We start from the raw sequence: 116,534 nt of genomic DNA, 5'->3' as shown, positions 1-116,534 counted from the left end.
GCTGGGAAAGCAAACTTCCTCTCCGGAGAGGAAGTAAGATGGGAGGAGTGTCCTGCTGATGCTGGCAACCTGATTCTAGTGCCAGGGAAAACATTCTGAAAGAATGCAGCAGACATTCATAAGGAGACAGAGTCCTGATGGCAAAGACTCGCCTTCTGGTTCCTGAGATCCCTTGAGCTGGTTGTTCTGCAAGCCCATATGCCACCCCAGAATCCTTCCCCCAAACCTCCAACCCCTGTTTTCTGCTTGGTTTAGTTGGAGTTTGCTTTCCGTTACTTGAAACTAAAGGGATATTAGACGATAGTAGACCTTAAGATTGTAAGCAAGAATGAGAAAGCTACGGTCTGTAGACTGGAATGACATCTGATAGGCATGTTATTACATTTATATATTATAATATATCCAATTACTTGTTTCTCAGTTGGAGTCTTTGGCTACGTCTTAACCCAATAGTCGCAAGCTGTAAACGGAAAAGCAAAATTAGGTTTATTCAATTTGTTTCAGGGTCCATTTATGCAAAATACTTGCGACTTCTTAAGTTTCTAATTAAATTTTATTGTTAAAGTGATCATTTGCCATGCATGCATTGAGCACCTACTATGTGCCAGCCCCGTTCTAGGCATGGAGGATACAACTGAGCTCAGGACCAACAAAAATCCCTGTCCTGTGCCTCTTAACATTCTAGTGTCTCTGTGTGTGGTTTTGAAGAAAAATTCTTTTTCTTTTCTTTTCTTTTTTTTTTAGAGTTATTTATTTATCAGAGAGAGCACAAGCTGGGGAGTGGCAGGCAGAGGGAGAAGCAGACTGCCCACTGAGCAAGGAGCCTGATGTGGGACTCTATCCCAGGACACCAGGATCATGACCTGAGCCGAAGGCAGAAGCTTAACCCACTGAGCCACCCAGGCATGCCAGTTTCTTTTTTTATTTTTCTATAGGCTTGTTTCTTATTTCCTATAGGTTTATTTCCAAAGAGGCAAGTTTGCCCTTTTTGAGTATTCAAGATACACAATTTGGAATGAATACTCTGATTGCTACTATATACTGTAGATCATGGGGGTTGTTAAAATGCTGTATTAAGGTTTTTTTCAGGAAACTTAATCATTATTATTATCCAAAGCTCAATGTTTCATATTGGCCTAGAGAAAATAGTTCCAGACCTAAGGAATCTCTTTATATATGTTTTATATTTATAATTAATGTACTTTTCCCAAGCAGTTGATAGGTTTGCATTTATTTGGAGGAAATACCTAGAATTTAGGTTGTTTTAGTTAAAACAATAATCTGTACCTCTGATACCATCCAGTGAAGATTTTGTTCAGTAGACTGTTGTAAAGGGTGCTGACTTCAAGAAAATTATCCTCTCTGCATCCAGAACAGTCAGTTGTCAGAGGTCTTATAAAGCCAGCAAGGGACGCCCATGATAGCATTTTACAGAGGGGAGAGACAGTAAAAGTTTGCTACGATTGAGGGAAATGAAGACGTGAGGTGCCTACAGGCCTCCTATCGGACTGTGAACATTCTGCTAGTTTCAGAGCATGAGAGAGAACAAGAAGTTTAATAAAAGAAATACTAAAGAAAGCAAAGACTCAAAAGGAAAATACAGTGAAAGAAACCGTTTCCATTCTGAGTAACAGGGAGCAGGAGAAAAGCCCCAAGTCAGCATTTGTCAAATGTTTCTTTATGGACAGAACCCCATTATTTCTAGGGAACCCCAACATGGGAACCCTGTATGTAAAACAGCTAAGAGCAACATTTTAGTAGGATGAATTTGTAAGATGACAGTTTCCACATCATTCCTTATAAAAGCAACCTACTGGGCAGTTCTGCCTCCCAAGGTAGATGGCAGAGTTTCTGTCAGAAGTCCTCATGCCGGGCCGCCTGGGTGGCTCAGTGGGTTAAAGCCTCTGCCTTCAGCTCAGGTCATGATCCCAGGGTCCTGGGGTTGAGCCCCACCTTGGGCTCTGCTCCGCAGGGAGCCTGCTTCCTCCTCTCTCTCTGCCTGCCTGTCTGCCTACTTGTGATCTCTGTCAAATAAATAAATAAAAATCTAAAAAAAAAAAAAAAAGTCCGCATGCCATTCCCTCCTGCCCACAGGCACTGGTGAAGGGAGCACCTCACCCAAGAGAGTGAGGGCTCAGGGAAACGCTGTCTGCTATGAGCTGCTGGCAAGCATTCAGTATTGCGGGGAGGCTGGGCAGGGACTCTGTTTAACGAAGGGCCCTGATGACATTTTAGACATAAGTGAAAATACTATGGCTTTGTGTCGGGAGGCAAAGACCTGAGCTGCTCTTCTTAAGAAAGGAACAAGAATTCCGAGGGTGGGGGCTGCCAAAAGAAAGGGAAGAAAGACCAGATAAGATGAGGCAGAAAGCTGGGGTCCCGAGAAGGGTAAGTGGAAGGATAGTAGACATTAAAAATTATTAGATGTTAGGAAACAGAAAGATAGCCGTAGAGAAGTACCCAGTGACAGAAATAACCAAAGGACTTTTAAGAAGATGGATACATTTTATAACATCACCATTTTACAGATGAGGAAACGGAGGCTCAGAGAGGTTAAGTGACTTGCTCCAGACCATACAGGAAGCTCTTCAGACCCCAGCTCGCTCAGCTCCAGAACCCAGACTCGCAATCTATGCTACCAGCCTCAGGATCCAAATCTTAAAATATTCTGCTTTGTATTCCTGAGTAATATTGTACCCTCTTGTCCCATATCGCGTAAAGGAATAAATAGACTGTACTTTTTTTGAAGACTGCAAAGGTACAACTTTCCTTACAATGACACAAGTTTAAATCCTGCACGTGTGCACAGGAATGAAGGAAACTTCTTTCTGAGGGTGTCCAAGCCAAGAGGGAGTTAGCAATTAATGTAAGTTAACAGTATGTTAAAATACAGCATATAGGGGCACCTGGAAGGCTCAGTCGATTGGGCGTCTGCCTTCGGTTCAGGTCATGATCTCAGGGTCCTAGGATTAAGCCCCTCATCAGTCTCTTTGCTCAGCAGGAAGCCTGCTTCTCCCTCTCATTCTGCCCCTTCCCCTCACCTCTGCTTGTGTGTGCTTTCTCTCTGTCTCTCAAAGAAATTTTTTTTAAAAGATTTTATTTATTTATTTGACACAGAGAGAGATCACGGCAGCCTGCAGAGAGAGAGAAGGAAGTAGGCTCCCCGCCAAGCAGAGAGCCCGATGCAGAGCTTGATCCCAGGACCCTGAGATCGTGACCCGAGCTGAAGGCAGAGGCCTAACCCACAGAGCCACCCAGGTGCCCCTCTCTCAAAGAAATTTTTAAAAATTATTTAAAATATGGAACGTAATACATTTGGATATATTTATCAACAAGTTGTTTTTGGTTTTTTTTTCCCCAGTGAGATTTTGAACAAGCCCTTGCCAAACCTCTGATGCCTCCAAACAGCTTGGAAATCATGTCTTAAGGGACATCCAGCCAGGTCAGCAACTGGGGGCAATTAAGCCTGCGGACCCAAGAGATAGATCCTTTATAGCTTACATTTCTGGGTGATTTTTAACACCCTTAACTTATTCTCTTGTCGTAGCTAGAAGCCATCCAGCCCTAAAAGGGTGGTTTCCCACTCTCCCCCGCAAAGCCTAGCCCTGGCTTTCTGTGTCCGAATCGCCAGCACTGCAGGAGGAAGGGTGGTTTATTTTCACCAAACTGTCTGGGGATAGGGTTTTAGGGGACAAGGTCAAGATTGTTTGACTTTCGACCCTATATTTGTCCATATTATTCGTGTTTTCCCAATGGATGTAAACTATTTTAGTCATCTAAAAAGTTAAATAAAACAACAACAACAAAAACTAAATATGGTACCAGTTTACTGTGGGAACCTCTAAGGGCGGCTCTGGGCTGTAATTAAATCCTGCTTCTTTACTTCAGTAGAAACTTCATCCTAAGAGAGAAAAAGCTTTTAGTCTCTCATAAGGTTGTTTGAAACGCTAACCTCGGGGGCACCTGGGTGGCCCAGTGGGTTAAGGCCTCTGCCTTCGGCTCGGGTCATGATGTTAGGGTCCTGGGATCGAGCCCCACATCGGGCTCTCTGCTCGGCGGCGAGCCTGCTTCCTCCTCTCTCGCTCTCTGCCTGCCTCTGCCTACTTGTGATCTCTGTCTGTCAAATAAATTAAAAAAAGAAAAACAAAACTTTAAAAAAAAAGATTAATTATACTAAAAAAAAAAAAAAAAGAAAGAAAAGCTAACCTCGCAATCAGTGCTGTCCGACTGGAATTTCAAATTCACTTACCGACGTTACATATCTGCAAGCTCTCTCCAACATAGAACCAGTAGGATTGAGAGGGGAGGACCCGGGGCGGACCCTTCTCTCTCCTCGTAATTAAGAGAGTAGCCTTGGGCAAGGGGGTCCTCCTTTCAAGGTGCACTTTCCTCCGTTATTAGATGAGGCTCCTGATTAAAGACCAGCCCTTGTTGAAATCCAACAAAGGTCACGACCATCTCTCTATCATCCTGCTGCCACTCCACCGCTCCAAAAACAGAAAAGGGAAAGGAAAAGAAAAACGATGTTAGAAAAACGTTTGTGAACTAGGCTTGTGCTAAACTTAGGAATAATAGACATTGTTGAACCCCTTCCTTTCTTTTAATAAACCTTAAACTCCTGCGACACGCAGTCGTGATTTCAGCAGCTCGCTTTACAAAAGCAAATGGTGCTGGAAATTTTTAGTAACAAGTCCACAAGACTCAGATGTACAAAGACGTTTTTTATTCCTATAAAACGGAAGTCATCTTGAGCCCTGAGCTCACATTTTCCACCAAAGGTGGGAAAACTTAAAATTCACCTCTTGAGGCAAGTTAGTTACTTCTGGTTTGAAACATGATCAACTCTAGATTAAAACCCAGTAAATCCAAGACCCCCTCCTCCTGACGCTTCCACCCCCTTCTTCGCCCAGGAGAGACCTAGACTGGGCGCAAAGGGCGCCTTACCTCTCATCTTGGCCGAGAGAAGTATTTTGGGGCCCTCTTGCTGTCCCCCCACCCTAGTGGCCTCCCTGGCCTCTAGCTGGTCCCACCTGCTCTGCCATTTTCTGCGACATCGCGGGCCCGCCACGGCCTCCAGACCCCAGGGCCAAGCGCTTGTCCTCCTAGTTGTCCTGGTTGTCCAGGCTGGCCCTTGTCCTCTTCGCTCCTCTGCAGCCTTTTCACCTGGAGGGTCAGTAATTCCAGACCACTTCTCCCCAGCCCTGCCCTGAACCCCAGCCCCTGGGAGCCCTCTAGGTCTTGGCCAGTCCGGCTCCCGGCTCCCATGCAACTTCACACCAGGAGTCCCTGCAAATTGCAGCCTCCAGGCTATATCCTGAAAACGACCTTGAGCTTTCCTCTTCTGGCCCTCGGAGTTACTTGTGTGCTGGCCAACTGGCTCTCGGGGAGCGGGCAAGGAAATCCTGATTTGTAGCTTTTGCCCCGTTGTCATATCCAGACTGTCCTCACGTTTGATTTCAAGCCGGGAGGCACACCAGTAAGCTTTTGTGAGCCGTGATACAGCAAACTCCAACTCTGTGTACCCAGGAAGCAAGGGGGTGGGCAGGGGGCTTTACGCAGCTTTCCCCACACCCCTCGAGAGATCTTCCCCTTTTGTCTCATCTCCTCGGCTAGATTGTTAGCTCTTTGGGGGCAAGATTACATCTCAAAGCCTCATCTCCCAAAGCATTTCTCCCAGGGACTTGGCAGGGGGCTCTCAGTGCTCACGTTGACTGATTACATTCTTTAACAATATTGCCACTAAAGACTCTTTAATTAAATTTTGGGGTTTTTTTACTAAAGTATAATTGACATACAGTATTACATTAGTTTCAGGTGTACATCATAGTGATTCAATAATTTTATACATTATGAAATGATCCCTGTGATGGGTTTAGTTACCATCTGCTGCTAAGGACTTAAAATCTCTTTGTTTTGCTGTTAGAGGCATGAAGGTGGCTCACTCCTTGTGATTTTTCCCTGCAGATCCGATGAAATCAATCCAGTACCCCACAGCTCCTGAGCGCACAACGGAGAGCGTGCGGGCACATTGCTAGGGACTTTTTTTTTTTTCTTTTGAGATTCTATTGTTTAAGTAATCTCTACATCCAACGTGGGGCTTAAAGTTACAAGCCTGAGATCAAAAGTCTCTCCACCTACTGAGCCAGCCAGGTGCCCCACCCAGGGAATTTTTAATACGGCGAGGTGTGCAGTTTCATGAAATGTATTTAGTGGGATGGATTTGGTAGAAATCAAATTAATTTATATCGCGATTCAAATTTCTAGGCAGGAAGGGCGCCTGGGGGGCTCAGTGGGTTAAGCCGCTGCCTTCAGCTCAGGTCATGATCTCAGGATCCTGGGATCGAGTCCCACATCGGGCTCTCTGCTCAGCGGAGAGCCTGCTTCCCTTCCTCTCTCTCTCTGCCTGCCTCTCTTGTGATTTCTCTCTGTCAGATAAATAAATAAAATCTTCAAATTTCTAGGCAGGAAGACCTGACTTAACTCACTAGCAGCCTCCAGTCAACATTATCAAATCGGTGTTAAGTCTTTGATCAACTTTTTAGCCCCAAGTGTATGAGTCATTGCAACAAAGACTGATTGAACACTTAATATTTGCAAAGAAGGTGCTTTAAGGAAATGTGGGGTGCCTGGGTGGCTCAGTGTGTTAAAGCCTCTGCCTTTGGCTCAGGTCATGATCCCAGGGTACTGGGATCAAGCCCCACATGGGGCTCTCTGCTTGGCAGGGAGCCTGCTTCCCCTCCTCCACCCTCTGCCTGCCTCTCTGCCTACTTATGATCTCTCTCTCTCTGTCAAATAAATTAAAAAAAAAAAAGAACTGAGGAAATGTGTAGGACCATGATTCTTGAAGTGGGGTCTGGGACCTTGACGGGCAGATGCAACACTGCCTCCGAGAGACTGACTGAGCTGGGAATTGCTTAGAGCCTAGCCTGGTGCCCCTCTGCAGTCAAAAGGAGAACAGATTTGGGAAGTGACTCTTCTTTTCCTCCTTCCTTACACACCTACTCTTGCTCCATAAAATCGGCGCTCCTACCGTTTATTGAGCGCTTACGGTAAACCAAGTACTTCTTCAGCCATTTAAAAGCATTTTATTTCGAACTCACAATGACCCTTCGGAGAAACCTTTTTTTTTTTTTTTTTTTTAACATGTAGATTCAACACCCAGCATGGAGCCCAATATAGGGCTCAAACTCATGACCGTGAGATCAAGACCTGAGCCGAGATCAAGATCCGTTAGCCCACTGAGCCATCCAGGTGGCCCCAGGACAAACATTTTATCCCCATATTATGAAAAAGGAAATGTGCTCAGGAAGGTTAAGTAAATCATCTAATACCATAGTCATGTTGCCTTATGGTCCCCCAAAGATATGTCCCTCCAGAGCTCGAGAATATGACTTTATTTGGCATAGAGTCTTTTTATATGTAATCAGGGTAAGGATCTTGAGATGAGAACTGTCTGCATTAGGGTGGGTCCTAAAGCCAATGCCAAGTCCTTGCAAGAGAAGGGGAAGAGGAAAGAGACACCCAGAGGAAAGGAGACCATGTGAAGACGGAGGCAGACACGGAGAGCCGCAAGCTAAGGAAGCTAAGGAAGGCCGATGGTTGCTGGCAGCTACCGGAATTAGGAAAGGGGCAGAAATGGATTGTCCCTCAGCCTCCAGAGGGAACCCACCCTAATGACCTCTTGATTTTGGACTTCCAGCCTTCAGAACTGTGAGAGAATACATTTCTGCCATTTGGGGCCACCCAGCTTGTCAAACTTGCTATGGAAGCCCCAGGAAACAGATACTAGGAGCGAAACCCGCGTTCAGCCAGGGCCTGACTTCTGAGCCCATTCCCTTTGCCACCACAGGACATGGCTTTGGTCTGGTGTAATCTGGCCTCCGTCTACTATCTCTGTGCTTACATGTCTTTACCCTCCTGTGTGCTCCAGGCACACTGAACTTGGCCTTCTCTGAATACATCGTGCTGTTGATGGCTCTGTGCCTTTATAACTCCTGCCCCCTCCCCCTAACACACTGTGATGGACTGAGTGTTTGTCCTCCCCCCTCCCCCAGAGTCCTATGCTGAAGCCCTCGTCCCCCATGTGATGGTATTGGAGGTGGGACTATTTGGAGGTCATGAGGCATGGAGCCCCCACAATGGGATTAGTGTCCTTCCAAGTAGAGGAAGAGACACCAGAGCTTCCTCTCCCCACCACATGCAGACGCACGAAGAAAGCAGCCATCTGCCAGCTGGGAGGAGCGCTCTCACCGAAGTCTGGGTCCACTGGCACCTTGATCTTGGACTTCCAGCCTCCAGAACTGTGAGAAATACATGCCTGTTGTCTAAGCCCCACTGTTCTAACAGCCTCGAAAGCACACCCTCTTTCCCTTCTCCCCTTGGTCTGGCAAACTCTTACTGTCCCCCAATATGTTGCTCATTAACTAATCAAGTCTTAGTGTAATTTTCTTGATGAAATTTGTCTCAGTGTCTTCCTGGTTTGTGGAAGTTCCTTACAAAAATGACAAGAGAGGGGGCTTTGCTGGGAATCAGGCCTGGCCTGTGAGGGATACCAGCACCAACACTGTTGATGGCCTGTCCAATCATCATTCCTCCCTTCTTCCTCACTGGCAGATTTCTTATGTTACCCAGGAACAGATCCCTCCACAGGCTGGCTCAGTGGTGACTCAGGAGCAATTGGAACTGTCCACAGTGGGACCAGCTCTAGGGCCAGTGATTGGTTTGGAAATGGGTATGTGACCCTGCCCTAGCCAAAAAGACAAAATGGGCATTTTTTTTTTAAAGGTTTTATTTATTTATTTGAGAGACAGGGAGAGCACAAGTTAGGGAAGGACAAAAGGAGAGGGAGAAGCAGACTCCCAGCTGAGCACAGTGTCTGTCCATTCCAGGACCCCGAGATCATGACTTGAGCCGAAGTCAGAGGCTTAACCAACGGAGCCACCCAGGGTCCCCCTTATGGGGAGCTTTTGGGAAGAATTTTGTACTCCTGGAAAAAGAGGCATTGGAGGAAACTGTTCCTCCTCTGTGGTACAATGTCCTATCTGCCTAGGATGCTGGATTGTGGCGCCATCTTGCAGCCATGGGAAGTGTTAATTTACGATGGTGACGCAGATACGCTAAGGGCAGCACGGTGTGCGGTGGAAAGTCACATGGACCTTAAAGACGGTATTTTACCACTGAATAACGAACCTTAGACCTGCGCTGTCCAAAGACTGGGTAGAAGTCCTATCCGAAGACGCAGCATAGAGGGAATACGTCTCTCTACCGTTTAAGACATGTTGTACTGAGTTTGGGATTATTTAAGACCGAAATCATCCCAACAACTATCGTACAACCCAACTGCCAAAAATATCTCTAAGCCCACCCTGGGACAGAAGTCTGAGAACTCCACCATTTTCAAATTATTGAAGAAAAGTTCTGCATGTCAGACAGCAAATGTACCCTGGAGAGGGATGGGTCACCGAGCTCTTCAGATTTCAGAATTATTTATTGATTCCTAAGCAGCCTTTCCCCCGTACATTTATTCTGTGTCTTTTCTATGACAGTCACTCTGCTAGACTGTGGGATGAAGATACAATGAACAGTAAGTATCAACCTATAGCTAGCATGTAAATCTTCCTTTATGTCATTCTCTAAAGTTATTTTAATGGGCTGCTGAACTTGAACGGCAGGGAGCGGTTAAGGGCACCAACCTCTGAGCATCTGAAGATCTGAGTATAACTTCTGACTCCCCCCCCAAATTAGCTACTGATAGTCTATCTTTGACCAGAAGCCTTAGTGTTAACATAAAGATTTGGTTAACACATATTTTGTGTTCATGTGCATTACTACTGTATTCTTATGAGAAAGCAAACCAGAGAAAGAACATGTCTTCAAGAAAATCATTAGGGAGCAAACATACATTTATAGTACTATACTGTATTTTTAAAAAAATCCATGTATAAGTGGACCCATGCAGTTCAAAACTGTGTTATTCAAGGGTCAACTGTAAATTTTTTTTTTAAAGATTTTTATTTATTTATTTATTTGACAGAGAGAGAGATCAGAAGTAGGCAGAGAGGCAGGCAGAGAGAGAGAGGAGGAAGCAGGCTCCCTGATGAGCAGAGAAGCCCGATGTCGGGCTCAATCCCAGGACCTGGAGATCATGACCTGAGCCGAAGGCAGAGGCTTAACCCACTGAGCCACCCAGGCGCCCCTAAATTATTTTTGTTTAAAGGCATATTTGAACTTAGACTTCATTAAAATAAAAGACAAAAAAAAAAAAAAACTAACTCCCACTTAGAGCTACATGAATACAAAATCATGAACAAGATGAAAAGTCCCTAGTTCCATCCAGGTTAGTGTGTGACTTGTGGAGTTTTTCTTAAGAGATCTCAGCTCAGGTCTTGAGCTCAGGGTCATGAGTTCAAGCCCCATGTCAGACTCCATGCTGGGTGTGCAGCCTACTTTAAAAAAAAAAAAATGGAGAAGCAAGGAAATGCAGCTCCTAAAGAGCCCCTACCCCATGAAAATGACAAACAGGGGGATGCAGGCCAAAGCTGAGCAGGCCAGGGAGACAGGAGAGGAGCTCAGCACTCTAAGATGGGAGCAAGTCCCTGACAGCGCGGGAAGGAGAGAGCAGAGGGCTGCAAGCCAGCAGAAAGACTGAGTCAATGCTGGCAGCTCCTAAAAATAGCAGAGCAGGGCTATATGCTTTCCTGTGCAAACAGATTTAAAGCTGACAGGTAGCGTGGGCTCTGTGGGGCTCCTAACAAAGGGAAGGGCTGGAGTCATCTTGACCTGAATGCCTCCCACTGGGAGTTCGGGCGGGGGGGGGGGGGGGGGGGGGGGCTCGCTTGGCTGCGAGGAAAGCTGTCGGGGTGGGTGGCACGTAAAGCCAGAGGCATCCTAGAGGGGAGGGAGGGGGAGGGACAAAACTGCAAAACCCACTCTGAACCCGTTTCACTGAGAGGAGTTTGAATCAAATGAAAAAGTTGTAAATTAAAAACACTCAATAAAAGAAAAAAAGGACTAAGCTCTTGATCTGGTTTTGAGAAAGCTCAGCACGGGGTCCACTGGCGATAACACTTTTGGAAGGTGCCTGGCCTCCCCCACATGGCACCGCAAGATTGAAAAAAGCATGACAGAGTGGGTAGCTGATTTATTTCCGCCAGCCCTTGCGTGGTAAACAGCCTCTTTTTTAAGAACTCAAGACGGAAAACAATGCCAGCATGAATTATTTAACAGCTATGAAAATTACTATCTGTAAAACACGTGAATGTGCTTACCCGAAACCCCGTGCGTCTGGGTGTAAGTCAGCGTGACAGCTCACGAGCGAGGCCTGAGCACTTTGTGGAATGAATCCTAGAGAGCATTACTTAATTTGGACCGCTATCTTCCGGTAGTTTTTCTTTTGTGCCTTCTTGCCAGTTTTCCCTTGATAGTCTCTTCCTTTTCCAAACCATCTTTCATTCCAAATCAATCCTCTGCAACAACGTAGCTGGTCAGGACCTGTGGTTTGTCCAAATGAATCCCCAGCGACTGTCAAGTGGAAGCCCTCGCTTTAGCTCGGCATTCAAGGCCTCTGGTGGTTTGGCCCCATTCTATGTCCCTTGCCTCACCACGACCTCCCTTTCCACACTCCATCTGCATTCCTCATCCCCAGGTCCTGGCTGGACTTCCCCACCAACCTGTCTCCACTCACGGAGGCTCCCTCTGGGCGGGCTGTCCTTCCCTCATTCTGGGCAAATACTCTTTCCTTTTTCCTTCCCAGATGTGCCCTACTGCACACAGCCTTTCCTGGTCGCCTTTTTTGAAGTAAACATTATGAATGCTGCTTAGTGGATTTCCACAAGAAGCCTGGCCTGGAAGAAAGACGGTAAGGTGGCAGCTGGAGGGAATGAAGGACACAGAAGGGTTGTCATTTGTTTGTGATCGATGATAGGAGCAGCCTCGTCTGTTGAGAGGGAAGTGCCAGGAGGGAAGGGGAAAAGGGGAAGGTCCAGGGTGGGGTGTAGGGGATGGTCTCCTGGGCTAGGGGAGGGGTCAGCCCTGGACGGTGGTAGGGACCTCTCTCTACAATCCCCACTGTACTTTTCGGATCATATACGCTCCGATATAATGGTGGTGGGTGTGGAGGAGGGGTGCTTGGAAGGCCACTCTGCCTGTAGATTGCCGTCTTCCTCACCTCCTTAGTGCAGTCGGAAAGGCCATCGATCCGACTTTTATTCCTTTGACCATCCACTGAAGGTGTGTGTGTGTGTGTGTAGGGATCATGGGAATGGGCTACCTCTCCCTCTTCTGCTTCTACAGAGATCCCTGGTGGGTTCTCCTGGACTCATTAACTTTCTTCCGGTGAAACGGAGAACAGGAACTGACCCCCATCTTCTTGGCCTTCTCACTCTGTTCTCGTTTGCTGGTTGGATGAGAGGTGACAGGCACTTTGTCCTCCCCCTTCTGCATCCCTGGGACAGGTTCTGTCCCTCTGGGGGGACCTTTGGCCAGCCCCCAGGCCTGGGACTGAGTAAAGGGGTTCAGGTCCAGAGCGAAGCACGACTGCAGACTGTGGCCCCAAGTCCGAGCGCCAAGCTCTGGCTCCGCCTCCATCCTTAGGGATTTGTGCGTCCCACCCATCTGCCTGCTTCCAGGCTCTGCTTCCTACAGGCGGAAGCAAGATTGATGCAGTAGCATGTAAATTGCTCCAGCTTTGGGGCGGATCACTCTCTGGGGTCTGGTCCTGAGGAGGGAGAGACAAGAAGAGAAGGTGAGAGGCCCCAGCACGGGGGTGAGGGCGGGGAGGGTGCCCTTAAAGACCAAGGGAGACAATCAACCTCAGCTCTACAGTCCTGGGTCTCACTGTGTGCTGACTTGATAAATATAATCATAAAGCTTGTACTCAGTGTTTCTTATTTTAAGATATTGAAAATGGGTCAGCGGTATGTAAATTAAGCTGACCTGAGTCCTTTCTGGGCTAGAACGCAGGCCTCCCCTCTGGTGTTGCCCTGTTGTGGGCCTGCTCTCTGGTTTTCCACCCCGCCCCCCCCCCCCCCAACCTGGGCTGCCTTCCTGCCTCCCAGGCTGGGGGGACGACTCTGAATTTGAACAGACGCACCTGAAGGCAAAGGCCCAGCCTCTCTCCTGCTTTGCTTTCCCCTGCCTGTGGTCCAGCACTAATTTGACCCCTACCCAAGCAGTGGGGGAAGATTACTGAGTCGGTCATTCCCGCAGCAATGACTGACAGGCGGGGTGGATCAAATTGCTCAGCACATAGGTGCCAGGCCCTAGGGTCAGGTACATGGGTATAAACTTGGCAGTGCCCTTTATGGGCTATGGAACCTTAGGTAAGTGCTGAACCTAGTCTCAGTCTTCTCTTCTGTAAAATGGGCAAAATAATCATTTTACATCACAGAACTGTTGTGAAGATTGCAGGAGATAAGGAGTTTGGGACCTGACCAAGGAATAATATCCTGGATGCTAAGCACTTTAGAATCAAATCTGAAAACAGTAAGAAAACCACAGACCTTTTTGAGGGAGTGCAACAATGGAAACTGGGCTTCTGGGAGACAATTCCAGCGGCAGCACGACGGGGATTTGGAGACTCTTGGAATGAATCCCATGAACCTCAGGTGTCCATTCTGCTGCTGGGATCACTTCTTGTTCCCAACCAGCCTTCCTGGAACAGCGGGTCTGTCCTGTTAACGTAGATTAGGTAACACGGAACGGAAGCCCCAGAGATCTCAGGCAGATGAGTTCCTTCTGCAGCGTGCTCTTGTATTAAAAGATTTCAAGGGCCTCTTCCCTGTCAAAAAAAAAAAAAAAAAAAAAAGCACCCTTTCACAGACTTTTAAGATGGTTTATGATCTCCAGATTTAACCTGCTAATACCACTGAGCACAGCATCAAGATTGGAAACATCCAGGGAAGTTTTGTTTAGGAGAAATGACCTCACATGGGTCCTTGCTCTAATGAGCACCACCTGGACAGCCTAGCAGGCACTTACTGGGGAAGGCAGAACAACGACCCCCTCCCCAAGCTCATTATCCTAATCTCTGGAATGTTACTTTACATGGCCAAAGGGATTTTGCAAGTATGACAAGGACCTTGAGATGGGGAGATTATCCAGGTGGGTCTAACCTCATGCCATGGGTCCCTAAAATGGGTCCCAGGCTCTGGTCAGAGGGAGATGTGGCTATGGAAAAATGGCAGAGAGATGTAATGTTGCTGGCTTTGAAGAAGGGGGCCATGAGCTAAGGAATATGGGTGGTCTCTAGAAGCCAGAAAAAGTAAGGAAAAACTGGATTTTCCTAGTCTCCAGAAAAGAATGCAGCTCTGCCAAAGGCATGACTTCTGCCCAATGAGACCCGTTTTGAACTTCTGACCTCCAGAACTGTAAAATAATAAATCTGTACTGTTTAGACCCTACATTTGTAGTAATTTGTTATGGGAGCTTCAGTAAAGGAGTACATTTACTATGGGCCGACTAGATGCTAAGCACATGAAAATCAGCAGTTGAAAAAATCAAAACAGAGGCACCTGGGTGGCTCAGTGGGTTAAGCCTCTGCCTTCAGCTCAGGTCATGATCTCAGGGTCCTGAGATCGAGCCCCACATAGGGCTCTATGCTCAGCAGGGAGCCTGCTTCCCCCTCTCTCTCTGCCTATTGTGATCTCTTTCTCTCTGTTAAATAAATAAAATCTTAAATAAAAAAAAGAACAAAACAAGGGTCACCTGGGTGGCTCAGTCAGTTAAGGGCCCAGCTCTTGATTTCCGCTTGGGTCATGATCTCAGGTCTGTGGGATGGAGCCCCATGTCCGGCTCCATGCTCAGCGGGGAGTCTGCTGGAGAGTCTCTCTCTCTCCCTTCCCCTCTGCCCCTCCCCTTGCTCACTCTCTCTCAAATAAATAAAAAAATCTTAAAAGGAAAAAAAAAAGTGAAGCAGGGCCCTTCTTCCAGCAGAACTCACATTCTGTGGGGAAGAAACAAGACCTGTGAGCAACAAATAATTATGCACTGTTGTTCCAGGCAGACTGTGCCATCAAGGAACAAGAAGCAGGATGGGAACACTTTGCCCACCTCTGAGGGCCTTGGCCAGTGGAAGACAGACAAGCAGACTGTCCTCACAGTGGTTCCCAAAGGTCTGCCCCTGCTGGAGATCCGAGAAGACCTCACGGACCAGGTGACACGGAAGGGGGTCTGTGAGGATGAGGAGTAGTGTGTCAGGTGGACAGTGGGGGAGGAGGGACCTGGGCAGAGGGAATGGCATATGCAAAGTGATGGGGGCATGAAGAGTGTGCTGGGGAGGGTGAGGAGCGCCAAGTGGCTGGGCTCAGGAGGAGTAGCGGGGCAGCCCTGGGGAATGGCATGGACCGTGGGCATCCCCAGCATTCCTGCAGGTGTAGAGAGAACAAGCCCCCATGAGAGCTGGAGGCGTGACCCACGGATAGCCCCTTGTGTCCGTTTTCTTGCAGTCCTGCACGACCAAACAGATACAAATCCATGGGTTCCACTCACTGATCAAGCCCTGAAATCAATCCTGGTTTCATGATAAAAATAGTGATTAAAATGACTTACCAGTTAAACCATTCAACTTCCTGCCAAGGGTGGGGGGGGTGGGGAACCACTTCTGGTAAAACTGAAGTCTGGGAATAACCAGGAGGCGGATCTTGCCACCCCCTGGCACATCTCCAGGTAATTGTAGAAGCTCTGGGACTGGGAAAGAGGACCCAACAGATCAATTATTTTAACTCAACAAGGCTCACTGATAACCTCGCAGGGCGGGCACTCCAGGTGTGAAGGTGAATCAAGGCCTTGAACCTGCGCTCAAAGTCCAGTGAGTGGGGTGACAGGTACAATTACACCAAATCCTAGTAAGCATTCAATAAAGTGGGATCCTGTCTTAGGTTTCTGCAGCTGTCATAACAGCCACAGCTGGGTGGTTTAAAACAACAGAATTTATTTTCTTGCCATTCCAGAGTCCAGAAGCCTGCAATCAGCATGGTCGGCAGGGCTGCGCTCCCTCTGGAGGCTCAAGGGGAGAGCGCCTTCTTGCCACTTGGCATTTTTGGTGGCTCCAGGGGCTCCCTGGCGTGCCCCCCCCCCCCAAGCTCTGCCTCCAACTTCACATGATCTGCTCCGTGCCTGTCTCTCCGAAGGGGGCTAGGCTTTGGGATTACGGCCATCCGAGCAGTCCGGGATGGTCTTCTCTCAAAATCCGTAACTCAATGACACCTTCAAAGACTCTTGTTTCAGACAAAGTCACAGTCACAGGTTCCAGGGATCTGGACCCCTTTTGGGGGTCACCATTCAACCTAAGTAAAAATATCACTGATGTTCCTTCGGTGCCACTTGGAAGGGAAGGTGATATCTGAGCACTTGAGGAGTTTCTCTCACTGAATCCCCTCGCAGGTGGGAGCTGGGCAGTCCGCCTAGCTGGGAGCAGGGACAGTTCGGACCAGGTTTTCAAAGAAGACAGCGATGAGATCAGATCTGAATTGGGAAGGATCGCCCTGGTTGCGGGGTAGAGATCTGGCTGGCAGGGTGAGAAGGGCAGGGTCAAGGGTGATTCCTGAGATGGGCGTGGCACCCATGGAGAGGGGCGGCTAGGGGGATGGGAGATTGTTCTCATCTGCTGGGAGACTCTAGACCAGCCCTCTCTTGGCCCCTCCAGCCTGACCCTGTGGCGGTCTCAGCCTTGCTCTTCTGGGTGCTGTGACTTTCCACCTGTGAGCGGGACCGTGAAGGTGGAGGCCCCAGCTCCTCCCCGCCTGGACCTTGTCTCGCCATCTCTTGTTGTTCTCAGATCTGTGTCTGCTCCCTCTTATCCCCAGCAGGCCGGGGGAGAGGCTCGTTAGCACGGATTTCTATGGTGCCTCTTCCCAGAGGGGCCCTGGCTCGAGTGCTTTTGGAAACGTGACATTTCCACAGAGGCCCCCGGATTACTCAGCACTCACACATTGTTTCACGCTCCATGGGCATGGGTCTTGCCTTCCCCAAATTTAACCTGTCTGGGCTTCGACTTCCTCATTGGGCTGGAACAGGATCATGCCTTGTGTCCCCTCTGACATCCGGGGAGCCACGATTCTACAGGCGGCCTCTGGCTGTCAACTAAACGCCAGGTCTCTGAGATCGAGTACACCCTTGGTTAAGGCAGTATCAAATGACCAGAGGAAGCTTCTTGAAGATTCCTGCTTGAGCCAGACTTCTGCGCGGCCTAGTGCACATTCGGCATCCAAGACTCTCTCTGCTGCCCCTCGCTGTGAGGTCACCATGTCCTGGGGACGTTGGTGCTTAACTCGTTAAGCTAAAGGAGAGCCACAAACCACTGGGCCCATAAGGCCCGACCCCACACAGCATGGCGGCTGCGGATACTGACCTCACCGCTGACCCCATTGGGAGGCCCAGGTCCAGCGCAGGAACACTGACGTGCGGTTAGGGTTTACTTGATGTCATTTTGGTGGCAGGTTAGAGAATAGCTGGTCTGTGTCAAATACTGGGCAGGAGGGACCAGGGGACCCGGTCCTGCTCCTGAGGGGATGCTCATACCCTGGAACGGGACAGACCCAGAAACGCACCCGGCCCCGGAAGGCTGGTGCTGTGCTCTCTCTCTCTCATCGCTTCCCCGTGCCCGTGAGAGGCTGTGGAAGTCCCCGCGGGCCGTGAGCAGGCTGTACCAGTGGGCAGCACAAGCGGGCACAGGGACCCGAAGGGGAGGCCGGAGACACACCTGCGGGACGCGTGTTCACCCTGCACACGTGCTCACTCACACGCGTGCTGACATACACATCACACACGCCCACACTCAGCACGTTTGCTCACACGGCACACACACCACACTGAGCATACGTGCTCACCCTCACACCTACTCACACACTGCTCACACATGCTCAGTCACAATGATCACACACACTGCACACCAACTGCACATGCATTCCCGTGCACACCGACCTCATTCACTCCCAACTCACACTGATCACACACACACAAAACACATACTCCTACACACAACTCTCACACACATGCACTTCGTATCATGCTCCCCTTTATCCTCACTCACACACACACAGTGGCCCAGTCAGTGGCCCAGAAGCAGAGGCACCAAGAGGCACAGAAAGGGACTCGGAGGTCAGCAAGGACATCGGCGGACAGGCCTATGCTGTCGGAGAGGAAAATGGCGGTGGAATCAGGAGAGGCTCCCAGATGCAACCAGGGAGGGCTCCCGGGAGGTGGCAGCCCAGCCCAGCATGGGTCACGCAGGGACAGATGAGGCCAGAGTGCCGTGGGGATCCCACCATGAGGTGCACCCGAGCTCCCTCAGACTGACATGTTCTGTGGAGATTTGCCACCCACTTTGGCTCACATTAAGTTCCTCCTTCCTCCCAGTGACCCCACTTGGGTGTGAGTGCTGTGTCATTGCGCCCCCAGAACCCATGTTTGGGGAGGGTGAGTAACCGAGATCCCACGGGCTCAGCTGCTTAGCCAGGGCCCAGGCTGAGTTCTTGGACTGAGGAGGGCCCGCTTCCTCCTGGACCACGTGGCGCTCTCCTCCAGTGACAGGGCCCGAACCTCCAAGCCGGCAGGAGTGGATGCAGAGTCTGGGCCCCTTCCTCTTGGCCCACCGCTCTACTCCGCCCTGCAGCAGAGGCATCTAGGCCCTCTGTGCTGTCCTGTTTCCTGCCTCGGAGCCCATCACTCGGCCCCCTACAGCTTGCACACACCTGCCAGCACTCCAGAGTGAATGTGCTACCCGACAACCTCTTCACCATGGGGTAGGAAGCAGGGCTCAATGCCCCCAACCCCAGTCCTCCAGGGCAAAGTTCTGAGGTGCCCTGTGCATGAAGGAATTGAGCCCTACCAGCCACTGCGCCCGCTGTTCACACACCCTTGTCTTTACTGGGTTTCCTATCTTCTTTCCCTGGCAATCACTTGTCTAGTCAAACCAACTGCATGTAGGCCCCGGTCTCAGGCTCTGCCTTTAGCTAAGGCCCCAAACAGGGCCCTCCTGGGGCCCAGCACCCAGGGAGCTAAAGACCTTCTCTCCTCCCCCTTCTCTTTCCCCAGGACACCAGGGCTCTGCTCTGATCTATTGTTTGCAGGGTTCAGGAGCCACCGCATCTCTCCAGGGGGCCAAACCACTCTTGTTTACGCAACAGCAATTACTGCTCCGCAATCATCTCCAGTCTCAAGCCGTACAAAAGAGAGGTGTCTTCAGCAAAGAGATATCCTGTCCCCGATCCTGAGTTAGGGTGGGGGTCAGGACGCCCACCAAGCTTCTACCCAAGCCCAAGATTCCATCTTCATTTTAGAACATGCGTCCTAGGCAAGTCACCCACACAACCATTCATAGTCCTAGGTTGCGTGGGTGCGTGCCTATGCGTGTAACGTGTGTGTTTTAAGATAGACTTACTGTATCTTTGGATTATGAAAGCAAATGCTTGCCAGTTTTCTGGATTACAGCAATAAAAAATGTATAGCTTGGGAACTGAAGGCACCTCCTATCCTATTCTTGAGTGGGGTTATTATTTTTATTTTATTTTTTTTTTTAAGATTTTTAAAATTTATTTATTTGACAGAGAGAGATCACAAGTAGGCAGAGAGGCAGGCAGAGAGAGAGGGAAGCAAGCTCCCTGCTGAGCAGAGAGCCCGATGCAGGACTCGATCCCAGGACCCGTAGATCATGACCTGAGCCAAAGGCAGAGGCTTAACCCACTGAGCCACCCAGGCGCCCCGGGGTTATTTTTAATATCCTTGGACCAGGGCATTTTCAGCATCAGTGAATGAGGTCTACTGGCTCCCTCATCAGCAGGAGGCGTTTCTTCTTAGGGAAATCATTCATTCCATGCCTGTTTGGCTCCAGGTGCTGGAGACGTTCCTAAGAGCGAGACAGACAAGGAAGGCTCTCAGGCCTGTCTGCCTGTCTCCCAATATTCTGTTTTCCCCAGTCTCTGTACACGGGACCTCGAGCAGCTTGCTTGCTCTGGAATATTCACTCAGTTGCCTCTGGCTCTTACAGAGGTCCACGGAGCTTCCCATACCCACAGGGAAGGGCTGCACCCATTACCCAGAATGCCAAGCGGGGGGTGGTGGTCTCCTACTGCTCAGTCTTTGTCAGGAGGCTCCAGGCCTCTGAGGGTTCCCCTTTCAGGACAAGTCCCAAAAGGCCCAGTGTCAGGTCACCTCTGATTGCCGCCCACCCCCAGGGTCTGTCTTGTTGGGGGATCTGGTGCTCAGAGCCAGCGGGGATCCTGAGGGCAGGGGCCAGGGGCATCTCTGGCCTTCCCTGATGCCTGGCTCAGCTGTTGAAGAGATGCCCACAGCAAAGAGAGGAAGATTAGGGAAGGTCAGGGAGTTGGAGCAGTGTAGGAGAGCAATAGGGCAGGAGTGTCAGGAGACTGGGTTTTTGGTTTTTGTTTTGTTTTATTGTTTTTTAATCAGAGATAACTGTGTGGAATCCTCTCCCTTCCCTAGGGGGGTTTGGAGCTGAGGCTGGGGCACAAGGGCAAAAACCCAGCAAGGAACACACTCGGCCCAGGAGCTGGGCATGGTCTTGCCAAGTAGGAAGGCGCACAGGAGAACTCCAAGGGTAGTCACATGTACCAGGAAGGGGGAGGGGGTGTCCTTTGTGCCAACGCAGACCCAAACAGTATTTTCTTAATTTAAATTCAATTTAGTTAACATATAGTGTATTATTAGTTTCAGGGGTAGAGTGTAATGAGTCATCAGTTTCATACAACACCCAGTGCTCAATACATCAAATGCCCTCCTTAATGCCCATTGCCCTATCGTTCCATCGCCCAATCCAGGCCCAAATGTCATCCTCTTTTATTAACACATGTCTCTCTGTTAAACATAAAAATCATGCCTCCTTTAACTGCACATAACAATTCAAAATAAAAAACGCTGGGACTCCCAACAAACGAAAACTATGGGAAAAAGTGTTTTATTCAAATTATGTTTCTCCTAAGTTTGACATGACGCCCCCCAACCTTAGTAATCAGAGCCCTGACAAGTTTGGACTGAGGTTGGCTGCATTTCAGAATTAGTGTGAGGGACGGAGAGAAACAGCTGTGATAGGATCCATTCCCTGATGAATCTATTCCTGAGGTCTGAGTTAACTGAGGCTCTGGAAAGGCATCACTCTTTCCAGGACCTGGATGGCTGAGTTTTCTCTCCTTTCTGATCCGTGTCTTCTGCTCTCCCTGATGCTGCTGGCTGTCCTCAGCAACCCACCCTTCTGCCCCGCCATGCTTTGTTCCCCTTTCCCTTAATTCTTAAAGCCTGTGGCCTGTAGCAGCGCTTGGCAAAGTTCTGGCAAAACCAAGGAAAGGAATTTTTTTCTTTTTTTTTTTAGATTTTATTTATTTATTTGACAGAGAGAGATCACAAGCAGGCAGACAGGCAAGCAGAGAGAGAGGGAAGCAGGCTCCCCGCTGAACAGAGAGCCGGATCCCAGGACCCTGAGATCATGGCCTGTGCTAAAGGCAGAGGCTTAACCCACTGAGCCCCCCAGGCGCCCCGCCAAGGAAAGGAATTTATACTAAGGTGTAAAAGACTAATAGGCTTAACTATTCACAGGAGCAGTTGAGTTTTTTTTTTTTTAAAGATTTTATTTATTTATTTGACAGAGAGAGATCACAAGCAGGCAGAGAAAGAGGAGGAAGCAGGCTCCCTGCTGAGCAGAGAGCCTGATGTGGGGCTCGATGCCAGGACCCTGAGATCATGACCTGAGCTAAAGGCAGCGGCTTAACCCACTGAACCACCCAGGCGCCCACAGTTGAGTTTTTATAGGGAGTTCGTAAATTCAAACCCACTCCAGGTGGAATGTGCACGGGAGATCTTTTTGAAGCCAGGTCTCTTGCATTCCACGTGCCAGGTGCCTAGCGGGCCACTCCTCCCCTCTTCCTTCTCGAACGGAGCTGGGCGGCGGGCCCCTCTGCGGAAGGCTGGGCTGCCAGGGTGGGCGGGGACACTTAGGCCCGACGCGCCCCGCGGGGCAGGCGTCCCCAAACCTCTGCCCCGGCCTCTCATCTCCAGGCCCAGAAGGAAACCGCGGCGAAGAAGGGGGCGGCGGGGGTGCCGCGAGCGCGCCTCACCTGCAGGAGGCGGGAGGCCACGTCCCGGGCTTCCCTCTCCAGAGACCCGGCCTGCCGCGGAGCTAGGTGTCGGGTCGCCCATCCTTCCTGCCCGCCGCCCAGCGCGGCGCCTCCACCAAGCGGCCGCCGCCAGCTCGCCGCCCCGGGTCAGAGCGCAGGGCCACCGGCCCCTCGGCCCCGCGCCCTCGCTCTCCTCCGCGCCCTTCCCCTCCTTCGCCCAGCCGGCCGCGCGGCTGGAGCGGGGCGCTCCCTCCCACCCCCCAACTCCCGGACGCGCTCGCTGAGAGGGCGGCGACTGCGGGGAGGGAGGGGCGCCGCCCGCCTCCCGGGGCCTGGAGCGCGCGTGGCCCGGGAGCCGCCGGCGCCGCGCGGGGACTCACAGTGCAGCGCGCCGCGCCCGGACTCGGCTGGCTCGGTTCCGCGCGCGGGCGGCCCGGAGGATGCTGGCGGGCTGCCCCGGCCTCGGCCCGCGCTCCCGCCCGGGAGGGCCCCGGGTGCGCCCCTAGCCGCGCCGCCGCCGCCGCCGCCAGCGCGGGGGCGAGAGGGAGGGGTCCGACCGCGCCGCGAGCCGCAGCCCCAGGGGCGGGCGCCCCCCGGTTTCCCAGCCCCCGCCGCCTCCTTCCTCCTGCCGCCCGGCGCCCGCGGATGCTGAGGGGCAGCCCCACGCCTCTCCCTGCCGGATCCCGGGCCTGACGGCGGGGGTTGGGGGGTGCTCGCTCTCCGGCCGGGGACCGGGGACCCGGGCGCTGGCGGGGCGCGGTCCCCGGGCGCGCTGAGCCCTCCTGCCCCCGCCCGCCACACGCGTGACCCAGCCCCGCAGCCCGGGCAGGGACCGGCCGGAGCACGCGGCTCCCGAGTTCCCGCACAGGTAAGCGCAGGGGGCAGGCCAGCCTTCCGGAGGGCAGGTAGTGCCCCGAGGTGAAGAGCCCGGGCCTCCAGGGGTCGGGTGGGAAAAGGAAGTAAACAGAAGGAAGATTCGGGAATCCGGAGGATGGTTCCAGCTGCTCTCGGGCACGTTTTATCTCCCGCTTCTAAGGCTTGGGCCTGGCGGCGTTTTAGGTGAGGAAGTGAGGGACTGAGGGAGCAGAGATGACCCAGAGACCGACCCGGAGTGTGAGGGGTGGAGAGGTGGCCAGGCCTTTTGGCCAGCCCGAGACAAGAAACTGTTCCACGAGGACAGGAGTGTGTGTGCGCGCGCGTGTGTGGCCGGGCGGTGGCCTGAGTGTGGGGGTGGCTGGAGAAGGCCCTGGTCCTGGAGCGTCGTGCGCAGCGATCCTCTCAGGAGGGGTAGGGTGGGTCGTGCGGAGCCACAGGCAGGAAAGCAGAGGTGTTTCTACTTAGCGATGTCCTTCTAAGTTCCAGATGACCCGCGCTGCCTGTGCCCTGGAGATCTGCGGTGCGTTGCTGCGGGAGGTGGCTGGCCCTCCGTTTTCCCCAGCTCTCCGAGATTCCTGGTAGGTGGCCCAGTCCGGAGCCCGCCCTCCGTTCCCGGTCCCTTTCTCCTGGGCCAGTAGAAGCCGCCGGCAGCCGGGATGCCGAGGAACCAGGGCTTCTCCGAGCCGGAGTACTCCGCCGAGTACTCCGCGGAGTACTCGGTCAGCCTGCCCTCTGACCCTGACCGAGGGGTGGGCCGGACCCACGAAATCTCGGTCCGGAATTCGGGATCATGCCTCTGCCTGCCTCGGTTCATGCGGCTGACCTTCGTGCCCGAGTCCTTGGAGAACTTGTATCAGACCTACTTCAAACGGCAGCGCCACGAGACCCTGCTGGTGCTGGTGGTGTTCGCGGCCCTCTTTGACTGCTACGTGGTGGTGATGTGCGCCGTGGTCTTCTCCAGCGACAAGCTGGCTCCCCTCCTCGTGGCTGCCACGGGACTGCTGTTGGACCTCCTCCTCTTTGTCCTCTGCAAAAAGGGGCTGCTCCCGGACCGGGTCACCCGGAAAGTGGTGCCCTACGTGCTGTGGCTGCTGATCACCGCCCAGATTTTCTCCTACCTGGGCCTGAACTTTGCGCGAGCCCATGCGGCCAGCGACACGGTGGGCTGGCAGGCCTTCTTCGTATTCTCCTTCTTCATCACGCTGCCGCTCAGCCTCAGCCCCATCGTCATCATCTCCGTGGTCTCCTGTGTCGTGCACACACTCGTCTTGGGAGTCACCGTGGCCCAGCAGCAGCAGGATGGGCTGAAGGGCACGCACTTGCTGAGGGAGGTGAGTCCTGCCTCGGGTCCCACCCTGGGGCTTCCCTTCCCTTCCCGCCAGCTCTCATCCAGGGTGGCCACAGTTTCCGCGGTGGGATGGCACTGTTTTCTTGGCCCTTGAGTCAACATGTATTGGGGTGGGTACGTGCTTCTGGGGGTCTCAGCTGCGTGTGCAGGAAGACCGTCTCTCCCTCAGCCCATTGGCTTGGCGCTAGAGCTTTCTGTGCTGGGCCTGAGGGAGTGGAGGATGTCCGGACATTGGGCCTCTGGGCCACTGTGTCACTGGTGTCCTACCCAAGTGGGTGGCAGGAAGCCCACGAGGCCTGGTTCTGGGGCGGCAGTTATCCCAGCCATGTCCCAGCCAGTCCCTGCCCTTGATCCCTCCAGAAAGACCTCTTGGGAAAGGAGCTCCCTTGGCTTCCGATCTCCAGCCTGTCATGGGCTAGCTTCAGCAGCTGTCTAACTCGTGCGGACGCAGTGATCCTCTGTCAAGTGGGGGCTGTCTGTCTGTCTTAGTGTCCTTACCAAGATCAGAGGGAATGTGGGCGAAGACACACTAGGAGACCTGAAGGTGGGATGGCGCTAGGTCCTGCTTGTGCCCCAGGGAGCTCAGGGTGTGTGGAGTACTTAGATGACGCGAGGTGTGGTTTGGGGACACAAACGGGGACAATCGTGCTGGCCATGGCGGCGAAAGGTCTGCTAGTTCTTTGAGGACGTGTTTTGCTGGAAGGGGTGGAATTTTGGCCTCAGCTTAATTAAGAGCCCTGTGCTCTGCCCAGGACCCAAGAGCCTTGAGGCGCTGCGGGGCTGTAGAGACTGGGAGATACGGTTCTCGGCCTCCGTGTTTATCTGGTAACCCATTGGGAGGAGTCTGGGGGGGCTTAATAAATTCCATAATCCTGCTATCTCCTTTATGCGTGAGATGGGAAGTGACCTGCCTAAGGCCCATCGGTCGGTACAGTCGTCACGTGCCTGGAGCATCCATCTCTCACTTCCAGTTTCAGTGATTTTCCTGCTTTATCGTGATGCTGGCTGCATCTCGGCCAAAGCCATCATCCTGGTCTCTTGGACTTGAGGGCAGAGTCTCCAGGGGCCCCGCGGGACCGTGGGGCGTTGATGCAAGAACCCTGTGGGGCTTGTCCCATCGCCTCCCACTCGGTTAGAGGGAAAACACAAGTTTGCAGTTTTGACTTTTTCCTGCTTCTTGGACCCAAATTCTTCCTGTTCCTCCATTCTGGCTCACGCACTCTGCGCAGTCGGGAAGCTCTGTGCTCTCGTTCTGCAGGAGCCTAGCCCTGGGCTGGGGCAGCATCGGAACCCTGTGGGTACAGCACCAGGACCTTTGTTGTTCTCCCAGCGCCCTGTTCGCATAAAGTGACGATCTGGGTCTGCCGTCGCTGTCTCTACTTCTAGGTGGGTTGACTTCAGCCTGTGCTTCTGCCAGTCAAGGGCCCTGCCGGGAGCTGTCTGGGGAAGAATGGTGGGAGCCCTTCTGCTTGGAATCAGTCGGAAGCACAGACTGGGGCAGACAGGCAGGTGGACACGGCAGCATTTGGGGGTCTGTGATCTGACTCTGAACCGTTCCTAGCTGCTGAACAGTCCCTGCTGGCATTTTCCTCTCTGCTGGAGCCCCTGAACCATGAGTCTCCCCATGTGCTTCCCTGTCTGTTAAGGAAGTGAAACAAAAATTCCATCCTTTGGAGCCTTAGATGCTAAACCCATGATTGCTGGTGTCCTTTGGGCACTATTAAGAGGAGACAAAAACCCCAAAAGATTAAGAAACAGGAAAAGAAATAAGTAAATAGAAGATAACCATGTCAGCATCCCAGGAGAGCGTGGCCTTGACGTGGAGGCAGGGCTCTCAATGTGGCTTTGGGGGATGGCGGGGAAGGAGGAGGTGGCTCTGGAGGTCCTTTTGGGAGTCTGAGATGGAATGCAGGAGGCCCCGGCTTTCAGTGGGCTGTGTTCCAGAAGTTTGAGTCACTTGTTTGGAACTACTGTGACTTTTTAAAAGGTGCCTGGGTTCCCAGGCCCACTCGCCAAAGTTTTCCTTAAGTCACAGAATCGCCGCCTTCAGTATTTCTGGATGGGGTGGAAACCACCCAGGTGTGTGTGTGTGTGTGTGTGTCGCTAGGACACTGCATCCAGCTGTCCTCCAGCTGTGGAATGAAGCGACACTCACCTGCCCGCTGGCCTTGTGGGCCCAGCTTACCTCCTGGGATGGAAGCACCGTCCGGGGTAGGATGGCCCAGGGTCTGGAGGGCAGGGATGTGAGGCTGGGGACGCCGGATGCCCAGCTAGAGTGACACCAGGCACGCACTCCAGACCCCCCCCCCCCCGCCCCTCCTTGCTTTTCTCTCTCTTGCCTGCAGCCTCCTGTCTTCTTTTTCTTTGCCCATCACCCGTTGGTTCCGGCCAGGAATTCCCTCCTGGGCCTGTGGGGCGGGGGAGTGTGAACTAAGTTTCATGGTTAGACGCAGACCCTGGATTTCAGGGCTTTGGGAATGCTTCTGTTGCTTCTGCCTTCTTTGCACCCTTCATTCTCTCAAACACATGCTCTGCTCTCATGGGGGCTGGGGACCGACAGAGGGATGGCGGTGGGTCCTCCCAGTAGCCCGACATGTCACAGACAAGCCATCCAGCCGGCCCCTGGCTCTTCTCATGGGAGGCAAGCATGTTGGGGTTCCGACAGGAAGAGCAGGAGAAATCTGGCTGTCGGGTGGGGTGTGGGACTGGGGTGTTGCTGGGACTTTATTAGTGAAGTAATATTACTGGGCAATAGGGATGGGCCTTAACCTACAGGGTCTGCGACTAACAGGAATCCGTTAATCACAGTCAGACACTGGGGTGGAGGGGAGCCTGGGCTGTGGCTGGCAGGGTTTCCCTACGTCTCTTCCCTGGCCTGGGTCCTGGCCCCACTAGGTCTCTTATGGCACAACTTGCCTTCTGCTGCCCTGCGCCACCCCACGTGATGTGTTGGAGCAGGAGGGGGGTCAAGGGCAGGACCAGGCAGCAGCCAGTGGGTGAAGATGGGGAGGGGATGGGCAGAAAATACAGCCACGGTGATGGGGGCATTCCTGAGACCTTGATGCACTCAGGACCTATTAGCATCTGATGGGAGTGTTAGAGCAAAGAGTCTGTGACAAGTTAGGGGACAAGGAACAACATTTACAAAATCACTATTGCTTTATTTCATAGCAGAAAGGCTATTTGGAAGCAAAATTTCCTCTTGGAATTAACAGCCTGTTAAGACCTTTCCTTACAAATTAGAACATGACAGAGCCGTGGAAGTGTAATTCCCGCCACCCATACTGATGACCTAGACCGTTCACTCCGTGAAGGAACATTTCGGCTCCGAGGGGCTGGAGGCAGCTACACTAGGGGTGTTGCGGGAGGGCTGATGCTTCCAGATGCCTTCATCGGCAGCCTGGAGTTTAGGGTTCTATACACATCCTCCCATTCGGTCCTGGATTGTTACCGGCTCCATTTGACTGATGAGGAAACAGAGGCCCAGGGAGGTTGAGGGTTGAGGGAGGGGCTGGGTAACTGGGGAGGGTCACTGGGGAGTGAGAAAGTGGGTGCGGGGGTGGGCAGGATGGATTCCGGGGCTTCCCTGAAGGCCTCTTTTTCTGAACGTGGCCTGAACCACCAGAGGCATCAAGGTAAGAGATGGGTGCAGGAAATGGGGGGACAGGGGGCAAGGCCAACCCCGGATCAGTGCTGCCACCATCCCAGAGCAGGACAGAAACTGTCATCCACTGCCCCCACCCCGCAGAGTGTGCAGGTGGGCAGCTTTTAGGCATCTGAATATTAAGGAAAGGCTTAGGAGGGGACGGGGAGGCATAAAATTCACCTGTGGAAGAACAGTTAACGAACATAAACACTTCTGCAGCAAGTCACCCCCTCAGTCCCATCCCGGGTTGCATTTCTCTGTGGCCTCTTCGGGTCCTTCCCTATGTGGAAACAGCTTTTCCAGTATGTCCTTGTCCTGCATGTGAGGTGGGCCCTGCCTTCCACCACATTGTCTCGTGGAACTTTGGCCGTGAGTGTCCAATCCCTCGTGTTTATTTTAAATTTGTGCTTTATCGTTAGTGGGCTTCCCTGGAGAGGAAACCAGAGCCTGGGGCTGGGCGGCTGGTGGGTAGCTGGGTAGCAGCAGGCTAGATTAGACACCAGTGTCCGTGCTGGGGTCTCCCTTTGCCCCCTGCCAGGCCCGCCTTGTGAGCGGGTACATGTTGTACGTCCGTCCATGCGTGCGTACACACGCACACGTGCACACACATCCAAGTTTGGTCTGCCTGACAGCCTGCCTGAAAGCCCCTTGAGATGGACTTGCTGGGACTCCAAGGTTATGCTCATCCTGCAGTTTCTTTGTGCAGTAAATCCCACTAGGGTGCTCCAAGCCTGAATAAATATTCGGACCTTCCCCCTCAACCTCCCTCCCCTGTCCCCTCTTGATGTGCACTCTTGGGGTAGGCGTCCGTGGGTGTCATCCGGGCCGACACTTGGATGTGTGTGCTCAGGGCTCACGCCCACGTTCAGGGCCAGGCCCATGAACGTGGACTATATACAGGTGCCCTCATTTACTGAGCTCCTGCTGGGTTTCTGTCGAGGAGCTCCCAGCAGGAGGTGGATATCATTTTCATTTTACAGATGGGGAAACTAAAATGCATGATGAGTGATGTGACTTGTCCAAGGCCATATAGCTAGCAGGTGGCGGAGCAGGATTCGAACTCAGGTCGGTGGGATTACAGCGTTCCTTGTCTTCTGCAGTCCTAAAAAACCCCTTGGATTAGCTATCCTCAGCCCTGTTCCAGTCAGGATAGGCTCCTTGATTCCTTAACTCACAATCCTTCAAAGGAGCAACGTGGAGGAGGAGGTGTTTCTGGGGGCAGGCATGGCGCCGCGGGTCAAGAGCACTGTGGTCTGTGGTCTGGGGGTCGGATAGGGGTTGCAGCCAAGAGCCTGCGCACTTCTGTGGTTGCTGGAGCCTTTGCTGTGCTCCGGGACCGTGTCTAACTGATGTGTACCAGGCTGACTCACTCATCTGGAAAACGCTGGATTACATCTTGTGTAAAACGGGGCACGGTATTGCGCTCTGAAAACATTTCTGGGTCAGAATCAGGCAAAGACTTGTTTGGATATTTTGGTTCTCTAGGAAATTCAGTGTGGGATGGCCCATTTCTCAGTGGCCTTCCCGCACATGTATATGCTCACGGACTGTGTGTTTCACTTACCCCTTGCTGTGACAATCGTGACACGAGAGCCTACGGTCTCATGATTCTCTGGGTCGGCTGTGCTCAGCAGGGCAGTTTTTCTGTTTCCAAGGCACGGCTGGGGTCACTCTCTTGACTGTGGCGTTCAGCCTTCGGTGTCCAGTGGAACACTGTGGTGGAATGCTCTAGGAAGCCTTGCATGTCCAGAGCCTCGGAGCTCCCCCAGGTGACCTCCCCATGTGATCCACTGGGGCTTCCTCACAGGTGTGGTGGTCTCTGAGAGAACATGGAAGCTACTAGAATGTTTTAGAAGCTAGACTGGTCACTGTGGTCAAAGCAGGTCACAAGGCTAAGCCGGATGCAAGATAAGGGGAAATGGATTCTACCCCTTGATGTGAGAGTGGCATGTTCATATCGGGAGGGAGGGGATGGAGGCCAGGCATCTTCTGAGGCTGCCCACAAACCAGGGGTGTGCTGGGGAGAAGGGATGAAAGAAATCCATGAGTCTGGGCAGGGTAAAAAAGATACCGTGTGACCACAGGATGCTTCCAGAGTTAGAGATGTGGTCCAGGAAGGGCATAGAGAACTTTAAGGCATTGCTTCTCTGTGAACCGATCGTTTCTAAGATTTTCAGAAAGTTCCAGAAACTGCATTGCACATAAAGAGACAGTGGCTCATAGTTCATCTGCATGGGCTATGCCTTGCCTTATGTTCTTGAGAAGACTTCGTTCTCTAGTCAAACATGCAGACCCACTCTGTCCAGGGCTCTGTGCCAGTTCCTGGGGAAGCTGTCCCTGCCTCCAGCGCTGGTCCTTTTCTCTCCACGCATCGGCTAGATTGGCAGCCTGGCTCTGATGTTTGTCTTCCTTTCCCAGAAGGTGGGAGTTTGCTCAGGTACATGCTTCAGAAACATGTCGGATTCGTCTGTCTTAGCAGGTTGTCATTTATTTCAAGGAGAGATTAAGAATGATTGAATTCCTTTTCAGCTCTTTGTGGTGCCTCGGTTGTGACTGTCACTCTGTAAATGTTGAGTACATACATTCCTGCTTTGCTTTTACCTTTGTTTCCTTCCTTATCAGCTCGTGGAGAGTTTGATAAATTTTTGGTTTGATCCAAGATGGGAATGTTCTAGTGCTAATCTAAGTGATTTGAGAATTTTTAAAAGCAAGATTTATATTACCTTTCAGGGGGTGCTGATTGATACTCCCTTGCTGCTTGTTTGAGGAGAAAAGCGGCAACAAAGGAGGGTTCTTAGGAGCCCCCAAAATGAGTCCTAGATCCTATTGGCCTAATTCTAATCTCCTCTTTGGACAAAACTGTGATTTGTATGAGATCATACAGAAGAATGGCTAAGCCGAGTTAGACCTCTTACCATCTCACCTCCTCTGCTTATTCCTGTAGCTTAAGGAGAAACTTCATTCCTCCCACCACCTCTCAAATATTTCATCAGGACTGCAGGCAGTGATCTAGTGAGAGTACACGGAGAGGAAAACTTAGCTCCTTCCCTTTAGAAACTCCTTCCCTCTAGAAGCTTCCCTCTTGGTGCAAGTCCTGTTAGTGAGGATCTACCTAGGGAAACAAGAAGGCGTCTAAGGAGCTGGCCATTGATCTGGGTTTTGAAGGATGAATAGGAGTTTGCCAGGGGGAATAATAGGAATGGGGCTTCCCAGGCAGAGTCATAGGAGTTTCGCACTTACTTGGGACTGGTGAGCAACATTATGTGACAGGAGCGTAAGTGGGCGACAGGAGCTGGAGAGACAAGGTGTAGAGAAGTCAGATTTGGGCTTTGTTCCTACAGTGGTGAGGTCCATCAAAGGAATTTAAGCAGGGGCAGATGGAGTCTGATTTACATTCTGAAGAATCATTTTGGTGGACTTGGGTGAGGCCAATATTGATTACAAGACTATTGAGGTCATACGGACATGATGCCATGGGGGCCATCCAGCAATATGGAAACAGGCTGGAGAAGATGAGTTCAGTTTGAGGTGCCCATGGGACATCCACGTAGAATTATCAGCTTATTCAGTGGGTAATTATTGAACACTAGGCCCTATATTCAAGATCTGGAGCTTAGAGACTTTTAGAGTTCCAGATTTGGGAATTATCAGCATTTAAATGGCACCCACCTCCATGGGGAAGGTGAGTTTTGCCCAAGAAAAGTGTGTAGAATGAAGAGAGAAGAGGGCTTAGGACCTAGCTCTAGGGAATAGTCAGAGGAGGAGTCCCCAGCACAGAGCATCCATGCCCCTCCCTGCTTCCTACCGAGGTCCCTGGTTATGTATTGTTTTGTGTCCTCTATAGTTTTTCTTGCTTACCAATATGGATGCCTCATTTCTTTTTCTTGTCTGATTGCTATGGCTAGGACTTCCAGTACTATGTTGATTAAAAGTGGCAAGAGTAGACATCTTTGTGGTGTTCCTGATTGTAGAAGAAAAGGTCTCAGTTTTTCACTATTGAGTAGCATGTTGGCTGTGCATTCTTCATATATGGCCTTTATTACATTGACATATGTTCCCTCTGAACCCACTTTGAGAATCTTTATCGTGAACAGTTGCTGAATTTTGTCAAATGCTTTTTCTGCATCTATTGAAATGATTGTATGATTTTTATCCTTCATTTTGTTGGTGTGGTGTATTGTGTTGATCGATTTGCAAATATTGAGCCATCCTTGGATCTCTAGAATAAATCTCATTTGATTGTGGCAGATGATCTTTTCCATGTATGGTTGAATGTGGTTTGCGCATATTTTGTTAAGGATTTTTGCATCTATGTTCATCAGGGATATTGGCCTGTAGTTCTTTCCTTGTGTCTTTGGCTGGTTTTGGCATCAGGGTAATGCTGGCCTCATAGAATAAGAATATATTTAGAAGCTTTCATTCTTTTTCTACTTTTTTGGAATAGTTTGAAGAAAGTAGGTACTTGCTGTTCTTAAAATGTTTGGTAGAATTCTCCTGTGAATCCATCTGGTCCTAGATTTTTATTTTTTGGTAGTTTTCTAATTATTGATTCAATTTTGTTACTAGCAATCTGTTCAGGTTTTCTATTTTCTCCTGATTCAGTTTTGGAAGACTGTATATTTCTAGGAATTTATCCATTTCTTCTAGGTTGGCCAATTTGTTGGCATATAATTTTCCCGGGTGTTCTCTTACAATTCTTTCTCTTTCTGTGGTATCATTTATGACTTTTGTTTCTGATTTTATTTGGGTCCTTTCTCTTTTTTCCTTGAAGAGTCTGGCTAAGGGTATATCAATTTTGTTAATCTTTTCAAAGAACCAGTTTTTTTAGTTTCATTGATTTTTGTTTTTCAGTCTCTGTCATTTATTTCTGTTCTGATCTTCATGATTTTCTTTCTTCTACTCACCTTGGGCTTTGTTCTTCTTTAGTTCCTTTACGTATAAAGTTGGACTATTTGAGCTCCCTCCTGGCCGTTTTCTGTCTGAAGCGTCTTCCTTTCTCTGTTCAGGTTTCTAGCCATTTCTTCCAGCAAAATTCCTCTTTGTGGTTGCTAAGAAATTTCCTTTGATTAATAATGAAGGCTTTTATTTTTTCCCTTTCCTCTCTTCAAGAACCCTTTCTTTATTGTAAACGAAACAGAAAATGACATGTTTAAGGAAAAACTCCCACCCCACCCTTTACCTCCATTCAAAACCCCAAAGTAAGCGACTGGGTTTGAACCTTTATAAGATTTCCATGGTTGTGGTTTCTTGTTCCCACGTCCTTTCAAGACTGGTCCCTATGCAGTGTAACTTGGGCCCAGCAGAGTGAGATCTGGCAGCATAAGGCCAGGCAGCTGCCTCTCCCAGTTCTCTGCTTGGCTCTAGATGGGCTTCTGGACTGCTTCTGGAAGGCTGTTTCCCACTCAGTGGGACTGGGCCCTGGGTAATTGATCCCCACCCACCAGATTCTGAAGAGACTGACTGATAAGCCCAAGGCTTGGTCACCAGCGTGATGATGACAGATGGACCTTGCCATCCTCCCAAGGAGTAGAATACTATGTATGTCTGTTCTTTGGTACAAATTGACTGCCAATTCCAAAGAAACCAAATCCGTAATTTCCTGAAGGGGAATCGGAGCACAGGGTATCGCGTGCTGCTGAGGGCGGGTCATTCTCTCAGGCTGGGGCTGGGAGCTGTTCCTTCTGTTCCTGCTGTCCCTACGGCCTGTTTCCCAGCGTTGGACGACTCCATCAGACACAGCTTCCCTCTGATTGCTGGGAGAGGGGCACGATGCTCTCTTCAGCTCTTTTTTCTGAACTCCTACATGTGATTGTAGTTGATCCTTCATGAGCACTCTGGAAAACACCACCCTCCCACCCCCAAAATTGGGATTGTAAATTATACTGCCCACCTCTGGGAACAAATCTGGGACCCTGCCTCTTTATTTCAGGAAGGATCCAGGGTAGCCTGGCCATTTTAGGGCGTGTTTCTTCTCCTTTCTGTAGCTTCTGGTCTCCGCCCCAGCTGACCTCTATAGTTATAAACTGGTGCAGAGCCCTTGGGAGCCTGGCCTGCCCATGAGCTTGCTGCTTCGGGAATCTGTAAAGGCAACTGGCTTCCCTCATTTGACTCTGAGTACCTCCTGGATCCCCAGCTTACCAGCTGTGAGCTCTTCGGTACATCATTTAATCTGTCTGTCCAGCATCTATCTCCGTGACCGGTGTCCATGGCCTTCCAGCACAGGGCTGGTTCACTGCCAGTGCTAGCCATGCTTGTTGCTCCGGCTGGGGCTGGCCCTGTTCCTGGCTCCGATAGAGAGGAATTTTGAACAGCTTGGGCCAGTCCCAGGGGAGAGAAGAGCAGCTCCACGTTCCAGATGTCTGGAGGGCATCTTGGTTGGTTCCTGGACACTTAACCCCCTTTCTGGGAGGGGAAGGAAGCTCGGCCATCATTTTGTTGTCATTGTTGTTGTTGGTTGCCTTATAAGTGTTAGAGGGAATGTGTTTTCAGCTGAAGTTTCCCATGAGGACGAAGAATTCTGTACTTTCGATGCGGGGGTTTTTGTTTTTGTTTTTGGATTTGCCTTACAGCTTTGGCCTTTCATTTAGTATGTTTCCCTATTTGGAGAGGACTGAATTAAGAGTAGGTCATGCGTGGGGAGACCCAGTGAAGAAAGTCTCCAGAACGGATTTGGATGGAGGCATATCAAATATATTCTCCTGGGGTCAAATCACTTGAGCCATGTGGCGCTTGGTTTCTTTATTGGGAACAAAGGGGACCCTGGGGGCTGGGGGCCATCCTGCCTGCTCCTGGGTGGCCTTGCTATGCTCCTCTCCACCAGCATCAGTGACACACACCTCCCGAGACTTCTCACTGGACTTAGGGGTGGAAAGGGTCATGGGGCTCACAGTCCAGCTCGCAGGCTCTGGATGCCCTGATCCATTCTCTAGTCTTTGCTTCCTTTCCTCTGGGGCGGGGGAGCTCCCTTTCTTTACAAACAGCCTAATGGGTCTGAAGACGCTGTTCAAACTAGTCCTAAAGGACATTTATATAGATCTTTAAAGTACTTTTTAATCTGCTGAATGTCTTTAGTCCTCATACCTACTCTGAGTTGATATTCTGGTCTCTGGAAGAGAAGAGGGAGGAGGGACATGGGGGTAGATGAGTGCCCAGAACCACGCACAGAAAATGCGTGGCTCATCTCAAGTCTTCTAGATCCAAATGTAGGGAAAGTGCTCTTGCCTGATGAAAGAGGGGCGGGTCGCTGGCCAGTGAGTGTGAAAGTTCAGGTGATAGTGGCCACACAACTGTGTGCTAAAGCACGTGGACTATACACCAAGAGAGTGAATTCCACCGTATGTGACAGGAGTAAAAGCCCAGGCTGGATGGCTGGGGGTCAGCGGTTGACCTCCATACTGTGCGGTAGGAGCTGCGTCAGCAGAACTGTCTGTGGGGCGAGGGCGCAGGCTTGGATGGGCCCTAATGGATCATTCTGGAATGAAAAGAAATGTTCCAGATCGTGATTGTGGATGGAGTCCCAGAGCTGTTTGCATTTGTCAACCCTCCTCAAAATAAACACTTGCCGATTGTAAAGAAGAATGCAATGAGGCAGAATTTTTTAAAAAGTCAGTAGAATCCAGAGATCACAAAGCAGTTGTCCATGTGCAATACATTTATACGTATTTAACATTATTTTAATTGAACACATTTAGCTGTATCATTGCTTGCTCATCTTTTGTTGAGGGGAAGATCTTTCCTTTCCGTCCAGCTGGTGTTTCTTAGAGCGAGGGTATGTCATCTGTAACTTCCAGTTTCCTTAAGAGAGAGGATTGAGGGTCAGTTGGAAATAATCCAGGTACCGAATTTTAGATTTTTTTTTTTAAGACTTTATTTGTCAGAGAGAGTGCACAAGCAGGGGGGTGTCAGGCAGAGGAAGAAGCAGGTGCCTGCGGACCCAGGACCCTGGGATCATGACCTGAGATGAAGGCGGACACTTAACCGACTGAGCCACCCAGGTGTCCCCGAGTTTTAGATTTTTAGGATCTTTTTTTGGCCAAATTTTTGCTGGTATCTTTTGCACTTCTAATTTATCAGCAGTTTCTTTTAGCTGCTCACTCAAAATTTTCCAAAATATTCACTTTACTTTCCTTAGAAACAATCGCCTTTTTTTAAAACTCAAATTTTATCTGTTTAGTTGTATTTAAATTACGTAAATACAATACCAAAAAAAAAACAGCGGACAGACCCAGGTTTGGGACTAAACACAACCGCCTCTGAGGAAACACTCCAAAAGTTGGAGCAGAAATGCAGGCGTGTTCTAGAGAGGATCCTGCCAACTACGAAAGGCCAGTAGGTTTGAGAGAGGGACGGATGGTCTTGCCTCCTCTGGCATGTTGGTTCAGAGCACTTGGGGGCTGTCCTGCACTCCTGGCCTTTCTCTCTGAGCCCCTTCCTTCCTTCTGCTGGCATCTGTTCCTGGTTGTAGTTTATACCGAGAGAGATGTGCACCTGTCTCCTGCTTCCTCTCCGGCAGCCCTTCCAGTGTTTGAATTTGGCCTTGCTCCCCTCAGTCTTCTCAGCTGAAACCACCTCACCTTTCCAACAAGTCTTCGGGTGACGTGGGTTTTAGACCTTACAGGATGCTGGGCGCTTTCTGCCTGCAAATCGAAACGCGGTGCCTGGGAGCGCCGGCTCTTGTCTGACAGACATCGTCCCCCGGCTTTGCTAAGAGGCTGCCTGGCCTGCCTTGTCGCAGGACACACGCACTAGAGGCATACATCCTTCTACAGCTCTTCTTTAAGATTTGGTGGCGAGGGTGGTCTCTGCTCTTGGACAATTAAGGGATCAAACCTTCAGGAAAGAATCATAGTCTCTGCAAATATTTACTGTAATGTAGAGAAACCGACTGCTGCTAGATGCCTGCTCGGCGGAGACTGCTGGAATGTTCCCCTGCCTGGCAGGCTGTGCTGTTTAAGGGAGTGGGGGAAGGCAGAGGAACCCTTCCAAGGGACCACGCAGCTGGGGACTGCTGCTCATGGCTGGAGGGTGTGTTAGCTAACCTGGGCTGCCCACGATCCCTGGCCAGATTCTGTAGCCTGCACGCCCCTGTGCTGTCTCCTTTCTCTGTTGCTTCTCTGATCCCGTGACCCGTCAGAACAGCCAAGATGAGTGTGACTTCTGAGTTATCCAGAGCCGGACCCATTCCCTTCTTTGCCGTCATTTCCTGCAGGGATGATGCGTGTGATATTGATCACTTGGACTGTATAATTTCATTCGTATGTCTGCTGCTGGCCATCTGTGGTCCCTTTAGCTAGTCATTCTTCTTTTTGCTCAGTCTAACACCTGTGGCTCTGGATCTATGTTTGTGCAAGGTGCTGGGGCTACAGGAATGAGTAACCTGGGGTCCTGCCTACAAGGGGCACCCAGCTTGCTTTACTTATTTAGCACCAAAAAAAAATTGTCTGAATATGGGCATGGCACAGAGTGGTGTCTTCATAAATATTTGTTGAATGTTGATGCATGAAATGATTAGGTGGAATCACCTGAAATCACCAATATCCAACCACTTTCAATCTGTAAAAAAAAAAAAAGTAATTGCATTGCTTATGGTTCAATCTAATATAAAAGTAACAAATGTGCCCATTATGGAAAGCCCGGAATATACTAAATAGTATAGAAAAATATTGCCCATGATACCCCTGAAGGATGCCTGCTGGTAACATTGGGCCCCTTTGTACGGATCAATAGGTACAAAGATTGATTTTCTTCTGTGTTGTGTGAAGTGCTTGCTGTAAGAAATGATTCGATCCAGGCAGGAGTTATAAAAAGTTAATAGTGAAAGCCCCCCCCCCCCCCACTCTACCACACATTTCCCGCCCCTGCTCCCCTTCCCATAGGCCCCCACTGCCAGGGGTTTGGTGTGTGTGTTCTTCCAGAGAGCTTCCTATGAATTTGCGTATTTATGTGAGTATATGCACATTTAGGATTGAGAGATTATTCATACGTTTATGCAAATCACTGAAACTAACTCCGAGCTAATGCCCACCCGCTCCTCTCTGTCACCCGGTTTCCCTCTCAAGGTGGGGACATATACCTGCGGTCTGCAGCAGCCAGGGGCTCCCAACCGAGGTCCACACTGTGTCTCTCCTGTGCAGCTGTGGCTGCTCCTTGAGCCGAGGAAGAGCCAGGCTGGTGTGGCGAGCTGCTCCTGCAGCCTCCACATGACACAGAAAGGGGGACTCCATGCCTGATCCCGTCCCACGGAGCAGGAAGTGCAGGCCCCGGGGGGGGGGGGGGAGGGGGGTTGCACGGGTTGGGGAGGTGGACTGCAGCACCCTGGCCGCGGGTGAGGTGCTGCCATGAGTCCCGGCACTTGCTGTGACCCTGGTCCCGAGTGGGACACTCAGAGGCACTCGCATCAGCACAAATCGACTTGCCGGGCAGAAGAGAGAGAGGGTGGCACTTTGTGCAGGTGGAGGGGAGCCGAGCTGGGAGCTGGCCGGCCACCCAGGGCACTGCTGGAGAGTCGGGACCCTGCAGTACCCACCTTTCCAGCTGGTGCTGACCTTCTTCACGCTTTGCCTGTTTCATCACTGTTTCATCAGGGAATGGGAGCGGTGTTCCCACACCGGTCTTCTGTGGGTGCCAGCGTCTGAAGCAAGCCTTTGATGTTCCAGGGGTTGGTTGGCTCCTCCCTGAGTGAGGAGGCTAGAGGGGCACATCCCTAATGAGTAAGAGCCAAATGCAAGGCCAGATGCCGGAGTTCCAGGGCTGAGTCTGCCATTCATCAGCTCTGCGGCCTCGATCAAGTTGCTCAGCCCGGGCTGTGCCGCCCATGTTAAGCCTCCGCGTGAGTGATCATAGGTAAAGCTCCCAGAGCAGCGCTGGCCTCACAGGTTTGCTGAGATGCTGGGGACCGGCCCGCTGGGTTGTGGCAAGGAGGGTAGGAGGCGATGAGTGAAAGTCCTTTGTGAACCACCAAGCCCTGCTCACATGCAAGTGTTACTTTGCGTTTATCTGTAACCACGTTAAAACCAGAAAATGTGTCCTTAGGGAGAGGTGCTAAACTGCATTTTGCTTGAGTGGAATTGACAAATTGTGCTGAGTCCAAATTTACAAATTTGCAGCTAAAAGGACTTTGTTGCTTCCGCTTTCTGTCCCCTGCTTTGCATGTTGTTTCTGCCAGGTGGGGATGGCCTTGGAGAGGTTACTGTTTCCAGAGAGAAGATGCTGAGGCCCAGAGGGGAGGTCACTTGTCTGAGATCACATGACAGATGGTGTACTGGCCCCTCTGGCTAGCGCTAGTCTCTTGGCTCCCAAGCCAGCTCTCTTCCATCCCCTCAAAGAAGGGAGCTGATGTGATGAGGCAGGGACGTGTAACATGTGTCCCTGGTATGGTAAACGGGAGGTGGAGGGTCTGTTTGGGTGTATCCTGTGTGGCTCTCCTCCAGGAACTTACGTGGAGATGGGAGAGCCTCAGAGGGCGGGGGGAGGGGCAGGTGGGCATTGGGATATGAGGTGACAAGGGTACATGAGGGGTTAGTGGGGTATTATGAAGAATTTACTCAAGTGGAATGGTGTTGAGTGTGTGGTTGTGTGAAGAAGGTGGTGGTCAAGGGAAGGCAGGAGACCTAGGGTCGGCACACTTGGAGGGAATGGTCCGGAGTTCTGTGCCTTGAAAGAGTTTCCAGTGTGAAACTGGGATGGCCGTGGTTTCAGATTTTTGCTGGGGAATTGTTCTCAGTTGCACAGTTCATATTGCTTTTGTTTTCCCAATCTTGGGAAAGGTTTGTTGCCCTGGGGCCAGGGCTCTCTCCTCTGAGATCTGGAGCCAGGAGCTGGGAGCTGTGTGGTTTCCTGGGATGGGATTGCCTGCCCCTGCTCCCCTGGCTGAATAAGAAGGAAATCAGAGGCTGGCTGGTTTTCTCCCCAACTCCTGAGAGGCTGTATTGAGAGAAACTGATCTGCCAGTAAATACCCGTAGAGGTATTTCCTCTGGCTCAGAATAATTGACTTAATCTGCAGTGTGGCTCATTTTTCCCTTTGGAAATAGGAGAGCTTCTGCCTGACTCACTCCTTCGTAAGATACTGTTGCTCACCTTCTCCCTCAGGAAAGTCTCTCATAGGCACATTTTGATATAATTGTTACTTTTACTCCCAAGACAGAGACATTTGGGTCCAGCACCTTTCCTTCTCCTGGGCATGAGAGTGGGGCTCACCCCAAACTGACTGAAAGGATGTCCTGAAGCCCTCAGAGTGCCATTGTGACACACAAGACTTGTGAGAGTACAGAGAAAACAACTTCTTTCTACCTCGAGAGGGAGAAGCCTCATGGAGGAGGCAGTGCTGGGCTGGGCCATGAAGAGCAAATTCCACTGTGAGCTCTATAGTAAGAGGGAGAGGCAACTTTTGGTGAGCAGTGGTCTAAAGGATAAATGTATATTCACAGAGATCCTTTGGAGAATTGGGTAAGATAATAAGAGAGAAAACTAGAAGGTAATTTTGGATCTGAAGTGGAAGACCTGGACAGACATTTATGATGGCCTTGACTGCAATCTGTAGTCAGTGGGGAGCAGTGCAGTCCCAGAAAGGAGGACAGAAAAAATATTTGAACTTGTGTCTGAAACGGTCAACCCATATTTTAAGAAGCACAGCATAATTCAAGTAGATACTAAAACCAAAACTAAAGAGAATCACATTGGTGCCTGGGTGGCTCAGTCGGTTGAGCAACTGCCTTTGGCTTGGGCCATGATCCCAGGGTCCTGGGATCAAGTCCCATACTGGGTTCCCTGCTAAGCAGAGAGTCTGCTACTGCCTGTCCCTGCTGCTGGTGCTCTCTTCCTCAAACAAATAAATCTTAAAAAAAAAAAAAAAATCACATCAAGGTACATCATAATCAAATTGCTTAATACTAGTAATAAGGAGAACTAATGAAAGAAAATGAAAAGACATGTTATATAGAGAGGAAAAAGAATGATAGCAGGTGTCTGATCAGAAATGATTCTAAGGCAGAAGACAACGTAACTGAAAGATAAAAATGGTCAACCTAGAATTCTATACCCAACAAAAATATTCTTCAGAAAGTGAAGGTGAAATACATTTGGTGGGGGTGTGCCTGGTGACTCAGTTGGGAAAGCATGTGACTCTTGATCTCAGGGTTGTGAGTTCAAGCCCCATAGAGGGGGTAGAGATTAATATTTTTAAAAAAAAAATACTTTTAAAAAGATTTATTTATTTTAGAGAGTGTGCACATGAGAGAGTGTGCACATGAGAGAGCATGTGTGAGTTGGGGGGAGGGGTGAAGGAGAGAGCATCTCCAAGCAGACTCCCTGCTGAGCATGGCGCCTAATATGGGGCTCGGTCTCTTGACCCATGAGATCATGACCAGAGCTGAAACCAGGCACCCCAAGAAATGCTTTCTTTTTATAGACAAACTAAAGAAAATTCATCACTAGCAGAACTGTACTACAAAAAGTATTTATGAAAGTTTTTCAGTCAAAAAAAAAATGTACTGGACAGAAATTTGGACTGTACAAGGGAATGAGGAGACACTAAATGGTAAATATGTGGGAAAATATGAAAGTTCTTTTTTCCTCATTTAATCTCTTTAGAAGACTGTTTAAAGCAAAAATATGAAGAATGCACTTGAGGAGTTTATAACACAGAGAGAAGATGTATGACAACAACAGCACAAGGGACTGGAGGGGAGACATGACCATAGACTATTGTAATTTTCTTATATTTTAGGTAAAGGAATATTTGAAGTGGACTTTATTAAGTTAGTGATGTGTATTGTAAATATCAGAACAACCATTAAAAAAGTGTAACAAATAAGTATGGCACATAAGCCAATAGTGGAGGTAAAGGAGAATGATAAAATCAAAAGATGGCAGGAAAAGAGGAGAAAAGCAACAAAACAAATGAGAGAAATAGACGATATGATAGTTTAAATTCAGCCATATCGATGAAAATATTAATATATGTAATGTAACAACTCCATTTAATAGGCAGATATTGTCAGATGGATAACAAAGCAAGAACCAACTATAAGCTATTATAAAGAAACCCATATTAAATGTAAAGACACAACTAGATGAAAAGTAAAAGGATGGAAAAAGATATCCCATTCAAATATTAATCAAATGCAAGATGGCTTGGCTGGCTCTGTTAGGCAGTACATAAAGACAGTGAGACTTTGGAATCTAGAACATTACCAGGGACAAAAAGGGACATTTCATAATGATGGAAACAATTCATCAAAAATTCATCATAATCCTAAATACATATGTACCTAATAACAAAGCTTCAAAATACATGAAGCAAACACTGACAGAATTAAAAGGAAGAATAGACAATTCCATAATATTTGAAGGTTGCATCATTCCTCTGTTACTGGTAAAACAAATAGGCAAATTAGTAAATATATAGAACATTTGAACAATCTGAACAACCAGCTAGACCAAAGCATTTTATAGAACCTTCCACCCATCTACAGAAAATGCATTATATTTTCAGGTGCACTGAAATGTTCATTAAAAAATGATTAAAAGCATACAACAAAGTATGTTCTCTGACAAAAATGATGGATTGAAGTGGAAATAACAATTGTATCTTGAAAAATCATAAAGTATTTGGAAATTAAACCAATACCTAAAGAACTCATGGGTCAAGACAGAAATCACAAGAGACATTAGAAAATGTGAGTTAAATGAAAATATACCAGAACTTGTGTGATGTAGGCAAAGTAGTACTAAGAGGGAAATAAAGAAGATCTAAAATAAATTATACTTCCACCTTAAGAAAAATCCAGAGTAAAAAGTAGGAAGTAATTTTAAAAAATAACAGAAAATGGTGGACAAATAATAAAAAACAGTGAATTCAAAGCTGGTTCTTTGAAAAACCCAAATCTCTAAAAACTCCAAAATCTCTAGCTAGATGATCAAGGAAATGAGAGCAGATACAAATTACAAATGCCAGAAATGGAAATGGGAACATGACTCTAGGTCCTACAGATATGACTCTAGGTCCTACAGACACATGAAAAATAAGATAATATTATTGTCTTTAACTACTATATACCAACAAATTTGACAACTTGGATAAATTGAACAAATTCTTGAGAGATATAAACTACCAAAGTTGAGTAGTCCTATATCCATTAAATAAATTGAACATGAACTTAAAAACCTTCTTCAAAGAGAACTCCAGTTCCATGTGACTTCAAGGCTAAATTCCACCAAACAATTAAAGTGAAATAATATCAGTTCTACACAAACTGTGCCAGAAAATAGGATGGAACATTTCCCTACTCATTTTATGAGGACAGCATTCCTGGATATCAAACCAGAAAAAGATGAGGCAGGGGGGAAGACTATAGGCAAATAGCTCTTGTTGTGTATGTAAAAATCTTCGAAAGAACATTAGCAAATGAAACCCAGTATGTAAAAAGAGTAACACGTAATGACCAGTTAGGGATTGTCAAAGGAAAATAATGTTTTGACATGTTAAAGTCAATTGATATAATTCAACATATTAGACTAAAAAGGAAAATTCATGATTATTTCAATAAATGTGGAAAAAGTACTTGACAAAATTCAACACCCATTTATGGTAAAACATGTTAGCAAACTAGGAATAGAAGAAAATTTCTTTGACCTGAAAAACGGCAGCTTTGAAAAACCTACATCCTATTTAATAGTGAAAATCTGAATTCTCTTCTCCTAAGCAGGCTTGTCTTTGTGGGCACATGACTTGTGCCATCTTGAAATTCTTGACGTTATCTCTGACCTTGTGTTTTGTCATTGAAGTCTACTGGGACAGTGGAACATGCCCAGGTACAGAGGAAATATGCACAGTATGTGTGTCTTCCATTCTTTGGTCCATCTTCTTGTAGTGTTTGCAGAGCTCCAACAGCATGAATTCTGGGGGAACTCCTAGAGTCTGGGAGTTCAGCAAGATGCAAAACAAGTACAAAATAAACTTGTTGCATCCACAACTAAGTGGAGATCCTGACAGTCCTGAGGGGCCTTGCTTTCTGTTCAAACTAGAACTTGCTTCTAATGCGGAAAGAAGTTCAGTGGCATTCTAAGAACATCTCTTTTTACCTACATTGCTTCCCTGTGTTAGCCAACCATTTAACGCAGAAATTGATGTCATGGAAGGAAAGATAGAAACCATAGTCCCTTTTCTTTTCAGGCCTTCATTAGTAAGCTGAAGGTAAGGTAGACAGTGTTAGTAGAGTGTGTGCATATCAAATGAAATAAGTTTTGTACAGTGTTTCCACTGTTTTGGTCGGAATAAAATACACATGTGAACCTCTACACGTGGAGCTACTCACTGTTTCATTTCAGTGTTCTGCATATGTGTCATGTGCTCTTGTATTTGCACTTAAAATCGGCTTTGTACAATGTAAAGATGGTGAAAATCCATGCTAATAATTTTTAAATTTAACTTAGACCAATGTTGCATAAAAAATAGAAGTCACCATGACAAATCAAAGGAAATACCACAGAGGAAAGGACAAAGCTTTGTATTTTAGTACCTTCATTGGCTCTTTTTCCTGCTTTTTGAATAAGGGAAACTTCGTTTTTCCCTTTCCAGTAGTTATGTAGCTGGCCCTGTCCGTTGGGTCAGGAACAAGAGAAGAAAGAAAATTGGTTCTTAGCACTTCTTTCATGAGGTCCTAGCCAATGCAATAAAGCAAGAAAAAACAGTCCTACAAATATGAAAGAAATGGAACTGTATATTTTCATGTGATCAGATCATCTGTGTAGAAAATCCTAAGGAATCCTCAAAAGGATCAGAAGTTACATGATTAGTGTTGAAAGATATTTTGTGGGGGTGTCTGCGTGGCTCAGTTAAACGTCCAACTGTTGATTTCAGCTCAGGTCATGATCTCAGGGTTGTGTCATCGATCCCCATGTTGGGCTCCGTGCTGGGTATGGAGGCTGCTGAAGATTTTGTCTCTCCTGTCCTGTCCCCCCACCAACCCTGCTCTCATGCATTCTCTCTCTTTAAAAAAAAAAGTCTACTTTTTGTATACTGGCAACAATTAAAAATTGGAAAAAATCCATTTAAAGTAGCATCCAAAACCAAGAACTACTTAAAGCTAAATTTAACAAGATGTGTGAAGACCTTTATAATAAAGAATAAAAATATCGGTGAAAGAAATTAAGACCTACATTAATGGAGAGATCACAGATATTAAAATGTCAATTCTTTCTGAATTGTTATAGATTCATTTCAGTGCAAATCAAAATCCTATCAGTCTTTTTTGTAGAAACTGATAAAGATTAAAAATTTATATGGATACATATCCTAGAAAAATAACGATATTTTAAAAAAGGACTTATACTACCTGCTTATAAGATATAAGGTTATAGGGGCACCTGGGTGGCTCAGTGGGTTAAAGCCTCTGCCTTCAGCTCAGGTCATGATCTCAGAGTCCTGGGATCAAGTCCTGCATCGGGCTGTCTGCTCAGTGGGGAGCCTGCTTCCCTCTCTCGCTGCCTGCCTCTCTACCTACTTGTGATCTCTGTCAAATAAATAAGTAAAATCTTAAAAAAAAAAAAAAAAAGATGTAAGGGTATAGCAATCAAGATAGTACAGTACTAGCCCAAGGTTAGAATCCAAATAAAGTCCAGAAATGAGCACATCTATGATCAGTTAATATTCAATAAAAATGCCAAGGTAATTCAATAGAAAAATGATAATCTTTCAACAGATGATATTGAATCATTGATATCCATATGGGCAAAAATCATAATCCATATCTCACCCCAAATATAAAAATTAACTTGAAATAGATCATAGTAAAACGTATAGAACACTAAGAAAAAAAAATCCTTGTGACCTTGGGTTGGGCAAAGATTTCTTGAAAGGAGATAGTATTGAAGCTGCTAACCTCATTTGCCACATGAGGACGTTGAAGAGGTGGTTTTTATGGGACCCGCGAACAGATGCTAGAATAGGAGTTGTCGGGCTCCAGAGTCACTGCCCGCCCTGCGGCGTCACACTGCCTCCTATCGTGGGGCGGGAGAAGGGCTTGCTGACGAATGACTGAGGTTCTTCGGTGTCCCTGTCGGGGAACAGCTCTGTGGGTGGGCGAGGTGCTTGGAGCAGCTGCTGGCACTGCCCTCAAGGGCTTCCCAGTCGGAGCGGGTAAAGGGACAGTGTATTCTCGGTTCTCGGTTCACAGAAAAGGGAGCCAGCTCACACTGGTGGTGACTGGTGCAGGTCCCAGCCCCCAGCGACAGGGGCAGGATTCAAACTCCGTGTCTAACTGACGTGTTAGTGGCCCCGACTGGTGCTTCATGGAGGGAAGGGAGGGTGGGGGTGTGTGTGGGGGGGCAGAAGGTCATCGGGGGCCCACAGAGGACGATGCCACGGGAGCGTGGCGTGCCGGTGGTGAGCTGGGAGAGGTGCGGCAGCCCCTGTGGGCAGAGCTGGCCATCCGACGCGCGGGGCTTGCTTCCCCTCCCCCCAGCCCGAGAGAGCCCAGGTCGGGATCCTTGTGTGTCAAAAGCCTAAGGCTGCTAAATGGGGAAATTAGGCAAAAACCAATAGAAATATGTTAAAAGCCAGGAAATTCTCGGGAAGCCGGGAGCTGGTTTTTAGAACTCTTTGGAAGCCTGGAAAATGCATGTTCCCAGGCCGGGAACATCCCCGCCGCCTCCGTGACAGCGGCCCGTCTCCCAGGGAGAGCGTGATGGTGGCTCCCGCAGGTGGAAAAGCGTTTGAGGCCACGAGGAAGGAAACTGAGTGGCTGCAGAGGAGATCAGCCCAACAAGTGAGTCCTGCGGCGTCGTTGGTGAGGTACAGCTGGGCTGATGGCGATGGCCCGACAGAGTCCCCCGGGACTGGAGGCAGAGCCACGCCCGTCAACGCACGTGGAGCCACTCAGCACTGACCGTCGTCACCTCGTCATCTGGGCTCCCCCTCGTGCCCGAGGAAAGGCTCATCTGAGTGAGACGGTGACGGGACAGTCTGAGCCGGTTCTGTATAATGTGAATGTGTCCTCGGTAAACGCTGGCACCGGACGATGAGGGACAGATGACGGGCTTGGCAGCAAGCTGCGCACCGACCTCGGGGCAGGCAGGTCCCCCTTCTCCCTTCATTGCTGGGGGCCGTGACCCTGCGGTTCCCAATTCCTGCCTTTCACAAAGCAGAGCGGGAGGCCAGAGGGCGAGGCCGTTGGACTCCGTGCCCGTGTGTCATGGGAGGACCTTTGGGAGACTTCTCTGCGCAGCTGATCCTTTGAAAGATCGGGTTGGGGGGTAAGGTGTGCGCATAGAAGCAGGTGCAGAGAGGAGCTGCTCACTGGGCTCCCCGACCAGACGCTGAGGCGCTGGGGTAGAGCCCTCGTCCACGGGGTGTTTACGGGGGGCCACTCCCAGTGTCCGTGAAGAGGAGTCTCTGTCCCAAAGCGTCCCCACGTCTGCTGGCGGTCCGGGTGTTCCACGAAGAGATTCGCGCTACAAAGATTGTAAGGCAAAAAAAGGACAACAGAAGTTGTCCCAAATGTACAGCCCCGCCCTCCCTCACCCCTGCAAGATAACCACAGCTGACATTTTGATGTTTCTCGTCCTGCCCTATCCATCTCGTTCCGTGAGATCAGAGTGTGGCTGCATATTTAACTCCCCCCCCCACCCCCAGTAATTTATCTTGCAGGTGTTTTCCCGTCAAGAAGCGTGGGGGAGACTGATTGCTCAGGCTGTCAAGGAAGGCTCTGTGGAGGAGGCAGGGCTTAGCTAGATTTATGAGGGAAGGGTGGGAGGGGTGGGGGTCACAGGGGCCATTTCAGATGGGGCGCTTCTCACATCGGGCGCTGGGGGGGTGTTTGCCTGCTGTAATTGAAGCGTCAGGGTCGTGGCTATGGAGGCAGCATTTCCCTTCCTGTCCCTCCCTTTGCCCAGCAGTCACTGAGCACCTCGTGCGTGCCCGGGGCTTGCTGAGTGCTGGGGACATGGTGGTGATCGGAACAGATCTCGTCTCTGTCCTGCTGGTGTGTATAATGTAACGGGCAGACATATCTCTTTTACTCAAATGCCAGCATTTAAAGGTAGTAATGCAAAGGGGGCTTTCATGGACTAGAATGTCAAGTCCATGTGCCCTCGCAGGGTCGGAGGAGGCTTTCCTCCCAGATGCTTTAGTGGGAAAGTTCAAGAGCTCTCAAAGTGCGGGCCATAACCAGTGCTGAAGCCAGACGTGTCTGCTGGCCACCACATCGGGGATGTCAGCCTGGCTGGAGCAGATGTGTTATGTCAGGGACATGGGGGGGGGGGGATTTAGAAAAATCGATTGGGGCCGAAGTAGGACTCTGAGTGCCAGAATGAGTGTTTTGAATTTCTACCTTTTAGACGATGGGAAGCTGGCTATGTGTTTTGAGCAGGAGATAGTGCTTGCAAAAAGACAATTTGGGAAGATTCTGTGATACCACGGTGTGGATGGACAGGACCAGAGAGGGGCCAGGGAGGGCCCCATCCCGAGGGAGAGGTGATGATGAAGGAAGACCCAGAGAGAGGAGAGGGGATGAGTGACCCATGGGAGCTGCTCAAAGGACCCTCCCCCCAACAGGGAGAATGGGCTAGTGCGGGTTCAGGCATTCAACAGAGGTTTCCTGGGGTGTACATGGTGTTGGGTGCTGGGTTCTAGTCATCTGGGGTGCACGGTCCCTGCGAACACCAGGGACCTGGACTAAAGGCAGGACCCTTGAACCGGCGTTCACGGATGGAAGACCTCTCCGTGCGCGTAGCTTCCAGTGTCAGGAAGAGATGCGGGTCGGACAGGGAAGGGCAGCGAGGAGGTCCGGTGTCTCGGGCTGAGGGGTGAACATTGGAAAGAGAGTCAGCAGACAGGAGAAAGATAGGTGACGGGCCCAGGGGGGGTGAAGGGAAGTGGCCATGTATGTTTGGAGTTTGGTTTACAGAACCAGTAAAGGGGGGGAGTCTTGGCTTTGCTTTTGTATTTATTACACCAGCTAGAACAGTGACTTGTAGAAGCGACGCTCCAGAAGTAGAGACCGTGCAGTGCGGCTTCTTGTGCTGCCGGCGGGCGGGCCCCGGGAGTCCCGTTCTTCAGCCGGTCCCCTGGGGATGCCCACGCACTTGGCTCCGAAGCCCGGAGCTGGAGAGATAGCAACCGAGGAGGAAGCCCTGGAGGGTTGAGTTGAAACCAGTGACTGTGAAAACCATCCTGGCTGTCGCTGGATGGGCCCCGAGGGGCTGCAGGGAGGAAGGACCCCTGAGGAAGGCCTAAGCAGCATGGTGGGAGAGAAGGGGATGGCGTCCCCAAGGAGGAGGAGCGGTGGCTGGTTTCTGCAGCTGGAGAACCTGCAGAAAGGGTCACTCTCAAGGTCTGAGCCACTCTGAATTGAGAGGTCGGCAGCTCTGGAGTCCTGAGAGCTTGCTCTGTTCCACGGGGCAAGGGCTCTGATGTTTCTGTGTGATCGGCCGTCTCCCTGCACATTTCCGCGTGCTTGGTTTACGTGATGGTTCTGTTTCCGGAATTCCAAAAATCTTCTGTCTGTAGATTATGTGCTCCTCCTCCTCTGGGCTGGTACATGTGTTCTCGAGTTCATTCGAAGACATTTCCAGAAATTCAGGGTCTATGCATTAAATGCTGCTGGTATTGCTCAGCGGTAACAGGACCAGAGCAGGAGGCACGGAGCTTGTTGTCATTCTGCTCACTCCTGTGAGCGTCTAATTAATTACTTTTGGCTTTTTTTTTTTTTCATTTAATATTGGTCATCAGAAGTTGGCTTAAATGTTCTTTACCATCCAGAATCCATATATTAAAACGTCTATAAAAGCTCAGTGTTGTGTGTGTGAAAGCCCGTAACCCAAGTTTGCCAGATCAAATTTTACTCCCTCGTGGGGGCCTTTGCTGACCTACCCTTTTTTTTTCCCCCCCAAAGATTTTATTTGTCAGAGAGAGAAAGCAGGGGAAGAGGCAGGCAGAGGGAGAAGCAGGCTCCTGGCTGAGCAAGGAGCCTGATGTGGGACTTGATCCCAGGATGCTGGGATCACGATCCAACCCATAGGCAGGTGATTAACCAACGGAGCCACCCAGGCCTCCCTATCCTTTTCTCCATCAGGACAGTCTGTGCTTCCTCAGCTCTCTTTCCAGTAGCTTCTCCAGATTTTTTTTTTAAAAAGGAAGCCAAACATGATTAAACGTCGTGAAATAGAGCCCTCTAAGTAAAATTGGAATTATTTGGCCTGGAGAAGAGGACCAAGGTGGCTAAGTAACGGGGTCACATCAGTAAGAGAAGAATCGGAATGCTGGGACTAGGCACCTGTCTCTGTAGTGAAGCCACTGGAGAAGGGGGAGCTTTTGCTGAGTTCTGTGGTTCTTACGTATCTGGGCTAACAGACCCTTTTGAGAATCTGGTGAGAGCAATGAACTTGCTTCCCCAGAAAAAGGTGAAACATTTGTCCCTAATTTAGGGGTTCGCTGATTCCCCCTATCCTAGTCCCCTTCAAGTGACTAATCCCTGGGTCAGTATAAAATGTTAGGTGCGGGATGTTCATTGCTGCGTCTCCTCCTACAGAGAGACAGGCAGGATGGCCTTCTCTGGTCTTCATCGCCCTGCCCCCAGGGACATGGCCGTCTTTCCATCCTGGGTGGGTTTGTCAAGATACTGTGTCCTTAGGTTCAGCGGGCATCAGGCACGATTTCCTCTTAGCCCCAAGGCCTATGACAGACATCAGCATCTGCTTGCTCGCATCTTTGTCCTCAGAGTTCATTACCGTGCAGTAAAAAAGCTTAGGAAAGTTTCATGTGAATACTTGGGCATCAGACAGGAAGAAGGTGTTTTTCTAGCCAAGGTTTCCCGACCTCGGGTCTATCGACACCGGGGGCTAGGTGAGTAATTGTTGTGGGGACTGCTGTGTGCATGGTAGGGTGTTCTGTAGCATCCCTAGCCTCCGCTCAGCAGATGCCAGGAGCCCTGTGTCTCCTTGTCACTGTGGTCAGACCTGTCCCCAGATGCACTGCTGCCCGGCCCCCGGCAGGCTGGACCGCCCACAGCTCTAGCCTTTGTCTGCCTCATTTTGGTTCTCTTACCCAGGGGAACACGTCAGTGGAGGGTGAACCCTTCTCTGGCCTGCCTTCTCTTGCCGTTCAGTGTGCTCTGTGCTGGTAACTGCTGGCCCCAGAGGCTGCCGTGGAAGCGAGAGATGCCCCCTGCCCTTGGAGACTTTGCTATGTCCCGGGCAGGGAGAAGCAGCAGAGAGTACAGTGGGGGTGTCCGGTGGAAAAGAGGCATGTGTTCTCCAGCCAGGATGCTCTTTCTTCTGCGTTTTCCCATGGTGGGGTCTTTTTTGTCATCCATATCTCAGCTTTGAGGCTCCTGCTTCAGGACCGCCAGCGCTAACGACCCGCCCAACCCCGAGTGGCTCGCAGCCCTATGTTCCTCATTCGCACGAGCACAGCATGGACAGCGCGTGGCCGATCGGGGCTGCGTTCAGCTGGGCTGGGCTCCAGGTGTAGCTTGGGTTTTGCGGGGCTCCCACGGGTCCCTCGTTCTGCTGGATGCCCGCGTGTCTCCGTGCTTATTGTTCTCCTGGCAACAGCGGAAACACGAGAGCACATGCGGTGTGTCTCAGCATTTGCTCGCGTCATCTGCGCTGACGTCCGTTTGGGCCAGAGCGGATCCCAGGGTCAGAATCCATAGGAGGGAGGAGTCTCGGTGAGGGTACGGCTGTACGGTGCTCGTCCGGGGGAGTCAAGAATGGGGCCAGCTGGCTCCCTCGCCTTCTGATCCGAAGCAGCTGCCCGTCACTTCTTCACTTCTCTTCTCCGCTGAGCTCTGACCCTCTTGTTGTTGAATTATGTTTATTTTCTATCTGCTGTCACCAGGACATCCACTCCCGATAGCTGGGACTGCCTCTGCTGTGTTCACTGAGACATGCCAAGCATCTCCCTGGCACAGGGTGGGCATTCACAAAACCTTCGAATGAGTGAATGAATGAATGACTAGTTCTGTTTGGGGAGTGGGGGTGGTGGTGTTGGAGCTGGGTCTTGGGACCGTAACAAGAACAGGTATGTGCTGGGAGTTTGAGGCGGATTACGCTGGAGGGTCGTCCCGTGTGGCCCTCCACAGGCGGAGCAGAGGCAGGATGTTCTGGTTAGAGCTGTAGAGCCCCAGCCATAGCGTATCTTATTGGAGGATTGGAGAGAGGATCAGTGTGGCCGGAGTGAGGGGTGGGCAGCAGCCAGGTAGAAGAAAAAAGTGATACTAGAACCCAGTTGTCAGGAATGCCATGTTCCACACCTGTAGAGGAGCCGTCAGGTCAGAGTCTGCAGAGTGGTGCCCCTGGGGTTGTGCGGTGCACAACCTGAGAGACTGTTCTGACAACCCAGTGGATCATGAAGGACCTCTTGTAACATGCCGGGTTGGCTGTATGCCTATTCTCGAAGTCGTTTTTATTTTGGAAGAGGGTAGACATTGAATGTTTTTTTTAGCAGAGTCATGCCCAAGCTATAAAACTAGATGGGAGCTTCTAGAGGTCCTCTTGTTTTGAGGCCCATGGTGGAAATTTGACAAATACCCAGGTTGGAAGGACAGCTCAGTGGTACCCCAAGGCCCAAACCTTGAATTGTGTGGAGTAGGGTTGTATTTACTGGAGACCGCAGGCATCTCTTGGCACAGAGTTAGCTTTAGAGTAGCATGAGAGTGGCCCCCGTTGTCTGCAGACCCCCCCCAACCTGTGTAGATGCTTCGGGTCCTTTCTGGGTTCTGTAATCCCCATGGGCCACAGGTGCCTCGGCCTCCACCCAGCCTCTGCTGAGCCTCATCACAACTCAGCTGAGTAACACAGAGCAGGTCCTGGACTCCTGCTTGGGTCCTGTGCTGGCTCGTTGGGGCGAGGCCGGTAGTGGACCTGGCCCCGGGCAGTACAGGTCCGGCCAGGCTGCCTTCTGATGTTCAGTCTCCTGGGTGGGGGGGCAGGTTTTTATTACTGTCTTGAAACTTGAACTCTGGGCTTGGAGGGGGGGACAGAAGAGGAAAGAGGTCTGGCTCTAGCGTCAGCACCGGTCAGGAGACCACAGCCTTGTTGCCTCATATGCCTCTGAATCCACGTGTCTTCCATAAAATGAGATTAGGAACTTTACTCGTTGTGACAGATGAGGATAGTGAACGTGGAGGCTCTGAGCACACTGTTACAGTATCATCAGTATCGTCACTCAGCTCCTGCTCTGTGCTCGCCCCCAGACCGGGCAGTCTTGCACATGACCTCTGTTTTGATCTTGTGGAGCAGCCTTCAGGGCCACCGGGGGGACTGAGCCACTTCTCAGTCTCAGGGAGGGGAAGGGACTTGCTCCAAGCCACACAGCCCGACCTCTCTCTGCCATGTGTTCATCCAGTGGGCACCGGCCTTCCCGTGTGCCTCTCACAGTCCCAGGGCTGGGGAATTGGCAGGGAAACAGAAACAGAGCCCTGTCCCCTGGGCGCTGGCTTTCTAGTGAAGTAAACAGAGTAAACGGACAAATAAGATCGGGGAATGGAAAGTGCAGGTACTTCTCTGCAGGGTCTAAAACAGGAAAATGTTAGAGTCGGGGGAGTTGTCAGGGTAGGTCTCTGGGAAGAGGGGACATAGCAGGGACCTGATTAATGAGGACCACCTGTGGTCTGCAGTGAGCTCCAGAGGGGGATGTCTTTCGGGCACTGTATGGGGCCACCGCAGGCTCTGGCCTGGCTTCCTTGGGTTGGGGAGCCTGGTTACCTACAGAGGGGCCTGCTCCCTTGCTCCTTCCTGCCCTATGGCTCCTTGGAGATTTTTTTTTTTCCAAAACATCGAAGTTAGTTTTAATGAACAGAGGCTCCAATGTGGTCTTCCCCCGACACAGAGCATCTCAAGGTCTCTGAGGGCAGCTGGCAAGGATGTTGACTCCCCAGAGCGGCTTTCTCTCTCTGGGTTTCTTCTCCCCAGTTCTAGAGTGTTCTGGAATCTCCAGGCTGGAATGAACCTATGGGGAAGGGCCAGCCTGGGCAAGGGAGGCACCAGCCCTCCTTGGATAGGATGACTACTTTTTTAAAGTCCTGCTTCGCCCGGCCCCGTGTCCCCGGGGACTGTTAGAAATGTGCAGGATTTTGTGATTCATCCGATTCCAAGGGGAAGGATTTTGTGAAGGAATTTTCTCACGGCTGTGTCTCGGAGCTGGGGTATTACAGACACTCCATCCGGCTGTCATGGGTTAGATGAAGCTGTCTTCTGAATGTTTGCCTACTTGGGAGATTCATTCATTCTCCCCATTGTTTTAAAAATCTCACATTAAAAAAAACAAACAGTTCTTTTGCACTGAGACTGCGGCCCAGTCTCTTTCACTGGAGAAAGGGGACCACTGGGATAAGAAGAGTGACCTTGATGGCACCCCAGAGCGGGACTTCTCAGGCTTGCTGTGCAGGGGAATCACCCCGAGTCTGAAGCCTGGTGTGGGGCATCCAGTGGAATGGGCTCACGGGGGCACCACGGCCCCCTGCCTGAACCCCATCCCCCATCCCCCCTGGAGCCAGAGGCCACGCATCAGGGTCCCATGGGCCTGCCCGGGCTGGGAACCTCTTCCCCTTCTGTTCCCAGGGTCATGTGTCCTGTGTGCGAACCCTGCCCCTGGAGCGCCCCAGGGCAGTCCGTGTTGACAGTGATGGAGAGGAGAAGCCTCCCGGCCACGCTGCCATACTCAGGGGGTCACCGAGTGCGGTGTCCGAGCCGGTCTCTGTTTCCAAGACTGGTGACTTCCTGAAGCTGTGCAACACCTCCCTGACCCAGTGTGACCCTCCCCACCTGCCTGGCCTCTGTCGGCACTCTTTGCGGGCTCAGCCTTCGCCTCTGGATATTTCCTGCAGGGAACGGTCTCCCCTGCTGTCCTGGCCTGCACAGTCCCCAGGAAAGTGACCAAGGCTTGTTCCTCTGTTCTGAGTCTGGGGTGGGGTGGGGTGGGAAAGGCGTGAGGTGCATGGAGGGGATATTGACTCGAGGGCTGACTCCTGGGGAGATCCTGAGGCTGGGAGGTCAGGTCTGTGATGGTTTCCAGTCGGCTGATGAGGCTGAAGGGGTCGGGGGGGGGGGGGGCGAGTTGTGACATGGTTGCACTACCTCTCAGGTGAGTCTGGGGAGCACAGGGGGAGGCGGGGGGGGCGCCGGGGGGGATGGGGGCTGAGCAGGGCTCTTGGGGAGAAGGAGGGGCCTGCTGGGTAGGCCAGGTGTAGCTGGGGGTGGGCGAAGGCAGCCCTGGAGGGAGAAGAGATGCGTCCTGAAAAGGAGACCCTCCCCCCTTACCCTGGCGTGGGGGGGGGGCGCCCCAGGAACTTACTGTAAGACAGCAGAGCTCAAGGCTCAGCTTGGAGATGCCCATTTGTCCCAGTCACATGAGAGACACGGTTCAGACGCTCGCTGGGGTTCACGTTTTCCTTGGGTCTGCAATTCTTAACCCGTAGTGGGAGCAGGACTCATCAGTGTGTTTTAGAGAGATGACAGCCTCCCTGCTTACCCCATCTTGTCCTCCCTGGACTGGGGCCACCTTCTGCCAGCGGCGGCCCTGGGGGCAAGGACGGTGTCTCAGTCCCTGAGGACTCCTTGATGCCTGCACTGTGCTGGGCTGAGAACGGGAGGAGATTTTCTGGCCCTGGGCACACAGCAGGCCACACAGCAGGATCACCCAGCAGCATTGGCAGACCTCTGCCCACCACGTCCAACCCCTGAGTCCCCCCCACGTCCCTGGGGTGGAGCCAGTCAGGCAGCCATTACCCAGGTGACTGTGTTGCTGTATGTTTTGCATGTTGAGAGCCTCCCCCATGAGCAGAGCGGCAACTCCTCACTCCCAAACCTTGCTCCTCCTCCTCACTCCCTGGTTTTCTGGCTGGAGGTCTCCTTGGCTTAGCAGCATCGCCCAATCCAATTTGTGGCCTGAACCTGGAGGCAGAGAGTCATCTGTAGGGCCTTGCTGCCTGGCACGGGGGTACTGCCAAGCTCCTTCCAAGCCTTGGAGCCATGGCTGCGTGGAACAGAGGGCTTGGGTTGGAACAGAGCAACAGCAACCCTAAGGACCCTTTCTGTAGTCGAGGCAAATTTAGAGAACTGAGGGAGCTCTGAGAATCCCACAGCCTGGGACTCCTGGGAGAATTCCCTAGGAAGGAATAAGCTCCCTGGGAGGCCAGGAAAGAATTCGTTGGCATGGGAGGGACCTGCAGGACCCACATGAGTCTCCAGTGTGTGACCCAGTCATGGCCATTTGCCTCCACGTCCCTGCACACGTGAGCTGAGAGTGCAAGTCAAGAAGGGGTGGGCCACTCCATCTGTGATTCGGGGTGCTCCGGGGACAAGACGTAGTAAGAACGGCCCGTCCTTGCCTTCCCTCCGGCCTTTCCGAGTGGGTCCTCTCCAGGCCTAACCTTCACCCTCCCAAGTGCAGCCTGATGAGGGCCAGATGGGGTCAGGACAGCAGAGACGTTTGAGAGGAGTTAGCCCGCCCCTCAGCTTATAGATGGCAAAGCAGGGGCTCAGAGAAGGTACCTGAACTAGCAGGTTGCCCATCCAGCGAGGGGCAGCGCCCCTGGCCAGGCCACCTTCTACACTTGTTTTTTGCACCTACAAGTGGAAGGCAGAAGGGGAGATTATTTTAAAATAGGCATGGTTTGAGGAAGGGAGTGCGGCTCCATGTAAATGCAAGTGCAAGCCGAACCTGAATCCTGTTTTGCTCCTTGGATAACCATCTTTGGTGGGGGTTGGCCTGAGGCTTTCCCATTGTAGTTGCTGACTGTCTGTAGAGTGGGTGTGGTTTTTTCAGGGGGCAGCCCGATGGGTCATGACAACAGTAATCCTGACACAGCCTCAGCACTGTATGCTTCACAGAGTCTGTTCCATCCACCATGCCATGTGGTCAGGCTGAGCCTGTTGCGGGGCAAGGAGCCCCTGAGCGTGAAGCTCTGTCCCTGGCCTGTGTGGCAGTCTAGGCTGGTTGTGGCTGGGACCCAAGATGGGCCTATGGCCCCAGGGAAGCTTGCCTTGTCTGGAGCCTCTGGTTCGGAGCCGTGGGCACTGGTAGGCATGGGGCTCAGACATGTGACCCCTGATGTGCGGCTACTCCCCTGACCTCTAGGACCCAGAGCCCCATAAGACCAGAGACCCTCGGCCTTGGTGACTGCTGTATCAGGACCCTGCGTGGGCTCTGGCAAAGTGCGACCACTCAGTGAGGATGTGTGATGTACAGCCTGACCTTGTTGACTGGCTTCCTGTACCATAAACTTGGGGCCAGGCAGATTTCCAAAGCTATACTGCCTTGGAAATACAGGTAGCCTCTGGGCTGGTAGAAGGTCCCAGACCTCAGGCCAAGACTGGCTTTCAGACTCAGCATGGTCTGTGTGATTTGCTTGGCCCCAAATTGGTAAATTTGGTGGCTCTTTGGACTCTCAGGTACTTAGTAAGTAGCCTGAGGCCATACAGATACTGAGCGCTCAGGTGGGAATGGCCTGTCATGCCCAAGCAGAAGAGCGGGAGATGTCCCATGGGACTTTGAAGTCGCCCACCCGCCACATGAATGGTGTGGGTGATCGGGGCTGCCCAGACCCAAAAACACAGTAAAATGGTAGTTGCTGGAACCAGCCACTGAAGGAGCTCGTGACATCTGTTTGATGACCAGTAGCAACACACACGTCACCTACTAACAAGTTCACTACTCAGCAGGCCTTTGCTCAGTGCCCAGGCCTGCAGGAATGTTCTGCTGGGGACTGCCCTGGTGAAACAGAAGTAGGAATGTGGCACAACCAAGAGTCCCCAGGACATTCACATCAGAGTTAACCTCTCTTATTGTCTATTAAACCATCTTGTTCAAGAATCTAAAATTGATGTTCCTGCATTTTTCGCCTATTCAGAAAATTCGGAAAACATCATACTTTGCTAGAAGAGCTTTTCTGTCTGAGGGGTCAGAAATGAAGAACCTTTGTTACCCAACCCACATCTCAGCTGCAAACTTCTGCCTGAAGAGCCACACCCTTCAGAGAAGGGGTCAGGCCTCCCCTGGCGGGAATCAGGGAGCCCAGGTGGGGAGGGTGTGAGCCGCCCTCCGGGGGGACGTGGGAGGAGCCCAACCTGGAAATGGGCCTCTTGGGAGCTGGAGAAGCGGCAGAGCGAGAACCTGGGCCAGCCCCAGATGGGACCCAGGCAGGGTCAAAGGCCGTGGCCGTTTGCACAAGCACTAGGAGATCAGATGTGGTTTGGATGTTCAGGTCCAGAGTCAAGGTTGCCTCTGGCAGGAGGCAGTCAGGTCTGCGATCCCAGTCGCTTGTGGAAGGCTGGGGACCACAGGCACCAGGGGGAGCCTGCCGGGGGCCAAGGAGGGAGGAACAGACTCTCAATGCCCCAAGGAGGCCTTTGCGTCACCATACTGAGCTGCAGAGGAGTCTGGCCTCACAGCTGCCCTTTCCCCTTCCCGTAGCTTCCTCATGGCACCGGGGTACTGGGACTGGCAGGTGGGTTGGCTGAGCGGGTGCATGTGAAGCCCAGCCCCCTCCACGCCTGCAGCCCACACGTAAGGTCACGTGATGACTGCAGGTCAGCCCGGGGCGGCTGCGTGTCCCTTGTGACCTTCCATACAACCAGCAGCTTTTAGAGTCATACGCTCCTGGCTGGTGGATCTGGGGGTTGGACCCTCTCCTGCTCTGCTAGTCAGCACAGCAGCTAAGGGCACCTACTAGGTCCTCAGCAAGTGCTGGTTGAACGAATGAGTATGTGAATGAATGAATGAATGAATGAATGAACGAACGAATGAACTGGGTAGCAGAGGGACCTCACAGGTGGACCGGATTGGCCAGTTTAGCTGTGGTGTGAAGCAGGAGGGGAGAACAGCCCCTCGACCAGCCTTCCAGGTCTGGGCCTCACCCACTGGTGGCAAGTGGGGCAGGGTCTGTTCCCGGGACCCAGATAGGCTCACTGGGGTCCCCTGTGGGCACCGCGCAGCTTGGGAGTTGATTTTTGTTACCCGCTGCGCCACCTCCCCTCCATCCCTCCTCCTGAGCTGGTGCCTTCATCATTGTCCCTTTCTCTCCCCGGGGCACAGATCCTGGCCAACGTCTTGCTCTACCTGTGTGCCATCGTCGTGGGCATCATGTCCTACTACATGGCGGACCGCAAGCACCGCAAGGCCTTCTTGGAGGCCCGCCAGTCCCTGGAGGTGAAGATGAACCTGGAGGAGCAGAGCCAGCAGCAGGCGAGTCTCCTTCGGGGTGGCCGCGGGCCAGGAGCCAGGGGTCGGGGGGGGGTGGCAGAGGACCAGGGCCGGACCCAGCAGGGGTGGGGGGGGTCAGAGTTCACTGCCAGGGCCAGGGGTTGGCTGCTTCCGGGCCTCTCGCCCCCAGAGAGCTCCTCCTGACGTCAGGGAGTTTCTGTCGCTGGACCCTCCCTCCTCTCTCCTCCTCCGTGCCTGACCTAAACCTCCCCCCGGTCAGTGTTTTCTCCCCCTGTGATTTAAAACTTCGTAAAGAACGACATTGACCCAAGCAGTCACCGGTGACTTCCTGTGTTCCTCTCTCAGGCTAAAAAGTTCTGTGTGTTTCTTTTGAATACTCCTCCCCCTGGGCCTCACCTCCTCTGCTGCCCTTTCTGGTTCTCCGGCCGACTGGCTGTGCGCACCTGCCGCGGGCTGGCCGGCGCTGGGGTCTCTGCTGCTGCCGTGGGCCCAGCCGTAGCCGGGGGCCTTGCCCGTGAGGCCCCCCCAGCCTGCTCCCCTCCCCCCAGGGCACTCGGTTTCCTTTGGGCTCGGGGAAGGTTCCTGTTTCCTTCTCCTTCTAAGTCATTGATGAAGAAGTAAAACCAGCCCAAACCCGGGGGACCCCGCTGTTTACATTTTTCCATGGAGAGAAGTGCCTGCTGTCCCCACTCTCTGTTTACTGGCTTTGCTCCAGCCTGACCCTCCCAGTTCTCATGGGATTCAGTCGTTTAAATAGTTTCTGGTCTGGATTCATCTCAAATGCCTTTCGAAGGTCTGCCGAAGTTACATCGGCCAACTTCCTGCGACCCATAGGTTTGTTTCCCCCTAACAGACTCAATAGGTTGAAACCATGGCTGGGAACCATGTCATTTGGGACTTAGGTGGTGCTCTTGGCTCTGGATTCGCTGAAATTGCTGTTTTCACAGACCCTGCCACTCAGGTGGACAGAGCCATGGTTTTGGGGGGCCACTCTGGAAGGCTTGCTGGGGAGCCCCATGGGTGGGCCTCACCCTCTCTCGATGGTGCTCTTCAAAGGCACACACTGAGTCGTTGGCTGAGTCCCGAGGATGTGTTTTGTCTGTTTACCAGGGATTGCTAGAAGCTTCTGAGCTGGGCCTAGGAGCCAGCTTCTTCAGAAGACAGGTCTTAGAAGAGAAGTCTCCCCAGCCTCCGTTTCCACAAAGGGCCAAGTTCAAGCTGAGCAGCTCACTGTGTGTGTCTCCTTCTCCCCATCCCTGTATCCCGTGGTTCCCCAGGAGCTGCTCCTGCTTGCTTGGACGTAAAGAATCCTGCTGTACCGGCTTTATGGTGTTTTTCAGTTTCTGGCTCTTATGCTGTCTTGTCTGTCTTCGCATCTCCTCTCTCCTACTGTGGAGACATCCCACTGGGTTCTTGACGTTAAAAACCGCTTGTGTCCCTGCTCAGCTAGGTCAGGAATTTTTGTCCCTAGTACTTGTGCAGTTTCCAGCATCCCTGTCCATCTTGTCTGTCTCACAGCGTGTAATTGGCATAACCCAGGACATCTTCAGTCACAGCCCACAGTGCCTGTGTGTGTGGGGCTGCTCCTGGGGTGCTGGGGAAAGTCCTTTGTCTCCCCTGGATCTGTTATCCTCTGCAGAGATAATTTAGACAAGCTGCCCACCTCTCACAGCCTCGCTTTCCTCGTCTACAAAGCGGGAGTATTGATACTTGTCCAGTGGGGTTCCCTGCAGGTAGGAACCTGGCGGGAGTGCTTCGTAGCCTGTAGAGCTTTGGACATGCTGCTGATCGGGTTGCAGTGCACGGGCCACGCAGTGCTTGGGCATTTTCTGATGTCCCCTCGAGGCAGGGTCAGAGTCAGGAGCCTGGGGACCACGTGCTCTAGGACTCCCGCACACCACATGGCAGCCAGGGGGCGCTGCAGCCTGTCCCGGCCACACTGCTGTTCCGCGTTGTTGCCTGCCCAGGGCCGCAACTGCAGAGCAGAACCTGGTTGCAAGAGTGGGAGATCCAGGGAGGCAGAAGGGTGGTGCAGGGGGAGGAGAGGCACAAACCTACATCCCCAGGCCAAGCTGGGACAACGCAGGTGCCTGTAAATGCCCATCACGTGGAATGAATTTGGCTTGCCCAGCTCTAGCCCCAGGGTGACCTTGGGACAGCATCTTCCCCTTTTTGGGCCTCAGTTTCCCTATGTGTAAAGCATACATGAGAATAAAACCTTTGGCGGAGATGGGATAACATGCGTGAATCCCTCTGGAAATCGCGTCCCCTTCAGGATGGGCAGAATTCTGCAGCCCCCCCCGCACCACCGTGCCTTGCAGTTGGCTCATGTTTCTGTTAGGACTCTCGTGACTGTGCATTAAGGAGGGCTGCTTGCTTGTTTTTGTTTTTCTTCCCATGTCCTTGGCAGGTTTGGGCATCGTGGTTGTGCTGGACTTAGGACCTAATTTGAAAAGTGTTTCCTTTTTTTAACCTGGGAGAGCTTGAAGAACATACGGGTTCTTTACAGGATTAAAAGAACTCACCAGTGAGGCCCCATGGCTCAAGAGTTTCCTTTATGAGACTCTGTTTCCTTCACAAGTACAAAGTTTTTGGTTTTTTGTGTAAGTTATAGAATGCTTTTGTTTTTTCAGGAACTCATTCATTTCATATAAATATGTCGCATTTTTGACACGTTTATTCTCTATCTCTGTGGGATTTGTAGTGATGTTCCTTTTTCATTACTGGTGTTGGTAGTTTGTACCTTCTGTTTTTTATTTGTCCTTAATCTGTCTTAGTTAAGGTTTATTAATGTTTGGGCCTTTTCGGTGAACCACCTTTTTGTTGCCTTTTTTGTACACTTCTATAAACCGTTGTTTTTGACTTTGATTTTCTTCTGCTTTCTTCAGGGTTAACATCATGTTCTTTTTTACCTTCTCGAGAAGGAATTTAGCAAATTAATTTTAGCGTTTTTATTTTCTAAGACATGCACCAGATGCTATAGATTTCCCTCATTACTTGTTTTCACTTTCTTCTACAAATTTTGATATGTCTTAATTTCCATCGAGGTATCTTTGATCCACAGGCTATTTGAGAGGACATAAATTAAGTTGCAAAGATCCAGGGAATTTTTAAGGTCATCTTTTCATTACTGATTTTTAGTTTGCTTCTGCTGCAATCAGAGAACATACTCTGTATGATTTCAGTCCTTTGGAATCTGTCAGAACTTTATTTTTGACGTTGCATTTTTTGATTGACTTTGACGCACTTAGAATGATATGTATTTTGCAAAATGCATCAAAATATCTTTCAGCGATGACATAATGTCGGTACGTGTCAATTGTGCATTTTCATCTACTCCAAACTAGTACTTCTACCTTTTTGGTCCCAGTGCAAGGACCTCACAATGCTCAATTCCCCCTCCCCCCGACTTTCTGGCAACTACTATATTTTAACTACACATATATCTGAAGCCCCGTCAGATGGTTTGATCGCATCTTCCGCAGCAAATAGTCAGTGTGCACACTTGCCCCCGTTCTGCCCTCTCGAATGCTCTCTGTTTCTTCATTTCTGTGCTTCCATCTTCTTGAAGAATTCCCTTTGGTGTCACTTTTCTTGAAGGTCTGTCGGTGGTAAGTTCTCTCCATTTCTAATTGCCTAGAAATGTGTCCATTTTGCTTTCAGTTTTGAAGTTCACTTCTCGGAGGGAGAATTCTAGGTTGATTCAGCTTTACTCTGAGCCCTTTGAAGGTGTCTTTCCGAAATCCTGTGGCTTCCACGATTTTCCTTGAAATGCCAGCTGTCAGACACACGCTGGTCCTCTTGAAGTAATGCAGTAGTTTTTCCTCTGGTTGCTTTTACAGTTTTCTTTGGTGTCCACGGTTTCCTAAGGATGAGCTTAGCACTTTTCTTTACAGTTACTCTGCCTGGTATTTGAAGAGCTCCGTGAATTGATGGCTTGAGGTTTTTCGTCAGTTTTGAAATTTTCAGCCAGTATCTTTTTGCTTCATTCTGTCCTTTCCTTCCGGGACTCTAGATGTCCTTATTAGACATTTTTACCATATTCCATGAATCTCTCTCTCTCTTTTTTTATTCCCCTGAATCATCTTCTTTTTTTTTTTTTTTTCTGGGCTCCAGACTGAATATTTTTACTGACCTAACTTCCGGGTTACTAATCCTTTTATCTGCTTTATTAAATCGATGCTTGAGCTCCTCTGTTGAATTCTTAATTTCACTATTTTTTCATTTCTAGAACTTCCACTTCATTTAAAACAAAACAGATTCCAGTTCTCCGGTAAGTTCCGTGTGCTGTCATCTATTCTTTGGAACATATGGAACGTTTTAAAGGCTCTGACAACTGTGATGTCTGACAGACCCATGGGTCTGCTTTTCCCTCTTGATTTTTGGTTTTTCCCTATTGACTTTTGCCTCTTGTGGTATTCTGGACTTAAAAAAAAAAAAAAACCGCTGGATAAAATAAATACTGAATATCGTGTATGGAGAGTAGTCGTGGCTCTGGTGAATATGTCTCTCCGGAGAGGATTTACTCATCTTGATCCAGCGTGGGGACGAGAAGATTTAGGGCTGGGTTTTTGTCTGAGAGCAGGTTTCTCTTTGTGCCTCCTCTTGGGAAAGAGTCCTTCAGGGGTTTTAAATCAAAGGCTCGTTCCACTCTTGAGGGGCCCTGAACTCCCAGCACTAAGAGACTGCCCAGACTCCTCTTTGACTTCAGCCTCTCTGCTGTCCCTTTCTGCTTGGGTTCTCGGTCTCTCTTGCCTCCTGTAGCTCGGGGGTCGGCAGATGCTTCGAGAAGGCGTATGTAGAAAAAGGGTCTCTGCTCTCCAGGACCTCGCCCCTCTGTTCTGCCGTGGAATCCTAGCTCAGCAATCCTTGTCTCTCCAGCCCCTCGAAAGCATACAGCCCTCGCTCTGTGGCCGGCCTCCAAACTCTGGCCTCAAGGGCAAAAAGGGGCAGAGTGTGTCGGCCTCACTGAAATGTGTTTCCGTGCCCTCAGAACCTTGTCCCTTCTCATCCTAGCTCCCTGTGCGGTTTCCCATGGTCTTCAGATAGCTGTCTCACCTGGCGTTTCTGGTGGGTCTTGGCTGAAGCGTTGATCTGGTGTAAGCACCTCTATGATAGCAAGAAGCAAAGGTTGGACGTCCTCTTCAGCGTCTTGAAGTCAAAGTTCAAGCGCTCACAGTGTGTGTGGGGGGTGAAGTTATGAAGGTGTGAAAAAGGTTATTCCGTGGAAAGTGAGGTTCCCCGCATGGGCACCTGCTCCACCATGCCTCAGACCGCCACCGTCACGTCTTGCGGACCCTTCCAGGATTCCAGGGACTTCCAAACCTGGGACGCAGACTTTGCACACACAGGCAAGTAGTATACCCCTCTCCTGCCCCAGGTCTTTCACCTGCTGTCTTCTAGAAGGTTCTACGGTGACACTGCATTGCTTTACCCTTGTAAACGACTGTATCGTGTTCCGTGATCAAGAAGTAACGTTTACTTCACTGGGCTTCCAAGTGTACTGTTCTCAGTGGCATTGAGTTCACGGCGTTGCGTGCGATGTTCACCGCTATTCCTTTCCAGAACTTTTTCGTCATCTCAGACCGAAACTCTGTGGCCATGAAACACTAGCTTCCCCCGCCCTTCCCCTGGCTGCCACCATCCTACTTTCTGTCTCTACGAGTTTCCCTTTCCTCGGTACCGCACATCGGTGGCATCGCGTCCGTCTGCGACCAGCTTCTCGTTCTTCGTACAGCGCCTTCAGAATTCATCTGTGGTGCCACACGTGCTGGGACGTCCTTCCTTCTCAGGGCGCAGTAGTGTTCTGTTGCCTGTTCACACCACATCTGTGTACCCACTCGTTCGCGGTTGCCCACTTGGGTTCTTTCCCCTCCCAGCTGTGGGGAATCGTGCTGCTGTGAACACGGGTGGACGCCGATCTGTTTGACTCTCTGCTCTCGATTCTTTGGGGTGTAGACCCAGAAGTAGAATTAACGGGTCATTGTGCTATGCTGGACTTTCTAGAACTATCTAGGTCGTAGTTCTCATGTTTTAGGAAACCAGGCACGTTCATGGTTAATGTTGAGAAATATTACTGAATTGTCTCATATAGAGGTTCAAAGAATTTACACTCCTCCCAGCAGTGAATGAGAATGCACGTGGGCGGTCAAATCTTCCCTGTTTATTGAGAAAATGCTGCCTCGATCCGGGGTCGCCGCAGCGCCTCCACAAATGCCTGTTTGAAAACCCCAGTGGCAGGGCGGGGGCCCCGAGGAGGTAGTGGCGTCCCGTGAGCTCTTTCCTGCTGAGGACTCATTTGGCTCAAGTCGCGGGCCAGGTAGACTGAGGCTGGGAAGAGCTTTCCTTGTCTGTATTTGTTAGCATATGTTGTAGACTATGTGGTAAATGCAGACAAGTATAAAGAAGAAAACGCTGATAGAGGATTATCCCTACCAGTCTTTGTTTCTTCCTCTGTGTTTTGAGAGTGTCCTCAGCATATTATCCTGATTATAGAAGTAACACGTTATTCTCGCGGATAGCTGGTAAGAATAGCGGCTAAGAACCAGCTGTCCAAGTGTGGACGCCTGCGTCACGTGGGCACTGTGGATGCCGAACAGAGTCTGTTTTGCACGGTGCACCTGGGCTGTCTCCTATCGGACGGTTGTTGTCGGATAAAAATCTGAAGATAGAAGCGTAGAAAAGACCACCCAAACTTCCCATCCTTTGGGTGTTTGAGAAGTATTTTAAAATAACTTTAGGCGTGGCTGGGTGGCTCAGTCTTGGACATCTGCCTTCGGCTCAGGTCACGATCCCGGGGTCCTGGGATGGAGCCCTACATCGGGCTCCCTGTCAGCGGGAAGCCTGCTTCTCCCTCTCCTGCTCCCCCTGCTTGTGTTCCCTCTCTCGCTGTCTCTCTCTCTCTGTCAAATAAATAAATAAAATCTTTAAAAAAAAAAACCTGTGAAAACTACAATGTGATAAGTTGTTCTCTGCTAGAAAAGGCCTTAGAACTTTCCAAATTTGCTTTTTTTTTCTTTTTTCCTTTTATGGAGGTGAAATTCTTATACCATCGAGTTAACCATATGAAAGGGTGCCGTCGAGTACCTCCCCAAGTCTGTGCAGGCACCATATCTCGTTCTAAAACATGTTCATCACTCTGAAAGAAAACCCCAGACCCAAACCTGATCTTCAAAACTGCACAGAAAGGCATTGCATGAGCGTCGGACCACCATAAGCAGCTGGTTGCTTTCCTTGCCCGTAAGGACCTAGGCCTGAGGTCCTCGCACACGCCCGCCGTCCTGTGTGCGCCTCTCCCTGGGACCCACCCCAGGGTCTGAAGCCTGCACCACAGGCGAGCCCTGCTGATGAACTTGGCCCTGGGATTTGGGTCCGTTACTTCCTCCAGCATTTTCTGGGGAACAGTGAGACCCAGCTTTCCCACCTCCTCGCCTTGTGATGTCGGCACTCTGCCTGTTGGGTCTTCACTTTTCTGCAAAAGTGAGATTAAAGATAATGCCATCGTCCTGGGGTTGTCTGGAAATCGCTGAAGTAAGAACACGGAGATGGGTCTAGAGACTGCAAAGCACTTTCATGCTATCAGTTGCTGTCGCGCTGGCTCCTGCTTTGGGGACATTGGCTGGGGGAGGGGCCCCACGTAGGATGGGATCCGGCTGGCTCCCTCCCTCCGTGGCAGGGCCGACCTGACATCTGGAAAGTTGTGGCTGAGTGCAGGTGAGGAGGAAAGGTCAGCAATCTCACATCGCTGTCCTCCCACAAGGACCTCTGGTGAGAATAAAAATAAGATTGTAGGGGTGCCTGGGTGGCCCAGTGGTTCAGGTCAGCTCAGGTCCTGATCCCAGGGTCCTGGGATTGAGCCCCACATCGGGCTCTCGGCTCAGCAGGGAGCCTGCTTCCCCCTCTCTCTCTGCCTGCCTCTCTGCCTATTTGTGATCCCTGTCTGTCAAATATATAAACAAAATCTTTAAAATAAAAAAGGGATCATGGATGTGAAAATGCTAGAAAGGGCTGCAGAAAGTCTGGGAAGCTGGTTTGGTTGCGGCTCCCGTGTGAGGGGCTGTCTGCGGTCTGGGCCTCTGTGGCCCCTCACAGTGGTTAGATGCCTTGATGAAAAATTCCCAGTTAAAAATATGCTCAGTAGATCCTTTGCAGAGGAGGCCTCATTTCAGAATTGAGTATATCATGGTTCGTGTCTCACTTTGGATTTTGTCAACGTGTATTTGTCTTGTTTTCTAAGCCTTGCTGGGGGGGGGGGCAGGGGAAGCGGCGTGTGCACCGATGGGGGGAGCTGCCCTGGTGGCTGGGCGGCCTCCAGCAGGACGGTAGCCTCTCTGGGCCCCTCCCCTTCCTCAGCCGGGCTGAGGGGATCCCATCCCAGCTTCTCTGATCCTGTTTTCCTTGCGCCTGTTACCTGGGAGGTTGTACTCTCCTTCACGAAGAGGCCAGCCTCCTGCTGGTAATGGCAGGCAACCCTCGACAGTGGGCCCCCTCGCCCCCACCCCCACCTCTGGAAGGTGCACAGCAGCCCCGGGCCTTGGTGTGCAGGCTTCCCCTTCCGCTTCGGCACCGAAGTGGGCATGTCTGTGTCGTGAGGAGGAGTGGGATGGGGGTGCTCAGATTCCAGTCGCCCGGTTGCAGCAGCCTCCCTGACCCCAGTCTCCTGTCTGCAGGACGGGGTCGGGGCAGGGGGGGTCGTGACTGCCGTGAAGTCATCGGGAGCTGGAGCTCTGGGAGGGCACCTCTGGCAGGCATGGGGCACTCTTTCTGCGGAGCACCTGTCCCACTGTGGAGGCAGCCCCTGGATCAGCCTGGGGCACGGGGCCATAAGATGGACTTGGGGCCCCCCCTTCTGCCTCCCCAGCTCCAGGGGCCTGTTAGGGTAGAGCAGGGAGCCCAGAGGACTGGAGGACTGGCGCTGTTTTTCTGTATTCCCGTGTGGCCATACTCCAGGATGTGCTTGGGGATCTCGAGGGTTGCTAAGTGGCCCAACCTCAGTGTGGCAACAGCAGGCCTACAGGAAACCCGCGGAGCACATACCTGTCGCCAGGTGAAAACGACAGAACTCCGAGCTTCTCTGGATCTCGCACTCAGATTTAACTTCCCAGGGAGCGGGACAAAGTTGGAGGAGGACGCCGGGGAGGATGGAGGGGTGACAAGATGTGGCAGTTTCTTTCTAAACTTTCTGAAGTTTCCTTTAGACCACGTTCTACAAGACAGGCGGGTCTGCCCTTACTCGGGGAAGAGAGGGCTGCCCCAGACCCCACCCGTCAGAAGGGAAGAGGGAGAGCCCAGGGCTGACTGTGCAGGGTTGATTCTAGGTCAGAGAAGCATCCGCTAGCCTCAGGGAGGGCCAGGGGCCAGGTCATCTTCATCTGGGGCCCTCTGGGGAGCGTGGTGCAGGTGGATGCTGGGTGGTTTCCATGTAGCCCCTGGGGGCATGTGCAAGAGAGAACAGCCCCTTCTCTCTGCTTTTCCTTCTACTTAACGCCAACACCCAGGGTCACTGTGACCAGGGGGTGGCGTTTCTTCTTCATGCTGGAGTCTTTCCTCCAGGGGGTGACCCTCTGCCTTGACGTCTCGGAAGAACCACCTGTTGACCAGGAAAGCCACAGACTTCTCTCCTGGGAGCCCCAGAGCTTGGGACTCTGGAGTGCTGTCATTTCGTAAGCTCCGCTGCTTGTCTTCTTGAATGGCCCTCCTCGCTGACCTCTGCCCACGCCTCACGAGAGGCTGGCTGGGGAGAGGGAAGTCAGGGCAGGAGAGAGACACACAGAGCAAGAAAGATACACAGAGAGAGACCAGCTACCTCTTGCCCTGGGGTTGGGTTGTCTGGTGTCCCTCCTTAACGTGCTGGCTCTTGTCCTGGCAACAGTGAGGTTGGGGCTGGGGACCTGCCTTCCGGGGAGCCACTGGGCAGGGGTGGGGGCAGGTACGGGGTGGGGGCAGGTGCGGGGTGGGAGGACCGTGGTCCCAGCAGCTGTGCCTCTAGCTCCTCGGGTGGTGGCCCGGGGCCAGGCTGCTGCGCCATCAGCCCCTGATGTGGGCGGGACAGACCCGTCAACCCTGAGAGCCACAGACGACCCTGCACCCCAACACCAGCCTCGAATATACTTGCCCCCTGAACTTCCAGTGTATCGGATATTTTTAAGTTTCATTTCAGCCACGAGCGTGTTGTGGCTTGAGAAATGCCAGAAGGCGAGTTGCCCAGGGTGTAAAGCAGGAATTCGTGCTTCTGTGGGCTCCACCTCCCACCCCTCGGATTTCACAAAACGTTCTTCATTCTAACGTTTCAGGACTTAGCAGAATAAATCCACGTTTTAAATAACGCAAGGGATGACCCCACAGAGAACAGGTTTTTCCCGAGCCGTGGGGCCTCCAGGGGGGGCGGGCAGGCTTCTGCTGGGTCGGGCAGCCCCAGGACTGAGTGTGGGCTGCTTGGCTTCTGAGCTGTGGCCCACGTGGCTTCTGAGCTGTGGCCCCGGGGGCGGGGGGCGGTGGCGGTCAGAGCTGCAGCGCCCGTCCCCTTCTCCCGCCTGCTGCGTGTGTGTCCCCGGTTTTAGCGACTACCATCCATGTCCATGACCAGTGTGGCCAGGGCTGTGCTGAGTCCCATCCTCTCTCTGGCCAGGGGCCCGACGTTTTGTTTCATCATGGGGTAGTTATCAGCAGGTTACTTTGTGTCGAGCCCTGAGCTGCATTTTTACGGGGTTACCTCCTTGAATCGTCCGGGCAAACCCAGCGGAGAGGTGACGGGGCTCCCTCCCGGCGGGGGCCTCCGTTCTGGGTACCGGCAGCTTCATGGGTGTCTTCTCTGGACCACGCCTGGCCTGTGGAGATCTGCTTCCTTTGACCTTGCCTGGAGTTTAAAACATTTGTAATACTTAAAAGTTTGGACATTCTCTTTAAAAACTTGTATACCTGACTGCCCTGGAAAATGGAAAGATACGAGAGCACAGGGCTCAGGAGTAAGACTTGCATTCACATCCTCGCCAGCCTTTTACTTGCCACATGACCTTGGGCCCATTACTTATGCCCTTGGAACCTCCTTGTGAAGTGGGAATGGAGTAAGCTTGTTAAAAAGTCTACAAGAGCATTTATTGCATGAATGTTGTGGGCCCTGTCCTCGGTGCTGGGACATGGTTTTAAGCAGAACAGATTCTAGTGGGGAGACAGATATTAAATGAGCACATGCTATTAGCAGGTAGAAAGGTGGTGGGCAAAGCAGGGGACGGAGCATAGGAGGCTTTCGGATAAAATAAGATTTGAGCAGAGACCGGAAGTCAGGGTGGGAGCTGTGCAATGTTTAGGGAGAGGAAGCAGTAAGTGCCAAGGCCCTGAGGTAGGTTCACATGACATCATGGCAGTGGCTGCAGGTGGAGTAGAAGTAAGGGGAAGAGAGGGAGGAGGTGAGGCAGGGAGCAGGTGGGGGTCAGTCCTGCAAAATCTTGTAAGGACCATGGCTTTCCCCTGAGGGAGTTGGGGGACATGGGAAGGTGGTAGGTTTGAAATGGATCCGTCTGGCTGCTGGTGAAGAGCGAGCAGTGGAAGCAGGGCGACCAATTTGAAGCGATGCGGTAATTTTGGGAGAGAGGATAGTGGCTCAGACCAGGATGGAGGGGATGAAGGGAATGATTCCGGATGTGTTTTGAGGGCAGAGCCAGCAGGATTCACTGCTGAGTGACCCAGGAGGTGGGAGGGTGGGGAGTCCGTGATGGCGGTCAGGATTTGCGCCAGGTGGCAGTTGGAGGGGGAGGACGGTGAGAGGCCCAGCTTCGGTGGGGGGTGGAGAGGCCGTCTTTCTGACATCTAGGAGGAGAATTGACAGCACCCAGCTCATCCTGTGCCCTGCCCGCATGTTTGGGAGGCTGGCTGGGCCAGGTCTGCATCTGCGTCCTCCGGAGGGGCCCTCCAGGGGTGAGGAGGGGGGGTCCTGTAAGACAGGACCTCAAGCTGGGGAGTCCAGTGAAAGTTGGCAACCAGATGGCCCGGGTCAGAAGGGCTGGGAGACGTGTGTTCAGACTTGCATTTGTAACGTGGTGGGTGTGGATTCTTGGGTGGCTTTTCAAGAAGCCAGGTGGGTGTGGGCCAGTGCACACTGGGGAGAATGGAGTCCCGATCCCCACGTGGAAGGGCAGAGGTGGGTCAGCGGGGGCTGAGTGCAGAGGTGAAGCAGGGCACGTGGCGGATGGAGTCCTCCCCAGAGCACCCATCACTCGTCACTTGCGTGGGAGAGCCTGGAGTCGGAAGCCCAGCCAGAACTGGGCTGGGGCCGAGCAGAGGCCCAGAGAGTAAAGGAAGGGGGGAGCTGTGTTTGGGAAAAGCACTGGTAAGATTTACTGCTCCACTGGGAGGAGCAAAGGGAGCAAACCCAAACCACCACGACCCTCACCGGTGGAGAGCTGGTCTGTCAAACTTGCTGGAACCTTCATGCCTGGGTGTGTTGAGCAAGGACGGAAGCCCGTGGTTGTTCTCCCACCGCAGACATGGCCAGTCTTTCCCAGTGACCACAGATGTGGCCTCGGCGTCCTCCAGATATCACGCTCGGTTACCCAGAGTTGGCCCGTCAGCCGCACTTGCTTGCTACAGTGTCTGATAGGGAAGTTACTAGTCATATGTGGCCATGTACATTTAAAGTAATTAAAATTTAAAAATTAAGCATCAGCGCGTCTGTTGTACCAGCCACGTCTCCCGTGCCCGGTGGCTACAAGTGGCTTATGGCTACCATCTTGGACAGCACAGACCACACAGCATTTGTTTGATTGCCGAAAGTTGGTGCTGTTCTCAAAGGCAATGGCTTGCCCCTTGGGCCACGGCTCCTAGTTCATAGCTCATTATCTCACCAAACCTCTAAGGACCACCTGCTCTGTGTCAACCACGCTGGGCGAGGGCTGCAGACACCACACACGTGGCCGTCTCTGGGCCCAAAGGGCGGTCTCCTGAGATGGTAGTCCCCTTGGCCCGCATGATGGCCCCCATCTCTGGAGACCGTACAGGAGTCCAGGCAAGTGTCCCCTCTCCCCTCTAGCAGGGTCAGAGTTGTGCGCTGCCCCTGGGTCCGTGTGATTTCCGCACTGTTGCTGATGACATGGCCTGGTGGTGACTTGTTGGTCTGACGCCCCCCGTTCTGAGATTAAGCATGACGCTGCTTCCTTCTCGGAGCTGACCACTTGGGAGACTCTGGGGATGCTGTTTTCACATTCGCGGGGCTTGTTTAAAGAGATGCCAGTCTTTGAGCTGCCTGTGAATGCCCACAGCCCTTGGCTGAAGACAGCAAAGCGCTCCAGCCCCGTCAGACCAGTCTCTGGGGGCGGGGCAGACCTGAGTGCCCAGGCCATCAGACCTCTCTGGAGGACTGTTTACCTTTGACCTTGCCAGCATTTAGCTTGGGGACTCGCAGAGATGAGCAGTAACTGTTCTTTGAGGGACGTGGTGACCATGTCTTTGGACGGGGCAGCCCGTGCGGGTCCCTCATCTAGATGGTGGCTGCAGGCCCCCGGCACACAGCAGCTCAGGAGTTTCCCGATTTCACGCGTCGTGGCCCTTCGCCCTCTCATCAGGGAGAGGTGAGCTGTGTGGGCTCTCGCCTCCCGGGGCCGGCCAGGCCCTCCCGCTCCTTGTTTCCTTCCTTGTGCTGCTTCCTCTGCTCAGCTGGTCAGGCCAGGACGGGCACCTGTTGTGGTCCTTGGATCTTCTTTGGCTTTCAAGTGGCCTGGAAGCCCCAAGAATCCGGAGAAATGAGGCCCAGAGCAGATGCGTTTGTGGACAGCTGTGCATGTGCTCACAGCCCGTGGTGGGTTGTAGTGAGGTGTGTGTGTGTGCACGGTACACACAGAGGACACATGTGGGCGCGCACAGGACACAGCATGCAGACGCCGTGCTTGCTCGGTGCAGACGCCGCACCCGTCTTGGTGCAGATGCCCCCAGCTACCTGGGCGCTGCTGATTCCTCTCTTCCTTTTAAGTCTCCCTCCCTCCCTCCCTCTGCCCCTTGACAAGGATGTTGTAGAAACTTAGCCGCTCCTCAGCCAAGCTCAGGTGTCCACATCCCTGCAGGCCACATGTTGTCATCCACTCCCGAGTGCGCCCCAGGGCCTCCTGCTTCTGTCTCAGTCCGCGGCTGCGCAAAGGCGAGGCCTGGCCTGAGTCACTGCTGAGGGGAAGGGGGCGCGATTGGTTCCTTCCCAGAGCCTGGTGGAGGCCATGCGGACCACCTGTCCCTGTCAGGGGCTCACGGCCCACCTGAGCAGTGCGGCAAATACCTGTTTACGGACCCCTACCCGGGCCCGGGACACACGCTGCACCCCAGCCCGTCCCCACCCCACCCCACCTCCGCACAGCGCCCAGGGCGGGCTCCGCAGCTTCTCTGTGGGATCTGGGTACCCAGAAAGTCTATTAGAAACTTTGAGGGCTTGTTTGTTCTTTTGCTTCCTTTGGTTCTTTTCCCAGAGTGGGTCAAGGCCTTGACTTGGTGCGCATTTCTGGGACAGCCCGCAAAGCACAGCAGGACTGGGCAGAGACCACGTGAGGCGGCTGCCCACCTTCCCCATCTCTCTGCGTGGACCCATGTGGCAGGGCCCCTGGCCTGACGAGTCTGGCACGTCCCTGTCCCTTGGACCATCCTGTGGTTGGCCCCCTCCGGTAGCCCCCTCTCCCGGCATCTGGGACCAGAGCTCACTAGCTCTCCGGGCAGCATATTCCTTGTTTGAACTGCTTTGACTCGTAGAACATGTTTCCTGCTCTAGAAGCGACAGTCTGTGCCCCAAAGCCTTCCCTCTCCAGCTTCCTGTCGTGGCAACCTCCAGGCAAGTGCATTCCTTCTCCACACACCCTCAGGCCTGAAGGTTGCTCCGTGTCGCCTCTGGGTGGCTTCCCAGCCCCTCAGCCCACCTCCAGTGCCTGGCTTCCAGCTCCTGCGCCGTGTGGTCCCTCCCCGATGAGGGCCCAGGTGAACAGTTTCCTTGAGGAACTCTTTTCTCGAAGGCTCTTAAAGGGGCACTTCCAAACTTTAATGTGGTCGCCAGTTACCTGAGGGCACCTGGGCCTCATGAGGAAGCGACCTCGGGTGATGCGAGGCTGCCACTCCGAGGGCCAGACGGGGCTGTGGGGCCTGAGGTCCTGAGGGGTGGGCTCGTTGGAAGCAGGGACCTCCCGGAGCCCAGACGTCCAGGGATTTGCCATAGATTTCTGCTCTTCCGGGTAGCGGTGTCAAACGATGCCACATTTCCCCCGTTAACCTTACGGGGCCCCTTGCGGGCAGTTGGGTGGCCTCATGCTGCGCATGTGTCATGGCGGAGGCCTTCTGGGGCCTCCACAGCTGGTCTCTGTCACAGCTGTAGGGTGACTCAGCATCTCTGAGCCCTCACAGTTGGCCCTGTTGGTTACATTCAGGGTCCACGGCCAGTCACCGAGACCAGGCCTCACGGCACTGGCCCCTCTCTCCTCCCCTCAGCCTGTGAGGAGGGCGTACAGAGGCTGAGGGAGGTCACTGTGGCCTGCCGGGGTCTGTCATGGAGAGCTAGGAGTCTCCTTCAGTAGCACCCGTCTCCTCTCCTCTGCTGACCCATCCGAAGGAATGCCAGCAGCTGCCACGAGCCCTGGCCTGCCCTCCCTGAGGCCCAGACGGGTCTGGTCTGCTGCCGGGCCGCCGTGCTGAGGCAGCCACAGAGGTCTCAGCTGGGTCCGCTTCTGCAAGGAAGACCCACGTCAGGAGTGGCCGGACGTCCCAGCTCAACTCCACGAGCACGGGGCAGCACAGAAAGGACATTCTGGTGGCTCACCCACGGGAGAGTCCTCATACGGCTTTCTAGAACAGCATCATCAGGTCCTTACTAGGGAAGATTTGGGTACTCCATGTTCCTTCATATTTGCAGCAAAATAGTGTCCAATTTGGATGAGAGAATTGCTGTGTCAAAGGCGCATCCTTTGGTGAAAAAGAAAAGCCCACCCGTTCTTTCGGTCCAGGAGCCCTGGGTTCTGGTTCTGGATCCGTCACTGACTCTGAGGAATCTGGGGGAAACCACTTACCCCCTCCATGGTTTGGTTTGGTCAAAATGGAAGCAGAATTACACACACAGGAAGATACAGGGGAGGGGAGGAAGTTTCAGCCAAGAAGAGGGACGGTGTTGATACTGGCTAGTAGTGTCCATCTGCCTGGGGAGTGGCGAGACTTGAGAACTAGAGACAGAAACCAGCCCGGGGGGATCGTTCTGTCACTCGTCCCCCGGAGAGGACCCCTGCCCCCTTCCTCTTGTGCTGTGGGGAGGGAGTTCCCTCCTGGCTTTGAACCTGGGCATCACTCTCCTTCCTCAGCTCACATCCAGGCGGACATGGGAGTCCGGAGCAAGCCCGGTGGACTTGCAGGCCCTTCCCTTTCTAACAAATCTGGTCATTGCAGCCAAGTGAGGTCAGGGTCACAGCTGGCGTCAACAGGAAGTTTTGTGTTTATTTCCTGTTTAAGAAGTACGTGAAAAATCAGCGGCAGCGTAACCATATAGCAGTTCTGAAAAACCTCTCCCGTTTTCTCTGGATTCCATTCGCCAGGTCGCAGTGCCCTGTTCTCTCTCGCACACGCTCTCCTGCCGTGGTTCAGGGCCACACCTGGGTCTGCTGTCCCCTCCTCAGAATACGGTGTTGGGTCTTTTCGCCTTTGGTCGTGTTCGCATCACAGCACTTGTCATTATAATGATTTCTGAGGTTCATCCCAAGGATGTGTCCCAGTTGAATGAGCCACTTCCTGGGCATTTGGGCCTTCTAGTTCTTTGCCACGAGTGTGAGTGATGGTGATGGTGAGTGATGGTGCCTTGAAGTCTTTCTGGCATGTATGTCTTTTTACTTCTCATGGATTATTTCTGTTAGAAAAATTCCCAGGAGAGCCGTTAATGGACCAGAGGCCTGGAACATTCTTATGACTCCCAGAACATATAGTAGTTGCTGTTTTAGGAAGAGTGGGCTCTGCCTCTATGCTGGGGAGACCAAGCCACATCCCTCAGCTGCTCCGGGTGGCCCTGTTCCCCTGTAGGTCTAGCTGTGTTTTCAGGGAAATTGGGACTGTGGTCCGGGGTACAGAGGCACCTCGCAGGACTGGCCTGGTTCCCAGGTTGCCCAGAGAGGCTCTTCTGGAGGGGCAGGGCTCTGAGGTGGGGTCTGAGCACGGGAGAAAGGCCTGATCCTGCAGGTGCTGGTTGCCGGGGCTGGTAGGCGGATCGGCCGGGAGTCCAGCTCAACACTGGGACTTTCCTAATCCTTGGTGTCCCGCGACCCCTCCCTGCACACACACCTGCGTGCTTCCTTCCCTGGGGTGGTGGGCCCTCCTGCATTCCCCACACGTCTACCTCTTCTTCCCCTTAGCGAGCACCTGCACACACACGTGGTGGGGTCCAGGAGGGGACAGGGGGACAGAGGGAGCGCAAGGCTGGGACATGCATGGAAGGAGGGAGCCAGCTTGTCTCCCCTTCATCATTGGGCCCGGACCAGACAGAGTTCCTAGGCCTGGCCAAGTGACCCCAAGGACTTTCTTCTCACCCTGGACACCCCACTGGGGCTCTTAAACTGTCATAAACCTGTGGGCAGCTTCAAGGCCCAAAGGATTTTAGGCCTCGTCTTTCTGAGGCACCTGCTGTCCCCACACCCTCAGGAGCGCTTCTCCTCAGGGGACATAACAGCTGCAGTGTATTGAGCGCTTGCTGTATACATGCCCTATGGTGACGAGTCACTTTTCCTCCTGCTTTGCCAATCAGGAAATCAAGACCAGGGACAGTGAGAGTCACGTGGTGTCACCCCGTGTCTCAGTGGCGGGGCCTGAGCTGGGCCATGGGGCCCAGAGCCCAAACTCTTCCCGGCCACGCGCTCCCGTGCCTGCCAGCCTGGATTCCTGCCCCAGCGCTCGCCGCCTTCACCCCTCCAGACTCCGTCAGCTCCCCCCAGGCTGCCCTGAGAGCTGGCGGGGCCCCAGGTCTCTGGCTTATCTGGAAAACTGCCCTTGTGGCCCCCGTTCTGCCCCAGCTGAGTGCTTGCTCCTGCCTGGGGTCAGTCCGGTTTCCGAAGGCCCCTTACCACGCGCGGGCAACGGGCAACGGGCACAGGGACTGGGCCCTGTGCTCCTTCCTGGGCTCGGGGGGAGCCACGGCAGGGCACACCAGGCTGATTTTGGCCCCTCATTCCTCGGCAATGGCGCCTCTCGCGGGGTGGTTAGCCGTGGGAGCCCCATGGCTGTGGAAATGCGAGAAAGGTGGTAATGGCTGTGGTGCTTCAGGCAAGAGCCGTGCCCCGCATGCTGGGCCGAGGGCCCGCCTGGTCCTTATGGTGTGATTCGCCACAAGAAGGAGGGACGGGTGAGAGGGACTTCCTGTGGCACAGGGGTGAGTGGGCCGGGGCTCTGGTCTGCAGACAGTCGTGGGAGCAGAAGGGAGGGGCTGCCCCTACCGCAGAGCCTTCTTCTCCCAGAGCAGGTGAGGCCCCAGCCCTCTGCCTCATGGGGGGCACAGGCCTGGGCTCCCGAGAGCCTCTTGGCTGCCTCACTCTGGGGAGAAGAGCAGAAGCTCCACACTGTGGTTCTCCTACCCCAGAGAAGGCGTGTTTGATACGCAGGGCTGGGGCCTCTGGCCTCGGGGTCCGCTGAACACAACCGAGAACAAGAGCCAGTGGGACCCGCACCCTCCCAGGCCCTTGTGGAAGGCGGGGTCCCCCACTCCTGTGCCCACCAGCACCCACGGCCTCTGTTTCTCTGTGGTCCTGTGACGCCTGGACTGGCCCCAGGCGCCAAGGACACGAGTGGCAGCTCTTGGTTTCCTGGCCACCCCTGCACCAGCAGCGGGCCGGCTAGACACAGTGCTCCTGGACCCCCCGCTCCTCCCGCCTTACCCCTCCCTGTCCGTCAACCTGGTCAGCACGTGGTCCAGTCCCTCAGAATCACTCCAGCAAGGGGACAGACCCAGGCATGCCTCTCCGTCCCCTCCCATTCCCGCCGTGCCCACCCCCCCCCCCCCCGCTTCTCCCAGGCTGCCCTCAGCTTTGCTGCCGCGTGGCACAGGCCTCCGGAGAGCCTCACTGGAGCTACACTTCCCGAAGCCGTTGACGCTTCTGGGCTTCCATCCCGCAAACCTCAGCTTGAGCCGCAGCCTCAGGTTTCTCCCCACCATCCTTCACTGCCTCCCCTTGGGGGTGCAGGGCCGTGCACCCTTGTTGACGCGGCGCCCGGCCTGGGCTTCCCTGTCTGGCTTCACCTCCTCCTGGGGTCCGTCTCCTGCCCCGGCTCCCAGCCCCGCAGCCGGCTCAGCCTCTGCCTGCAGTGTGTCCCCAAACCAGCCCTGTCTGTCCCCTCACGTTTCTCTGCCTCTCTGGTCCTGACTCAGACCAGCACCTTCCACCCAGAAGCCCAATCCACGGGCCTGTCCTGCCTGCTTGGTGCAAGCCATTCCCAGGCCCCCCTCTGCCTGGGTGACAGCTGACTGTCACCCTGCCCCACCCCGCTGTGTCTGCCCTGGTCGTTCTCTGCAGCTTTCCAGAAGGAGTGCCCTGTTCCTCGCCTGGCACCCGAGGCCCTTTGTGGTGCAAAATGGGGGTCGGCAGACGTTTTCTAGAAAGGGCCAGGAGAGCCCTTTCAGTTTTGCAGTCTGTATGTTCTCTGTCACAACAACTCAGTTCTACTGTTGGAGGGAGAAGACCCCCGTAGATGACACGGAAACAAGCGAGTGTGGCAGGGGGCCAGCAAGACTTTTGTGCAAACAGGCAGTGGCGGGATTCGCCCAGCAGATGGCAGTGTGCTGACTGCGTCCTACCCGCCCCCCCACACCACCCCCCTCCCCGACGCCCCCATCCAAACCTACCTCTGGAACTGCAGTTCCCTGTTTCTCCCTCCACTGAAAGACTTGCAGGTCCCTGAACCTGGGGTCCTTAGGTCTCTGTGCCGTCTTATGTGGCTCCCTCAGACAAGATGTTCTCAGCATCTTAATCTTCAAGCCTCACTTCCAGGAAGCCCTCCTGATTGCCCCTGACACCCCAGGCTGATTCTGGCGCCCTTCTTTCTTACTCCCCTGCTCTCCCTTGCTCATCTGGGCACATACCATACCGTACCGCAGTGGGCACGCTTACCTGTCCCCCATGAGACCCTTAGCCCTCTGAGAGCAGAGACTCACTCCTTTGGTAGCTTTGGTACCCAGAGGGCTACCTGGCACATGGTAGGTCCTCAGTCACCTCGAATCAGAATTCTTTTCTTTTTTTTAAAGACTTTATTTATTTATTTGACAGACAGAGATCACAAGTAGGCAGAGAGGCAGACAGAGAGAGGAGGAAGCAGGCTCCCTGCTGAGCAGAGAGCCCGATCCGGGACTCAATCCCAGGAAACTGAGATCATGACCTGAGCCAAAAGCAGAAGCTTTAACCCACTGAGCCACCCAGGCGCCGTCGAATCAGAATTCTTAAGTGATTGCTCTGTGCAAGGTGGTGTGGATGACACAGGTCCTGCCCTTGGGGGCTCCCAGCGACGTAGGCACTGTCGCCTTCCCCGTGGCCTTAAGGATGTTCTAGAGGCACAGAACCAAGCGTGGGTTTCTTCATGAGTGTCTGACTCCCGTCAGGGCCTGAAGAAGCTCAGTCACAGGACGCTGCTGCCTGGGCCTCTGGCTGCTTCCCCACGTGGAGTCTGCGCGGAAGGGCTCTGGCTGACGTCTGCCGCCGGACACGTCCGAACCCGCCTCTGGAAGGATGCCCGCCAGACCTGCCTCCCCACTAACCTTGTCCTCCTCCTCGCAGGAGAACCTTATGCTTTCCATCCTGCCCAAGCACGTGGCTGATGAGATGCTGAAGGACATGAAGAAGGACGAGAGCCAGAAGGACCAGCAGCAGTTCAACACCATGTACATGTACCGGCACGAGAACGTCAGGTGCGCCACCCCCGCGCCCGAGCCCGAACCGCAAGAACGGGACGGGGGCTGGACTTTGGGGTTCCAGAGTCCTCCCCAGGCCTAGAACCGGGCCAGCCCCGCCATGTGAGCCTCAGCCCCTGCGGGAGCCTTGGTGCTGGCTGATGCTGGGGCTGAGACATCCGGGCCGTGTGGTCCAGCCCGTCATCCTACAGACATCACCCCGGGCGGGGAGGTGACATCCGGGAGGTCATCCAGCCGTTCAGGGCCAGCACTGGAGCTCATGGCCATGCTTCTTCTAGGAGGGGTGGGCTCCCCCTGGAGCCGGGAGCGGGCAGCGTTGGGGAAGGGGGCCCTGTTGAGGGGGGCCCACAAAATAGCAGAGCCCTGAACCCATCCTGGAAGTGTAGGATCTCACTGCTTTGAGGCCTGAGCAAGGTCCCCGTCCGCCGGGATCCTGGCTGCTGGTGCTCGGTGTCTGCAGCCTCATGGCCGCGGCCCGCCCTCCCCCCGCAGCATCCTCTTTGCGGACATCGTGGGCTTCACCCAGCTGTCTTCAGCCTGCAGTGCCCAGGAGCTCGTGAAGCTGCTCAACGAGCTGTTTGCCCGCTTCGACAAGCTGGCTGCCGTGAGTACCCGGGCTCGCCTGGGTTGGGGGCCCCCTCGGGGCACGGGCCGGGCCCTCCCCGGCGCGCCCGGTTTCCTCCCGCCATGCCAAGGAGGGACTCAGAGCCACCCGCACCCCGTCCCTTCAGAAATACCACCAGCTGCGGATTAAGATCCTGGGCGACTGCTACTACTGCATCTGCGGCCTGCCCGACTACCGGGAGGACCACGCCGTCTGCTCCATCCTCATGGGGCTCGCCATGGTGGAGGCCATCTCGTGAGTGGCGGGGCCGGGGCAGGGGCTGGGGACCACGGGAGAGGCAGGCCTTCCTGGTGCGCACCCCGGGCCCCCACGTCAGGCGGGTGCCGTGTGGGTCGGCAGGCCGCTCGGTGTCCGGTTCTGGGCCGCGGGGACGTGGTTCACATTTGTCACGGCCGAGGGGCTGCAAGCCTTCCACGGCCTCCGAGGGGCCCAGCCTCCATCCGCCGCGGTTTTCTGGAGAAGTGGCAGTCATGGCGAAGTCTGTCACACCCCCTCATGTTTGCTGGGACTCTCCTCTCAGATCCCCTGTCCTTCTCTCGGTGTTTTCTCACTGTGAGCCTCCAGGCTCATCTCAGAAAGTCCTTGTGTGGCCACGTGGGACTGGAACCCTGGCTTCTGCTCTGGGCTCCCAGCCAGGGCTCCTGCCTCCGGTGCTATGAGGCATGAGGACATGTCACTTGTCCTCACACTTCCCATCGCTATCCTACTACAAGCACATTGGAGGCCCTACCAGGCAGGCCCTGGCCGGATCAGACCCCCAGAGGGAAGGGGGCTCCTTGCTGAAGCTTCTCCCCTCAACCACGGTGGGGGCCAGGAGGGGTCACCTTGCCACTAGAGGGCCGTTTGTATTGTTATCATCTTTCGGATTAGAGCTCCTTTGACATTGGCCTAGAAACAGAGGCTGTGCTGGGGGCAGCTTTCCCAGCTGCACGTGAGCCCGCCGTGGTGTCCAGCACAGGTGGCCGCGGGGAAGCAGCAGCCTTCGCTCTGTCGTCTCCCGCCCGCACCCCATCACACGAGCCTGTGATGTGGAGTCTGGGCGCAGGCCGGCGGGACCCCCAACCGCAGGTTACTCAGTTCAAGTGAGGCAGAGAGCCGTGGGGAGCCCGGGAGTCCCCTCGGCCTGGGGGGGAAGAGCCCATGCAGAACTCCTCCCACGGGCCCAGAGGGCCGGTCACCTTGCTACAGCCAAGCCTGAGCCCCCTCCTCTCCATGTGTGCCTGGCAGGTACGTGCGGGAGAAGACGAAGACGGGGGTGGACATGCGTGTGGGGGTGCACACGGGCACCGTGCTGGGGGGTGTCCTGGGCCAGAAACGCTGGCAGTACGATGTGTGGTCGACCGACGTCACTGTGGCCAACAAGATGGAGGCCGGTGGTATTCCCGGGTAAGCAAGTGTTCCTTCCCAGTGGGGAGGTGCGGGGGCTGAGGCAGGGGTTTCCTGGATGGAGCTCTTTCCTGGACTCGGTTGGTCAGGGTAGACACCCCCCGAGGGCAGTCATAATTCATCTCTCCGCGGTGACTCCCCAGAAACGGGTTCATTACCCCCGACAGCCGTGTTGTCGCTAGGAGCCCATGAAGTACACACCTCACCGCAGAGTTGAGGGCGGCCTTCCGAATTCCCTACCTCCCTCAGTGCTCCGGGCGGCCGAGGACATGTCCTCCCTGCCTCATGGGTGTAGCGCTGAGGCTCAGAGGGCTGGGTGGCCTCCCCTGGGGTCTGCCGGCCTGATGGGTCTGACAGGCCTCTCGCTGCCGTCCAGGCGCGTGCACATCTCCCAGAGCACCCTGGACTGCCTGAAGGGCGAGTTCGACGTGGAGCCAGGCGAAGGGGGCAGCCGCTGTGAGTACCTGGACGAGAAGGGCATTGAGACCTACCTCATCATCGCGTCCAAGCCGGAGGTGAAGAAGACAGCTGCCCAGCATGGCCTCGGCGGCCCGGTGAGTCCCCCACCCACCCCAGACCGGGCACGGGAAGGCGGGTTCTAGAAGCTGGGCAGGTAGAAGAGTGGGCAGGGGCGTGGTAAGGGGGGAGGGGGCGTGGTGCCCTTGTGGGGGGCGGGAGGAAGCAGGCTCTGGGGAAAGGAGTGTGCCTGGCTCCTTCAGGTTGACAGAGGGGAGGCCCCGGGAGGTGTCTCTGTGGCCCTGGGATGTCAGCTGCTGAGGACAGGTCTCCCCTACATGGGGGAAGCAGTCAGAGCCATGGGAGAGCCGTGGGTGCCTAGGGAGAGAGTTCCCAGAGCTGGCGATGATGCCAAGGAGGCCGGGGGCAGGCAGTGGGGTTGGCTTGGTCACCGAGGGGAAGAACTGAGGCCGGGAAGGTTTGCTGGGTGGGAGATGAAGAAAGAGCAGGACGGAAGCAGTGAAACCATCCTGCCTGGTCTCGTCCTGCCCTGGTCTCGTCCCTGTGCTGCTTCCCTGCGTCCCTCAGCCCCGATGCCCTCAGCAGCTGCCCCGCTTCTCCCTCCCCGTGCTGGCCTCCTGGCAGGCCGTCTGGTTAGGAGCCACCAGGGGCCACTGCAGAAATGGGCTTTCTGTCATCCTCTGCTGAACCTGGGAATTGTTTTGGTCCTTGTAACTTTGTGCTTAGGAACCCACCCGTCATGGGAATTGAACGACTAAGGAGTTTGGTGCTCTCGGGGTTGACATGTGGTCTGAAACCGTCCCAGGGCTGGGGCTTTGCATAGTAATGACAAAAGCAGAGAGTGAGCTGGCCTGGGGAGGCTTCAGGGGCTGTGGCTGAAGATGTGGTCCGTGGGGAAGCTTTAAAAGCAAACTACACACCTTCTCCCTCCCCGGAGATGACTCGTCTGTTAAGTTTAATCCCAGCCGCTGTTCCGGGAGTGCTTCTGGGCGTCCAGTAGCTCATTCTTCAAGACAGCCCTGCGAGAAGGGGGCTGTTGTCATACCCACTTTGCAGAGGAGGAAACTGAGGCCCAGAACTCCGCAGGCGAGTTGCAGATCTAGTAGGCAGCAGAGTAGGGCCCGGCCCCCGGCCTGCCGGCCACTCTGCCTCCCAGATGCGCCTGGGTCGCTCCCGTGTGCGGCTCACACAGATTCAGCACCAGGGGGACGCACGGGTGGGTGGGCCACCGCCTCACTCCGAGTAATGTAAAATCCCCCCGGCGCCCGCGGTACAGCAGAGGACAGCTCAAGACGGGTTGTGCTGCATGGAAGGTTTGAGCTACAGTGAAATGCTCCAAAGAACTCAGAAGAGTGGGAACCGGTCTTTCAGGAAATTCGGAACTACGGAGTAGAAAGGAGAGCGCATGAGAGAAGACTTGACCTTGCCCCCAAATTAACAAGTCCTTTGTATTTGTAAGAGTGCTGCGTGCAGAACTTCAACATATTCCCTAGCACAAGTTAAACGTGTGTCTTCGAGGCTGTTCTACGAGACCGTAATAGACAATACTTTAGGAAATCAGCGACTTTTTTTTGAAGTGCTTGGAAATTTATAATTTCTGGCATATAAAACTTTGTAAGTAGAGAAATGTTCTTCCTTTCAAAAATTACCCCCAAATCGGGTTTTACCAGGGACCACCATGAAGTCACAAAGCAGCAGTCAGGTCTTTGGGACACTCGTTCCCATTCGTTCTAATCTTGTGCTGATTCCAACAACCCGTGCACGGTGTGAAATTTGGGTCCGGCATTGTTCACCTGACACCCCCACTCCGAGGGTGCAGATGAGGCCACTGAGGCACAGGGAGCGCAGGCAGAGTGGGCTTTAGGAAGCTGTTGAGCTTGAGTTCTTAGTCAGCTTCCAAAGGAGAGAAGGGTTGAGCTTGTGGTGGCATCGCTTCAAACGTGATCAAACGTGATCACCGAAGCTTTGAGCGAGGAGGATGGGGCCCGCGCGGAGGCTGCGGCCCGCACGGGACGGAGCGCGGATGGCAGTGGCCGGCACACTGACCTTGCCGTCCGGGGTGCCCCGTCACACGCGTCAGTCAGCGCCACTTCTGATGGAAACATGGACAGCGTTCTCTCTTCAGCACTTCTTTCCGTGACATGTTGTGGCCATCGAGGTTTTCAGTATTTTGTAAAGTTGATTTTTAGCGATTTCTTAATGCCCCTGCCTGAAAAATTTCTTGAAGTAGGAAGGCTGGGTGAAGGGTTCTGCACGTTGGAAGTTTTATTCCTGTCCCCGCTCACTCACCTCCTGACGCCCCTGCCCCCGGGGCACCCTCCCTGCCTGGCTCTATACCCGGCTTCGGCCCCCTTCAGCTCCGTGGGGGCTCCTGGTTGACCGGAGCAGTGAACCCTCGCTCAGGCAGCGGTCATCAGGCTCTTGTCAGATGCCCAGCGCGTGTCAGCCCTGCTGAATCTCGGGGAGCTGGAATGTTTAGCTGTGGCATCTCGTCCCACCACCCCCCCCGTGTCCCCGTGTTCATGGCAGGGCAGTGCACGGGTGAACCACGCATCACGGCTGGTGTAGCTCGTGTGGCCAGCTCGGTGACTGTTCCAGAAGTCTCCACCCCAGCCGTATGTGGATAAGGCGACATCTCCCCGGGTCAGAAGCAGTAACACATGGACGATGTAGGGGGTGACACAGGTGTAGTGGGGGGGACGGTGGGGAGAAAGAAGGAAGGTGGTGCAGAGATCTCCTTGGAAAGTCACAGCAGCGAGCGCAGGTCCACTTGCAGAAATCTAGGCCCGTGGGTCAGCGCATCAGAGTGATGTATGGGGAGGAGAGAGGAGAATCCCCGCGAGCCCTTCCTGCTGTTGGAGAGCTTCCAGACCTCTCTCTGCCCTCCCTGCCCTCCCTGCCCTGTTGCCAGGCTCACCCAGTCTCCTTGTCTCAAATGCCACCTCTGACAACTCCTGGGTCTCCACCTCAGGCCCAGCGGCTTGCCCGCACTCACCCCTGTACGAGAAGGGGCAGCTCCGTCCCAGGCCCGGGGCCTGCTCATCCCTCTGTCTGCCCATCTCCTCGGCGGCCACTTTGATCTTTCAGCAGCTCAGACCAAACACCAAACACGGGCTTGAGCCCTGTCTCTACCAGCCACAAGCCAGCTCTGTCGACCCTCCTGTGAAGGAGGGCTCTAACCGCCGCCCCCCCCCCAAACCCTCACACCTGCCACCACCCCCCACCGTGAGCCAGGCAGGGCTGTGCCTGTGTGGTCAGATCGCGGGTCTCCAGCCAGTCATCCTGCTGCTGACCCGGTCCTGCCATCCCTTCTCCACAGCAGGCAGTTCTCCCGCAGAAGCGACAGGGGACATCCTATCAGTGCCTTGGTCTCTGCCTCCCTCAGAGGGAGAGCCAGGTCCCGTGGAGGCGGGGAGAGCCCGGTACAGCCCTTGCTCTCCTGTCACTCATGGCTCTGGTGGCAGCGCGGGCCTCCAGGCAGGGCGCATGCCTGCTGCAGGGCCTTTGCACCAGCTTCTCTCTCTTCTTGGGGAGGGGGAGAGGGGGTTGAGGCATCCCCCCAGGAGCTGCAGGATTCATTCCTTCAGGTCATCACTGAACTGTCTTCCTCACGGTGACACCTCCCCTGACCTCGTTACCATCTCGCTCCCCAGCGATCCCTGAGCCCCTTTCCCGCTTTACCTCTCTCCAGAGCAAGCACTTCCCCCTTCTTCCAGACTGTACTGATTTGACTGACTTGCCTTCCTGCTGCCTTTCCTCGCTAGAACGTGAGCTCACACAGTCAGGAATTCCGTGGGTATCCCCAGAAGTTTAGGGATTCGGCCAACGCTCATGAGTCGAGAGGACTGTTCTGCCGTGTTACAGGGTTTGTCTTACTGTCAAGGAAAAGGACTCGTCACTGGGGAGACGGGCTTGTGGGACCTAATCAGACTTTTGGAAGGCATTTGTCAGGTTCTACGACCGACAAGGACCTCTGTGGGCCACTGTGTCGAGCTACTGTTTTCGAAATAGGAGTTGGAACAAGAGGGTCTTTCTCTGCTTAGAAGAATTCCAATAGTAGAAACAGATACCGGCAGAGTGCGGCGTTTTAAAATTAATGTCCTAGAGGAGGAGTCAGGTAGTGACTTTTCTTAGCCTCCGGACTTCTAAACTCCCGCCGCAAGGTTCCAGACGGAGAGCGGACCGAGCGGGTCTGCCGGGGCGGGCGGGCGGGCGGGCGGCTGACTTTGCGCTTCTTCCCGCGCAGGCCCTGCTGAACGGCGCCCCGGCCTCCTCCAAGCCCGGCTCCCCCGCCCTCATTGAGACCAAGGAGCCCAACGGGAGTGTCCACGCCAGCGGCTCCACGTCGGAGGAGCCCGAGGACCAGGATGCCCAGGTGCGTGTGTGGTGAGGGCCGGGGCGTGAAGGTTGCTGGAGGAGGTGTCCTGTGCGGGACTTGGACACCTGTGGCCACCGGCCCTGGCTCTGCTCCCTTTCAGCAGTGTCCCCTTGGGTGTCACCTCCTACCCTGGGCCCACGGTCTCCTCAGTAGTTCCTGGGCTGAGGGTGGGTAGGGACAGAAGAGGCGTTCAGCTCGGAGGCCTTGTCTAGCCCTCCTGTCCCAGCATCCTGTGGCTTTGAGGTCAGTGAAGACAGCTATGGAAAATTCTGTAGGGTCTGACGAGACCGTTGCGGAAGTGAAACCTCAGAGCGGTCTCACCCGTCTGGCGAAGTCCAGACTCCACAAGTCCTGGGCACAGATGGGGCATTTCCAAAGCAGTGAACATGCTCCCCGCCGAGGGCGGGGTCCTTGCTGGGAGAGCTGCCAGGGCCTGCCCTTGCCTACGGGGCTGCCCGGCTACATTCACTGACGAGGGCAGCTGCCCTGTGACCGGAAGCCCGGCCTTGCTGAGGAGAGCTGGCCGGCAGCACCCCATCCTCACTGTCCTGGTCCCTCTAGGTCAGGCTCTGCGGACCGAGAGGGGACACAGGGCCGGGAGCTGCTGGGTTTTTCTGGATCACCATGACATTCAGCAGCTTTTCCCTAGCGTGATTTTCTTGATGCAAAGTGGAAATACAGACCCGACGTGACTCAGCAACAAGGGCGCCATGGTTTTAGCAGCCTCTGGCTTTCCTGTCCTCACGCTCAGCCACTCTCTCCCACGCAGACATCAGGGACACAGGTTCTCGGTGCTGGAGCAGATCTCCCACGTCATTTTACAGGGAAGACAGTTGGAGCTGGGGAACACGCATGACATGGGTCCTATTGTCAGCCAGTGGCACCCGAGCTTAAGGCCGGGCCATCTTGGTTCTGGCTTCCGCGTGCGCTCTGGACCGGTACACACAGCTCTGACGGGCCTAGTGTCCCTTGTTATTTGGGCCGATGATCACAGTCTGGATTCCCATCTCTGGAGCTGAAGCATATCCTTTAGGGGAATAAAAATGGTAGCAGGTTCCCCAGCCCCACCAGCCTGCTAGTGACAAGGGCGTCCCTTCCTCTCCGAGCACTTCCCCCCTCAGACCTTCCTTCCCCAGGTGAGCTTGTTGTGTGTTCCTTTAAGAGCTTCCGGAAGCCCAAGGGTTGGGGCGGGGGGGTCGTTCACCTCCCCAGGGATAACCAGGGGTGACCCCACGGCCCGGTGGCACCCCTCCTCCTAGCAGCACAGCGGTCTCACACCGCCGTCCCCCGCTCCCCGCTCCCCGACGGGCTGCTGTTAGCAGGGGGTCACTGCAGAGCCCTGGGGCCGGGAAACCAGGAAGGACTGTGGTTTTGGGTCCAGACCCAAGCGGAACACATGCGTGGGGGCACCAGGAACCCTTCCCACAAAGTGGTTCCTAGAGCGGAGGGCCTAGTCCTCCTGAGTGTGATTCCTTTTGTTCCCCTCCCCGGACCACCCGCTTCCCTCACCTGGCGCACTGGCTTGCCGCAGGCCGACAATCCCTCGTTCCCCAACCCGCGCCGGAGGCTGCGCCTTCAGGACCTGGCGGACCGAGTGGTGGACGCCTCTGAGGACGAGCACGAGCTCAACCAGCTGCTCAACGAGGCGCTGCTGGAGCGAGAGTCCGCCCAGGTGTAAGTGGTCCCCCTGCCCGCACCTCGTAGGCCCTAGCTCGGGGGTCCCGGGGGTCAGCCGTCCCGGGTGGGGACCCTTCTGGTGGGCCAAGGCAGGTGTGACATTTGTGTTTCCTGGGCCTCGTTTCCTCTGCAGAGTGAAGAAGAGAAACACCTTCCTCCTTTCCATGCGGTTCATGGACCCCGAGATGGAAACCCGCTACTCGGTGGAGAAGGAAAAGCAGAGCGGGGCCGCCTTCAGCTGCTCCTGTGTTGTCCTGCTCTGCACCGCCCTGGTCGAGATACTCATCGACCCCTGGTGAGGGGGGGCACGGCAGGAGCCGCGAGGCCGGGAGAGGGCGAGGTGGTGAGCGTCCTAGGCCAGGCGGGAGGGTGTCGGTGCCTCCGCTGGAACGTGACACTGGGCAAAAGCTCGGTCTCGTTCTCGCCTCCAGTGGAGCCGCCCAGGTGATTCAGGCCCAGGTGTGGCTAGGACCGTGCCCCGGACCCCCTTCTTCCTGTCTACCCCGGGGTTCTAGAAACCAGGTTCAAAACCAGGACTGAAAAAGCCCAGGGACAGAGAGGGGTCCAGGAGGTTGGAGATCTTGGCTGCATGGGCCTGAGTGGTGCGGGGACGAGGTGACAGAAGACGGGGACACTCCTCAAGCCCAGTCGTCAGGGCTGATCTGGCTTCCATCTCTTGCTTTGTCTTAGCAGATGGATTTCAGACTCTGGGTGTAACCAGATCCCTGGCACCCAGCAGTAGGTCGTCCGGGGCAAGGAATGTTCTAGAGTCCTCGCCCCAACTGTTGAGACCCAAGTAGAGGGCAGCTGCCCGCCCCTCCCTCCCCGTGCCCCCCCAGCAGCTCGCTCCTATGCGGGGTTCCCTGCTCCCTGTGAAGGGAGGCAGTGGAGACCTGCCCCAGCTGTAGCTGGGGGAACCCACGGGGAACTGTGAGGAGACCTGGACTTCGTCGCAGGTTCTAGACACAGCTTCCTTGCCAGTCCGTTGCACCGCTGTATCACCAAGCTTCCAGAAGCCAGACGATGGTGGTGCTGACCGCTTGAAGGTGGCACGTCTGCCACTAGCCCCTGGGCGGGCCGGGTCACATGCGTTCATTCAGCGCACAGACGGCGGCTACTCCGTGCCAGGCACCAAGGGCCCGGGATGTGCAGTGAACACGGCGCACCAGCCCCCCGGCCCTCGTGGAGCTGATGCCCTCCTAGCGGGCATCAGAACGGGTGCACAGGCAGGGGCCAGCGGGGCGGGTGAAAGTGAAGAAGGCAGCAGGGATGCGGGCGGCGAGTTTCATTTCGTCTGCGCTGCCTCTGCCTAGCGCGGGGCGGAGCGGGCTCACGCACGGGGGACAGGGCGGTTTTGCGGCAAAGACCCAGAGTCCGGGAAGAGGTGACTGAGAACCAGGCGCTGGCCTAGCAGCGGAGGTCTCTCTCGATCCAGATGGTGGGGGTCGTGCGAACGGGGAGCATTTCTCAGTCATGAAGGTGGTGTTCAACCGTGAAGCTCCAAGCGGTGGCCCGGGGGTCGCCCTGCCAGCACCGCCCCCGCCCCTGCAGCCAGGGAGCTGCCCTGTCCCATGCTGCCCCCTCACGAGCACAGTGCTCACCCTGAAGATCCCCCAGGTCTTCACTGGGCATCCGCGCCCCAGCAGCAGGGGAGGCGCACGTTCCCAGGCCCTGTGCTCGGCTGGCAGCTGCCTGACTCGGCCTCCCTCTCGCCTGTGCAGCAGGAGGCAGGAGTCGGTGGAGTCGTGGGGCCACTTGAGGTGTGGGCGCAGAGGGCCTGCTCTTCTCCCTTCTTAACTCTCTTAGCCCTCCCCCCCCAACCCCGATCTCACTGGTCCCTCTGCCCCCCTCCCTGTCGTCTCCCTGTTACAGGCTAATGACCAACTACATGACCTTTGTGGTTGGGGAGGTTCTGCTGCTGATCCTGACGGTCTGCTCGCTGGCTGCCATCTTTCCCCGGGTAAGAGCCACTTTCCTTGGGCTCAGGAGCCTTCCGGAGGCGGAAGGGGTGCGGACGGAGTTTTGCGTCCCGACTCCTTACGAGTAGACTGTCGTGTTGGGACAGCGCAGGCATGTGTCCATCCATTCATTCCATGTCACTCACTCGCATCTGCTGAGCCCAGACCAACGGGAAACTGTAGGGCAGCAGTGGAGGCCCAGCTGGAAGGGGGCTGGCCCTGATTGTGAAGGACCGGGAAAGCCGACAAAGGGACTGAGGTTTCCTCCTGTAAGAACTGGGACGCCACGCAGTTTTTGATCAGAATGACAAGAGAAAAGCAGTGTCTGAGGGGAATGGGTCCAGCATGTGGCTTGCCGGGTAACTTGGAGGATTTCGGGTGACCTGACCCAGGAAAGGCAGGGGCAGCCAGGCAAAGACGGCTGCCCCGAGCCTCCTTCCCCGCCACGGCCTCGCCGCTGCGACTTAACACGGAGCGGGCTACCGCTGGCTGGTGCTGCCCACAGTCTCCTGGGCTGGTCACTGTGACTGCTCCAGATAGGGCTCCTGTGTCTGGGGGCCCTGCTGTGTCACAAACACCTCCAGAGGGACTGACAGCACCATGATCCTGCGCTACCTTCTCAGCTCTGCCAGTTTTCGGTTGACTCACAGGCAAAGGTCTACATTGTAGGTTCCTGGGAGGTAGGGGAGCAACCAGAGTCAGTAGTCACATTTATGGGAGAAAAGACCATCAAAAGTTCATGGCCCCTGAAATTCCATTCCTTCTAGGCCTTTCCTAAGAAGCTCGTTGCCTTCTCAACCTGGATCGACCGGACCCGCTGGGCCAGGAACACTTGGGCCATGTTAGCCATCTTCATTCTGGTCATGGCAAACGTCGTGGACATGGTGAGCTCCTGCGGTGCCTGGTGAAGGGACCGCCCCCACGCCCCCGCCCAGTGGAGAAAGGCTTCTGTATTGGCCAGTATGAGCAGGTGGTCAACCAGTCCTCCCCCACTAGACACAGGTTTAGAGTGGGACTTAGTTCCCTAAACAGATCACCTTGGCCAAGTGGAGGGCATCTTCTACCCTAGAAACCTGAGACCGACCTGTTTCCCCCAGCTCTTAGCTCTCCCAGAGTCCAAGGACCCAACCCCAGGCCCCGTGGCGGACGTTGACTCATTGAATCTTTCTAACATTCCCAAGACACTGGTATCATTATCTACAGCTGCAGAGCTCAGGTTAATTCACTTAAGGTCACAGTCAGTAAGTGACAGAATCAAGGATCAAGCAGTTCTAGATCCCAGTCCTGTGAGGAAACGCTGTCTCACTGCTCAGGGGGCACAATGTTCGCGAGCATTCTGCATTCTTATGGATTCCCCACGGCGAGGCTAGTGTCAGGCATCCAGCAGCACCGGGGTTCTGGAAGAGCACGAGCAATGCTGTTTAGCACTCCGCTAAAGGGGACCCCCTCTCGGGCCTCCATCTACTTGAACGTTGCCGTACCTTCCCGGAGCCCCAGTGGCTAGGGGCAGACAGAACATCTCTGCTCTCGATTCATGGAGAAGCTGCAGGTCTCAAGGGGGCAGCCAGATGCTTTCTTGGGGCTGGGGGACGGCCGCTGGCAGCCCGGCGCTGCGGACTCAGAGCCACCAGGCAGCGACTGAGCCTTAGCAGCTTGGAGCTGCAGGGGACGTTCTCGTCAGTCATCACAGTCCCCCAAAATTTTGGCTGTACTGTATACGTGCTCTTACAAAGTCCTACTTTTTTCAAATAAATGTTACATCATTTGCTTTATTTGCTCTGGAGACTTGTTCTGTAGCAGCACAGGCGAAAAGGCCCTCGGGCCAGCTGCTCCGAAGTCCAGTTAGGATGCCAAGTTCGGAGCTGCAGAACCTCATGAGCCCGGGTCACGCGGCGCCTGAGCGCCGGGAAGGAAGCCTGAGCCCCCCGCTGCCTGAGCACCCCTGGAGCCTGGCGCCGGGTGTGGGGACCGCTGTTTAGCAGGGTCACGGACACTGTGCAGGACAGGATTTCGAGATCCCGTGCCAGGGCAGGGGTGAAAGACCAGGGCGGTAGGACAGCTTTTCACTGAGAACTTCCCCGGGGCTGGCCGAGCACCGGTGGGTGGAAGTTCCTGGAAGCAGGTTTGCTGCGGCAGATGGACGGACTTGCCATTGACTTACGTCTGCCAGGCAGCGGGCCCAGGCCCCAGAAACGGAGGCATCTGAGCAGAGACTGGCTGCCAGGCGGCGAAACCGGGACCGAGGCCCCCTGGCTGGCCCCGCGGCCCCTCCTTAAGCGACAGTGAGAAGGGGCAAGAGCGCGTTGTACGGGAAACCTGAACGCTGGAGCCCTTGCTCTGGCCGTCCCGCTTGCTGAGCGCGCTGCTGGGCGCAACCCCAGCCTCGGGGAGCGCTTTCTGTAAAGGTGGCCACACTACAGATACTTGACGGTTTTCATAAACACCGGATGAGATACGGTTTAGCTCTTAGCGGGAACTACTAACTTGCATTGTTCCTTGGTAGTTGTCCCATCTGTCAGTGCTTCTGAGGGAGCTGTGGGACGTGGTGGCCACGACCCAGCCGCCTCTGACGGGTGTCTGCTGTCCCCTCGCGCCCCGTGTCCTCCCGCCCCCCGGACCTGGCCTCCAGCTCAGCTGTCTCCAGTACTACACCGGGCCCAACAACGGCACCGCAGGGCTGGACGCGGAGGACGGCTGCGTGGAGAACCCCAAGTATTACAGCTATGTCGCCGTGCTGTCCCTCATCGCCACCATCATGCTGGTGCAGGTCAGCCACATGGTGAAGCTCACACTCATGCTGCTCGTCACGGGGGCCGTGGCCGTCGTCAACATCTGCGCCTGGCGCCCCATCTTTGATGAATACGACCGCAAGCGCTTTCAGGAACACGAGTAAGACGAAGCCTGTCTGGGGATCTGTACCGTCTCCTTCCTCCCACCCCGAGTCCCCACTTCCAGGTCCCAGGCCTGGGGCTCATCAGAGGACGGTACGGGGCCGGGGTTCGCGGCTTCTCACAGATACGCCATTAGCGGGCTGTGACCCTGGGGTAGATCATTTCATTCTCGATGAGCGGATGGTCCTGGCTCCCTCCGTGTTTGGCTGTTGGGTGTCAGCCACTTGTCCCCAGGGGGGAACTGAGGGCGCTACGCTCTGTCCTGCAGCTTTCCCGTGGTCGCCTTAGAGAAGATGCAGGGACTTTCCACCCCTGGGCTCAACGGCACTGGCAGGTAAGGGCAGCGGCTTTCCCCTTCTTGGTCGGGACTTAGTCGCCCTCTCTTCTGGAGACAAGAGAAGGCCATGATCTCACCCCTTCAGAGGCACACGATGTGGGATATTCATGAGAGAAGGGCTGGAGAGAGGTAGAATGATGCTGGTCTGGACCCTCCGGGGCCAGAGCAAAGCAGGGGAGCAGAAAGTGCGCTTTAGCGGGCGGGACAGGGCTGGGTTGAGGTGAGGAGACGGACAGCAGATGAGGAGGAAGGAGGACTGCACCCAGTCTGGAAGGTTCAAGGATGTAGCTTTGCTCCCTGCTGCACGGCTATCTCTGGGGCCGCAGGCAGGCCAGTTTTTTAGTCTATTTCACATCTTTAAGAGGATATTGGACTAGAAGTTCTCCAAGGTCCCTTCTAGCTCTAATGTTTTAGAATTTTGATTCAGTGACTTGATTAGACCTTCAAATTGAAAAAAAAAAAACAGATTATGTAACAGAATTAGGGCATAAGAACGGAATAGGCCCTTCCTAAAAGAAATCTAAGTGGCCACTTATAAATGAAAGGCATTCACGTAATCACGGATGTGAACATTAGGACCACAACAAAAGACCACTACACACCTATCAGTTTGGCAAGGACGGAGAAGTCTGGTACTATCAAGTACAATAGTGACTCATTCCTGTTGGGAATATAAACCGGTACAACCATTTTAGAAAACAATTTGGAGTTATTTAGTCAAGTTGCAAATAGCCCTACGAAACAGCATTCCCACCAAGCCCTACATACGTCACAGAAATCCGTGCACACCTCTCCACCCCGGGATGCGTGCACAGTCATCCAGCCCTGTCGTTCGTCACAGCTGCACATACACAGGAACACACAAGCGGATGAAAACCCAAACCACATCAACAGCAAGTGGCTACACACGCTGTGATACATTCATACAACAGACTACTGTATAGTAATGCAAAGCGTAGCTCCATACAGAAATGTGAAGTTATTAAAAAAGAATCATACCCTCGTATGTACCCTCATCTCATCACTGCAACGCCAGGCTCTCCTTTCTCCAGAGGCTTCCATGATTGCACCTACAGTGTTGACGTAACATCTGGGGAGCCCTGAGGTGGATTCCGGGAGGGGCCAGGGCTGGGCTGCCTGTTAGGAGCCCAGTGATTTAAGAAAGATTGACGTGTGGGAGTCCGGACTTGCTGTGAAGGTGCCTAAGGAGCTGGGAGGAAAGGCCCAGGGTGACAAGAAGGGCCCAGCCCCATTGGAGGGACTCAAGCTCCTCTCTGGCCCACAGGCTGCCCCTGGTGCCCTCTAAGTACTCCATGACCGTGATGATCCTCGTCATGATGCTGAGCTTCTACTACTTCTCGCGCCACGTGAGTGCCTGCACGCCCTCCCCTCCCCCTTGCACACAACCCGGCGGGCTCCTGAGAGGGCAAGCTCGGGATCCAAGAACGCGAGCTCCTCGGGAATGCTGGTTCCCTTGTGCAGCCTGACACGTGGCCCTGCCTGAGCCATCACCCCCTCCATTTTCTGGTTTCCTCCCTGTAATACAAGAAGAGTTCTTTGCCTCTTCCTCCTGACCGCCTCCGGGATGCTGAAGCAGAGCACAGAGACTAAAAGCCGAGGGGAAAATCTGTTTCTTGGTCCGGGGCCCGTGGGTTTTCACCCACCCTGGCTCTGGGGGTCACTAACACACCATGAGCTAGAAGGGAAAGGGAAAGAAGCTGATGAAGTTTTGTTTGCTTAAAAGGAAGATGGAAAAAGCGAGCAGACAAGCAGACGGGGTGGTGGGGGGCGGGGCAGTAGCTCCCGGAAAGCCCAAGTGCCCCCCAGTGGTTTGCCAGGGGAAGTACAGCCTTCCCTAGCCACTTGTTGGCCGATGGGGCCCGCCGGAAGTGGGGCTCCACCCTGGGCTAGGAGGTCCCCACTGCTGCCACCAGCCTCCCAGACACACCCGTAGCTAGAATGAGGCCCCAGAGTTAGGCCCCCACGTACCCAGAAGGCTCTCGGAGCTCTGCACAACCACGGCGAGGCCGGGAACGCCACCGAGGCGTCGTTGCTTCTCTCCGCGTCATCGTTCCTTGGCCACTTGGCCGTCTTCCTGCGGGTGTTTCCCCCCGGGGAACCCCTCCGAGTTCCGCTCCTCGCCTTTCCGTGAAGGGGCCGGCTAAAGCACACACCTTGGCCGCGTCTGTCCACAGGTGGAAAAACTGGCGAGGACACTGTTCCTGTGGAAGATTGAGGTCCACGACCAGAAAGAACGTGTCTACGAGATGCGGCGCTGGAATGAGGCCTTGGTCACCAACATGCTGCCTGAGCACGTGGCCCGCCATTTCCTGGGGTCCAAGAAGAGAGACGAGGTGAGGGCTGGCCTCACACGGTCGCAGGCAGCCAGGAGGCTGTGTGTCTCCACCTGGCTGTCGGCAGCAGACGCGAGGGCGGCAGCGCACAGGCTTCCGGGAAGGGCGCCGCTTCCACGTTTTCCGCGGCCACAGGCCCCTGGACGACCCCACCCTCTGCCAGGGTCGTCTGCTCACACAAGGCTTCTGACGCCTCACTTCCCGACTCCACCCACCCTCCTCCGCACAGCCAGGGCTCTTACAGGGCCCAGGGAAACTCCATCCGAAGTCGCGATGGGCCACGTCCTCACGACTCCCAAGTTGGCGCGTCCATCTAGAAGGCGGAGTCCCCCGGTCCTGGGGTGGGGAGGATTCATTCCTGGGCACCGACCCCACCAGCGTTTCTTTGCACGCTCCGGCCCTGCCTCTTAGGAGCTGTACAGCCAGTCCTACGACGAGATCGGAGTCATGTTCGCCTCCCTGCCCAACTTCGCCGACTTCTACACGGAGGAGAGCATCAACAACGGCGGCATCGAGTGTCTGCGCTTCCTCAACGAGATCATCTCAGACTTTGATTCGGTGAGTGCCCGCCTGCCCCTCTCGCCCCCACGCCGGCCCGTTCCGGGGTCTAGCTCAGGCCCGGCCGCAGCAGTCGGAGAAGCAGCAGCTACCCCAGCTGCTCGGCTGTCCCGTGTGCGCCTCTCCCGGGAGCGCAGGAGCTTCTGCAGCCTGGCGGGTCTGCGTGGGGAAGGCAGGAGCGGGGGGAATTACCTACACGGCCGCAGCGTAAGGACTGGCCCAGGTAAGATCCGGAGGCACCGGACTCCTCCAAACCTGATTCAGATTCCGAAACTGTCTACTGGGTGACTTGTGTTGCCGAGGAAAATACTTTTCCATGTAGGCTCAAGCACCCTAGGGGCCTGGCAGTTTTGTCGCATGTTAAGGTGACAAATGGAGGCCCCGTCAGCAAGTCTGCCTAACATCATGTGACCGATAAGTGGCAGGAGAGCTTTTGTCGGGTCCTGTGGGGCTGCCGTGAACAGGCACATCTGTCACTTAGTTGGCTCATTTATCTCATTGGACTCTGCTGACCTTTCTCTCCTCTTTAATACTGGCCTCAGCTGCTGGACAACCCCAAATTCCGGGTCATCACCAAGATCAAAACCATCGGCAGCACCTACATGGCAGCTTCAGGAGTCACCCCAGAGGTCAACACCAACGGCTTTGCCAGCTCCAACAAGGTAGCTAAGCGCCCCCACGGCTGGAGGGGATGGGGCGCTGTCTCCCGAGGCAGGAGCATGGCAGTCCACGGCTCGCGCGGGAAACAAGGAGTCACCAGGGTAGCTGACGTTAGCGAGCACTGCTGGCTCAGTGGGTCCCCCATACACACTCCACCAGCACGTGATACAAGCTTAAAATTAGGTTTACTGGCCCACTTTTGTTTTTTTTAAGATTTTATTATCAGAGAGTGAGTGCACAACAAGGCAGGGAGGCAGGCAGAGGCGGGAAAGAAGCAGGCTCCCTGCCGAACAAGGAGCCTGATGTGGGACTTGATCCCAGGATCCTGGGATCATGACCTGAGCCGAAGGCAGCGGCTTAACCAACTGAGCCACCCATGGGTCCCTTTACTGGCCAAGTTTAAGGGACAGAGAAATAGGCTACACAACCCCCCTCCACCCCTGCAATTTGTGCCCAGCTTAGGCCAGGCAGAACTGCTCTAACCGTGGCCATGCTCCCTTCACGCTCTAGATTTTCTACAGAACTGGGGAGTACACAACCATCCATGCAATTACGTGACAATGAAAACATCCAGGTTGGGGGAGCAGTTCTGATAGCAAAGGGGGCTTCAGAGCTCACTGGCCGGCATCAGCCTGTTCTTCTGTCCTGTCGGACTTGTGGAGCTGTTTACAAGAGGAAATGAGCTGTGGGCGCCCAGGTCCCAAGAGCTGTTCTTAAACTGTTATCTTCCTATTTGTCTTTCAACTGTCCTGTACGATGTAAATACTACGACCATCTCCATTTTATGGATGAGGCTAAAGAAATGTGTCTAAGATGGGTCATGACCTTCAAGGGCTTAGAATCTAGTTAAGGAATCAAAACGACTACCCCAGACTTGAGCCCAGGCAAGGCGATGAGGAGGTAGGACTCCTGATCCGCCACATGGCGGACGGGAAGCAACGTAGCTGGCCAGGATCGGCCCTCCCCACCTGGGGACCCTCGGGACCCTAAGGGATCCAGGGGAACCGTCGGTGACAAGCCAAGATAGAGGTCACGGCCTCATTTGTGGGGTGTGGAGAATGAGGCCTCTAACGACGAGGTGTAGGAATTTGCCTCCAGTATGCCGTGAAGGGAGGAAGGTGCCCATACCCGCTCCTCATGCTCTCGCCGCTGCCTCCCCCCACCCCCCTGCCCAGGAGGAGAAGTCAGACAAGGAGCGCTGGCAGCACCTGGCTGATCTGGCTGACTTCGCTCTGGCCATGAAGGACACGCTCACAAACATCAACAACCAGTCCTTCAACAACTTCATGCTGCGCATTGGTAAGGGTTCTCGGGCCTGCGCGCTCCTTGCCATGCTCCGAGGCAAGGGCTTCAGCACATCCTGGGCAGGAAGGGCGAGAGACTTAGCCTTGGAGGCGTTTAGGTTGGGGAGGGTCGCACTTGCACAGCTCTGGGACTTAGGGATCTCTCCCAGATGGTCCGACGGCACAGCTGGCAACGTGGCCATACCTCACGGCGATGAGCCTGCCTTCTGAGCGTGGCTGCGGCCGGGCTGCCTACCCCGGCCCCCCAGGGCAATCCTTTGTGCCTGCGGAGAGCTCTGCTGCCTCAGTCCAGCCTCTTAGGAGTTCCTGTCCCCTGCTGTCCCCTCTGTGAAGAGGTGGGGTGGGATTCTCACTCCTGGCTGAGCTCACAAGACCCCTGCAGTGACAGAAACGTGTTGAAACTGGCAACTTCAATGCTGCATGAATTAGCATGGTGGACAGGACAGACAGGAGACCTATCTGCCCTCTGGTGGCTTAGAGATGAGCTTCACCAGGGCTATGTTAACAGACTTGGGAGCCTTGTGCTTGGGATCAGGTGGTGAATTCTCCAGGAGAGGAGCTGGGGGCTTCTGAGATGTGATAATGACTGGGATAAAACATGGCTCGTGGCTGTGCTCCGTTTTATGTCCCTCCACCAGGCATGAACAAAGGAGGGGTCCTGGCTGGGGTCATTGGTGCCCGGAAGCCACACTATGACATCTGGGGCAACACGGTCAATGTGGCCAGCAGGATGGAGTCCACGGGGGTCATGGGCAACATTCAGGTAAGGCCAGCAGCAGAGCAGAGCGTGTGCTCAGACGCAGGGGCCGGGAACGAGCTTGGACTAGGGCATGTTGCCACGCATCCCTGCCTGTCCGTTGGCCCGGAGCATCAGGGGGGTAGCTCTGGAAGGCCGCAGGCAAGGGTGGGAAATACTTCACTGCCGTTTCCGAAATTAAGCCTTAAGCTCTTGGTAACCCTAGCCTTTTGGTATGAACTTTCTCACCTCTTGTACCACCACCAACTTCCCCCCGAAGCCACCCTGAGCCGTGCCAGCTGGGTCTGGCAGGAAAGCGTCACAAAGCAGGGAGAGGGGACAAAAGAACAGGGAGTGATGCTGCCACAGGCAACCTGGGGCCGTCCTTTGGGGCAGCGAGCGCTATCGCTGGGAGAGAGACAGGCCCCAGGCAAACTACCCTGGCCCCGTCGTGTGCAGAATAAGGGGCCTGGCCCAAGACATCTGGAAAAGAGCACTACAGGCAGGCTCGTCGGGACCTGCAGGCCCCATGTGGACACCTCTGGGCGGCCCCAGTCTGAGCTCACAGTATTCTCCCTCTACAGGTGGTGGAAGAAACACAAGCCATCCTTCGAGAGTACGGCTTCCGCTTTGTGAGGCGAGGGCCCATCTATGTGAAGGGGAAGGGGGAGCTGCTAACCTTTTTCCTGAAGGGGCGTGATAAGCCAGCTGCCTTCCCTAACGGCTCGTCCGTCACCCTGCCCCACCAGGTGGTGGATAACTCCTGAACGGCCTCCAGCTTCACCACGGCCCAGATGGGAAGGGAGAATCTATTTTTTGGAATCAGAGAAAGGCCTTGGGAAAGGCCACATGACCAAGTCCCAACATTCCCAAATTGTTGAAGTGCACACTCACATAGACTTTAGGTTTAAAAATCTCCTCAAGCCTTCATTTGTCCATGGATACGTGAACTCTGAGGGTGGCCATACTCTTCCTCAGTGTGCCTGTAGCTTCCTCAGAGAGTAGGGGTCTTAGGCGTAGTACTGGAACAGAGTCCTTCCAGAGCCCTGGGTCTGACCAGCCCTCCTCCCCCCAGAGAGGCCATGGCCACTGTGAGCAGGAAACATGTCCGAGGTGGAACAAAGCTGCCTTTGCTTCTGAGCTGGGAGCACAGATGGGAAAGCTGTGCTTCAGACGAGGACGTGGCGGGACAGGACGGCTGAGCAGGCAAGTGTTCTGCTCCCCAGCGCTCACCTGGAAGCAGTCTGTCAAGCTGGAGACCTGCTCGTCTCAATCTGGTCCAGGTTAGGTGAACTGGCCCTCATGCTATGTTCCTGATAATCTTGAAAGGTTCTTCTGGAACCCCTGCCACCTTAGTCATGAGAGCAGAAAGTGCAATATTTCCTTTTGCCTGGTGGGAGGGAGGGAAAGGGAATTTATTTCTGAGAGAAAAATATATAAACAGATCTTCTACATTTATATTTTTAACTTTCTGTTTTAAAAAAAAAACCACTCTCCGATATTGCCTTGCCTCTTGAGCTCTTGCTACAGTCAGTCGCCTTTGCTACTGCTTTAAAAGAGAATTTACAGGTATTGATAAAGAACAAGACTGTTTTATTAAAAGCTTTATTCAACTTGAATGTGATCATTGTGAAAATTCTGTGCAGTACTTTGCTGACTCACAGCACACATCCTCACCAGGTGCCTGGAAGGCAAGAGCCTGAACCAAGACGGCTGATTGTTCTCAAGCTCCTTTCTTCTAAATGGTGGTCCAAGCCGACTCGACCTGCCCCACGGGCACCCACACATGTAGGGTTGCTTCCTGGTCACCTGGTCTAGGAAGTGACCGTGTTAGGGCCTGGAGGCAGCTGTGGGCCCAGGGCAGGACGGGGAGTAAGGACTCCTACTTGTGCCTGGGCAAAGTGGGGACAGGCTCTCAACAGCTGGACCCTACCAGACGTAGGCTTCCACATCCGGGCGCCGTCCCTCTACATTTTCCCATAAGGAACAAAACATGTCAGCAAGGCTGAGGCCGGGGTTATAACGTAAGGAGAAATGATCCTTGTAACTGAGATCAGGAGATGGGGGGAGACAACTGTGCAGCTGTGGCCAAGAGCCTACAGGAGAGAGAGGAGGGAGGGTCTGCGGCCCTTGACAAGCACGGAGTATGGGCAGACTTCTGATCTCACTGTTTATAGCTGACTTAATACATTCAACTCTCTACTAACATGTTTAGAAACAAAGTATTAGCTACATACAGCCCTGATTATCCACGGTGCTTACACGTATTCTTTATACAACAGTAGCCTAGAAAACACGGCTTCAAACTAAAGATCAAACACTCTTTTCTTAACCATGTGATTCCTGTCATATCAGGAACCTGGAGTGTTCTAAGAACTTTCTTTTTTAAAGTCTCAGGAAAATGAAACAGAATTACTTAAAGCTTTCATAAAAGCTAGGAATACTCTCTAGTTAAAAGGTACATACTCCCACTTTCACAACATGCCTTCAACTGCCCCGTCACATCCACTCAGATTTTCAGCTAAAACATGATCACATCGACATCAAAACTGTCCGAACCGCCCCTTACCACCCTGATGAGGTGCGCGACTACTCTCATTGCAAGGATGATCCCCAGGCAGGGGGTCTGAACCTTTCAACAGTTTTCAGTTCACAGCACCTAGCCTGGGGACTGTGCACAGTATTATTTTACTCACTTTTTGACATGTTCCCAATGAAAATATTCTAGGAGACCAGGCTCACATCCAGCTTTTCTCCTTTTCTTGCAAATGAAGTAAACACTTGATGTAGGGGCTTCGAAAAAAACAGATTTTCATGGGATGCTCGCTGTTCTTCCCACGAGGGGGATAACGCGTCCGTTCCTAGAACAGATTATATCGATCTCATTTAGTTTAACTGGAGGAAGGAGAACCCAGATCACTGATGTTCTGGACCCATGTAACCTTTTTTTTTTTGGGTCTGGAACTGAAACTGCCCTTTATTGGACCAATGACATTTTAAGCCCCAAACAGACTCTGCCCAGAAGTCTAAAACCTATAGTGTAAAATCTGTGGCAGCTTCGAAACTTTCCAACTTCCTAAAAATATTTGATCCTCCTTTTCATTATTTCCCATGTCACATTACTCTGGTCCATTTAACCAAAACAGTTACACAATCTCTCTCAGCCAGTCCTACAGAATTCCCATATTCCGAAGGGTCTCTAGAGAGCTAAGTGTATACTTATTTGTCTAATTGGCTTCCTAGTGAAATGAGTCTTCTGGCATGCTTCACGAGTGACCCCATGACTCAGCCTCATTAGCTGTCTCTCAAGAGGGGTCTCCAATGGCGATGAACATAAACTGAACTCTGGCAGAGGCTGACAGAGCAGAGGAGGTGGGAACTAGGGTAATTATGTTTACTTACAAAGAGGAGAGGAAAAATGGTAGAAAGAAGGAAAATCGTCTTTGTGTTGTACTGAGTAAATGTCTAGAGTAACAGAAGAATGGGGCTCTGGGATAGAGTCTACCATTTTACCCTGTTTCATTCCACCTGAACCCCACAGAGCACATCACCATTTCTTTGCCAAGGCGTCCTTCCTCTCACCTTGGTACGTAACGGTGACGTCAGTTGGCAGGGTTGTCGTGAGGTCCTTATACAGCAGTCTGGCACAAAATGGGACCGACTGACCCCGCAGCTCCGCTTTGTAGGTGAAGGACAGCAAGTTGCACAGCGAGTTTCTCCGCAAGGGCCCGGCCAGAAAGGCCGCAAAGTCACTCTGAGGAGGGTGGGGGTCAAAACAGACACAATAGAGGATGGTGACAGTCCCAAAGGCAGTGAGTGGTTGTGACACTTCAAACATGTCGACAAAAATAGGGCCCGTGAATCAAATTTCAGAGAAATAAAGGGCAGAAAGATGCCCGTGAAAAGGACCAATGATAAAGACTTATAAGATAACCAAGAGTTGGCAGCATCCTAGAAAGGGCTGCAGGAAGCACTGAATAAACGGCCCGGGCCATGAGGGAGACACACGGCCTTTGTGCGGCCGGCGGAGAGGCTCTGTGTCTGCGTTCTCGTATCCGTCTACCCGAAACCCGAGAGCTTCAGAGGCAGTCGGAATGCACGCAAGACGTGGGGGGAAGGGGGGGGTGTATGGAGAATAGGACATGAAGCTTACAAAATTCACATATTCCTTATCTGCATTCATTTCCCATCTACTTAAAAAAATCTGTTTTAGGGGCATCTGCATGGCTCAATGGGTTAAAGCCTCTGCCTTCGGCTCGGGTCATGATCCCGGGGTCCTGGGATCAAGCCCCACATCGGGCAGTCTGCTCAGTGGGGAGCCTGCTTCCTCCTCTCTCTCTGCCTGCCTCTCTGCCTACTTGTGATCTCTGTCAAATAAATAAATAAAATCTTAAAAAAAAAAAAACTGTTGTAGCCCAACTCTAGTTCTATTACAACCCCCAAAAAGGCAGGCCAGAGTTTAGACAAAGATGGATAGTACCCCCATATGTATTATCCTGCTCCGCATCTATACCCAAGGTTCGGCAAGGCACTCAGCACACAGTAGGTACTCGATAAACCCCTGCTGAATTGAAAGCACAGAAACTATACAGGCATATACCGGAGATACTGCAGGTTCGGTTCCTGACCACCGCAATAAAATGGAATTTTTTGATTTCCTAGGACAATTATGTTTATACTACACTGTAGTCTATTAAGCATGCAATAACATTATGTCTAAAAAACTAATGTATACATTTTAGTTAAAAAATACTTTAAGAAATACTTTATTGCTAAAAAAAAGCTAACCCTCATTTGAACTTTAAATGAGTCGTAATCAATGATCAGATCACCATAAAAAATAATGAAAAATTTGGTAATATTGTGAGAATTACCAAAATGTGGCGAAGAGACACAAAGGGAGAAAATACTGTTGGCAAAATGGCACCAACAGGCTTAACACACACAGTGCCACAAATCTTCGATTTGTAGAAAAATGCAGTTATCCGAAAAGCACAATAAAGAGAAGTACCATAAAATGAGCTGCGACTGTACTACCCTGTGAAGGGAAGACAGGGTCAAGTATACAAGCCTGAGGACCACCATCAGGGAGTAAATAATCCTTTAACCAGTATCCATGCTTCAACAGCATCCACCGTTTCGAGAGGGGAAGAAGGTGGAAAACAGCTTATATATAAATAAGAAACATGCACCATAAGGATAATGGTCAAACTTCGGGCTCAGAATTATAAAGCATTTTAGAATACAAAAGAAAACTTGTTTGCCTCCACCCTTTCTTTCCCCTTTTTAAGCCTATTCTGAGCTCATAAAATACGATATATAAGATCTCAGGGGTGCCTGGGTGGCTCAGTCAGTAAAGCATCTGCCTACAGCTCCGGTCATGATCCCAGCATCCTGGGATCAAGCCCCACATCAGGCTTCCTGCTCAGTGGACAGTCTGCTTCTCTCTCTCCCCCTGCCAGTGGCCCTGCTTATACTTTCTTTCTTTCCCTGTCAAATAGATAAAATCTTTAAAAAAACAAACAAACAGGGGCGCCTGGGTGGCTCAGTGAGTTAAGCCTCTGCCTTTGGCTCAGGTCATGATCCCAGAGTCCTGGGATCGAGCCCCACATCAGGCTCTCTGCTCAGCGGGGAGCCTGCTTCCCCCTCTCTCTCCTGCCTCTCTGCCTACTTGTGATCTCTGTCAAATAAATCTTTAAAAAAATAAAAAAATAAATAACAAAACAAACAAAAATCCCAGACAGATACCTGAAGTCGATCCGCCTGGTACTTCCTCCCAGCGTAAGCATTTAGGTATTCACAAAGACAGAACAGGAAGTGCTGAATATTAGTCTGTAAGTATTTTGCAGATATGTCCTCAAGGGGAATGAAGACCGGAATGGAATGGTGATGTATCCGAAGTGGCTTCTGTATGACTAGGTCGACGAAATAGGAATCCAGCAGATTTCCCTCAAAAGCAGTGCTGATGCAGACACAGACCCCCCGGCTGGTCAGCTTCCCACTGAGCCCTGCACAAAACGAGAGGAGCCTCTCAACAGACAGCAGCAAAGGGAGTGTCTTCTTCAGCTGCGCACCCCTTCGCTTCAGCACTGCCTTGTACGTACAGTATGAGCTCAAACTGTGCTGAAGGAACATCGTAAAAGACACTTTCTGCTCACTCTGGCTCATTTTAAGTTTGAGCTGCTAAAACCACAGAAGATGGTGGAAAAGATCAAACACCTTATTATCAAATTATGGAAGAAGAGATTTCGAAATTTTCATTTTACCTCTTCTTTTTCTCCGAGTGTCAATTAATGTACGATAGTCCAGTTCCTTCCACAATCCTCTATGCCACAGATAATGGGCAGGATAAATCCCCCTTTTAATGGGGAAACAGAGACTTAATGGGCTCAAACTATTTGACCAGTGGCATCAAGCCAGCCAGCAGCAAAGACAGTTCTAGTACAAGTTCCGACACACACTGAATAGCTAAAATGAGTCCTCTGGGCCAGCCACCAACCAATCTTCTGCAAAAAGAGGCCAATTTTCTAGGTCAAGATGCCTACAGACAGTATGCCAGCTTTGTATGGATATGTTGAGGAATGAAAAAACCTATGCCCGTGAAATAAGTCCAGGACCAATAATGTATCTGGCAAACCAACTCACTAAAAACAAGAGACTCGGACTGAAGCAGGTCAGAAAATAAATTATACCCGTGAAACGATACGCCCGCAGGATGGCTTTCACATTTTCCCGTCTTCTTTCCGCAACTTCTTGCTCACTGATTCCCAAGCTTTGGTCGGGTTCTACATTAGCAGCAGATGCTTTAACCTGCAAAATATGCAGTAAATCAAACTGGGTAGGGGCATAGCATAGAGTTCTTACCCTGACACAACCAGAAAGAACGCTAAATGCAGAGTTTTTAAATTATTATGTAATATCTCAAGAAATGCGACAGTGACCAGGTAATGCTATGAATTCACAACAGAGGAAGTACCTGTGGTCACAGAAGTAGAAACTGTGCTTGCCTGAAGAACAAATTAGGGCTTTGGTGGGACTGGAGAGTATTGTGAGAGGAATCAGACAAGGGTGTGAGGGAAGTCGAGGATGAGCACAGGGTGAGCAAAGCAATGAAAACACAACATTCCACAACTTGAGGAATATAGTTAAAGCCATGTGCTATGGACTGAATGTGAGTATCCCTCAGAATTCATTCATTGCTGGTGATTAGGTCACAATGTTAGAGCCCTCAGGAATGGGATTAGTGCCCTTGTAATTAGTGCCCAGAGGGCTAGCTTGCCGCTTCCACCATGTGAGGCTACATGAGAACAGTACCATCAATGAGGAAACAGGTTCTCACTAGATGGACATTGAATCTGCCAGGTCCACAGTCTGGGATGGACTTGGACTTCCCAGCCTCTAGAACTGCGAGACATATGTGTTGCTATAAGCCACCCAAATCACGGTATTTCTGTTACAAGAGCCCCTATTGACTAAGACACCGTTTAGTGGGAAATCTATAACCTCACATACAAAAAGGGGGAAAGAAAGACCTAAAAAAAAAAAAGAAATTAAGTATTCATCTCAGGAAGCTAAAAAGCAAGTTAAATCCAACAAGAATGGTAGAATGATGAGACGATATCAATGAAAATACAGCACAAATGTACAACAGAGAAAATTTATAACACCAAAATTAATAAGATACAAAATTGATAAAACTCAAGACTGATCAAGGAGAGAAAAAAGAGTGGAACAGTGAACACAAATTACCAAGAATAAAAACAAAAATTACCAGAATAAAAAATGAGACAATATTACTGACTAATCCTACTCACAAGCTGGTAAGTTGTTTGAGAAGGTTCAAACAACTTTATAAAAGTGAGTTTAGATGAAATGGACAAATTCCCTGAGAAATGCGACTTATCAAAGATGACCCAAGAGGAAATAGGAAATATAAAACCTTTATATTAATCAAAGAAATTGAAACAGATTTTTTTTTAAAAGATTTTATTTATTTATTTGACAGAGAGATGGAGAGGGCGAGAGCAAGCACAAACAAGGGGAACAGCAGGCAGAGGGAGAGAAGCAGGTTCTCCTCTCAGGAGAGAGCCCAATGTGGGTCTCGATCCCAGGACCCTGGGATCACAACCTGAGCTGAAAGCAGATGCTTAACCGACTGAGCCACCCAGGATCCCCCAAATTAGAAATTTAAAACCTTCCCACAGAGGAGGCCTGGAGGGCTTTCCTAGGTAATTCTTTATAATAATTTAAGGGAAAACCACACTATTTTATATAAACTCTACCATCAAATCGAGAAAAAAAGGGGAAAACATCTCAAAATTTGCTTTCTGAGACCAGGTTAAATGTGATGTCAAAACCTGACAAGGACATTAAAAAAAAATTCGAAGACAATCTTATGAATTGAGATGTAAAAGTCCAATTAGCAAATATCAGCAAATAAAATTCAGCATTATATAGAAAGGGTAACACATCAAGCCAAATTAGGTTTATTCCAAAAAAGCCATTTTCAAACACCAACCAATATGTATCACCACATTAATAAAAGAGAAACATGACCACTTTAATATATGTAGTAAAAACATTTAATAAACCTCAATACCTGATCACAATTCAAACTCTAGCAAACTAGCCATACAAGAGGATTTCCTTAATCTGATAAGAGTATACAAAATTTAGAAGGAACATTTTTTTTTTTTTAATTTTTTATTTATTTGACAGAGAGAGATCACAAGTAGACAGAGAGGCAGGCAGAGAGAGAGGGAGGGAAGCAGGCTCACTGCCGAGCAGAGAGCCCGATGCGGGACTCGATCCCAAGACCCTGAGATCATGACCTGAGCCGAAGGCAGCGGCTTAACCCACTGAGCCACCCAGGCGCCCCTAGAAGGAACATTTTAACCCTAAGACTATTTCTACTCAACAATATACTGAAGATCTCAGCTAACAGAATAAGGCAAGAAAAACAAGTTACAAGGATTGGCAAGCAGTAAAACTGTGATCGTTTGCATATGACATGACTCCAAATGTAGAAATCCCCAAAGAATAGAGAGATAAATAGAATGTAGATTTAGCAAAGTTGTGAAATATAGTCAGTATACAAAAATCAAATATATTTCTACACGACAATTTGAAAATCAAATTTCTAAAAAACAATCCATGTATCAGAGGTCATCAAAATGTGGCTTGTGGGTCAGACCTAACTGGACACTTATTTTTGTAGATAAGGTTTCACACTCATCAATTTACATATTGTTTGCGCCGCTTCACAATACAACAGCAGAGCTGAGTATCTGCCATAGAGACCATCTGGTTCACAAAGCTTCATATACTGACAATCTGGCCTCACACAGGAAGTCGGCTGACCCCTGCCTTATACAGTAACATCAGAAAAATCAAAGACACAAAATCTCTCTCTGCCTGCCTCTCTAACAACTTGTGATTTCTCTGTCAAATAAATAAATAAAATCTTTTAAAAAAAAAAACCAAAACAATGGAAATCTCATACTCTGGTGCTGGGAATGTAAAATTGGTATAATCACTTCAGAAACTGTTCAGCAGTATTTACTAAAGACAGTATACATACCCTGTGACCCAGCAACTCTACAAGGTATACACCTAATAGAAAAGTATATATTTTTCCATCAGAAGTCAGAAACAAGAATGTTTCAGAGCCTCAAAGTGAAACAACCCAAATAACCCAAATGTCACCAACAATACAATCTAGTAAATAAATTGTGGCCTATTCATAAAATGAAATTACCATACAGCAACAAAAAAGAATGACCACTATATGCAGCAGTTTGGATCAATCTCACAGAACATTCAGGAAAAAAAAAGTCAGACAAGAAAGAGTTTATACTTTTTACATTTATATGAAGTCCAATGATGTGGTGTTTTATGAAGCATTTTCTTGCCTGTGCAGGAGTTATTAGAGAAGCAGATGTACAGAAAGAGAAGTAACTAGCAGACTACTGCAATAATCCTGGCACCCAATTTTAGTATATGTGCTGCCGAAGCGAGCACTAATCCTGGCACCCAAATCACCTAGTAAACATTTTACAACATGTGGATAATAATTGAAGTACAAAGACAATCTAAAGGAAAATCTGACAGGTCATGCTGACTCTGGGCTTGAGAGAAAACTGAAAAGAGGGAAGAACTGAAGTTCACTGTGTAGTGTCAAGTGTGGGTAAGGGAAAGATGGCGCTAAGACAAAAGTGCCAATGACTCAAGTCAGGCTGAGACTGAAGTAAGACTCGTGTGTCTGAGTGCGGGCTAAGAAACTATTCGAAGAACTTGCCTGGCCTATCAGTGGTGTCTGACAATGACTGGTTCATACTGCTATTAGCTGACTCTACAGGATTGATCACTTAAGAGGTCAAGGGCCAAAATCAATCCAGGAAGATCACAGGTGAAACCCAGTATACAAATCTGCTAATTCCCAGATCATACCTGCTCTTTACACTCTCGGAAAACCTGCTAACGTTACCCTTGCACTCACTCTGGCTTGACGCTGCTTTGCTTCAGCTCTCAGCTCATCTCGCAGACATCTCAGTTTATGAATCTTGGTCCTAAGAGCGCCTTCGACGGCCTGTGCTCTCTGCAGATCTTCTAAGTTTTTACGGGATCTATTCACTTGAATCTCTAGTCTTTCCAAGTGAGCTAAAACACCTGAGGAAAGAAAAAAGGCAATTTCACAAGAAGCCAGGGATTTCTAACTCTGGCAACAGGAAACATCTCAGGGGGAACAGAGGGTGACTCTTTTTTTCAGAATTTTGGTCAGCTAAAATGTTAGACATTGGTCACAATTTATAAAACCAGAGAAGGTGACAACAGAAATCAATGACAGGGCGCCTGGGTGGCTCAGTGGGTTAAGCCTCTGCCTTCAGCTCAGGTCATGATCTCAGGGTCCTGGGATTGAGTCCCGCATCGGGCTCTCTGCTCAGCAGGGAGTCTGCTTCCTCCTCTCTCTCTCTCTGCCTGCCTCTCTGCCTACTTGTGATTTCTCTCTGTGTGTCAAATAAATAAATAAAATCTTTAAAAAAAAATCAATGACAAGCCATCTCATAGCTCAGCACTAATGTACAAGCAGTCCCTCACCAGGACACTGTCCAAAGAGAGCATCTTCTGAATATAACTCATCTCAGTTACGCATGATAATAAGGACCCAGGGGAAACCGAGGTCACCAAATTCAGACTTTCTCAGAATCTTTTTTTTTAAATGTAGAATGATTTTTTAAATTGTCTTTTATGCATGTTTTCCCAAAGCGCCAATACATAACTCTTTGGATTTAGACATCCAGAGAGACTTAAATTAAGTACTTTAAAGCTCCGAAAAGTATAATTCACACAGGACTATAAAGACACACACTAGAGGGAACTGCCTACCAGTACTACTGGGTATTTGAAAGGAAAACAAGTTCATGGTCGGACAGAAATTCAGAGGCAAATCTCAGTTCCCAAGAGCTTAAAGACCAATACAGGAAAGGTCACAGTTTCAAAATGCCAATCAAGTCTAACAACGAAACACCTACTGAACATTTCCTACATATGAAAACACCTGTGCTAGATGCTTCATTTGCAAGCCATGTAAAGAATGAAAGCATGAAGCGAATTAAATCCTTATCTAATCTCTACAACCACCACCATAAAGCTATTCTTTGCCTCCACTTTCCAGATGAAGAAAATAAGGCAGAGAAAGGTTAAATAACTTGCCTAAGGCCAAGGTATTTCTAAGGGCAGAGCCGGGACTCAAACCTAGGCCTAACCAACACCAAAGTCACTGCCTGGCATCGACCCTTCCACAGGCATAATGCATAGATGACCCCAAAAAATCCTGGAAAGAGACCGCACTGGCTAGAACTGTACCTCTGCATATAAACACTGAGCATATTATGAACTCTACCTATCGGTTTAGAAAGGGGGAGAAGCCCAAGTAATTTTCCTTGTGCCATTAATGATCTTAGCTGCCTGTTCCTTTCAGTCTCCTGTTTGTTTCTTTCACCATAATGCTCCCAAACAGGCCAGGTCACACCCTCCAGAGGAGGAAAGGGCTCCTTTAACCTAGGGGTCGTCTAGGCAGCAGTGGGGGGGGGGGGGGGGGGGGAAGGTGACCCTGTGAATACCTCCTTTGGACTTGCCGTCATTCGCCCGCTCCATCTCCTCAGATTTCCACAGGCTCCCCTGTGAAGCTGGGCAGGCAAGCGGTAACAGACACCCAGATTTCCTTGCTGGTAAAAGAAAAAAGGCAAGAAAGTCACACCTATTCACGGCAGGACACAACTCAGGAACGCACCGTCGGCCTCCGGACACCTACCTGCCCCAGTACACGCCGTTATAAGAGGCCGTTCAGCCTTCCACCCTGGTCACGGTCCCGTCCGTCACCAGGTCTTACGTTTAATCTTACCTCCGCTCCTCTCGCTTAGGCAGGACGAGGGTGAAGAGTTCCCGCCGTCCACGCCTTCAAAAAGTCAAACCAGTCGGACCCAGGGTGCTTTGCGCCGCCGCCGTACAAAAACATGGCTGCCCTCAGGGCCCCTCCCTCATCCCGGCATGCACCGGGGAGTAGGGCCGGCTTTTCGGTGGGCCAGGAAAATGGCGTCCTCTGTCCCAGAGCCGCAGATCCTAGTCCAATACTTGGTGTTACGAAAGGATCTGTCGCAGGCCCCATTCTCCTGGCCAGCGGGCGCACTGGTAGCGCAGGCCTGTCACGCAGCCACCGCGGCCTTGCACATTCACCGCGACCATCCCCACACGGCCGCATACCTCCAGGACCTGGGGCGCATGCGCAAGGTGGTCCTCGAGGTGAGGCATCCGGCGGAGGGGGAGGGGAAATCGAGGCCGTCGAGACCGGAAGTGGGTGTGGTCTTGAGGCTGAGGCTTAACTTCGTAGAGTGGGTACGGCGATAGCTGGGAGGGGTCGTTTACGTCTAAGTTTTGGAAGTGGTTGGGGCCTTCCGCTGTTGACCCGGGCGTCTTCCCTTGGCTGGACCGGGTCTGTGTGAGGACTGGACTTAGGGCTGCTTACTAATGCTTCCCGCACCCCTCCGCCCTCACTCGCGTCCCTCTTAGTTGGTGCCAGTGAGAGTGGAGGCCGGTGGAACCAGGCCCTGCACTTCTACCTGTGCCCTGGGCCGGCCTCACGCTCCCTCCCTGAAAAACCGATTCGGAAGGGACAAGGACATGGAGTTCCTATTGCAAGTGAAGTGAATCTGAAAATTACTGGGATATGACGCCTAATTATTTGAAAGTAAATGTGTTCTTAATGTAAGTTGAAACTAGCATCATAAATACCAGATACGGGGCGCCTGGGTGGGTCAGTGGGTTAAAGTCTCTGCCTTCCGCTCAGGTCATGATCTCAGGGTCCTGGGATTGAGCCCCGCATCGAGTTCTCTGCTCAGCAGGGAGCCACCCCGCCACCTGTGATCTCTGTCAGATAAATAAATAAAATCTTTAAAATACATACATATATACATCCATATATACCAGACACCACCGGTGAAGACAGAGGTCAGGTTGTGTTTGCAGATAGCCAAACAGATCTTACCCTCACCTTTTTTCCCTTTGTCAATTCTGCTGCTGCTGGAAATGTATCATGGGAAGATAATCAGATGCGCCGAGGCGCACTGTATACTACAAGAACATAAATAGGAGCACTTTGTAATAGTAAAAAATGTGGAAATTACCAAATTTCCAACACTAGTGATTGGTTCATTTTATGCCCATAAAATGTGCTGTAATAAAGCTAGCGTATCGTGGTTTGGGAGCATATTTAGTTGGCATGGAAGAGTGCTCATTATGTGATGCTAACTGAACTGTATTCTATACAAAATGATCCAGATTTGGAAAGAAAAACTAAGGAAGTACATCCAAATATTAAGCTAGTGGTAGGATTTTGGTTCGTTTCTGATGCTTCTCTATTCTTTTTAGTTTTCTATGTGAAACACATATTTTACTTTACATTATAAAATTTATTTTAAACAAGCTAGAACCCTGGGGTGCAGTAATACCTTTATGGCTAGCTGGCACGAACCGATTTCTCTGTCAAGAGAAAAACTTCTGTTGGGTAGTAAAATATCAGGCAGTAATTTCTATGGGGAAATGTCTTGAGAATCCGAGTAGAGAGAAATGAAACCGATTTTTTTTTAAGATTTTATTCATTTATTTGTCAGAGAGAGAGCACAAGCAGGGGGAGCAGCAGGAAGAGATAGAAGCAGGCTCCTCGCTGAGCAGGGAGCCTAATGCGAGATTCAATCCTGGGATCATGACCTGAGCTGAATGCAGACATTTAACTTACTGAGCCACGCTGGTGTCCCAGCAGATAGCTTTTTGTTTGTTTCTTTGTTTTAAGATTTTATTTATTTATTTGAGAGGGAGAGAGGGTATGAGAGGGGAGAGGTCAGAGGGAGAAGAAGACCCCTGCTGAGCAGGGAGCCTGATGCAGAACTTGATCCTTGAACTGCAGGATCGGGGACCTGAGCTAAAAGCAGTTGCTTAACCAACTGAGCCACCCAGGCACCCTAGCAGATAGCTTTTTATTTAGACTCTTTTTGTAGGAAGGGGCTCAAGAAATTATGTGGTTCAGACAACCCCCTCTCCCTCACATTCAGGCAGATAATATATTTATTTACCCCATTTCTCAGATGAGAGATCTGAAGCCCACAGAGATTAGGTGACCTCCCCTAAGTCTGGAAGACATCCGATGATTCCTAACTAATAGCCATACCCAAGAAAGGGACCAAGGAATCACCCCTGAGTAAATTAAGGTGCTGCTGCAGCCATAGAGACCAATAACATATAAGACCATGCCAAGGCTAATTCCGTTTATTGGGTGCCTGCTATGTGCCAGGCACTAGTCTGAGCCTAATTTCTTTGAGTCATCACTACTGCTAGGAAGCATTATCATCCCTGTTTTAGGAAGGGGAAGGAAGGTCCCTGCTAAGTCAAATAACTCATCAAAGATCACACAGTCATTGGGGCGCTTGGGTGGCTCGGTTGGTTAAGGGTCTGACTGTTGATCTCAGCTCAGGTCTTGATCTTGGGGTTGTGACTTCAGACGAACTGGGCTCCATACTGGGTGTGGAGCCTACTTAAAATACGCACATGTACAAAACACAACCAGTAAGGGGGCAGAGCAAGAGTTTGGACTTACTCTCACTGCCCTATGCTGCTGTCTGGTGCTGAAGGAGGGAGGGGAAGTCCATGAGTTCTTCAGCGTAGCTGTGCGCAGAGGACTCGAAAGAGTGACAATCTCAATTTCCTCTGCTTTGATGACACCTATCTCTAGTTACCTTAATGGCTTCTGCCTTCTTAGGCAAAAAAAAAAGAGAAAAAAATAAGGTCTTTTTCCAAATAACACATTAATTATCATTATTTTCTGAGAGCCAGCTCTAATACTTCCTGTTGATGGGAGCCAGCACAATGATAAAGATGATGAGAAACAATGGGAGAGGATGTGAGAGATTTGCCCGCTGAGCCAACCAGCGGGCATTTATCCCAGTGGAAGGAAAGCCCTTCAGGTTTGGTCGGGTCGGAAAGGAGAGGAGGACAGAGATGGAGGTGACGTGTTGTTAGAACTCCTTTCCTACAACTCTTAAAGTCAAAGCTGGCTGAAGGATTAGGGATAGCTGGATGGGAACCAGGCATAAGAGAGGTAGAAAAAAGAGCATAATTACGGTCAATCTATACAGCATCTCAGGAGGGAAGAGAAAAATCTTTTCCATTTTAGAAACAGGCAGATTATACTTCTCCCTCTTTGACCCCCCCAGGCCACTTATCTAAGGTCCTTGAGAGAGTGAGAGCAAATGGGGCAGTGAAACTCTTGCTTCTGGAGACTCGCTCTCCAGCTCCTTCGTTGAGAAAAGCTGTTCCTCCACTTTGAGTCAGGAGGAACCTTCCCCCGCCCCCCAGCCCCCCCCCCCCCCGCACTTTTTTTTTTCATTGCCTCCCGACACTTCCTCAGCGGGTCATTCAGTCTGTGTTCTGTGCTCTGTTCCCGGTAGGCCGCGGATGAGAGCGCCCTGAAGGAGCTGGCTGAGACCCTACAACAAAAGAATGTTGACCACATGCTGTGGCTAGAACAGCCAGAGAATATCGCCACTTGCATTGCGCTCCGTCCCTACCCCAAGGAAGAAGTGAACCAGTATTTGAAGAAGTACCGATTGTTCAAATAACTAAGGTTATCAGTTGCCTTGATGCATTTGAGCATCAGCCGGATCCAGAAACTTCCTGCCATCCATCCCTAAGCATCATGTACTCCTCTCAAAGGCAACTCACTCTTCCTTTAAGTTATGAATGTTTCTTGAGGGTCAAACCCATGTTCATATTAAAGTTGTCATTAAGAAGTACTTCCTCTTATTCTTAATTATTAATTAGTTCCGATGGGCAAAGTAGGTGAGTTGCAGTATTGTCTATGCAGCATTGCTCAAATGGAAGTTTTGGTTAGACTCCTGTCCAGGGGTCGAGGAAACAAACACCCTTCCTTCCAGTCATCTGGTCACCCAAGTTTAAAATTTTGCCTTTGAATTCTTTATTTCTTATTCACATCCAGATATCATATTCATTGAATCTTGGACACTATCAACTTTAAGATACACCATTATTTTGCATGTTGTTAGGAAAGAAGAGACGCTGCCAATTAAGACATGCGATTAACCATAAAATGTATTTCAGTTTCAAAGATGTTAAACTGTCCATATGCACACACAAACACACACACAAATACACATTTGAGGAAATTTTTCAAGTACCGTATCATAGTTTTCGGTGCTACCATCCTGCGTCAGGCTCTTATTTTGTTCATCTGAGTGTCCCACTGGTCTGCTCACATCTCATGTGTCCTGGCTACAATCCAGCAGGCTTTCTGCCGCAAGGTTTATTTAAGATCCCTGAGCACCCGGTTCAGTAGAGACTCCTACCTCGCCGTAGAATAAAGTAGGGACTCTTCAGCTTAGCCTTCAGACCCTCCACATTTGTATTTCCTACCCAGCATTTGAAGCTTGTCTTGTATACTTTCCTTACCCAAACTTGATGCTTCAACAAAGGCAGTCCAGCTGCTCCGGCCAGTCTCCGGCCTGGGAGTCAAGCATTGGTATTCTTGCCTCTCCGTTCCCACCTCTGGACTTGAAACGAAGTCTGGCTTAAGTTCGATCACCTTCACAAAGTCTTAGCCAGCCCAAAATGACAGGTCCCTCCTCTGAACATCTAGAACAGTCTAGA

The 116,534-nt window shown here is 52.3% G+C and overlaps 3 protein-coding genes across 4 annotated transcripts; 2 read left to right on the top strand and 1 right to left on the bottom strand.

Moving 5' to 3' along the window:
• Window positions 1–22,428: 22,428 nt before the first annotated feature.
• On the top strand, window positions 22,429–100,936 carry ADCY3 (adenylate cyclase 3). The gene is made up of 22 exons (XM_045979367.1): window positions 22,429–22,932; window positions 23,421–24,271; window positions 58,970–59,119; window positions 79,846–79,976; window positions 80,472–80,583; window positions 80,711–80,838; window positions 81,832–81,990; window positions 82,367–82,544; window positions 86,714–86,842; window positions 88,377–88,519; window positions 88,656–88,817; window positions 90,395–90,482; window positions 91,248–91,364; window positions 93,110–93,369; window positions 93,640–93,705; window positions 94,994–95,075; window positions 95,904–96,062; window positions 96,474–96,620; window positions 97,163–97,282; window positions 98,456–98,579; window positions 99,223–99,347; window positions 99,905–100,936. Exons 2-22 carry the CDS (start codon window positions 23,597–23,599, stop codon window positions 100,085–100,087), a joined length of 3,438 nt encoding a protein of 1,145 aa, XP_045835323.1. The 5' UTR covers window positions 22,429–22,932; window positions 23,421–23,596; the 3' UTR covers window positions 100,088–100,936.
• On the bottom strand, window positions 100,573–111,859 carry CENPO (centromere protein O). 2 transcript variants are annotated; one of them, XM_045979369.1, is made up of 8 exons: window positions 111,724–111,859; window positions 111,443–111,547; window positions 109,819–109,988; window positions 106,013–106,130; window positions 105,069–105,328; window positions 102,903–103,074; window positions 102,017–102,181; window positions 100,573–100,710 (listed from the first exon to the last, which is right to left on the bottom strand). In XM_045979369.1, the coding sequence occupies exons 2-7, from the start codon at window positions 111,474–111,476 to the stop codon at window positions 102,045–102,047; spliced, it is 891 nt and encodes a 296-aa protein (XP_045835325.1). In that variant the 5' UTR covers window positions 111,477–111,547; window positions 111,724–111,859; the 3' UTR covers window positions 100,573–100,710; window positions 102,017–102,044. The 2 variants fall into 2 exon arrangements, with proteins under 2 accessions (XP_045835325.1, XP_045835324.1); XM_045979368.1 differs by having other exon boundaries at window positions 111,634–111,770.
• PTRHD1 (peptidyl-tRNA hydrolase domain containing 1) lies at window positions 111,835–115,652 on the top strand. Its single transcript, XM_045979371.1, has 2 exons — window positions 111,835–112,121; window positions 115,319–115,652. The coding sequence occupies exons 1-2, from the start codon at window positions 111,870–111,872 to the stop codon at window positions 115,487–115,489; spliced, it is 423 nt and encodes a 140-aa protein (XP_045835327.1). The 5' UTR covers window positions 111,835–111,869; the 3' UTR covers window positions 115,490–115,652.
• Window positions 115,653–116,534: the final 882 nt, after the last annotated feature.

The sequence above is a fragment of the Meles meles genome, chromosome 15 (genome assembly GCF_922984935.1).
Source record: "Meles meles chromosome 15, mMelMel3.1 paternal haplotype, whole genome shotgun sequence".
NCBI lineage: Eukaryota > Metazoa > Chordata > Mammalia > Carnivora > Mustelidae > Meles > Meles meles.
This window is presented reverse-complemented; position numbering and strand designations above follow the sequence as displayed.

Coding starts and splice junctions, on each gene's coding strand:
- PTRHD1 (XM_045979371.1), top strand. CDS start 111,870: ATGCACCGGGGAGTAGGGCCGGCTTTTCGGTGGGCCAGGAAAATGGCG. Junction 112,122..115,318: donor TGCGCAAGGTGGTCCTCGAG/GTGAGGCATCCG, acceptor TGTTCCCGGTAG/GCCGCGGATGAGAGCGCCCT.
- CENPO (XM_045979369.1), bottom strand. CDS start 111,476: ATGGAGCGGGCGAATGACGGCAAGTCCAAAGGAG. Junction 105,329..106,012: donor GCGGGCGTATCGTTTCACGG/GTATAATTTATT, acceptor CGTTTTGTGCAG/GGCTCAGTGGGAAGCTGACC. Junction 102,182..102,902: donor CGTCACCGTTACGTACCAAG/GTGAGAGGAAGG, acceptor AATCTGTTCTAG/GAACGGACGCGTTATCCCCC.
- ADCY3 (XM_045979367.1), top strand. CDS start 23,597: ATGCCGAGGAACCAGGGCTTCTCCGAGCCGGAGTACTCCGCCGAGTAC. Junction 96,621..97,162: donor TCATCTCAGACTTTGATTCG/GTGAGTGCCCGC, acceptor TACTGGCCTCAG/CTGCTGGACAACCCCAAATT. Junction 99,348..99,904: donor GGGTCATGGGCAACATTCAG/GTAAGGCCAGCA, acceptor CTCCCTCTACAG/GTGGTGGAAGAAACACAAGC.